Source organism: Dermacentor variabilis, chromosome 3, assembly GCF_050947875.1.
Source record: "Dermacentor variabilis isolate Ectoservices chromosome 3, ASM5094787v1, whole genome shotgun sequence".
Lineage (NCBI taxonomy): Eukaryota > Metazoa > Arthropoda > Arachnida > Ixodida > Ixodidae > Dermacentor > Dermacentor variabilis.
In genome coordinates this window covers 47,357,924-47,463,939 of record NC_134570.1, presented here as the reverse complement: position 1 = coordinate 47,463,939, position 106,016 = coordinate 47,357,924, and the positions used below count along the sequence as shown (strand labels likewise).

General features: G+C 46.2%; 2 protein-coding genes and 1 long non-coding RNA gene across 12 annotated transcripts; 1 reads left to right on the top strand and 2 right to left on the bottom strand.

The window, feature by feature from the left end:
• Positions 1–8,684: 8,684 nt before the first annotated feature.
• Pisd (phosphatidylserine decarboxylase) lies at positions 8,685–59,822 on the bottom strand. Of its 9 annotated transcripts, none has more exons than XM_075684949.1 (8): positions 59,759–59,822; positions 28,647–28,885; positions 22,166–22,362; positions 20,874–21,110; positions 19,259–19,396; positions 17,715–17,856; positions 16,267–16,427; positions 8,685–15,624 (listed from the first exon to the last, which is right to left on the bottom strand). In XM_075684949.1, the coding sequence occupies exons 2-8, from the start codon at positions 28,834–28,836 to the stop codon at positions 15,370–15,372; spliced, it is 1,320 nt and encodes a 439-aa protein (XP_075541064.1). In that variant the 5' UTR covers positions 28,837–28,885; positions 59,759–59,822; the 3' UTR covers positions 8,685–15,369. The 9 variants fall into 9 exon arrangements, with proteins under 9 accessions (XP_075541064.1, XP_075541068.1, XP_075541066.1 ...); XM_075684953.1 differs by lacking the exon at positions 59,759–59,822 and adding an exon at positions 58,552–58,670; XM_075684951.1 differs by lacking the exon at positions 59,759–59,822 and adding an exon at positions 38,015–38,126.
• Positions 58,841–65,500, top strand: LOC142575532 (uncharacterized). Of its 2 annotated transcripts, none has more exons than XR_012826660.1 (3): positions 58,841–58,955; positions 65,145–65,290; positions 65,365–65,500. It is a non-coding gene; the product is annotated as an uncharacterized LOC142575532 (long non-coding RNA). The 2 variants fall into 2 exon arrangements; XR_012826659.1 differs by lacking the exon at positions 58,841–58,955 and adding an exon at positions 60,212–60,683.
• On the bottom strand, positions 61,164–87,647 carry Dna2 (DNA replication helicase/nuclease 2). Its single transcript, XM_075684947.1, has 17 exons — positions 87,515–87,647; positions 86,076–86,123; positions 83,924–84,537; positions 81,740–81,889; positions 76,629–76,875; positions 74,536–74,618; positions 73,041–73,332; positions 72,425–72,678; positions 71,042–71,233; positions 70,651–70,905; positions 69,842–70,146; positions 68,589–68,833; positions 67,113–67,306; positions 66,681–66,767; positions 64,113–64,404; positions 62,945–63,124; positions 61,164–61,498 (listed from the first exon to the last, which is right to left on the bottom strand). Exons 1-17 carry the CDS (start codon positions 87,560–87,562, stop codon positions 61,295–61,297), a joined length of 3,690 nt encoding a protein of 1,229 aa, XP_075541062.1. The 5' UTR covers positions 87,563–87,647; the 3' UTR covers positions 61,164–61,294.
• Between the last annotated feature and the right edge of the window lie 18,369 nt (positions 87,648–106,016).

Below are 106,016 nucleotides of genomic sequence, written 5' to 3'. Positions count from 1 at the left end.
CAGTCGCTTTCAACATGGCTAGACTACAAATCTAATTACCGATACAGACATATTTCTGTGGCAAGATATAATGAAGAGGCGTTTAAACGAATTACTCGCTTCGGTTGAATATTTGATTGAAGAAATATCGCTACGCTACTAATGTTACGTATTGCGGTAATAACAAGACTCGTACTGCCTGAAACGCACTTTACATGATGAAACAACCTCAAAGGCCACGTACGCGCCGATAAAGATGAGCCCTGCCTGGAATACATACACTCCTGTGTGGCGCTACTATGTACAACGCGCGGGTCAATGACCTACGGACAATTGCATAGCCAGATCACGCGCCGCGGTTAACAGGTTGGATTATTGATTACTGCGTGGCGCTTTGCACTTCCGTCTTTCAATCCCACGGCAACGAAAAACCCAAAGCGCGCACAGCTTCGTCGCGCTCCAATTCCGTTGAGAGCGCGCAAGCAGACGACGCGACGCCTGCGGTAGCGCGTCGTCTGCTACAGATTCGTCGCCGATGCCAGCCAACCTTACGATTACTTGTCGGCGCTGAAGCAGTAGCTCCGACATGACACTTTCCTGATGTCAGCATGCCGCTGTGGAGGACGAGGCTCGCCCTGTGGATCCGTGAGAACCCGTATTTCGGCCCGCTTTTCATTCGCGTGACACTGAGCTTAGTTCTGGTTCTTTACCTGAGCTTAGGAGCGTCTGTGTTCATGGTTCTGACTAGCGGGGACGAAGACTGGGACATTTCCACTGTTGCCGAGCTGAGGAACAGGACTGCTGAGCGCCTGATCGGCAAGCTGAAGACGCTACCATCTAGACCCGAGGCGTGGAATCGCGCAGTGATTGAATATCTGGTCGAATACGACGAGATAATGTCTGGCGTCGACCACAGGGGGTGCCACGCAACTGGAAGAGAACCGTGGTCGTTTTCCGATGCCATGCTCTTCAGTCTGGTGCTTCTGACGACGTCAGGTGAGGAGTTAATTTTGACTTTATTTGCTGTTTTGAATAACCAATACTTGGAAAGAAAACATCAAAATGGTGTAGACACCTAATACTACGACCAAATGTATTCCGTTAACATACTGGATGGATTTAATTGTCAGTGGGTGGAGTCGTTCTGTTGAACACGAGGTTGCGGGTTCGATCCCGATGACGGTGGAATGCAGAAACGCTCTTGTGCCGGCCATTGCGCCCATTGCATGGGTGCACGTTAATTAAAGAAACCAAGGTGATCAAAATTAATCGATCCGCTACTACGGTCTGCTTCGTAGTGACATCGTGGGTTTTGATACGTGAAACTCCAGATTTTAATTTTGATTATCATAATCACTAATCGTGCATGCGTGCTAATTCGCTGAACATGTCGCATATGCGCGACAGCTGCAGAAAGGGCTCCCATATCCTTAACCATATAATTGTCATAAGAACTGTGGCCATTCCTTATGGCCAAATTGCAACCGCATGTACCTTCAGCGCACCAGTAAATTTACTTATAGTCGAACAGCTCTAATGTGAGCTAATGTGGGGTTTATGCTTCGAACCTGAGAAATTACACGCTATACGCGTGTTCTTTGTTATGCATTAAAACCGTGCCCAGCTTGCACTAGTGGTGCAAGGCTGGAATCGACAGCGGCGCTTGTGATTACCTAGCTTTTACGTGGCTTGCCTAAGTTGTTTGTAGGTTTTGCGAGGTTATGCTAGATTTTGCTAAGTTGTTGGTAAGCTTGGCTAAGCCGTTTCTAGGTTTGGCGATGTTATGGTAGGCTTGGCTAAGTTGCTTCTAGGTTTTGATAAGTCGCACAGCATACATTGCGCGATAGTGATCGTGTCTGCAAAGCATTATATCGCTACGCGCCACGGAATTATCTGAAATTTCAAACCGAACGCCGTTTTTCCTTCTTCTCGCGGCCGCCGCGCTCCAAGTCGGAGGATGACGCACTCGTGTGCCTGCGCCTACGTACTGGTGTCCGCAGCGTGACGTCGCTTGTGGTGACACATGACTTCGACAATTGTTCAAAATATCTATCTGTGCTATCTGCTGCTTGAATTGACGAATTGAATTTCAGAGAAATAATAAAACACACGTCTTCGTCTTTCTTTTTGTTTTACTTCGCACCGAAGCAAGAGAGATGTACTTCCGCTTCGTCTGCTTGTTCCCACGGTCGTGCGGTCGCGTGCGTAGGTACCGAAACTATGCCACTTTCTGCCGTTCTCCAGCACGTGATCATGCTCTGCGGTCCGCTTGCTCTGCCTCAGTATTCGTGTAGCACTGAATTATACCGCTAGTCATGTTTCGTTGTGCACAGCGCGCAAAATTGTGCGCTGCGCGAACGAAACAGCTAGCGCGCGACGCCGTCAGAGGAAGTGCGTAGCGCCGAAAAAAAAAAACGAGGAGAAAAAAAAACGAAGGCGGGGCCTGTGAAGCATGCGTCACGCGGTCCTCGAGGTCCGGTATGGGAGAACGCAGGGAAAGAATTTCGCTTGCGGAGGCTAGACGGGGCGAGTGGAGGCTCAGAGCGTCTTTTTTGGCAGTGGATCCCGCCTGCTGAAATCATGGGTTCGCGGCACTGAAATATTTCTATTTCGGCTGTTAATGAACTGATCTGCAAAATTTTTGCGGCAGAACGTTCTTTAGAGGACACGTAACAACTTCCAGCGTATAACCGAAATCTTCTATGGGGCCTGGTGAGAGGCCCGCAAGATCAATACCAGTTCGAACTTGAACACATGTCCCGTATATATTACGATATATTCACGTCCACGTATATACGTTTGCACAAACGGAATGCGTCTCTCAGCGTGACATATCATTCCTGACAAAGGAACCGCCCGCTAGATGACTATTATCGCTGGGGGGAATGTGTAAGACCCTCCCAGAGGTGGTGTAAACGTGCTAATTAACGCACTGGCGTATCTTTGGCCAAACAGTTTACCGAGTTTATTTCTCTTTAACATACCACCTTCAAACCGCTGGCGTTTGCTTCCGCAGGTGGCTACGACTATACCAAGACGTCGACCGCCGTGAAGGTCGCCATCGTGGGCTACATCTGCTTCGGCGTTCCGCTCCTCTTCGGCTGGCTTCTGCTGCACGGCAAGACAGTGGCGCAGACGTGGCTTCTCGCGTGCGCGAACGCCTACCGACTCTTCACGGGCCTCAGAAAACGCTTCCGGAGCGTGAGTCCGGGATCCGAGTCGGAGGACGTTCCCGCGACAACGCCGACAGCGCACGCGACCACGACGCGCTTCCGTCCAGAACTTTCGATCGTGGCCGGCCACCTCAGCTACGCGCAACTGGCGCCCAGGGATCGCGGGAGCAGAATTCGCGTCGTCAGCGTCGGCACTCCACGGGGCACGACGGTGGTTGTCAACCGCCGAGCCCTGACGGCCGCTGCCGCGGCGCTTTTCTGCCTCTTTCTCCTCTACGTGGTCTTCGGTGCCGGTGCCATGGCCGCTTCTTCCTCCACCGGCTCGGGAGGACAGACGACGTTCGACGGCTTGTTCTGGATCTTTCTCCAGTTCACGACGACGAGCGCGAACCCGTACGCCACCTTCGGCACGAGCCCGGGTGCTCGCGGAGGTTGGGCTCTGTACTATGCGGTGGGAGCTCTTCAGCTGGCGGCGGCAGCCTACATGGTCTTCACGCTGGTCACGTGGAGGTGTGCGTTCTGTGCCGACAACTGGACGGCGCAGTCCTCGCAGGCTTAAAGGAAGGGTCCCCGCGCCATATCAAAGCCGCGGAGCGGGTGGCATGGTCTAAGCATTTGACCAAGGATAACAGGGCTCCAACCGCTTGCAGAATTGTACGTAGTAGCCGAGTAAAAGAAAGAGGTTTTGTTGAGGCTTTTTTTAGGGCACTGCAAACGCTTTTTGAAGATAGTAAGAAAACATTTTCTATCTGTGCACTATGCTGCCGCGAATATGTGAACCTAATATTATTACGCTGCACCTAGCACGGAGCCAGCATAACCGCTTGTCCTCCCCTGTGCCTTTTGGGCCCTCATCCCCTGTCCCCATTCTTTTTCTGCCGTGTGTTTACGTCAGCAGGGTGTCTACCAAGTTGACATTTCCAAATTCCCCGAGTTTTCCAGGTTTTCCCTGAGTGATGCAGAACTGTTTTATGTCCAGACGGGCTGAAACCATATCGCCCAATGCTGTCACTCTCTGGTAAGCATATGAAAAAAATTAAGAAAAGCTACTTAATCCATTTTGAATACTAAGGAGTAGTGTTTATGTTATTCAAGAAGACAATAGAAGGGAGAGGTTAGTAAAATGCCCAGCAAATAAAATGTAATCGAAAAAAATTGCAAATCCAGTCGGACATTCTCAAATACGAATAAAAAGGAGATGCATACAGAAGCAAATATTGTCGAATATGAGCTATTTCTATCAACTGATAGCAAACTCAGTGGTATGAGGCCCGAACTTTGTCACGATTGAGATTCTCTCAACAATTGTCCTGACATACTCTCAGCCCGAGCACGACGCCTCAGTGTTGCGTTTCACTGCTTTAAAGAGTTTATTTTGGTTTGGATGCGGGACACCTGCACCTCGGCATCAGCCAACACTTTGTTTTTGAGCTCAAGCTCCATCAAAACGGCGGTAGCACGCTTCCTTTCCCGTTCATTCTTCAATGCGTAGGTACTTTCTGTTGTTGTCCTCCTTCCGCCACTCGTTCGCCCCACGGACCATTTGAAGCATCTTCTTGGTCAGCTGCACGGCCTACGTCCGATTTTTCGAACTCCTTAGGCGCCGCGAAAACGTCCGAGAAATCGGCCAGTTGGAAAAAATAAATACACGTCATTTACTGCCCTTAAGGGCTCAAACCGCCACAGGCACATTCGAAAACGCTCTGAAGGCCTGTCGGCACACGTATTAGGTACATCGGTGCTCGTACTGCGACAGGAAATACCGGATGCACGCGTGTATAGTTAAGGATATATACTGTGTCACGTGGCAATAGCCCCTCCCCACGCTTGTTATGCTTCACTGCAATACTCTTACGTATGCTGTGGGATTGGGGGTCAATCCCACCACTCGTAACCAGTTGTCAAGATTGGAGTCGGGCATGAATTAGATGGTAGCTGGCCCATGCCGTCGTCCAACTTATCCACGCTGAGGACGTTGTTGAAGGGAAGGACTGCTTCTCATCGAGAACGAGGAATATGGGTTCACTTACAGTATCTACATAGGACGTTGCAGTTCATCAGTCTAGCATGACTGCGAGAGAAAGTACACTGAGCAGCCGCACAACAGCGGTTTATAAGCACTCGGTCCTCCCTCGATCCCAAGGTGAGGGAAACGTTCGATCAGTAGACGTAGACAAGCCCCTGCTCTGCGCGAGGGATTACACACACACTTCCGCACAGGTTCACGGTCCTCAACCGACGTCAGACGGTCTTCGCAGATCTCGGGGCTTACGTCAGGAAAGGCGCCTTTTTTATTCCCCGAGCTGACCCCCGCAGCGCGGCCACCGGTTGTCCACTGTCTTAAGTCTTGAACGGCGCGTGGGAAGGGGCCTTTGAAGACGTTCCCTCGGCAACTCCCCCGCTCGCGGCAGACCGGGTCAGGCACAAAGCCTGCTTCGTCGAACTCATCTCGGCAATCCCGCGACGCAGAGTGGCGGTCGCGCGTATTGTTCCCCGCACACAGTCGACTTAGCGACGCCGTGGCTAGAGCGTTGCGGTGGCATTCCAGGAAAAGTTGACGCCGCTGTCGCAACTGGCTGGCAAAACTTGCACCTCAGCGGGCCGTTCATAACAATGCTTCACCAAGTAACATTTCTGTACGGAGGCGAAGCTGATTTTCGGGAACCGGCATTATGCAACGCACCGTGCTTTCCAAGCTTCTAAGCCAATCGCGAGTACCACAAAGGCGGAGTCCGTGCCATTGCTGACAGCAGCGAATTCATTCAATAAAAAACACGGCACCCAACGGCAAGAAGCTTCATAGGGAACGTCGAAGCAGCTAGGTCTAGCGTTGTCGCAGTGGTGGCTACGGCTGCCAGCGCATCTGCGTGCGAGAGCGCCGGTTCGAGGCGGCAAGGTAATCAAAATGGCAGCTGTGGTGGCTTTGATTAATGCCGTTTCGGACCTGCGGTCACGGCAAAACGTCCGGAAAATCGGACGGCGAAGAGTTGTTGCGTCCGAAATTTCAGAAGTTCTGATATATTGACTCTATGGGGTACGTGGTGGTGCCGCGAAGCCGTCCAAATTCTCGGGAATCCCGGAAAGTTGGTCGTTGACTGTACAGTGGCAACTCCTCCAGCCGACGACAGGACGTCAAAGACGATTCATTACGATTCCTGTCTGTTACTCGAGCCAGCATTACCGCGGCTTTCGACCCTTTCAATAAAATTACACCTAATTTTCCCTGATAGGGGCACAAATTCCCCGAGTTTTCCCCGAGTTTTTCCAGACTACTCAAAACCTCTGAGAATTCCCGGTTTTCCCGGTTGGTAGACACCCTGGTCAGCCATGATATTACAACCAGCGTGACTTCCTACATAAATTACATCCATTGGGTGATTACGCAAGCAAAAGCTTGCACATGCATGTGCATCCATCTGGACGTTCTAGTAAATGTGCTGTTGCTCGTACTGTGGGTCACCTGAGAAACACATGCACAAGATGGAAGGCGCACATCTGTCGCTCTTGTGTTGGATGTGCCTTCCTTATTGTCGGTGTTTATCTCATGAACTCCATAGTATCAATCAATACCAACTTCCACTTCTTCTGCTCCTTTGTCACTATCAAACACCTTTGTCAGATGTAAACCTCCAAATGTTATCACAAGCTCAATGCCGGAAGAAGAAAACGAAAAGAGTTGTAGGCAAGGCGTTGCTACTGGCCCTGGATAGGAACCGACGAGTTGAGGGGCAATGAGGAAAGTAAACATTGCACTCATTCTAAAGTCCATTTCAAACATGTTTTGTGAATATATTCATAGAAAGGCATCACACTCATTCCAGTGCATTTCTCAGGATTCGAGAAGTGGTTCAGCGCCTGTTCAATAACTTAGTAGTTGGGAATGCCTGCCTGCCTGTATCATTTATGGTCTTTCACTGAACCAAGCCTGTCAAGAGGATTTGCTGCTGTAACAAAGCCCCACCCACAGATCAGCACTTGAATGGTGCTTGCTTGTTCTTGTGCTCGTCAGCACAAACGTGCCCCATTTCGTCACATAGAACAGTGAAAATATGTGTAGCTGTGGAGAAATGACAAGCGTACTGTATAGTTACAATGTTGAGACAACACCAAACCCAGAATGGTTTTGACTGGCAAAGACATGCAACAGCACAGAGGTTTGACTGCATTTCAGAGTAGTCACTGCATGTGAAAAGTTTACAACACTATTATGTAAAGTTTTGCAACTGTAATCACTCTTTTACTGATCTTGTTTTAAATGTGCAGTTTGATATTGTTTCCCCACAATACATTTCCTTCATCACTTGAGAAGTAAAAGTTATTGGCTCATGTTGTCCTCGTGAGCCTCACGAGATTTTCCCGCGGAATGTTAAAGTTGTGGACACACTCCGTGTCTATTTAATCATATGTCCTGGTTATGGCCCAAGCAAAGGGCTTCGGATCTCAACAGTGAGGTGGACTGGAGTCTGCGCATATCCAGCGAAGTCCTCCAAGATTAACTCCTGGCCGTCCGGAGAGCTCACGATGTTGGGAAACCCTTTGGCCTACCGGTGCCTATGTGGGCAGAGCCACCGACTTAGCCTGGGGGCTTTTGCCCTCGGGCCCTAGTTTCTCTGGACCAAAATAAAGTTCTCGCCATGCCATGCCATGCTGTCCTCAGTGGAAGATCCAAAGACCACACTATTTTATACAAAGCAATTGTACTGAAAAGACTACCACATTATAATTTTTCTTTGTTTTTACTGCAGGCTCTTACCACCCTCTGAACAACATGCTGATGATAAGTAATCATTAAACCGATGCATTGCATAAGATTAGTATTGCTCCTAGGATAGGAATAGGTGCCACCACTAGCATGTTATCTTGGATGCTGCTATCTCTTCTTGTCGCATTCACACCACTACTGCAGTATGCAGAGCCACAAATACTGTTGGACAGTGGATGCTATCAGTCAGTCACAGTCAAAGTGAAGTCAAGGCCTGTGCTACATGGCAATGAACGTGGATTGTGATTCTCGTTTCTCTGCAAAGATATTCAGGGGTAACAAAAACAGCCCATGATGTGTCTTCTGCCACTTTGTCGTAACTGTCACAAAGACAACATTATGACAGCCTGTAACCCGATTTCTCAATGCCATTAACCTTCTGAATGCCAGGTTTTACTGTGATGGTTTAGCAGACATTTCATGCTGCACAGAAGCTGGTTATTTGTCATCAATTATTCCCAAACCAGTATCCGTAGACAATTCATAAATCCATCCGTCTGTCAAAGTGCAGATGGACCTGACACACAGGCTCACCATGGCTGCCCTGCCGAGACAAAGCAACAGAGCACCAAGACATTCACTCCACCTGCTGTCAAAGAGTTAACTTCGAAGTTCTGTGTGTTTAGATGACTTCTCCAGAGATGGCGGAACAAGTATGCAAGTTTCTTTTTCCCCAAGTTGCTTCAAGTGAGACAGGGCACGTGCTAAAAACAAAACAAGTATACTTGGGAATGACAGTGTAAGGGTTAAAGACAAGACACATTACGGTGTTTATTTTTTAAGAATCAGCACTTTATTAAAAATGCCACTAAAACACCGCATAGAAACTGGTCTGCTCGTGGCAGCCTCAGGCCTTGCCGGGCATCCCTGCCTCAGCACAAGAAAGACATTCGCAGTCACGTGACGTACAAGCAATACTGTGTACAATATCAAAGATACTCTTCCAGTGTAACAACATCACACACACAAACACCTTGAACTTGACAAATGTAAAACAGTGGCTATACATGTATACAAAACAAAGAGGCACTTCACAGCATGTTCTTGCTGCCCCCCCAGAAACAGAGGCACTGTCCCTTACCACAGGAACTCTAGCAATCACCAACTACAAGTCACTGAGATTTTGCGTGACACAAAATGCGACAAGACAAGCATTCAGAAAGGTCTGGCATACCATCGTAAGATTTCACCAGTTGAAAACTTACACTGTATGTACGTAAACGCGGCATTCCCGCTATTCACTTTCAAGCGCGGTACATCTTGGCATTTTGGCTCCAACAATTAACTCCCGCACCGGCTAAGTGGTAGCCACTTGGTATAAAAGTGAGACAAATGCATTCGCAAAAATCTAAGAATATACTAATAATACTGCCCTGCAGCAATGATCTTTTACTGCGCATGACTATAACATTAAAAGCACTGGCACTCTTTGTCTACTTCTTACAATGCACCATCACCACAAGGTCTGAATAAAATGGAAAACCAGTATTGTACACCTCTTTAAAATGTACTTGCAATATGTTTTAGAGCATTCCAAACGAATCAACACACTAACAAACCAAAAAATTCTCCTTTTCTGCCGAATGTGCACTCATCCTTAAATTAGCTTAATACGCCCTACAAGAAAGTGTAATTAGCCTGTGTCGTCGAACTCCACCAGTCACCTTGAGATTCTCACAGAGTAACCTGTGATGAAATCACACATGCGAATGAGCATGCGATTCAGCGAGTAGCTTTTACACTGAAAGTTGCGACGACATCAACACTGACATATGCAAGGCAGCAACCATAGACGAGCCTAAGCTCAACAATCACAACACCAACATTCCGACACAAAAGACTGGTTGACTTTTTTCTTTTGGCTCACAGTTGCATGAATACAAACGCAACATGATGATGACAACAAACAGGAAGTCGATATGCTTTGGCTTTGACTGGTATCAAACCACAACACAAATAAAATCTGTCTACCATTTTCGAAGGCTGGTTTGGTCTTAATGCTTCCTATGTTGGCCACATAGGGCATGAGCTCAATGTTGCATACCCCCTCCCACACTCTTGAACGATCCTGCTACTCAACACAGAGCCTTGACTTCTCAGAATAGACTGCAGCTCTGCCCCTCGATTGCAGAAGTGATCAACGTGTTTCAGTAATGCTTCTCAACGATTCCTTCAGCAAGTAGCAGCTTGCTGCCTTTGTAATGCCTTTGATTCGACACCAAAATTGCCTGTCAGCCAAATTAGAGTGGAACATTCAAGAAGTGTTAATGAAATGCCGTGACTGGTTGAGCTGAGCTGCCATGCTTCTCTTCACTTTCTGTACTTGAGGAGGAATGTTTCAAGAACAGGGGAGACAATGTTTCCTCTCTGATAAAGATTTCAACTTTGCTCCTAACAGATTACAGTCACACTTGCATGGCAGACATAGATTTAATGACAGAAATAAATGATTGTTGGACTCAACAGTTGAAATGTAACCAAAAGCAGCAACCAAGAGTCATAACGTCCAATAAATGAGCAAATATTTGAAGAACTATTGTAGAGTATATAAAGTGAATGCAAATTAGGTTATTAAACTAAAAAAAAAAATTGGATGACAACTTACGCAGAAGAAATTAAATAGCATCAACAACAAACAACTGTGTAACTGTGCAAACAGTAACAAGACAGCAAACAATGTACCGTGCACATCTGCAGCAAGATGATTAGAATTGCTTGCCCGAGTGGCATCTTCGAATAGTAATCTTTTTATGGTGATAGAAAGTGTGAAGGATCATATTACAATGGCTTTTGTTCAATAATCTGTAACTTTAGGTGTGAAACTGCAAATATGGCAATTCAATTCGGAAGCCCCTGTAGCTTTGTGCTACAGTCGGTTGGATGACGATTTTTCCCTTTCGTGAACTGCACATGATAAATAATAATGAAGAATCAAAAAGAGAACCATTAGTCTAAAGGAAAATAAAGAAGGACAGTTTACAAGCACCACACACTAGCTGTTAAATAAATCCGTGGCAACCACCACCTACAGCCAAGAGTCCATCTCATGAAAATTGATTCATTTGTTTGCCAGTAGAAACAGCCATTACAGGAGATTAAAGCATGGAAAGTTACATGGCAGTCAGCAGCTTCTGGTGTTATCTACAAGTGACACAAAGAGTAAACAGCATTTGACAGCACAAGACAACTGCGTTTACGTGCAACCTGCTGGGAAAACTCGTAACCATGTCAAGATGGTATGGAGCACGTGAGTGCTACTATCAATGGCATGAGCTAGTCACACTTACTTTCTACCACAACGATGAGCAAAACGTGAACAAGGTGAATGCAGGAGCATTCCTGCATTGACCTTGTTCACATTTTGCTCATCGTCTTGAATTTCCATCTCCCGCATTCCCCGTCTTTTCTCTGGATTACTTTCTACCACGTCATGCATAAATGTCATGCTCCGATTAGTCTTTCTGCCACTTGTGTGCCACCATGTACAGGCGCCCAAATCTTTAACTGGTGTGCGCGAGCGGCGACTTTTCCGTGCGTCAGCGCCGTATGACGGGGCGCGGCTGGAAAGAGTCTGAGGCTAAGCGCATGGGGACAAAGCGCGCTCAGCTGGGCCCGTCGTCTGCTAAGCTGTTTCCAGCCTCGCCCCGTCATACGGCGCCGACGCACGGAAAAGTTGCCGCTCGCGCACACCAGTTAAAGATTTGGGCGCCTGTACGCCACTGGTGGCGTGATGAAAATCTCTATACTTCTCACATACGCTAGGACTCTCCTATTCATGATGCTACAGTGCTATCGATGTTTCATGCTATCAGAGAGTGCCATGTACCATCATTATGATGATCTCCAAGAAACGGAGGCTGGATAGAGGAAGAGATGCACCCTGGAAGTTCTTCTGCATATCCTCCAATACTCCGGTGAAGAAATGCAGAAAGAATTAGGGACTCGGCAATCTATCGGCTTTGAAAAAAATTAAACTCCAAGAAATTCGCGGTTTGGAAAGCTCAATAGCACCTGCAGTGCACATCACGTACAATACAACGGCACGTGTCATGAAAACAAAATGGAAAGAAACAATAATAGAGAGCGTACAGTGAACAGAAGGCGCCATCATATTAAGGGAATAATTTAAAAACAAGGAGCTTCTGAACACTGTAGCGCAGCAGCTTCAGATATCAACACTATATCACAGACAGTTGAGAGATTGTCCCTTATCCTGTCATTTTGCTTAAACAAGCTCGTAAAGTGGCCAAAAAAATTCTATAGAGTGTAGGGATAAAATTAGCTTCAGTGCAGCCTTGACGGGCATGTGCATGTTATTACCTTTGACTGTAGCATATTATGTGTTACAAACTAGCAAGGATCTGTCCTGGAACACTCACGTCTGTTTAAAAAATGGAAAATAACCCACAAGTAAAATTTGACTCCTTAGTAGGGATGTGCGAATATTCGAAACTTTCAAATAACTAACTGAATAGTGTCCTATTTGACTCTGTCTTCGAATCGAATAGTAACTGTTCAGAGATGCGAATATTTTTTAAACACTTTTCAAATGTTTCAAAAAATGAACTGCAGCTAAATAAGCATAAAGTTGGATCAAAAGTATGGTAAATGTTTGCCCCTGTCGGCACAGTTTGGACATAAAACATGAGAACTTGCGTAGTGGAGCAGGCTATGTCACTTATGTAGCCTTACTTTGCAGGCTATACAGTGATCATTTGCACTCTCTGAAGAGCCCTGTGCATGGGAAGAAACTACTTATGTGCTTCTAATGCTCCATTTGTGCTTCTAATAAATTTTGCTTCATATAGCATACTATGCAATGACAGAAACTTGTTAACCTTAAGAATACTGGGATGTGAACATACCTTTATTATTGTGATAACAGCTTTCATTATTCAAGAAGTATTTCATGTTTGATTAGATTCGATTCACTTCAGGCACTATTTGATTCATATTCGATCTGGTTTCAAAAATCCCTGTTTGCACTGCCCTACTCCTTGGCACTAGCCTCCCATCAGTAATATCAGCAAGGAACTGTACCCGGGGAAATTCCTTCCCAGAATGCTAGCCAAAAGAGTGCCGCAATCTTCAGTGCATGCAGCTGAATCAGATAGTCTTTGCCTTAGCAAATCAATTTAGTGTGAATAAGCAATCATGCTGAAGGAATGATAATCTCCTGTTTCGACATACAGTCGCCGACCGATTTTCCGGACTCCAAAAATTCAGACATGCCCGATTATTCGGTCAGCTTCGCGGCACCGCCATTCTCCCCATAGACCATAATGTATAACAACTGCCGAAAGTTCGGACACCTTGCAACCTCTCGTCTGATTTTTCGGACACTCCTTTAGCTAACTCGGTCGAGAGCACCATGCACCGACTCTGACCGGTGCATGGTTCGACTTGCTGAACGCCATTTTTGTTTTGAACGGAGCTTCCTTGCTGCTCCACGAAGTGGCGCTACTAGAAATCCCCGCTCATCATCATCGTTTCTGCCTGGTTAGATAGAGCGGCTCTGCAGCAGTCCGATTTCAGCTTACTAAGCCATGTCAAGACAATCCAGCAGCTGATTTGTTTCCTCGCGCAAGACGCTGCGAGCAGCCGCGCTTTTCGTTTGTGCGACTGGTGTCGGCACGGTGGTGTTTGCTTTGTGTGCTGTGTCGAGGTTTCGGTGATCCAACGCGGCATACGTAAACATCGCGTCAAGGGTCTAATGGCGGCGACAGTGCCCGCGCAGACTGCGCTGGGGAATGCCGGCAAGCGGGTGCCGGGAGGCCTAAGATTTGTCGCCTTCCGATGTGCTCCCTACTGACGCGGAAAATGTTCTGCCGAGACCTGCGCAGTGGTGGCATTGCGATTCCGGACACCGTCTCATTTGACAGTTTCGTAGGTGCTGACACTGCTGTATTGACATGCGCAGAACTCGATGACGGCAAGATCATTCGTTAGGTTTCTGCTGCACCGCCGGACGATGACTCCGAGTCGGAAGATGACGCACCATGTGCTACGCTGCCGTCGCATGCGGAGCGTGTACAAGCAGTGACTGTGCTTTCAGCCGCCAATAGTGACCGTACGACCCTCTCAGAGATTCAGGCTCATCTGATTGCGCGTAAACGGAACAGCGTGCAACGGCGCATTCACGATTTCTTCCAAGGCTACTGCCGAGCCCGAATAAGTGCGTGGAAATAAAGGATTTCATTTTTTTTTCTTAATCTGCTTTTTCGGACACCTGTTTATTCGGACATTTTCGCAGTCCCCGTGAGGTCCGAATAAACGGTCGGCGACTGTACATGGATATACAATGAAACCAGCCATGAGGCAATTTATGTGTGTGTAGGGCAGATTCTACACTAACATCACGTGGCTACACCTCGGTAATTCAATCCTGAACCGGAAAATACAACACATAAAAGAGTACTCTTATGCTACGATAGTAAAACTGGGTCCAACTTGTGAACAAATGTTCTGCTATTTGCAGATATCAAAAAGCTTTCTAGTTTAACAGCCACAAGTCTTTTCATGATTCCAACTTGTACAATACGCATCATACTTTTGATTGCAAAACATCACAATGAAAAAGAAAAAAACCTCCATTAACCTAGAAGGCCATTAACCTAGAAGCACATAGGTACACTTTACTTTGCCGATCATCATACAGGGAATAAAAATTACTAAGGCAGGCCCGGATCGTGACCATCACACATTTGCAATAAGTCAGACATATGAACTGCTACAACACCAAGTAAAATGTCTTTCAACTCAGCAAGTTAATTGATGAGAACACTGTACACTGTCAACATGTAACATCATTATAGTAACGGCTAGTTTTTACAATTGCAATATTTCATTTTGCATCTCTACCAGCCGTATGTGGATGTGGAGCTGCAACCGCAAACCATAACCTGCACATACATGTCCCCTGGGCACCTAAAGTGACACTGCTTTACTTGGCACAACTCTTTCTCAACCTTGTTGTATTTGCGTGGTCAACACAATAGAAACTGTGTGCTTGTAGGCATTTGTGCACAAAGCAAGTGCTAAAGGAAAAAAGAAAAGGCTGGGCCTTACTAATAACATAGCTGCACTGATCTCAATCGGTCTCTTTCAATAGAAAAACAAAAACAAAATGACACAAACAGTGCATATGATACCAAATGCTATAACAACGTGCAGTTAGAGTTTAGCCTTGGTGCAGTGCATAAAGTTGTCGCATACAAGGTAGGCATTCATGGAGGGACATCACCTCTTTGCAGCTCTCCACGTGAGCTGGTGCAACAATGGGGCGACACTAGCTCTGCACCAGTGATGATAGCAAAAATACATCAAACCACCTCTGTGGACCTTCAGGCAGCCTTGTGAAGATTGCAACATGCCCATTGCAATCTCTCACTACGAGACGGAATTCAATGATGATGAGTGTTGAAAACAAAACTCTGAATGTCGGAGCAGCTGGCCTCACGTCTGTGCCTCTTGACAGCTGCTACTGGACTGTCGGCAGATGAGCTCACCGTACTTGATGCGCTGGCCTTCCTTGAGCTCAAGCGAGAAGTCCCGTGGTGCCTCAAAGATTAGCACAATGGTAGATCCCAGATTGAACTCGCCGAAGGGTTCGCCCTTCTCAACGCTGATGCCCTCAGAGTTGTGGTTGGACTGGAAGCATTGGTCATTGAAGTTATGCTTCTTGTACTTTCGCCGGTTGGTCACAAGGTTCTGTTGAGGCCATCAAAGAAACGCAAAAAGCAAAGATTTCGAGTCTGGATACAAACACGCAAATGGGTCAGGTAGTGAGAACATGTGTTGAGAAATCATGGGCCACATGCAAAAATATAAAATTTAGTTCCAGCACGGCATAGTTTCCAAGCAAATGCCAGACTTTTAGTTGTAAGTATGACAAAAGCTAGTCTGGATGAGAGGCATATATTGCTGCTATATGAACAGAAGCGCTATCCAAGATGATATAAAAGAAAAACGAGCAGGAATCCTGACATAATGTGTTTATTAGCATAAAAAAGGGGTTCCTAACAACCCACAATAATATTTTCCTATCTGAGTTATTTCATTTATTCGAAACACCACAATTTAACTGCCACAAAAAGGGCTTTCTCACAAGTATCTCTCGTATTTTAAGGTTATTATATATTGCTTGAACATAAGAGTGTCTTGAAAAAGCTTATCAGAACCTTCAGAAAAATTATACTTTATGCTGTGTGCGTATGTGCACTTTATGCAATGTGAGTGCATGGTGCAAGCTTGGACACAAAGACAAGCCAAAGTTTTAGCATGATTATAAAGAGAACTGTAACAATAAAGTACCCTGAGGAAAAACAATTCCTTCCCTAGTATGCAACTTACATTATCAAAGTAAACCTTGATGGAGCCAACGTTCGTAGCACCAACAGCAGTCATACTAAAGAATCCATGTCGCCACCGGCCCATATAGACTACACGCTCATTCATATTGAACAGGCCGGCTATCCAGTTGACGACACCTGGTCGCACACTCAGAAGGGTACCTGAAATATTACCAAAGCACAGTTTTATTTACCCTTCAACCTGGAAAAGCTGATACATGCGGTGTCCCAAGCCTGTGTTTTTAAAAGTATGACAGTTTACATTCTGATAACATGTGCACCTACAGAGATTTGAAATAAAAAGGCACAACCTCCGAGACAGATCGACTTCACTACCACATCAATTGCCAGTGCACATCTCTGAATTTAGGAACACTGAATTCAACAAGCACATTCCTTTCATCATGTTAAGCAGTTCAGACAGCTCAACTCCCAAAAGAAGGTGAGAACACCTTTGGTCGGAACACCAAAATGTAAGCTCACTTTTGTTAGGCACCTAATAACAAGAGTGAAGATCATGTAGGAAGATGTTATTATCCAAAGCAACCATTTTGTACATAAACCATTAAGCTGCATGCAGCATTGTCTTGTCACACACACTTCACTCAATTAAAAAGTGTTGCAAAAAACAGCAGCACTCATTTATGCTTTCAAAACAACTCTGACACCAACAGTGATAACCAATAGCAAGCACCCAACCTGTAAAACCAAAATCACAAAATGTACTACAAAGAGCAAAAAGAACCCACTCTTTCACTCTAAAAATTCTAAAAATGATTACACCCTTTGGGGCGTATCTTGTCCTCAAACAATAGTAGTCTGTTTTCTTTGCATTTCCTTTTTTGAAAACTCTGTGCTTGCTACTTTCCTGTCAAGAAAGCTATGTCATGCTGATAATGCACGTGCTGTTTGTGAACTGCAAATACCAAACATGCAGTATGAAAGAAAGGAAAGGCCTGCAAGACAGATGATTACAGTTTCGGGACAAGATAAGCCTCAATGGGTATAATAGTGAAGTAAAACTACACTCTTCAGAAGACGTTTCGTTCGTGTGACTCCTTTAAGCTATAAAACACTTAGATGTTCATCAGGGTTTATCTTAACCCAAAATATTCCCCATCTACCTTGTGTGAATTTTCTTTACTTCAACAATCTAGTGCCAGCTAGTTTTCTGGTGGGAAATGCTATGTCATGCCAAGATGTGCATGGCACTGCCAAGAGGAAAGTACTAAATATGCATGTGATTGATGGCAATTACCTTTGCAGGACTAAATAAGCTTGAAATGGTGTAAAACTTTTATAGGGTGGAGTTATTTTCACCTTGTAGGCTTTATTTCAGTTGTAAACTATAACTTTATAAGTGTACAGGTGTCACAACACCATGGTACAGCCTAGGGACAGTCATGGGTGCTTTTGAGAGCACCAGCAACCATTTGGGAATCAACGAACCTGGAAAGTGCCTCCGGTGTTGCACCTCCCACTGCACAGGGGAGTGGAAACGGTGATAGTCACCGGGGGCCAGGTACACCACGCAGTGGTACAAATCGGTGTCTTTCTGCTGCAGAAGTTTCTTGTGGTATTCCTCCTCACCCTGCAACACAGGCAAAAGCATTTCAGCAAAAAAACACCAGTCTTGACTGACTGTCGTCAATGCATTCAAAAGGCAAAACTAAGCTAGTTCTTGCAGAATAATACTGTGGGAATGTTCTCAACAGAAATTTTCAAGGAGGAAGCAGGATTCAGCTTGGTGTCTGAGTCACCAGATGAAATAATGCACTTGAATTTGGCTCTTTACAGACAAGTGTGCCACTTATTCAGAGCTGTTCTGAGAGGACCATACAGTTGGAGGTGCTCCGGTTCATATAGTCATTGTGGTTGACATCCACCTGAATGTAACACAAGGCTGTGCCAACCAATTTTAACATTCAAGACTGTAGCAACTGATAAATCAGGTGTCCACACACCAGCACAGCAAGCGTCCTTTAAGATGAACGTGAAAGGACCTCAGAAACCTGTTACCTCAACAAATCTTAATCTTGAGAAAAGAAAAGGGGGGGGGGGGGATTATGTGCCAAAATCACGATTCGATTATGAGGAATGCCGTAGTGGGAGACTCCGGAATACTATGGACCGCCAGGGGTTCTTTAACATGCACCTAAACCTAAATACACGGGTGCTTTTGCATTTCGCCCCCATCAATATGCGACCGCCGTAGCCGGGATTCGATCCCACGACCTCGTGCTTAGCAGCCAAACACCAAGATGTTGGTCTCGGCAGAAGTGCGCTGCATCTATGGGAAACCAGACAAAGGTCGCCCAACAATCGGCTCAGCATAGCAGAGGATCTGGCTTAAGAGTCTTGGTCACAAGTTATAACAGCAGGTTAAAACAGCAAATATTTTTCTCATGTGACTGATAAGCAAATTCCAACAGGAGTAATTTCTCCAGAGACAAAAGATTTGCAAAGCCACAGTGCTGCCTATCATGTCAAGCAAGGTGACTAAAAAGCAAGGTTGGCCTACCACAAATCAAAAGCTACAGTCGAAGCATTTAAACTGTCTCTGCTTAGTGATAGAAGTGTTTGAACACAGCATAGTGCAGGAAAGCAAAAGATGGGACAGGTAAATAAAAACACACATCGGACGAAGAAGGAGCCAACAAGGGATGTGACTACTGTGACTATCACTACATGTGACTGTAAGACATATGTGAAAGGGTGAGATTGACAGAAAGACTGAGGAGAGAGGGAGTGAGTGTGAAGACACACAAAGAGGATTGTTCACTAACACAGTATGAGGCAACCATAAAAACGGGACAGATAACAAAACCAAGCAAAGCATACGCAAAAATAACTGTATTACTATGATTTTAATGGCTTCACAGTCTCTTGGCTTTTTATGGCCGTTATTAAATACTGAGTTACCACCCATTGCTCCCATTCTTCTTGCTCACAGCAGGAGGCAGTAATAGATCAGAATGAGCTGGCCAACTTACATTAGTGTGTAGACAGTGCGGGTCCCATGGATGAGGCCCAAGGAACCTTGGTAGTGAATAGGTGATGCCTTTCACCTGCTCCGCAAAACCTTTCTCTATGCGACCAAAATGCAGCACCGTGCCATCTGCTGGACTCACCTGGAAACAACCATGGCAACGCAATGTTTGACAAAAGACTAATCACAAGTAGTCTACCTACAATGTGCACGGTCTGTTTGTACAAAATATTTCATTGCATGAGCGAAAGCTTGACTCATAATTAAAATCGCACTAAGATGAATCTCAATCGTCGGGTGCAACTTTAGAAAAAAGGGGGCATCTTCTCCTCCAACGCAGATGCACGCGAGCCTCCACCAATGGGTGCGCGCTCTAGACTGACGCCATGAGCCGGATGGCCGGTGACCCCGCTGATGGAGAAGATGGCCGCCCGCCGAGTCGCATAAGTCATGTGCGTCTGCCCCTCATCATAGTGAATTCCCAGACTGTTTGTGGTAGTCTATATATATATCCTCCTCTAACTACTCGAGCAAAGGGAAACGTCGCTGGAAAGAAATCCTTTGCTCGCAACCAATGAGAGCGACAGAAGTAATGAGTGTTCAAAAAAAAAGTTTTTTTTTTTTTGCAATCATACCGGGAATATTATTGCGAGCTTACGATGCACCATTTGTGCAGCACGCGTTTATTCTGAGCCGTGATCCGGCGACAAAAGATTGCAGCGAGCATCACTGATGGTTCGCCACGGGAATTGGCGAGACTGCAGGTTTGCAAAAAAAAAAAGTGAGAAAACAGAAAAAAAACTATCCCATTCTTGAAAATAAGTTTGTGAAAACACACACACACACAAAAGAAATATTATGCTACTTAAAACCAAGAGTATTTATTTAATACGATGAATGAAGCATTTTTGTACCTTTCCTGCCTCGATCGTCTTCTCGCCCCTGGTTGGTAATGGTTTCAATAAATGCACTGCTTTCTTGTAAGTACTTGTTAAATAGCAACTCATTCATTTTAAGCTCGGAAAACTAGTAGTAAATGCGCGGTGTACATGTAAACCAGCGCAAAAGCCATGCAGAGTGCTGCTCCTCCTACTTTTGTCCCTTGCAATGAAACTAAAAACCAGACGACTTGCAGCGTTGTAGAAGGCACGGGGTTATTTTTTTCTCGCGTTCCGGCATGTGCTGTAGCATTTTAATCACAAGAGCTCTACCAAACCACCAAGAAATGGTGACATGTCAACCATGTTTTTGTCAGCTGACTACATCTTGCCACATGGTGTGGTAGAGTAGTGACTGGAAAAGAAGGAGACTTGTAACTGCGTGCCAATGCATATGCTGTATGCAGTGCTAATGTCTGAGGACTCGGTGTCTACTTCAATGAAATACCTAACAATGATGTCAAAATCAGGTCTTTTCTCAATTGCCGTCCTGTTTCAATTCAGGAACTCAGAATGTTGCGAAATCGCGACAACTGTCTAGCAAAGGCATGGGAGCCATCACACCTGCGTTTACAAACACTGCACTATTTACTCTTACCTCCCGACAAAACAACAAGCATACGAGCATGTGCCCCCTTCACATGAAAAAAAAGTTTCGTGGATCCACACGTGCCAACGTACCACACAGTCGCCTGGGCAAAGGGGTCTAAGGCCTGGCTTGAGTGAGCGTCGAAAGAACTCCCCCAGATTCCGATACTGCCGCAAGTCCTCCACTTCAGCCTCGTGTACGTCGCAGCCAACGGCCCATGCAAAAAGGCCCAGCACCGGTGCACGCAGCCACACAGGCAGCTCTATGTCGTTGGCCCAGCCCCACCACCGAGAAGCCATGCGCAGGGGCAGCATTCGGTAGAAGGACACCTGCACACAAGGCAAGAAAGCAACAGTTCAAATAAAAAAGAAGAAAAAGAACTGATAAGAGGCCGAGTTGCTGACCGTCGCGAAGCCCTCGCAAGAGGCGGATTTGATGAGTTCCACTATACCACTGCTGCCGCAAAGCAAAGGGCATTGCACCGGTAACAGTAATCATGATGCAGGTTGAAAGGCAACTATGGTAACACAATTGTAGGGCTCAGACCATGACAACCTGCTTAACCTTCAAGGCCGAACGGCAAGGAGGTGACAACAAAAAGATCTCACAATAGGAGTAGAGTTGAGGAGACCATACCCTTAAACTTCGCCTTAAAGTTCACTGGAGCAACCCACAACGGTATTTTCCTCGACATTCCTCTCAATGTTGCCTCAAACCCAAGTCAACAGGAAAGTGGTGAGGACTAGAGTTATGGTGCAAGCAGACCTCCTGTACATGTGTACTGAATGTGGTGAAATCGATCTATTAGGACCTGTGCATCATACTTTTGCCTGATCTGGTGCACAGTTTGAAGGAGCTGAAGAAGCATGTGTTTGCGGCCCAGTTTATTATCTTTAAATGAAATTGTATCCTGTTATACTATATTAGCATGTTTCCTGTATTCCCGTGCGTGTTTTTGCTTAGGGTGAATCTAGATGCTATGAAATTCGAGTGGGCTACAAAGGGTTTGGGGACCTTCAGCCAACACAAAATAATGACTAGTCAAAAATGTAATGTCATTACTCCTTAAAGCCTCATACAAGCACAGAACAGATTAGGACAGAGGCATGCCAGAAACCAGAGCGGCCGCAAATGTTTTGTACCATGGTGGCCTCTAGCTCACCACTCGATTTCCCAGGACTGGTCAGGCTGTGCACAAGACTGCATGTAACTGGACAGGATTAAATGCTATCAGTAGTTGCTATATAACCCTGTAAGCACTAACACATGCATAGACCTGGGGGACCTTTTGCAATTGGTTTCCCCCTCTCATTCAACCTCCAACACCTCCATCTCCTTTACACACACTTCTGACGACACACTCAAACAATGAAATGAAACGCACTTGGAGGCCAGAAGCAACGGGCTGTGGAGTGCTGTCGTCGTCTGCATTACGGCTGCGTAAGCTCCTCAGGTATGCCAGGCAGGCAAAACCAATCCCCAGTGGAATGGGCATCCACCGAAGACTTCGCGGGTACCGGCTTGCACCCACTGGTGAACTGCTTCGCTCCCAGGCTGGCCGCGGCGATGACTCACCCCCATCTAGTGAAAAAGATAGCACATTTACCCTCTGTCATCAATACAAATAACTATGAGAGAGAGAGAGAAGAGACACAAGGAGATGAACAAGATTCACATCCAGTTTATTACCCTACATTGGGGGGAAAGGGGATACGGGGATGAAAAGCCAGGAGTGGAGTAAAAGAGCACAAGTTGTGGCTACTTGAGAAGCTGTCAGCACTTTTAAGCTACATATGTCTGCACATTATAATTGCAAGTTTTTCACAAGTAACAGAACAATAAAAGTGACAAGAGTTTAGTTCTCAGGCCATTTGGCGTGATCGAGGTATAGAAATAAATTAACTGCCGATATAGAGCGCATCGTGGGGGCCTTCTATTTATGTTGTTAATTAACACAAAATTTCATTCACCTTCACTCACATGCGGCAAGCTTTCTAATGGAAGAATAAAAGCTTTACTGAAGTCGCATGCTAGCTTGAAAGTTACACCCTCCATCTTATTAAACTATTTAAGCCATACTAACGGCATTTTAAGTTAACTGGTGCTGTGGGTACCTGTGAAATTATGTCCAAAGCATTCATGTTTCATGCAACTATACAGCTCAAGGTATACATAGCACAGAAATAATCATGTTAAAAAGGCTAGAGAAATAAGATGTCCAGTAGACATATTTGCACATTCTTTCTTTTAGAATTCACAAGTGGAGTCTGTTGGATGAGAGTGTTGTGGATGCCCCCGTAATTATGTTTCCCTCATCCTCGCAAGATGTAAGCTTTAGCTGGATGTGCAAGTGACAACTGTGCCTGTATTTTTTAAAATGTTTTCATGCTTGTTATTTTCTTGACCTCCCTGCAATAATGCCCTAATGGGTGAGGTACATTGTTAAAGAATTATAATATATATATATATATATATATATAGAGAGAGAGAGAGAGAGAGAGAGAGAGAGAGAGAGAGAGTAAAATTCCTTCAAGACCTGCATGGCTTAAGTGATAGCTCACTCAGTGGCAAGATATGATCTATTTGAGTCCTTGTATTAATACCACCAACTTAGTTCACACCCCAACTTCACAGCAATCACAAGAGGAAAGCGTGAGATGAACAGGCTTTAATAGAAATTTCTTTTGTAACACAACTTTGTCCCCAATGACAAGTGCTTAGTCAAACAAAACGGCCACCAAGCTCTCAAAGCCTGTGTAACACGAGTGCACACACATGCCAGCAGCAAGGTCTCAGCAACAAGTTCTATTTGTGGGGTGTTTTACTCCTATAATTTATTTCATCTGGGCATTTGAGACCTAGACAGAGTGAAATACAATGTTTATAAACATGCAGCAAGCTGTGGCAAGTATTCATGGCAAAAAACTTTTATATACAGGACGGATGTAATGCCAAAGGCAATCCAAGAAGTATATATACTACTTGTTCCCAGAACATGAATGTAACTGGAAGTTAGTGTCCAGGAGCTGACACTGAACAGTGAGCACACATGAAATATTTGGTTTCTGACAGGCTGTAGTGTTTTTGACCCAATGTGAACTTTCAGGATCATTTTCAGGCACTCAATTTCACAAAACAGTAGGCCATACACTTCCACGGAACAGAAACTGACATGCAGCATGAAGAGTTAGTCACTTACAGTGTCAAGTGTAATTGAAATTCATGCTACACTTCATAGTGATAATCAAAGCAATTAGCTGACACCACAATGAGAGCCACACTTTCCTTAAGAACAATGGTTCGTCATTGTTTCACAGGCCATACAAAAGCATGAGCTTTGTCATACATCTCTGCACACATAAGAATGTTGTAAAAATGCTAGTAACAACCATATTAAGAAAGCAGATGCTGGAACCAGGGAAAGCATAGAGGAAGTCAACTGTGGTATTTAATTGAAATGAGAAGCATAATTAGAAAAGGCAACGAGCCAACATGACAAGTCTTGTAAGTAGTGAAGCGTCACAAAATGTTTGACATTTCATGAGCACTATGTTTAAAGTAGGATGTCTGTATCACAAAAGTTTATAGTGCCAGTTCCAGGTAGTTCTAGTTAGTGCCAGATCATTTCCAGTACAATTTAATGATAAAGTTCACTGTAACAGCCCTACAGTAACTTTGTCACTAGTTAGCATAGTCAATTTGGATTACTGAGGGAACAGAAGTCAGAGCCAGTAAGCAAACTGCTCACTGTGCCAAACAATTCAGTAACAACAGCCAAAAATGAGGACGGTTTGCAACAATTTTTTTTATCAAGAAAATGGGAGTGTGCAGGAACATCGTCAGTGTGTGCCTTTTGGGTTTGCTCAGACAAAGAAAGCATAAATGTCTCATAGGAGATGGACAACAAGCTGGATTTTATAACAAGGCGCATTCTTTCTAGCGATATATATATCACATTGAGTGCACAAATGTTGAGGAACCGCTTCCTGTAATTATTTGGTGAACAGATACGGCTTTTTTATACAATGGCTTCATGACGCCCATTCATCTGTATTTTATCACATGCCATGTGCAATGCCACAGTGTTAGTCGTCCACCTCCAACTCACCCACTCACCAATGCCCCCCCGCCCTCAACTCACACAGAGGCATCACATTGTGCCTACTGGGCAACCAATAAGGGGACTGTGCTTTTTTCTTTCTTTTTGCTTGCATATGCAACACATTTAGAATAATCATACAGCCTGTGCTTACAACAAAAATATACTATGGGAAGCTAATCAAAATAGAAGTAATACCCATGAACTCTGAAATCACAGGATATTTTATACATGCAGAGAGGCCACAATATGTGCACTAAGGTATTCTTAAAGGGACACTAAAGGCAAATACTAAGTCAAGCTAAAGTGATAGATTAGTGCTCGAGAATCTCTAAGGTGTCAATATTATCGCGAACAGAGCCTTAATAACAGAGAAACTGAGGTAAATGCAAGGCATGAAGAGACTCTTCCGGGACATTCAAGCACTTGCCCCGTGGTGAAAGCATTCCTCAGTTAAATTCTGTCGCTAGTGCTCAACTACTCGTTGCAAAAAAACATCTTTGTGTTGTATTATAAGATGAAATAAAATGCTACTTGTCCAGTTCTATATTATTCTTTAGAAAAGAGAACTCGTTGAAATTGCTGTTGACAATGACACGGGCGGCCGAAAAGTTTTGTTTGTGTTCGACTCTGCGCCACCCACGCTTTCACGTTTCAGCACTTTCCTGATTGTGCAGTGCTGCGCTGGTTTTGCTGGCTCGTGAAACTCGCACAAACTGGAAATAGCAGAAAATTCAACTTCCATGTGATGTCATCGAATGCCCTAACAGTCCATGCCACTTGACCAAAAAGCAGCTGCAGTGGTGAATACACCACTCTGTCTTGACACAATACCACCATCTGTCGGGAGCCGTTTTACTCACTGACAGCAAGCAGCAAGGGATGGTGATAGCGTATGCAACGTTACCACTCCTTTGGTTGGTGAGAGATTTGAGTTTCGAAAAAGGCATTCGGACCCTTCAGATGCAATTTTCTCGTAAACTAAGTCCTTTCTTGGCACGAAACAAGTGCTGCGAGGTTTCTGGGATAGTATTTAAACAGTGCATGTCGACTTAGTATTTACCTTTAGTGTTCCTTTAATGGTCAGTAAAATGTACACACTGAAGGAAACAGCTTAGAAATGTAATTCCCAATGAACCTGTCTTGATAAAGCCGCAACCTCATGACCTGAGAGTGGGCAAAACAGGCTGTTAAATTAACCAGTACGAGCTTTATGCAATGGAGAAACAAGATATATTAACTCTGGCAGTGTTCACAAATTATTGACATAAGTTACATATCAGAACATTAATGTTAAATAGAATTTAATGTGCAAGCACACCTTAAAATCATAATAAACAACTTAGTTTTACTGCAGTTGTAATTTGCACCAAATGTATGACAACATGAAGACCTGAATATATAACATGTAAGCGCAAACTCATTCATACCAAGATCCAGTTCATCTATAGCGGTGTTCTAAAATAAAAAGACACTTCTCTTATATGTTGTACCTTCTCTTACAAGTTGTACTACTGCCCAATTTATTTAATCAATGTAGCTAACTGCAATAATAAGAAAAAAAGAGCTCCTCATGTACATTCTTTATGGTTAGAATGAATGCCAACCAGCAGTGACCAAGCTGTGGTTTCTGACCACCTGACGAAACTGTCCTAACAAGAACATACCTCACAACACCCACACAACTAAGTAATGAAAGTATTTCAAACAAACATTATAGGCATGAATGAAGTACCTTGACTCAGTAGCAGTAGCAACCAGAGACAGACAGTGCTGCAGAGAAAAGACCGTTTTGCAGGGAGCCTGTCAACCATCCTGAAAGACTGCTTCGATATCAGCAGCCCTGTCACTGCTATGATGCGAAACAACTCGACTAGTGCCTGACCTACCAACATCACTTTGGCATGTAGCCCACAAGCCAACACACAGGAGAAATCCAACCCAACCAGGATTGAGCAGAAAAAAGATAAATGCACCAACACAAAACAAAACGCTGGCTCTTCTCAGAACTCCCTCACGTAAAGGTACCGCACTCGGACGGAGCGCAGGGGCAAAAGACTCGAGCCACGCACGTGTGAGGCTGATAAAGGAGGCTCCCCGACAGTTCCGAAAGCCGATGCTGGTGTCGCTGCTGCGCCTGATGGCCCCTTATCAAAGCACTCAGTTCGACCGCAGCACTGCCGGCTGAGCGCGGGGTGACAGCTTGTTTGAAGAATGGTCAGCGCTGACGATGGGAGAGGAGGAGGCCGGGGTGTCGACAGTGTTGTCCCGTCTGGATCCGGCAACGACATAGCCGCAAGAACGGGTGAGCAGCCAAGTGCTCACCGCTCTTATCTCGGTTACCCTCAACACACATGGAATGGTCACGTGATAACTCTCCCCTCTCACAATGTCGGTGCTACGCATTGTCAGGTTGTATGTGGAAGATGCATTTATTTTATTTCTTGTGGAAATGGTGCCACATTTTTTAGAGGCTCCTATCTTTCGGTGAGAACTATAGTAGGTTGCCAATGCCTTTATAATAATTTTTTGTTCAACTGTCAAACCTCAATGAATAAAAGACATGGTAAATATGTTAACAGTGAGAGTTGAGACCTTCTTGAGAAGCATAACTGACAGGTAGGAATGGCAGTCACTGAATTTGTAAAAGTTCCTATCACTGCTCTGTCATGACTAAGATAAACATGTGTGCCACAGGTGAGAATAACAATTGTGACTTGATAAATTGCTTTTAAGTAAATTTGCTCAAATGTTCACACACATGCAATATTTGAGAGAAACAACTGTCAGAAAGAAAAAAGAAAGATAATTTTAGACCTTAGCAATACAATGGGTATGTAATAGAAGCAGAAAAATAGTAGCGACATTACAGAACGCGATGGAAAACTAATGGCAAACTTCCTATACCTTACACGTGCAGTACTTAAGCTGAAGTGGCAGGCTGGAACTGTGTGATAGCGTACGACTTATTTCTGCTTGGCTACACATGCGGAACAAGCGCAACTGGATGCTTCTTATCTAATCTTTGGCAGAGATTTCTCCTCGTAATTTTCCCCTTTCCAGACGAGTAGCAGTCGCCTGCGTTCAAGACAACAAATTGCTAGTGTGTGTGCCTTATTTACATCAATGAGACTTGAGGACCGACGACAACAAAGATTTTTTCCAGCTAAAGTGCTACTGACCTCACCAAAGTGGCAGCACATGCTTGCATTCCAAGCTGCTAAGATTGATTGAGAAAGATTGAGAAATTGATGGAAAGCGAACCACAAAAGTCCTTTATGGCCATCTGTGAACATACATGAATAGTGACACACGGCAGACCAAAAAAAGAATTTGCTGAAAGGAAATGCGCATATTAAATATTGAGTCAACAAATGAAACATGCCAGCAGTACACACTGGGAAGGAACGCAAACATGAACAAACAAAGTGAAACACCTCTGATGCATAATTATTGAAGTCGACATTCAATATCTTTGCAAAATGATCTGCCTCCGCCTGCCTCCGTGAATTACTTACACCTGTGCTCGTCACCGGCATGCACAAATGCAGCCAAATTTGTTTTGTTTTTTCCATTCCTTGTTTCATTCCAACCTGCCTGTACAATTATCTCGTTACAATATTCATGGGTGATGCCGTACACAGGCCCTATTCTAACGGCAACTCAGTGGCGGCCAGTTTTCGAAAAGCAAAGGGCCGTGCAGGTGTCAGCAGAAGCACATCAGCTCTGTACCTAACCCCGAGTAATGTCAAAGGCCACCACTCACGGCTTGCCATGTGCCGCGTGCGACCAGAGCAGTTGGGTAGGCTGGCGGATGGCAGTGCGCACAGCCACGGTGACGAGAAAAAGGGAGAAGCCGGGGAATGGCAAGCGTCTTTGTGGCGACCTAGCCAAGGGCCGCCGCTGCGCTGGGTCGTCAACAGCAGCAGCGGCAGGCTCTGGTGTGAGAGCCACATGCTTTTTGGATCACACTCTCCCACCAGCTACAGATACAGCCAAGCGGCTCTGCAAGGGTGAGAACAAGAACAGCGGCAAGGCAACACATCAGAAAAAATATTAATGAAAGAAAGGAAAAACTGCTCGTGCATCAAGGCCAGATCATCAATTACCAATGCCAGAGCATCAAGGCCAAATGTGATTTTTCATAACACTGCATAAAATAGACAACAGAGAAGCTGGAGTGACAGCAGAGGCTTTCAACCAGTGCTACTGCCGCTATAAAAGTACCGGTGTTAGTAGATTTTGCTAGTGGCATGCTTTATTAGCACAGCCAATACAGGCAGGCGATATTCATGGAAGCATTGTGGTACGAGTCTGAATTGTAACATGAAAATATGTCAAATGCACACAGAAAGGTATGGTAAACATTTAAAGTGTACTATAATGCGTCACAAAGTGGTTTATGCTCATGAACAGCACCACAAAACATTACGAAGCATTTAGACAACAAAATTCGGCGAAAGTAAACCGAATTGAATTGACTCTGGGATTGGCCCATGCACTTCGGAGAGAGGTCCTAGACAGCTGCAGGTAGTGGTTTTTCATAGCTCTTTCCAGATGGTGTTAGGTGTCAGCACTGTGCTCCGCATTTACACATGTAGAGGGCATGGGAGAGAGAGCAGGAGAGAACAAAGGCAAGACGCCTGCTTCCCTATTTCATTTCTGTCACTGCATCTCAATCTTTGCATGGCATGTACAATGTCGTACACAGTTGCGTAGCATCACATAAGGTTGTAGAGGGTACATGCCAACGCAAGTTGTTCAGGTGTCGCATGAAGGACAGGGGCCCTTTAGTTTAAGGCCCTTGTAACGTGACCAGGATGAGAGGCTGCCCTGGATGCTTTGACAAGTGTCCAGCCAATACATGGGGATTTTATTTGTCATCGATCTACCAACGTGTTGAAAACAGGACCTCTCTTTTTTAAGGCATTACCTCTAGGCAGGCCTTGAAGGGACAATTTCACTGTTAAACACCAGTATTTTTGTTAAAATGTTGGGTTCTGACTGAAGCTCCTTTCTACAATGTTCTACTTTCATTCCATAAATTTAGGTCTTCTCATACCAAATGTCTTTTGACCTATTACTATTAAGGCATTCAGAGTCACAATTTTTTCATGGAAGCTCACAAAGTGAACTTTCAAAAATGAATATTTGTGAAAGCATTCTATGAGCCACTCTTTTTTTTCTCCTCAAGGAGACAAGAGAGGAAAAAAAAAAAGGAAAGGCAGGCATGTTAACCAGAAAAGCGTTATTTTGGCTACTATGTAAAAAACTGCATAAATTATGGGGTTTTACGTGCCAAAACCACTATCTGATTACGAGACACGCTGTAGTGAGGGACTTCAGATTAATTTTGACCACCTGGGGTTCTTTAACGTGCAGTCAAAGTGATAGAATGCAGCCAAATTTGTTTTGTTTTTTCCATTCCTTGTTTCATTCCAACCTCAAATGACCACAAGTATGGTACACGCCCGTTTTTGCATTTCGTCCCCTTTGAAATGCGGCCGCTGCGTCCGAGATTTTATTCCGTGACCTCATGCTAATCAGTACAATGCCAAAGCCACTAACGATGGGTAATTAGCTACAGTATAGAGTGAAAAGGAAAAAGGAGAATATAAAGATGAGAGACATCTCATCCCTGGAAAACAGGTTTCACTCAGAAAGTACAGAAAATATTGAAGACTTATTCATGGTGCCACTGATAAATTTTGGAGCAGCTTGGGGGACCCAAATAGAGATTTAGGAGCACTTGGCAACAAATAAATGCGAACTACTGGACACTTTCAAGTTAAACATCTCCTTAGGGGGTTTATACAATAATTTATTGTATGGACCCTTAATGAGACGTTTGCCTTATGAGTTGAAGCCCCAGCACACATCCTTGCTGAAACCACATGCATAGATGCAGCCTGCCATACCAGACATCAACAAATAGACTTTCACTATGATGCACCGTTGAATGCCCTATGACCCTGAAATCACAAATGCACATGCACACGCACACACACACACACACACACAAAGAAAGAAAAACTGCCGAGGCAGGTGCTGGCACATGGACCGGCTATGCGCTTATTTTTTCGGTGCCCATTTTAAAGGGAACCCCAAATGTTTGTTTCTCAAAGGAAAGATTGCTGGTGTTGACTACAGCCGCTGGGTGAAGACTACAAACACAAGAATGTTCGCATGAGATACGGGCATGAGTACACTCAAGTACACTTGAAGGGCTCGGAAAGCAAAATGTTCCCTTTGAAAGCGGGAGAAGTTTTGGACCGCGTTGCTCAGCTCCGACCCTGACCTGCAGGCCAAGGTCATCGAGAGAGCTGAAGAAGCCGCCCGGGCCCAGGGGCTCGTGGCTGCCTAACAACAAGGTCATCCGTCAATACCTTGTTTTCAAATAAAGTCTTTACTCACTCACTCACTGGACGCTACACAGGCATGCTGAGTTATGTGTTTGACCACAAAAACAACTACACAAGCTGCGCGAGACCAGGCTTCTTGTCGACTTTACGCCCCTTGCATAACCGCTCACGCAATCCTGTTTCAGCGCACGCCGCATGCAACGAGGGCTGATACTGATCGCTGCTGCCCGCTGTTTTGCTCCTTTTTCGTGTCTCAGCTGTTCGAGCTCGCGTTGTCTCGCAACAAGCTCCCCGCGTGGACGCTATTTTCGACCGCTAGGAGGTAAGGGAGTGGGAGGGCATATACTGTCCGGGTCTGCCAATGCCCGGAGTAGTAGCAGTGAAGCGGTCCGAGCCAAACCAGAGAGAGGGAGAGAGAAGGTGGGCAAGAGGGTGGACGAGGGGCTGGTGTAAGGGTGCGGATGATTTACGTCGCGCGCGTAGGTCGGCGGCAGCGGTGGTGGTGGTCAGTTCATCACGCGTGTGGATCGATGCACGGGTTCAGCGTACCGGCCGCGAGTCGCGCACGTACAGCCGTGTACATCCGCGATGGGCCATGCGCGCACAATCCGGACGATCGAATGTGCCAAGTCACGTGCCCTACGCGTGACTACAGCCGGTGATGAACGCCGCGGCAAGACAGGCTTTGTCGAGGAAAAAAAAAAAAAAAAAAAGAAAAGCCGAGAGCACGAGAGAAGGGACATATGGGCACCGGTGTCGTTCGCAAAAAAAAAAAAAAAAAATCATTGAAACCCGCGTTGCGGTGTCAACCCACCACCCCTCCTTGACCTCTCTCTTTTTTTTTTTTCCTAACGCATGCAGGAAGAAATAAAGTAAAGCTGCCGACACACGGCGTAACTTTCGCAATAGGGTGGGGGGAGGGGGATAAGAAATACAAGTACCGCCGCATTCTTTTTTTTTTTTTCGGAAAGCGAGGCGCAAGAGTGGACCCCCCCCCCCTCCCCCCCTCGCGAACGAGACCTAAGAGCGTTACTTGATAAGATATACCCTGATCGCAAACCGATACTGCGTGACCGCTTTCCTGCAACTCAGCGCGAAATCACGCCAGCTTTGGCCATCGACCAATCGCTCAGCATTCCCCGAGTTGCGAGGGCATCTCAGCGCTCGCACCCGCATAAGACAACCCAACACCATTACATTACCCTCTCCATCAACGACTTAATAACGATCAAGGCCGGCCTACGATCCGCCGAGCCCCCAAATCGCTTCAAGCATGAAGCAACAAGGCGGGAGCCTGCCGGTTTTCTTCGCTAGCTCGTTCGTCTGTTTACTTACTTACTCGACTTCGTTTTCTTTATCGAATCATCGACGCGGCCCCGTATCGGCGTACACACGCGCTAAACCGCTAAGCTCTGCCGCAGGGCGCGCCGAAATCCGACAGTTGGCAAAACAAACAAAAAAGCGAACGCGGCGCGCCGGAACTTCCACGTCGCCGACGCGCTGGCGGCAGCATCGAACGAGCGCTTGCGGCGCCGTGCGCAAAGTGGGCGGGTGATATCGCGCGACGCGGCGAAGCTTCCCGAGAAGTAGCCGTGCGTTGCAGGAAAGGCCGCCGCTGCGGCAGCGGAGCCCGCGCGAACACGGTCGACGCGCCCGGGTCAGCGTTACTACTTCCGAGTCAAAGTATTTTATTTAGGCATGAGAAAACGGTTGCCTAGGAGGCAGACATAAAGGCAATTATTGCCTGACAGAGTGTCAACCCCCTTCCCCCCACTCCCCAAACATCTCACCCTACATCACTTTAATAATTGCTACATTGCCTGTCGACAGAACTTTCAATTATAAAATCAGTGGAAAGCACTGGCAACAATGCATCAAAATGAAAACATTTGAAACAAGAGTATTCTGTATCGCGAGGAATGCGCAACTGAGAACGAATGACATTTGTGACATGAAGTACATGAAAATCGACCTGGTACGCGTTACCGAAAAAAAAAAAAGAGAAATGTGCAATCCATTTGCCTTACCTATTACGCGCAGAATAGATTCGTTTACACTTCTATCTGGATGCCTACACTCGACTCGCAGCGGAGCCACTGCCCGGCAGTGGTGCCGTGAAATCTGCGGGTACCGTCAGCCAATCAGAAAAAGAGACCCAGAAGAAAGGCCTCCTCCTTATCCACTGGCTACGTCGACGACGATTATGATTGAATTCTACCTTGAAACGGGGGGCGATGGCTACAAGAGCGAAAACAGTGCAACAAACGGGAGAAGAAACAGATACACAAGCATGTGGCCACCACGCTCCAGCCTATTTGAATTCGTCCCTGCTAATAATAAGGTGCTCCGCGTCTCGCCGTTTTGTCGGACAGGCACGTAATCGCCATGCGGTCAAACTCGTTGCCGAGAATGAACAGTTTCACAACAATCAGCCGCTCCACGAAAGCTTCGCCTCAGATAAGATTCCAAATACGTGCGTTGGGTCTGCATTTCTGAGCACCGTTGCTCGTGCAACACGTGCGGACGGGTCACTCTGGAACGATTATTTCTAACGAGATGATATGCGCGGGCAACGGGTAAGCTAGGTGGCTGTACTAGCTGACAACCTAAGAATTCAGTACAGGCCCCACAAGAACAATGCATCCCGCATATTTGCCCTCTGTATCGCACAACACTCCAAAACAAAGTTTCCCGGAGAGACGCTGATCAGTGGCGTAGCTAGGTCGTCTAGCACCCGGGGCCCATAGGCCTTCTGTCACCCCCTGCCCCCCCCCCCCCCGCCGCGGGTGTAGCCGGCGGAAAGACGGGTGTGGCAAGACGTATATGACACCCCCCCCACTGACCCCTTGCACCCGGGGCCCACGGCCCCCCGGCCCCCCCCCCTGTTGCTACGCCACTGACGCTGATATTGAAAGAAGTTCGCTACAGAAATGGGCGAGTGCAATTAGCTGGTACCACATATGTACGCGTTCTCTTTGAGCTGAACAATAGTCCGTCTGCCGCTGCATTGTTACGCAGTCGCCGATTATACAGCGTGTGACCTATTGTCGATCACAACCGCTATTCGAAAAAAAAAAAACGAATCGTAACGAACCATGGCTCTATTTAACGAATTTTTAAGTATAACCACCCGTGATCTTACAGTGCGACCTCGTATCCATGATAGCTACAGGGACTCCAGATTAATTTTGATCAATTAGTGTTCTTTGCCGGGCACCTGACGATTAACACATGGAACGTTTCTTGAATTTCGCGAAGTCAGGAACCGAGCGCACAGCCACGCCGCGCTTTTTCAAAGCCATTTATCCCTCGCACACTGTTATACATATACCGAGAAACTCCACAGAGAGATGGAAAGCGAGAAAACCGTTCACTAGATTTGAGCAAATACGAAGTAAACGGCACCATGACGAACAGCCCCTTCTAGTATTTCTTCGATCGTGCGGCTAACAGCGTGCGCTACCCCGAAAAAAAAAAAATAAGAAAGGATGCTCGGGGGACCCTGCTCAACCGGAACGGAGGATGGATTCCTAATTGTGGTTGTCTCGAGTGGTTATCGGTCTGGCAGGTGCCCCGCAGTAGTTACAGGCCCATTCGTGAGTTTGCATGCCTAAGCGAAACGAAGGATGGTTTCCTAATTTGCTATGGTTGTCTCGAGGGGTACGTTGCCGATCTGGCTGGCGTCCCGCAGCGCTTACAGGCCCCTTTGTGTGTGTGCGACTTTAGAAGAACCCTTTTCAAGAACTGCCCAACTCTAGGGGAGAACGCTTCCCGCGAACCAACGTCGCCTAGAAGAAAGAATAAGCGCCTACGATCCCGGACCTGCGGGTTGCCACCTGCGGAGGCGGGCTCGTACAAGCTCACTGGGGAGAAGGAATCCGCCGCCTATTCCCCGACCAGTTGAAGGAAAAAACCAGTCACAATACACAAAGGACAAGAAGAGCGGTTCACACCACGACTTTGGTGTGAACAGTCGTTGTGGTGTGAATCTCGCTTCTTGTACTTCGTTTTGTGACTGGTTTTTCCCTTCAACTATGTACCAACTGGCCCGGATTTCAACCCTTCTCCCCGACCAGACACTGCGGGTTGATACCTGCGGAGGCGGGCCCGTGCAAGCTCACCGGAGGGGGGGGGAGGGATCCACCGCCCATCCACAACCAGACTCGGTGCTGGTCACGTGATGTTGACGTGAGCAAGATCCCGCCTACGATTTTTGTGGGCCTATTTAAAGGGCCCCGCAAGGCACTTCCCCCACTTCATACTCTTCTTATCTTTCACCAACCATTGAAAAAACCATGCAAGTTTCGCACTAGAAATCGTCTCGTCCTTGCCTGGTACGCCTGCAGCCCGCCGACTACGCCACGCTACCCAAAAGTAACGCCGGTCGAGCTTCGAGAAACAGGCATCGCAACAACTAGTCGGCAGCGGTGGGATACGCAACCCAAAAGTAACGCCGGTCGAGCTTCAAGTAACCGGCATCGCAACAACTGGTCGGCACCGGTGGGATACGCTACCTAAAAGTAACGCTGGTCGAGCTTCAAGTAACTGGCGTCGCAACAACTAGTCGGCAGCGGTGGGGTACGCTACCCAAAAGTAACGCCGGTCGAGCTTCAAGTAAAGGCTCAACCAGACGTACGCGTTCCAATGCGCCCGCACGCGCCGCACCACGCCTGGGCGCGTACGGCGTCAGGCGCGGAGGCTGTTTCGCGTGTCGGCGCGCGGCGGCGTGGAGACCTACAACCGCTAGAATTTTTGCGCCCGCGCCGGAAGCTGCCGCTCGCGTCAGTAGCATGACACACCTCACATGACCACGCCAAGCCAACGTCACTTCCGGAACGACTCTTCGCGCGACGTTCAGGCAAGCTTGCGGGAAACATGGCGGCGGTCCCGGCTGCCCGCTTCGAATTGAATTTGGCGTTGCTTTTGTAAAATGCACTTCGTTCGTAGCAAATGACTGTGTAAACGGCTTTCGCTTAGTCTCAGGCCGCTTCGACGACAGAGTATTATGGATAACCTCGTGGTGTTTTCGAGATCGCTTCTCGTTTCGAACGAGTCGAAGCCTAACGAAAGAAACGTTCGAGATGTCAACGCCACCTGTCGTTAATGGCGCGAAATAGCCGCAACAACGGCATATGGCCTCTGAGATTCGAAGATATCGCCGGTCAACTAAAATTGTAGAAAACGTGCGCTGCTTAGCGTACGCTATATTATAGCGTATAGCGTACGCTGTAGTTGCTGACGCTAAACTAAAACTGTCTAATATGTAACACATTGCTTAACGAGGCCGTTAAGCGAAGGCTAGACTGCCTTGAACATGGCAAGCTAGCAACACTGCGCCGCCGCGACGAGACGCGCGGCTACGCGCGGCAACTCGTGCATCGTTTGGGTGCGCGCCCTCTTCCTCCGTCGGGCGCCACGCGACGTCGAGTCAGCGCGGCGTGTGCGGACGCATTGGAACGCGTACGTCTGGTTGAGCCTTAACCGGCGTCGCAACAACTGGTCGGCACCGGTGGGATACGCTACCTAAACGTAACGCTGGTCGAGCTTCAAGTAACTGGCGTCGCAACAACTAGTCGGCAGAGGTGGGATACGCTACCCAAAAGTAACGCCGGTCGAGCTTCGAGAAACAGGCGTCGCAACAACTAGTCGGCAGCGGTGGGATACGCAACCCAAAAGTAACGCCGGTCGAGCTTCAAGTAACCGGCATCGCAACAACTGGTCGGCACCGGTGGGATACGCTACCTAAAAGTAACGCTGGTCGAGCTTCAAGTAACTGGCGTCGCAACAACTAGTCGGCAGCGGTGGGATACGCTACCCAAAAGTAACGCCGGTCGAGCTTCAAGTAACCGGCGTCGCAACAACTGGTCGGCACCGGTGGGATACGCTACCTAAAAGTAACGCTGGTCGAGCTTCAAGTAACTGGCGTCGCAACAACTAGTCGGCAGCGGTGGGATACGCTACCCAAAAGTAACGCCGGTCGAGCTTCAAGTAACCGGCGTCGCAACAACTAGTCGGCAGCGGTGGGATACGCAACCCAAAAGTAACGCCGGTCGAGCTTCAAGTAACCGGCGTCGCAACAACTGGTCGGCACCGGTGGGATACGCTACCTAAATGTAACGCTGGTCGAGCTTCAAGTAACTGGCGTCGCAACAACTAGTCGGCAGCGGTGGGATACGCTACCCAAAAGTAACGCCGGTCGAGCTTCAAGTAACCGGCGTCGCAACAACTGGTCGGCAGCGGTGGGATACGCAACCCAAAAGTAACGCCGGTCGAGCTTCAAGTAACCGGCATCGCAACAACTGGTCGGCACCGGTGGGATACGCTACCTAAAAGTAACGCTGGTCGAGCTTCAAGTAACTGGCGTCGCAAGAACTAGTCGGCAGCGGTGGGATACGCTACCCAAAAGTAACGCCGGTCGAGCTTCAAGTAACCGGCGTCGCAACACCACACATGTACCCCGCCCCCCCCCTCCCGAAAAATAAAGCGGATACCTTATTTACTTTGAAAGTTATTCGCCCTAAAAGCGCTGACGGAAAGCAACGCGTACAGATGCCGTAAAAAGGACAACCAAAGGACGCTTCCACGTGTAGGTGCTCGCGAAGAGCCCACATATACGTCGGTCGCTGATCCTGAGCAACGAGCCGCTATATACGCAAGCACTCAGAAGGCAGCCGCGAGTCTTGGCCAACGTGACCGCGGGCACGCGAGACACGGCTTCCTATACACGTTAACACAACACACACACTACGCAACAACCCTCTCGCATACGCACGGCCACAGCAGCGCTCGCTTGGAAGCCCGCTTGTGTCGCCATCGACCGGACGACCTGAGTGTGTCCCATTCATACGCGTCGAGGAAAAGAGTGGAGCGGCAACCGGAGGTGGCGCCGGCGAGTGCGCTTCCTCGAAGAGCTCGCACCGGCTAAGTTTAGAACTAACCGCTGGTCCACCACCATGCCAAGCACGCGCTACTGAGCTGCTCACCGAGTCGAGAGAGGAAGGAAAAAAGAAAAAGAAAAGAAGAGGGCTGCCGCACGAACGGTCGCACTCCGTGCCGCGGCGTTGACTCTTATCTTACAAGGCACACGTCACTTTTGACGTCACCGCCAGCTCTCGTCGCGCACGCCTAGTCAGTCAGTCATTACACGATCACTCAAGGTCGACGGCGTCCTTGGTTGTTTCGGCAGAGCGCGTTCTCACAGGAGAGAGCAGCGATCAGTTACCTCTCCAACCGCGATGCGGCCACCGTGATGTACCCGACAAGGATCACACGATAACGGTCATACAAGTAAACACTCATGGGTGAAATCGCTTCCCTCGGTAGCAAGATCAATTAACAAAAGAGTGAAAAAAAGAGGATAGAGCGACAGAGAGAGAGAGAGAGAACGGGGGGGGGGAGGTTGTAGCAGCAACCAGCAATGCTGCCTGCGACAGAGATAAGGCAAGTCCAAGGTACAAGAGTGAAGGGGTCGGAGCTTCAGTAACATATCGAAAATAATAAATAAAAAGGAAAAGGGGATGGCGGGGGAGGTTACGCTCAATTGAGGGCGCGGCTAGACGCAGTAAATGAGGATACATGCTTTCAACAGGCTCGGGTAAGGGCAAAGCAAACGACCTGCAGAATTTTCCATTGAAGCACGAGGGCATGTCCTGCGTGGTCCCCCTATCGTGACGAAGAAACAGCTTGAACGCAGGACAACCAGCTTAAAGGACGCAGTGACGTGTCCTGCATCCTTAAACCAGTGTTCTTTTTTTGTTCTTGTTTTGTTTTTCTAGTTAGCTCGTTTACTGGCTTTTTGTTTTCAATGCGAGTTCATTGGTTATCACTCTGATGCCTCTTAGGTAAACCAACGTCAGCACTAGTTAGAAAGTGCTATATGGACACCAGCAACGCGCGCAACAGGCCTGAGGGGTGCACATGTGAGCGTAGTTATTGAATTAGCATGGCGGTAAAAGAGCGCGAAGTCAGGATAACACTTTAAAGGGACACTAAAGGCAAATACTAAGTCCACGTGGCCTGATCAAATATCATTCCAGAAACCTCGCAACGCTTGTTTCGTGCCAATGATGGACTTACTTTACGAGAAAACTGCATCTGAAGGGTCCGAATACCTTTTTCGGAATTCAAGTCTCCCGCCACCCAACCGGTGGGGGGAGTGGTAACGTTGCATACGCCATCAACATCCTTTGCTGCCGTTGGTGAATAAAACAGCGCCCGACAGACGGCGGTACCGAGCCCAGACAGAGCGGCATTTAAATTACATTTGAAAAATAACAGCCGAATCTTTCCAAGGCAACGACGAGGTTGTATTTGAAGAAAAAAAAAAAAAGAGCATGAAAGAGAACAACCAGGCGGAAAAGGAGCTGGCGCTGGCAAATTTCAACTGGAAGAAAGCCGAAGAAAAAATTCCTAAGCGCACAGCCACAGGAATAGATGAGGTTCCCGCTAGGCTGATTAATGAACTAGGAACAAAAAGTAAGGAAGCTATGGTGAAAGCAGTGGAAAAACTTTTAAAAGACAGACAAATACCAGGCAGTTGGCGACAAAGTAGAGTGAATTTAGTTTATAAAGGTAAGGGGGAGAAAGAATTCACTCGCATAGACCGTTGACCATTACATCGCTAATATACAGGTTAGCAATGCAGGCAATCAAATCAAATGTAGTTTAGAAGAACTTGTTGTTGGGCTAGTTGGTACATATTAGCGAACATTGTTAAACTGCGCGAATAAACGGACCACAGAGACAGCATGGGACAAGGACGGGCACAGACTTGCAACTAATGTTTATTCTACAAAGACCACGTATAAGTACACCCTCGACACAGCATGGGACAAGGACTGCGCCCGTCCTGGTCCCATGCTGTCTCTGTGGTCCGTTTGTTCGCGCAGTTTAACAATGTTCGCCAATCAAATCAAAGCTGCAAGCATGGGCAGAGAATAATGATATTTTGGGAGAACTTCAGAATGGCTTCAGAATAGGCAGGCATTTGGATGATAGCTTATTTGTTCTTACTCAGTGTATTCAAATATCAAGAGTAGAAAGCAGACCGTTACATGCGGCCTTTTTAAACATTACATGGGGGGGGGGGGGTATGACAACGTAGATACTAACATTGTGTGGGATATTCTGCAAGGGGAAGGCTTAGGCGACGACTGTCTACAGCTTTTGAGAGAGATTTACCTAGAAAATACCGCTTCCATTGAATGGAAAGGGATGAGGAGCGAGGAGAAAGTTGATATCACCAAGGGAATGAGGCAGGCGTGCCCTTTATCCCCACTGCTCTTCATGATGTACATGGTGAGGATGGAGAGGGCGCTTGAAGGAAGTAATATCGGGTTTAATCTCTCATACAAACAGGTGGGCACAGTAGTAGAGCAGCAGCTCCCAGGTTTATTTTATGCGGACTACATTGTGTTGCTAATTAAAAAACAAAGTGATTTGCAACGTCTGGCTAATATCTGTGGACAAGAAGGCGAGAATTTAGGTTTGAAATTTAGTGTTCGAAAATCAGGTGTTATGGTATTCAATGAAAACAGTGGACAGACAGTGGAGACACAGGGCCAAGAAATACCTCGGGTACGTAACAGAATAGGAATACCTTGGTATATGGATAAACGAAGGCAATAGATATATGGAAACACAGGAAAAAACCATAACAGTAAATGGGAAGAGAAATGCAGCCGTAATGGAAGCACAGGGCGCTATGGGGATACAATAGGTACGAGTTGCTCCGGGGTATGTGGAAAGGTGTAACGGTTGCAGGACTTACTTTTGGAAATGCGGTTGCTTGCTTTAAATCAGTGGTACAATCAGGACTCGATGGCAACCGAAGGTCAGTGGGACGCCTTGCACTGGGCGCTCACGGGAAGACTACAAATGAAGCTGTGCAGGGTGATATGGGCTGGACAAGTTTTGAAGTGACGGAAGCTGACAGTAAAATTGATTATGAAGAACGACTGAGAAATATGGAAGAAAGTAAATGGACTGGGAGAGTGTTGAGGCATTTGTACAGGAAAAAACATTGATTCACAGTGGAGGAAAATAAATTGGAAGCTTACCAGCAAGTATGCGGCCCGTAGGGTGAGCAACACAGCAACAAAGGACGTCAAGCAGAAAATCAGAGAGGCTGAAATAATCTCATGGGTGACGGCAATGAAAAGAAACCTGCCATGAGTGACTACCTAAGAGGAAAAAACGAAATCATGAAATGGACAATTTATAATAACTCATAGGGAAGCTCATTACTTTTCGAAGCGAGATCAGGATGCCTTAGAACACACACTTATGAAGAAAGATATAAGAACGAAGAAGAAGCATGTGCTTGCTGCGGTAAAGCTAAGGAAACGATGGAGCATGTTTTATTAGAATGTGAAGATGTCTGCCCAGCGGTCGATTTAGGCAACGCTGGCGTCCTTGAAGCCCTTGGGTTCAGCGAGAGCAGGGGGGAAGTAAACATGTCCGCAATAGAGATGAGTAAGAAGCGATTAAAGGATTGGTGGAAGAAAAGTAAGGAAAAGACAAAAAAAAAAAAGACCTACAAAAACAATGTTCACAATAGGGGGTCAGAAAGTTTGGTTATGGGAATTTGTCGTGAGATTTCTTTTTTTTTCTTCTTTTTTTTAACCTACGTAGGACATTAGGCAGTTTAATAGCAAGAGCTTGGTGGCGCAACCCACCGCCCCGTTCCAAAGGGGACGCTCATAACATCTGCCCATCCATACAGAGCGGTGGATTCGCCGCTGCAGCTGCTTTTTTTGGTCAAGTGGCGTAGAACGTTTGGTGTCCCGCGACATCACATGGAAGTTCAATTCTCTGCTACTTGCAGTTTGTGCGAGTTTCGCGAGCCAGTAAAACCAGCGCAGCACTGCGCGCGTCGTCGTCAAGCATGTGTTGTCAAGGGTAATTTCAATGAGTTTTTTTTTCTAAAAATGAAATAGAACCGGATAAGTGCAATTTTATTTCGTCTTATAATACAACGCAATGTTTTCTTTTCGAAACGAGTGGTTGAGTCCTATACTCGCGGACAACTTTTCTTGGCTACGAAGCGAAGGCTACGGAAACTAAGCGCGCCTCTTTCAACGCTGCTGGAAGTAGTCCCGCAGTTTTTCTCACGTTTTCTTACGAGGAAAATAGGAAACAATACTATTTAGTTTTTTTTACAGCACCTAATTTGAAACAATACGTAACATTCACCAGTCAAATGTTGGTATTTTACTGTACTTTTAGTTCGCTCTTTCGAGTTTTCGCACACCCGAGACCGTCGCACGTTTTGCACATTCATCCAACGCAAATTGACTCCCGTGTCTTCTGGTGAGCGTTAGTCGCTTGCTGTCCCGCCAATCAACACCCCTCAGGCTGTTGGCTAACTTTAGCAACTGAAGACTGTTGACGCACACAAAAAAAGTTTTTCCAGCGTCTGCGCGGAAACCAAGCCCTTGGGTTCAGCGAGAGCAGGGGGGAAGTAAACATGTCCGCAATAGAGATGAGTAAGAGGCGATTAAAGGATTGGTGGAAGAAAAGTAAGGAAACGACAAAAAACAAAAAAAAAACAAAGACCTACAAAAACAATGTTCACAATAGGGGGTCAATAGGGGGTACAAACGAGCGAGCGAGCTGACTGCTGCGCCAGCTCTACCGACGGCAGCGTCGGTGGCGCGTCGCCATACGGCTGCTTCGGAGCTCCGACGCAGGCTGCTGTGCTGGCTGTCGAGAACTGGGTACACGTCGTACGCGAATGAACATTGGTTCACGCCGAGTGAATTGTATCTGCCTCGACTAGAGAGGTTGTGCGAGGTTGGCGAAACCGGTGCCGAGCGCGCCCGGAGACTACATTGCGCACGAATACAGTCACGCGCAAAAGCTCCGCCCCCGTAGCTTAATCTTCGCTTTATAAAGCCAAAAAAAGTTGTCCGCGAGTACAGTGACAGAATTTAACTGAAGAGTTCTTTCGCCATGGGGCAAGTACTTGAATGTCCCGGGGGATCGTCTCTAATCTTGTCCCGCATTTACCCCAATTTCTCGACTCTGTTCGTCTTAGGCATTCTCGAGCATTATTCTATCACTTTAGCTTGACTTAATATTTGCCTTTAGTGTCCCTTTAAGGATACAATGGTAACCAAGGAACTCGCGTTGAGAAAGTGTGTAGTCGAGTAGGAAGAAGTGGAGGAACGGCGCGGCACCGTAAAAAAGAGAAAGAAAAAAGAGATTTCTGTACGTCTTCTGAAGTAGCATTTACAGTTTTCAATAAGCTAGCGACGTTTTAACGCATACATTCTTGATGCGCAACCACGCGAAGCGCGTACAATCTCCGCATCAATTGCGCGTTGGCGCTTCAATTCCACACCCGACAGCTCGACATTGAAATCAGTCAAAACGCGCTTCTCGCAGTTGCTCCTCCAAGCAGAGAGACACATCCTTGCCGACACAAACCTGACGCGATTAAGCGGCCATTACAGTACCGCCTGTGGTACCCGAGTTGACCCAGACCGACCCGACCACGTTCCCATTCGCTTCGCTTAAGCGTATCGCTCGAGTTAACCCACGGTTAGGGCGCCTCGGCGCGCGCACACTGCACGCAACAACACTGATCAATAAAACACCAAGCTACCACGTTAAGTCAACCCACCAGAGGCGCGTTGACGCAAGTTGGCCCAACGCCCGCGTGCCCATCAGCCCAGGAGGCAGATTTCGACACGACAAGCCGATTCGACAAGAGCTTGTTGCGTGCATACCGGTCCCTTTCACCGCTGCGTAACAGCAGTGGAAAACTTCTAGACGCAAATGTATGACGTCCTGGTTTGTCCAGCTATATTTACACATATTGCTTTATGCGTGTATTTTTATCCTCCCACTGTGTGTTTCAGCTAACGTTAGCCAAGCTGTCTAAAGGGAAGAAAAAAAAAGAAGCAGTACTAGATACAAGACTTACGATGTTCGGTCGTTTGAGCCTTGTACCATACCTTTTGTCTTAAAATCGTATCTTGCACCGTGTTTGTTAACCTCTACTTTTATTTTTCGTTGAAAAGCTTGGCTAACGTTAGCTGGAACACCATACATTTTCATTTGTTCAGACACAAGAAAGCGTTTTGGTGCCTCGAGCTTAAGTATGTCGCATTTATTACGCATTTTGCACAAAAAATTCATTAGCTGTATGTGGTTAACAGCGGAGAAATGTTAGTGACAATTTAAAGAGCCTTGCATTGACCGACTGTATAACGACTGCTTTTCTTCTTGTTTAGCAAGATATCCTATAGAGCGAGATAGGAAGCATCTTGGAACGCCGCGTATGGGCGAGAAACTTGTGGAGACCTCCGTTATCTAACGTGAATTCAGGTATTTCTTTTTGTTCTCGTTCCGACATCGGTTGAGTGCACCTGCATGCAGATACTGCGCGTGCGCAGGCAACATTTCTTGCTTTTCAAATGGTGCGCAGAATCGAGCCACGTCAGTGCCGCAGTTATCGACTACTCAGACGAGGCTCCCGCTATATGCTTATCTACGGATGCTTGGTTGGCCGAAGCGCGAAGTCTTGCCAGACTTGCTTGCCTATAACGCAAAAAAGAATGTCAAGGCCTCCTGTAGCAACTCCCTGTCTAGACAGTCAGCGGAACCAGTGCCGTTGCTTGTACACTACTGAATCGGGGACAAACACGCAAAGAAAGTCAAGAAAAGTCTAACAATGACTGTTTCATCTGACCAATAACAATCTGTCTGCCCTGTCTAGACAGTCAACGGAGCCAGCGCAATTGCTCGTACACAACTGAATCAGGGACAAACATTCAAAGAAAGTCAAGAAAAGTTTGAGAATGACTGTTTCATCGGACCAATAACAATCTGCGAAAAGGGGCACGACTCAGACTCCATGACTACTACGCATGCCACTGAATGGCTTCTCCGGTGAACGTCCAAATAGGCACGTACTTCCCTCTTCCTCTCAAACATTCTTCTTCTTCCGCTTTCTTTTTTCTTTTTGTCTCACTTCTGGGATTCTTCTTTTCTTTCATCCCTTTTGTAACTTTGTTAGCTAGGTGTTAAACGGGGCTCGTTGGCAGTACGTCGAAAACCGGGCAAACAAGCAGCACTCGTAGGGAGCGCGTGGTCTGCCACAGTTTACAAGGAAACACCAACGATAACAAGTTGGGCATACATATTACTACAGCTTCGAGTGGACGCCAACTGTCGCGCAAAATGTTGGATATATACATGCACGCAAACAATATCAACGGCAAAACAGCGGCGCCGGTTCGTCGCAGTGACGTCATCACGCATTCACAACTATTTTCGCGTGTATGGGCCGTTTTTAGGAGATGAAAGTTCTAAAAGAAAAAAAAGAAACCATCGAGAGCCTTTGGTCTCTGTTAGAATTCAATCCGATCCATGTTTTTCATCGCGCCGCTAACTAGGATCGAGCAGACGTGGTCAAAATCGGTGACGTCACAGGGAGCTAATGTGGGAATCCCGAGGTGGCATCGCCACCAGTGTTGTTAGCGAGTAAGCCGTTAAATTTAGCGAGTCCCTAGTCTCCTTAAGCGACAACTTTGCTTTTTCGAAGTCTCAGCTACCGTGGTCTCCGCGACATAATCAGCAACCCAAATAACCAATGAATTGTTCCGGCAAAATTCTTCAACGGGCTAAGTTCAATGACTCATCCCCATTTTATTCAAAGAGGGACGTATGGGCCTACATTTGTCGATCAACTAAGGGCACACCGAATCACCTAATAGTGAGCCTCATTATGGTGCAACAAAGCTTTCTAGACAAAGCACTATTTTGAGAGTTCTGATGCCGTTTCAAAAGATCGGTGATTGTTCTCCCTTTTCACACTGTGGCCGTTGATTTGCCACAGAACGGAGTAATTTAAAGCTAAAGTCTACAAAATAATCAGGACGATGCCTAGGAACAATTAGAAGAAAATTACCAGCAAGTCACCATCGTTATCAGTTTCTGACTTTTCGCTAGAGAATGGAGCGCTCTGGGCCGCTGGCTGACGACCATTACTATTTCTTCTCGAAATAAAACAGCGCGCGAAAACGAGGACGGATAGAGGACAGACACACACACACACGCCACAAGCGCTCACTCGCAAGTGAAGGGTTTATCGAATCGTTCACTCAAACGGAAACAAGCAAACATGTACACGTGACAGGAGTGGCCGCAGCGTCTTCTAAATCAGTCAAAGCTATAGTAAAATATGTGCTGCAGAGAGGTAAAATTCCTTGTCATGCAAACTAAGTGACGTCCGGCTAACACGGCTTTTTTTTTTTTCTTTGCTCCATATGATAGGCTTCCGTCAGTTCCCGGGGAGCCTTGATATTTACGCGCTGCTGAGCACGAGGTCGCGGGATCGAATCCCGGCCACGGCGGCCGCATTTCGATGGGGGCGAAATGCGAAAACACCCGTGTACTTAGATTTAGGTGCACGCTAAAGAACCCCAGGTGGTCGAAATTTCCGGAGTCCTCCACTACGGCGTGCCTCATAATCAGAAGGTGGTTTTGGCACGTAAAACCCTACAATTTTTTTTTATATTTACGCCGAAATAGCATCTCGGTGCTCGCAAAAGGCGGTATGCAGCCACACAGATCGGCAGTGCAAGCCTATAGACTAGTCGGAGTTGCATTCTTTACCGAAGCACCACATTATCTCAATCGTACATTAATGCAGCGTCCTCCTGTTTGCCTCACGTACGTTTTTTTCCACGCGATAAAGAGATCTTACGCACTACACCACTATCACAAGGCGCAAACTTTTGCACGTGCTCAAAGCATGTGTGGAATCAAGCCCGCGTGAAAGTTTGTGCCTTAATTGTAGAGTGGTATAGTGCGTAATATATATTTGTCACGTGGAAGAACGTACGTTATATTGCGCAACTGGGCGCGCAATATAACGAATAAATTGACAAGGAGGAACAAGGAAAATGCAAATTTCGCGATAGAAACGTTACGGGGCTTTATTTCAACGTGCGGCTTAGAGAGGCCCGGGACACCTTGGAGCTGCTCCAAAGCGCACTGTCGTGAGGGCTCCCACTGCAAGACCGCAGCGCGCCCTTTTCGAACGGTTTCACAAGGGGCTATCAAGTTCGGGAACGCCGCCGCGCGGTCCATTCGCGCAGATAACGCTCGACCCCCCCCTCCCCGCCCCCTACTCCACAAACACACACACACTCTTTCCACTTACTTCCTGAGCCTCTTTCACAGGTGCTGACAACGACAGTTTCGCGCGACTAAAAGCGCGCGCTCGCGCGATTGGGGGGGAGGGGCAACGATTGGGCAACGCATGCATGCAGCGCGAAAGGTCAGTCACGCGACGCTGGAAGCAGAGACTGCCAGAGGATAAGATGCGAGGCGGAGCAGGCAGTTCATTTCCCTCCCCCGCCATTTTTTTTTTAAACGGTGCTAAATGAAGGAGGCGCCTCTCAGCCTTTTTTTTATCTCTTCCGCAGAACGGCGAATGACGCAAGCTGCCTGCAGACCGCGGCGAGCGCGCATCTTTCCAAGAGCCTCATATGGAAAGGCGGAAGCCACGCGCCAAGTACAAGCCATGCATACGTATACCTAGAACGGTATCGCAATCATGAGGAGAGGGAGGTGGTTCGATATGTCCGACAGCCTGTGCAACGCAGCTTCTGCATGCGTTAACAGAATGAGCCTGGGCTTCTCGGTGCTATGCACATCGACCGGTTCTGCCAGCATAATTTGAGGCAAGGACGAATAGAGGTGACGCAGACCATGTACTAACAAATGAATTTTATCGTATAATTGCGCAAGCACTAAGTACGTACATCGGATACGTGTATGTATGTATGTATGTATGTATGTATGTATGTATGTATGTATGTATGTATGTATGTATGTATGTATGTATGTATGTATGTATGTATGTATGTATGTATGTATGTATGTATGTATGTATGTATGTTGCTGTTGGCGTTACCTGACATGAACTTGTGCACGAATGCAATAAATTTGGATCGTCAGTAAGCGGCGTTCTTTATGCTCCTGCCTCGTTCGTCGTCTTCAACCTCGAAATACACTCATAAAAAGCCAGAAACCCGCGGCAGTCGGCACTCCACATGAACAAACACACACACAAAAAAAAAAAAGAATATGAAGGGCACTTGTGCAGAGCGTCAACATTTTGCGATGCTTTCTACGCCTGCCTGTCACGGCTGACCCGACGATTCGGCGACTTTCGAAATGTATATTCTTCAGTCGGGACGTCCTATTCCAGAACACGACAGCCGCCAGGTGCAGTTCCGCCAAAGCCGCATATAATAAACGCCAGGGCAGCACCCAGGAATAATTTTCGGGAGGGGTTTTGCGGTTGCAGGGGGGGGGGGGGCAACGGTGGTCAGCTTGAAAGATTTCTATTCACTTAAGAGAGAAGTAGTTTAATGATTGGAAAAAGTAGAGAGGTCGGCCGGAAAAAGGAGCATCTGTCCTGCTACTCTACGTAACGGAAGGGGAAGAAGGGAAGAAAAAGGGTTACAATGGGGTCACAATGATAATGGGAGGAACGAGGTGAAAGACACATTGCATAACTGTTATCACAAGCGTGAGTCCAGGCCCGTGTCGCCTAAGAAAGGTGAAAGAGCACCCATTGTCTCTATCGTCTGCCAACTCTGTGGCCATGCGCCTAGCAAGAGGTCCTCCCACAGTGGTCTGTTGTGTCACTTAGTTTCGCGTGTGAATCAGGCACATCGCTAACATGTGGTATAGTATAATCATACATATCACATATATTGGCATGCACATACAAATACAATTACTTGTAAACCTATGTGAGTTGTGATGAGCAGCAGGCATCACCGCAGGAATAATTTCGGAGATTGTCAGGACCCGCCCTCACCCTCCGGCATGCATGGTTACCGGGCCTGGATAACATACGTTACTACGCAAGAACAGTTAGAAATCAGCGACGTGATCGAAGGCTCGGCGTGCTATAACGTTGGAAACTACGCGAGACTCGAGCACCTAGCTGCTGCGCATTAGGTAATTTACAAGCGCAATATAACGGGAGCTACCGGTCCCCACACAGGCGCGACCATGCTCGAACACTCTCGCGGAAGCAGTAAAAGGTTTTAACATCGCGACTACGTGCGAGACGCGCCGAACGGATGAAACAAGGCACGGACGTGTGGGAAGTCGGTGGCCAGTTTTACAGCCTGCCTCCGTAAACGTATTACATTTTACGCCGGAATACCGATAAGAGGGACGTGATGATGATGCTCCAAGCTGCTGCTTTGAGACGGGGTAGTGGCAACGCCACTCAAGTTCGTTATTCTGATCTTTCTCTGTTCACCTAAATGTTTCTTTAAAATCTTATTACGTTATTTTGTCGACGATTATCGGCCACTTTTAATCGACAATTGGAAGCGCAGAGAAAGCGAATACGGCGAACAAGCTTTGCAGAAATCCGCAATGGCGAAGGATGTTTCTGAGAAAACCGTTGGCTAGGCTTTGTAGCTATATGCGCTATGCTGATCTCGGGTGGATGACACTATTTCCGTTTCACGAAGCTTGCCTTTTTTTTTTTTTTTACCTCGCGTATTTCCGCAGAAATCGTTAGCTCATCGTCAGCCTACATTAAAGTCCACTGCAGAAAAATGAAGAAAGTAGATCACTGCCAGTGATGTCAAATTATACATCCACGTCAAGCCAGCCCACCCTATATAGATATACAGACATATTCAGGCGACTAATAATAATAATAATAATAATAATAATAATAATAATAATAATAAAAGAAAAACTTAAGCGCGTCCTTACCTCCCCACTTCTAAAAGTGAATCGGAGCAGAAGTCAAACAGGACATTGCCTAATTTGCATAACCCTCCCGTTGGGTGCCCTTATCGCCGCTCTTCGCGTACACGCATTTCGCGCGGCCATTCCGCATGGCTTCACCTCGTCGCACGTCACGCAATATTGTTTTCGCTCTGTACACAGCCCGGGAATCTGTCGCGACTCACAGCGGCCTCCGATATTTATTACCAGGCCATGATGGACCAGCATTAAACCTACACCGCGTTTGTAAAACTTATGCGTCAGTACCAATCCACGATGGACCAGCATTAAACGTATCCGCGTTTGCAAAATGTATGCGTCAAGACACGTATGCGCCTTCCCCGACATTTTCTTTCAGACCCTCTTATCGAATCACCTAACAGGAAATTGCCAAATCTATTCTTGTTGCCCGAGTTGGAAAGGCAGGGACAAGGTCTCACTGGAGTGTGAGGTCGCACCGAACGAGCCCCTACTGAATGTGGTCTCAACGAGGACCCACTGAAATAATCGAACTGCTCAGGAACCTACAGCGTCATATTATACCACATTGCTCGGGCTCACTGAAGGCGTTCCCGAATGGTTCGTCTTCAAATATAAAATCTATCCTCAGTGAAGAATGCCTCCCCGCTCCCCCCCCCCCTTTTTTTTTTCGAGCGAGAGAGCGATTCGGTGTATCTGACGTACTCTTTCAGTCACGAAACGTCGAACGAACGTCCATTTTAAGAGAGGGCGCTACATCTAATACGTCTCGCGAGCCTCGTGTACCGCATTTCTGGGCTTCGGCATGCACAACCATTTGCGAACTGTTGCACATGCAACGCGGAATCTCGTCGAAAAAATTGTTAATTTGCGAAGTCGCAAATCCCTCCGAAGGCAGAAGGACAATGCTAAGACAAATCCGCGTGCATGTGTACTACCGCCTCAATTTTCATGCTGGATGGATGGATGGAAGGTAGGAGCGTCCCCTTTGAAACGGGGTGATGGCAGTTGCCACCATGCTGGAAACTACAATTGGAAACTGCGAACCCTTGCGGCTCCCGCGGACACTAATTATATAGAGCCATGGCCTCCGAGATCACACCCCGCGCGCGGGATGATCTCAGAGGATAGCAGGGTGTGATCTCGGAGGCTATGATATAGCACAACACGAGTGCGTTCCCACGGGAAACATTACCTGCAGCAAAACCTAAAGACACTACGTCCAAGATTTTTGTTTCTTTTTAAGAGGAATGACTTCCCACTTTTGCTCGTTTCCTGGGGGTTGGCGGTCGGACTTGCCATATAAGGCGCCGGTGCAAATAAGGGTTCATGCCCTCGCACCACCGAGTGAGGGGGGGGGGGGGGCGTGTTCGCCGCCGAACGGCGACTTTTTGATGTGCACGTGATATCACATGCGAGCTTTGATGCGTCTGAAGGTTTAGGTGCGGTAACGCAGCGTTTGGCAAGGAAAACGTTCGCTCGTTCGTTCGGTCGGACTATTAGCTTACACTGACAATGACTGTCAATGGTTTCTGCCCAAAGTTCTTTTTCTCTTTCTTTCTTTTCCAGTGAAGCCGAGTCGTGTCGTCTCACGATTCGAGCACTCGCCAACTTGTGAAGCGGAGAAATTGCGGCCCCAAGGTCGCGGCGCTCTTCGAGCGTCTATTTCCCGAACGGGAAAGCACACGAGAAAAACAAAGCGTGGAGCAGAGATGCGTGACATGTACACGCGGCGCGCGGTGTTTCTTTTGTTTCAATGATGCCAACAATGCAGGCAGGGGCCGTAACTCGCGTCCACAAGGCGTAGGCGAAAGGGGGAGGGAAGGGAGAGGGGAATCGATGTCGTGCGCAGTGAAGCAACAATACAAGGCGGGGTCGCGCAAATACGTCGACGAGACTCGTATCGTAGAGGGGGATCGGCACGCGAAGCGCGCGTTTCACGAGACTCGCGATGTCGATCGCGAGTGTCTCGAGAGAGAAGTGCGCAAAGAGCGAAGACGACGCATTCGAGGAGGACGCTCTGTGGTCAATAAAACGTCCATCGGAACATAGCCTCCGAAAAACAACAACGTCCAGAGTGCGCGAAGAATATAAGTGTTTGCTAAAGTGAACACGCAGCTAGTAAAGATGATTAATAATAACTGATCACTCAACAAAGTCAATCAAACATAACAGCGACGAAGTGAGAAATGCTTTTTTTTGTTTGTATTGCTTGAACGTTACATCCAAAAATACCGCAGAATCCCTTCCAACACGAACTCGAAGGGGAATTCTTTTTTTTTCGGGGGGGGGGGGGGGCGGGAGCGGGGGATTTACGTGCCAAAACCACTTTCTGATTAAGAGGCACGCCGTAGTATAGGACTCCGGAAATTTCGACCACCTGGGGTTCTTTAACGTGCACCTAAATCTAAGTTCACGGGTGTTGTCGCATTTCGCCGCCATCGAAATGCGGCCGCCGTGCAGTGAAAATTTGTTGGTCTTATCAGAAACCACATAACTTAACATCAGCTATTCCTGTTGTGCCAGAATATCCACTACACAAAAGAAACGAAGCAGCGTTAAAACCAAAAGCGGGGAGTAAGAAGATGCTTTCGTTCGATTTAAATTATAAGTTTTATGCACTCTTCACTGAGCTGCTGAGTAACTTCCTCATATCCGAAAATTCGTCATAACCGGGTTTCGCCTTAATGATTCCGATATGGAAGTTGCGTAGCGAGCGTAAATGAAGCGCGAATCGGCGCGCTAGCGCTTAATAACCTGTGCCAGGCTCTTTGTACACAATGCGAGGCTACGCGAAATTCCGCAAGTATGCGTCTCCACGTACAGTTTGAACTAACCACGACGGCAGACTTCAGGTCGGAGTCGAAATTAAGGTGTCAACACGCGGGCGGCTTTCTCTCCCTCGCACCGCCCAAGCTTTGAAAACGCGCGCCTCAGGTTCAACAGTGCTACTTAGCTGGAATGTAGCCATCTTGGTTAGGGCAAAATAATTTGGTCGGAAAGCCTGCTTACGGAATATCGCCTATCCCGTATTGCGCACGCCAAAACATTTAAAGCAGAAGCACTGATGAAAATAATGATATTCAAGATGGCCCGCAAGCATCTTAAGATACAGTTTGAATGATATATCACATATGCGTGTAAGCTGTTTTAATATGTACGTGCTGGCTCTCGGTACGTCATCGTGTTGAAGTGAATTCTGGAACTTTACGTTACAAAACCACGACTTTATTATGAAGTACGCCCCAGTCTCCGGATCAACATTCACCACCCCAGTTTCTCCAACGTGCACCTAAATCTAAGTGCGCGTGCGTAATTGCACTTCGCCCCCCATGGAAATGCGGCCGCCGCCGCGGCCAGACTCCAACACGCGACATCGAAAATCAACAGCGCAACGCCATAGCAATAATAAGTTACCCGTGGCGGGCACGTCATCACGTAGCGGATTCACTTCTGTAACTCTTTTTCGCGACGTTTTAGATCCAGCATAGATTTTCATTTGTCTCGACGAGTGCTTTCCAAGCGTGCCAGATATGGAATAGACGTTCTCGTATCTGAGGCTCCTGTAAAGAGTTCTCAAGCGAAGTCCCGCATTCTGTGGACTCGACAAAACTAGCAGAAGAATTTAAAATTTCCCATCCACATTTTGCAGCAGCACGCTTTTCGTGATTGTGAAAAAGTGAAAAAGAAAGAGAAATGCAGTGAGACTAAAGTTCTAGTGGCCATAATTAAGTCACGGACACGCTTAACGGGATAGAAGTTTGCTAGCCGCGCGGTTTTAATCACCCGCGTAAATGTTCGACACTGGTTTCAATGTGCATAACATCGTCACCACGTAATGCAACATCCCTTCCCGCCTTCGCCTTCATCTACGCTGCACACGCCAGAGAAGATCCTCGGCAAACCGATAGAGACAGAAAGACTGCAAATTCCCTCGCTCTCGATCTAACATAGACAGAGACAAATTTCCCCGACCATTATGATAATCGCTAATGCTAAATTTGAGCGCAATTCTATACGTGTTTTCATTTCGCGATATAGTGGCGGGCGCGGAAAATCTACCTCCTGCGGCACGCTGCAAACGGAGCGAAGTCTGGAGTGACAGTCTCGCCAATCGGGAGATCGGGAGAGGCAGCGCGTGGGTGACGCGTGGGCGCGAATCACAGCAGCCGCCGCCGCAGACAGACCTCCGCTCATGCAGCGCTTTGCGTCCATACAGACGACGCGCACTACGCTGACGCCATCTCGTAGCCATCGTCGCCGCAGGGCCCCATCTTGCGCGGCACTATACGCCTTTCTTCTCACGCTTTCGCCATACCTTCCTCCTCGCGCTGTCTTCGGTATCGCCGTATTTCAACGACCGCTGCGCTCAGCGTTCATCCTCCGCTGTGCTCGTTCACTCGGTTACGAGATACGACGCCGACGCAGGCACTAGCGCTTAAGCGCTGCGCTATAAATAAAGTAAATAGAGAGAAGTGCGATGGCCGAGGCAACCTGCTAAACTGAGCGCAGCCGTAGACGAAACAAAAACATGGTCACCCGAGTACATGTACAGCGCAACTCCCAGCCGCAATGCACGGTTCACTTGCCCTCCATTCGATTCTATGTTGTCCGCATCGCTCGTTGAGAATTTGTGATCGGCTGATCCTGGTGATAACCGCGACAATCGTGCACCTATCATTACGGTTCGAGCCTCGGTCATTATCTGTGCCCAGCACAGGCGTTATATATTCGAGCGTCTGATAAAAAAAGAAAGAAAAATATGTAGATGGCAGTTTTATTTTAGTGCTAATAGAATTTCTGAAAGTCTCGTTTCAGGTCGCGCAATTCATTTGTTGAGCTAGAATACGCGACGAGGCGGACATGCACGAGCATTCGAAATGAAGAATCAACTACGTCTAACGAAATCTCGCTAATCAACTTTTTAAACTAATTACTCAAAGGCGCCTATCGCAGTTTCGGAATTGCACCCGTTGAGTTCGTTAGGCAAATCTGATTGGAACGAATTCTGAGATGTTCGTTCCCCCATTTTGGTGTTCCACTTTTGTTCCAGTTCCAGCAAGATTCGCAGGCCACTGTTCACAACTTCCAGCCAGCACGAAAGCGCCAATTCTTTTTATGCGAGAGGGCGCCACAGCGGTGCACGGTCGTAAAATTAAAAAAAAAAGGAGAAAAAAAATAATAAAAAAGGAACGTGATGACAGTGCACGCCGATTTAATGCTTTCAGTACCCGCAAGCCTGTTTCGTCACCTTTTCGATATCTGCGACACAGACAAAGGCGCACTTTCATTTATGACATCCCAGTTGTAATGTGCACAGTTTATCACGGAAGTGTGTTTAGCGGCGCCCATCTTGACCTGTTAACGCTGGCGTTTTGATCTGCAATGAGCAAATGCACGGAATTAAATTTTAATGTAGGAATATATATATATAATGTAGGAAATTCGGGAATACAACGTGCGATATACCTGACGAACTGGCGTTTTCTACCTGTAACAATGGAATGCGCGGTGTTACAGCTCGTCCGGCGCTTTATGACCGTGCTATAATTCTGCGTCACTCTCTCTCTCTTTATATATATATATATATATATATATATATATATATATATATATATATATATATATATATATATATATAAGCTTAAAGACTGTTCATGTAACGTGCTCAGGATGGCAACGATTCCATTCGCTCGCTTCTATTTCCTTATCATCCAACGTTCACGATCGGCCGATCCTGGCGATAACCACGGTGTCGATAACGTCGGCGTACCTGTGACGAGGCGTGAAAAGGAATAGGGCGTGGAATGGAATCGGCACATTATCCTCGACCCTGCTCTCGCTATGCGCTCGCGCGCGTGTGCTAGCACCACGATTCTTGATGAGCACAGGTTGCGGGTACAGAGCTGCGTACACACAGCTTACACGCGAGCGCCTGCTCTGGACAGTATATATATACACGTCGCTATAGCATCGCCGACGGTGATCGAGTGACACTGGGGCCCCGGAACTGGGGTTTGACGGATTGTTTACTCGCTCAGACATTTCTCAAAAAGGAAAGAAAACTTGTAGAAGGACTGCAGAAGAGAAAAGGTGCGAGATCGCTGGCACCGCCCCGTCGCCTTGCGGCATTAAGAGACCCTACAGATGTGACGTTATCTAGAAAACGTTTGTGTGTGTGAATGAATGAATGCATGAATGAATAAATGAATGTGGTTTTACGTGCCAAAACCGCGATTTGATTATGAGGCACGCCGTAGTGGGGGACTCCGAATTAATTTTGACTGCCATAGGATATTTAACGTCCCCCAAAAATGCACAGGGCACGGGTGTTCGTCCCTATCGAAATGCGGCCGCCGCGGCCGGGATTCGATCCCGCGACCTCGTGCTTAGCAGTGCAGCACCACAGCCGCTAAGCCACCGCGGCAGGTACATTGCAATTTGCGCGCGATTGTGGCTAGTGAATATGCGTGGATATCGACTTGGGAACTAATTTTGAGCATGGCGCCAGTTTCGGAATATGCGCCGTCAAACTTGTTGTGAAAATGCACTGTGCTCTGCTTATCCTTTATTTAAAAAAAAAAAAAATAGAACAAGCTCTTTTATGCATTGGAGCACGAAAGTAACCGGAAGGCAAACATATTTCGTAGCACACATTGAAAATTAATGTTTCGAAACTGGTGTCACCCTCACAAAGCGTTCAAAGTGCATACGCCTTACGAACTCGCCGGCTACGATTCGTAAATTGCAATATGCGCATAAGGTAATTAATTAACGTGTTATTTAGTGGCCTTTTGTTAATTAGTGGTCTGTTCATTTTTGATTTCCCGTGAAAGTAATGTCCGCCTCATCGAGTAATTTAGATCAAGGGTTTGAATTGTGCGATCTGCCACACGCACATCTTTTTTTAAAAGTTTGGTGTAAAGGCACGACGGACAAAATAGGAAGACCACGAATCCAAAAGAACACGAATCCAAAAGTACTGCGGTGACCGGAAACGGTCGGCGCACGCTAGCGTGCATAAAAGCGTAAGAATTATCCGGAGGAGATTTGCTTCTGCGTATAATCACTAAAAATTAACTAAGGAGGTGTGCCAACGTGTCTAAATTAATTACTGCGATATATATATAAGGAATCTACTTGTATTAAGTGAATTGAGTTAAAGAAATGATAAATTAATGGAAATGAAAGCGGATGCAAACACAACTGGCCCTGGCCGAAGGTGGGATACGAACAAAGTGAGCTACCACGGCGCCGTTTTCCCATCCACTTTCAGGGGCATTTATGTTCTATCTATTACAACTAACCCTGGGAACGTTAGCCAGCGCCACCACCCACAAACCTTGGCGACTGATGCGGAACATCATTTCTGCCGCAGGCGTCACGAGTAAGTGATCCTTTTGGGTGAAGGCAACAGGCCAATAAACCCACACATGCTACCTGAAGGCACCAATCTTACCGGATTCGGGACCCTCGCAATGTAATGAACGAGAAGAACATCCGCCGCCAAGACTTGTGAGTGGTGACGCTCACTCCCAGGGTTAGTTCTAGCAGTGAACACGAGTGCCCCAGAAAGTGGATGGGAAAACGGCGCCGCGGTAGCTCAACTGGCAAGAGCGTCGCACGCGTAATGCGAAGACGTGGTTTCGTATCCAACCTGCGGTCAGTTGTTTCTTCAACTACTTTCATTTCCATTAATTTATAATTGCTTTAACTCAATTAGCAAGTACAAGTAACCTCCCCTATGTTGTCTTTGTTCCCTTCTATGACATATATATATATATATACAAATAAAAGGGTACAACAGAACTATAAGAGTGCGTAGTGCTACTGCATGGTGTGAGAGAACATTTACGTTAAACAAAGCGGCCGATAGTGATGCTGAAAGTTCTGGCGGTGTACAAACATTCAATCGCAAGATACTCGGGCTAGAACTTGTGCAATTCTCGTGAAAACTCTTTTACAGTTTTAATTTTTAGAATTTTCTCACCTAAACCAAGTTCTTTCTTTCTTTATTTTTTTCTGGCTGACCGACATGCTTAGAAGATAACTTCCCAGCGCCTTCAGCTTCATTCGGGTTTTAGAAAGGGGCCCAATGTTCCGTTACTAACACACGCCGCGAAATGGTTGAATGGCTTCGTAAGCGGCGTATATACATACAATGGAAACAATGTCACAAACAGGCAGGCCTATCCCGCGTTGAATGAAACTGAAAAGGAAGGTCTCTTCAAGACTGACGCGCACCGGAGCATGACACATGCGAAGGGAGAGAGTTCCATTACACACACGCGCGCACGCGGCTACAACGTCCGAACTTGCGTTTCGTGTTTCGCTTTCGTCATATGCCCGGTACTTATTCCGTGCAACTTTCACTTCAACCATAGACACCACCCCCAACGGTGCCGAGAACGATGCGTACGACACCATCAAGGAAAATAAATAAGGTAAACAGGAAAGAGAGACAGAGCGAGAGAGATAGAAAAAAACAATTAAGAAGAAATGTGGATATAAAAAAAAACGCCAAGGAAAATGACAAGGAATGCCCCTGACCGTATTGTGAAGCGAAGCGGGTGCTGTCCCTTTGCTATGACCAACGCGAACTCCCGCTGGGTCGCTCGCTCTCGGAACACGCATCAGGGGGGTACGGACGAGAGACCTTGGCAGTGGCAGGCAACCACTGGTTGCGCAAAAGAGAAAAAAAAAACCGCGCCGACACGGAATGTGAGAATGCCCCGAGGCGAGCGGTGCTAGAGCCACGGGAATCATTATTTTTTTGAGTGACTCTACGCGGCGCCGATTAGCAGGGCCCCAAGGCGACGACTGCGGACCCTGTTATTACGGTCCTGACAAGAGTGCGAGTCGCCGACTCCCTCGCTAGCCGTCTGAGTGTTCTCATCCCGCGAACGGCATGACAGGGTCGGACCTAAAGTTTTCGCGGCCTGAGTAGGACCAAGGTAGGGGCCATAAAATGCATTACTCAGTATCGTGCTGTAGTAGTACGCCGAAAGCTACATGGGCACACGGACTAACGAGTTAAAAGGAAACATTTCTAATTCTAAGCGAGTTGACGCGCAGATATTACGTATTATCCCTACAGACGGGCCCAAAGGCCCCCAAATTAAGATGCTTTTTCAGATGAAGCAACAAAACAACGTCGAAACCAAATTCATGTCGCTCCGAGTGCAACGCTGCTGCAATTCTTCGGTCGAAAAAGAAGCACGACATGCGACACGGCCAGTTGATAGCATTCATTTGACGAGTACAGCAAATGGAGTGTCGCTGTTTACACATTCACAAACAAAAACAAACGCTACCCTAGAAGACGAGATACGAGTAAACACGGGTAGGCGGCCAAGACCCAGCCTACAGCTTATTCGTTTCATTCGCCAAATGTATCGTTCCCGTGTGGTTACCGTCCTTCTCCAGACGGGGCCAGCTAAGTACTGTTGCATGAGACGCGGTAAACGAAAATCCGCGATTGTTCACTGCAACCTCCAGCGAACGCAATAACACTCATCATGCTATGAAAACAAACGTCGGGCGGCGTGGTGTAGTCTGGAGGCGAGCAACAACATCCAAGCCATTGCAAGCAGCGGCGCATTTCTCGCACCCCGGCGTCCGCTAATGATCTCATCACATGCGGACAACAGCTAACATAACAGGCAGTAATACGTATTTCAACTGTAAACAACTTCAGAACCCAGTGAATGCTGAACCACTGCAAGAACTCGATGAAAGAGAATAAAACGCCACTCACCCAACATCAGGCCGCCATTGCGCTGATGATGTCAATGCGCCCAGCGCCTCAAAAAAGTCGAGTTTCGCGGCGCAACAGTCGATGATGAGACTTCGCCACACCCGATAAAAACAAAAATACAAGGTACAATCTGCAGAACCCTTTACACTTGCGTAGTACCGCTATAATACACCTTTAATAAAAAATATGTTATTTGACTTGCCTATTGCTGTCAGCGTATCAGCGAGCCAACAAAGATCGGTGCCAAAGCTAGGCCCGAGTAAAAACGAAAGCGAAACTCCAATTGTCTTGCACCGGCGACGCGTATGTGAATGTATGCGCTCAAACAACCGTGAGACTTTCACTCGTCTTTTTTCAGGTAAAGTTGTCCTTTCGTTGTTGTTGCCCGTACATGTAACAATCATGGGTACCTCGTGGCACTGGTAAACTAGTGTGAGCCAGCCATTTGCTGCGCCAGCACATACCAGTTTTACCAAACCCAAATTTAGTGCTGTAATAATACATTGCGAGGACTTTTTCTTTGCTTCCATGAATCAAAGAAATAATAATAAAAACACCTGCTTAAGTGCGCTCTCAGACAAAGGGGCTTTGGGTTGATCTGCCACACGATAATCGTCATCTGCCTCGCTTGCGTTTCCTTTCTTGAAAACGCCGCGCCCGCAACTTTCCTGTCTGCAATGCTATATCATGCTGATAACGCGCATGCCGTTCGTTACTGAGAAGTACCGGGCTCGCAGCGTTAAAGAAAGGAAATGCGGACTAGACAGATGACGTATATCGTTGTGTGGGAAGATACGACGCAAAGGGTGTAATTTTGTTTTGGAGTGTGTTGAAGCACTGTCTACACTCTTAAGCTAAATTACACCGTTTTGCATGCCGTTCGTGACTTGGAAGTACCGGGCTCCCAGCGTTAAAATCAGGCAAGGTGCAGTATTCATTCCTTAGAAACCTAGCTAGGTACTACAATAGATGCTGTTGCGACATTACCATTGGTACAAAGACTGCACCACAAAGTGCACTTAGTCATTCTTCTAAGCAGTAAAGGTACTTTCTTCAGCGATCCTGCGGCCTACAACTACGGATCACTAATTCAGGGTGCTTTTATTCTATTTATTTGCAATACATTATCTAAATGAGGCAATGGTCAATTTAATTTGCCTTTCACTTAACGAAACAGGCAGGAAATATTGCCTGCATAAATGTTTTAAGCACTGGCGAATTGACAGCTACAAAAATTTGAATAATATGCCCCACAAAACGATGCTTTTGTGTGGATGTAAACCTAAAAAGGTTTTGTCCTGCTGTGGAGGAACATGCCACATAAAACAATAGTGTTACACCTTCAGAGACGTTTGCACATGCTTAGAAAGTGTGGAGAAAGACGTGGACACACTGAAGAATAATGGACAGGTGTATATAAAATGTATATTTAAAAAAAAAACGTCCATATACAATTATGTACACAACACAATGCACTCACATCTCACTAGTGTCACATAAATACAGGCATGCAACATCCAGATAAACCTTGCGTCATTAATTTTCCAGAACACTTTCTTTGTAGCGTGATTCATCTCCACTTTGGAGCCTTAAAAACTGGTCTTCTCTCAGAAAGCTCAGCAACTTCTCAAATGGCTTGTATTTTCTCAATGTTGAACTGCTGCCAACAATAATCAACTTGTGTCGTGCCCGACTCACAGCCACAGTAAGGCGTCTCTGGTCATTCAAGATTTCAGTTTCCTGCGACAGACAGAAAAAAGACACGACAAAGTCAATGCAAACAAAACATTTTTACAGGGTAACATATGGTCATTGCATATAAATAATCTTCTAATGTCAGCTTTGATACTCCAAACCGACACTGATTTCAAGCACATTGGAACCACACAAAATGTGCATTTTTGAGTTGTAGAGTGCTCCAATGTGCCCAAGCTGCTTATGAACACACTATGGGCAGCCACAAAGAATTGGACAGCGAAGACATGTAGGCCCTGCTTGACGAAAATCGCTGAGAAGGATAGTAAGACATATACGGACCTCATTTTTTTAAAGTAAAATAAAGTTTCTGTGCTTTGGAACTTGCTTTTTCGCGAGTATTAACAGGTAAATAATGCACAGTCGTCAAAACGATTGACGGCCAAGCCGTCCACCCTTCTGTTGTTGTCATATCCCTCAAACTGACAGAAACAAGTGCTAACAGACGGACATTATAAAAAAAAATGCTCAATAAAACATTCTTTTAATTTGGACAGAAGCAAGCCAAGTGATGAAAAGTTTATAATGCACTTATACTAAATGCATACCTCAATGTGGCAAGGGTGTGCACATGCATGCAAACAGTTCAGCCTAGACAGACTAGTGCACATATTTTAATGTGTTAATACTGCCACATATAGGGCGGACCAACTGTCGTGCATCAAGATTTAAACATATGCAAATGCCACGTAGCTGGACAGAACCAAGGTAATGCTTGCCGTCACTAGGAAATACTCCGATGATTTTTTGCAGTGTGCCTAATTACATAATTAGTCTTAATTATCTTCTCAAATACTGTAATTAGATGAAACATGTCAATGAGAAAATCGTAGAGCAACATGAAGAACTCCCAATACAGCTTTCTGTTGCTAAACATGTGCCACATAAAATTTTTTTTCCGTGTGTAAAAGAAGCCCGCAAATACACAAAATTGCCGCACAACCGGCTGCTAGGGGCACTTTTCATTTAATTATAATATCTGAGTTTATTAATTAATGAAGACTAATTATGCAATTAGGCAGAATGCAAAATATCATCTGAGTATATCCAAGCGATGGCAAATAACATTAAGTTATTTCTGTCCAGCTATATGGCATTTACATATTTTTAAATCACGGTGCATGATAGTTGGGACACCCTGTACAATCAATAATCTGCTGTTCTATTGTATTCTATAGGTATCTTGAACTTTTAGGATGTGTCTTTGTTGTGCTCCGACAGTTTTTCTTCAGTTTTTTTGCTTGTGTTCTTTTTATTTTAGGAAGGATTATGTTTAAATGTCTATACTGTAACTATCACTGATTTATTGTGACACCCCTAAGTAATGCTCGTACGGGACTTTAGGGAACTTGAATTAAAAAGATATGGTAAGATTTCTTGTACTAATGTCATCAATCCTTAAATTGAGAGAGCACACATACAGACACACACCTTGCTATCACCCGTATACTTCTTCACACAGGAAAGCAGGACGACACTTTTCTCTTTGCCCTGAAACTGGTCTACCGTGCTGATGTCCACTTGCACCGTGCGAGAGACTGCTTGCTTCAGCAGCTGCACTTGGTTTCGAAATGGGGCGATTACACCAACTTCTTCAGGAGGCAGACCACCCTATCATGAGGCAATGACGGCAAATAAATTTATATTTGTGCACATCCAAAAGTGTAACCCACCCAGAAAAAAAAGTTGCATTGAGACAAAAAGTGGACAGCGAGCAATATACTTTAGCTATTTTCAGTTTGTAACACTAAGAGAAAAGAGTGAATGCATGGGCTGTGCACACACACAGGAATGGTCAAGTGCATTATATACTAACAGCTGCCATGCATGTGTTCAGCCAATCACCCATACTTGTCGCAGTACTATTAGAAGCTTTCGGATGAGTATCAATCACTGGAAAGCCCAGCATCAAGCAAGTGCGTAGAACCATTGTCAACTTGGAAGTCAAGCTACTCTAAAGCCACATGGTGACAGAGCACAAGTGATGAAGAGCTTTTAGCTACAACAGAAGACCAGCCAAGTAATGAAAGTTCTGTAGGTCACACACACACCAACACAAAGGAACTTCTTCCACAGAGCGTGTGAATCTAGATTTCAGAAGTCGGCTCATAAGAATTACAGTACTAACTGGACGCCCTCAAATAAATCAAAAGCTTTGCGTATTGCCCTCTCCCACGCCTCTTAGTGATACATGCTGTGAATTCCCCCTCCCTCTTTCTTGAAACTTCAATGTGCCTTGTTCCTCACCTGTGCAGAGCTATTTTACTGCAAAGCTAAAATAAAGCACTGTACAGTGTCACCGGCACAAAATATCATGGGACTTCTTTCACTCCTGGTAGATGACGTACGACACACAATTTAACATGCAAATTCTCGTATCACACATGAGACCTTGCGAAGCTATTTCTATGTGTCTGTACAATAAATGAGGCAGCACATGTGTGGTCATTTCTCTTAATATTGAAATATTGTACATCAGGTAATGAGAATGTTGGAGTTTATGGCACTCTCTGGAAGTCCAAGGTGGGTTCCTATAAGTTTCTATATGTGCTTGGGAATTCCTACGCTAGCTGATTTATTGGCCTTATGAAAAGCTCACCTTTATCAAAACACTAACTAACTGCAAGATAATGTTGACTTCAATCTCGCTAGTTGTGCCCTTTCTGTCACTGGTGTCCTCGTGGCTTGATGTCAGTGCATCAGTGCACACAAACAACACTGCTGTCTCTAGTTCTTTAGAGGTGGCCTTCAACATCCAGCAGTCTGGAGGCAGAACATGACCCAGTGTGGATGGAAGATTTGGCAGTGACAGGCTTGCGTTTGCCACATCATCGGATCCACATTCCAGTTGGCCAGCATAAGTCAGCTTGTTACACACAGCGGTGATCTCTCTGAAATACAGATCAGGAATTTCATGTATACTGGCATGCAAAAATGAAAGGCAGCTGCAACAAACCAAACTAAGACGTTGCTTTCTTCTTTTAATACATGTCAGTGTATGCGACAAAGGTGCGATCAATTCACGCACATTTCGTTTTCGACTAGAGTACACTTAGAACAAGGTGCGGAATGCCACTGGGTGTGGGCCCGAGCAGCCCAACTGTGAGCCACTCAGGTTACATGACAGCTGCATGTTGCAGTTTTAAGGGGGGACACGGTGAAAATGATCACGATTCTTGGCCGAAAAATGTGCTTTTAGATTATGGTAGCTTCAGGTTCCTTGACCACTCAAGAACGTGCGAAAAAATTGTACTATCCGCATCAGTGTAATGAAAAACTAGCGTTTTTTTTTTTTACACGGTTGTGCTGCTGCGCAAGTGAGATCATCCACTGTGGCTGCCGTTTTCAAATGCAAGAATGTATAGAGGGGCACGGTGTGGCTGTTATTGTCAGAGAGCTTGTTCCTCGTTCTTTCAACATGCCGCCTGTTCCAGAAAGTGTTACCCACCACAATCGTGGGCAAAGCAGGCTTGATTCCGTACTGCGCTCACAGACTCACCGGGGTTGCCTACTGCGCAACTACAGCGGATGAGCATCACGTGCCTGCTGATGCTCGCTATGAACAGGCGCACACAACAGGTGAAGAAGGCAGTGACACTTCTTCTCTTTTTTTTTTTGGTCACATCACCAGGCGTGGAGAAGTGGCTACTTTTTCATGCCATCTCATTCCAAAGATCCACGTGGAAAGAAGCACCAGGCAGTTCTTGCCACGAGTGAGAGCCAGACGACTTAATCTGGAACCCCTTCCGGTCCCTTCAGAGATGTTGCCGAACACGAGTACGCTCGTCCACTTGTTTTCTTTCTCTCTCTATCTCTCTTCTTTTGTTTTATTTCTACCCTTCCCTTAACAGCTTTAAAGTGGCCAGGAAGAAACAAGTTCGAAGCAATTGCAACAGAAGAGAGTGAAATTGAAGAAGACTCCACGTATATTTCAGGGGAACTTTAGTGGCTAAGAATGCATTAAGAATAAAATAGCAAGTTTCTAAACTTTTGAAACCATTTTTCTAGCTTTACGTTTTTTGACAGATGTTCGCGTTATCAAAAAATATCGTAGTTGTATTAGACAAAGCATGCTTATTTGTAGTACATTTCTTGGCATGAAATTTCATGCTGAGTGCTACTGTGAACTCAAATGTTTAGGTAGGTTTTGCATTTATCTTAATGAAAAAATTTTAAATTTCAATGCACGGTGGAAGTGCAATTTTAACAGTGCTAATTATGTAAATTTCTAAAATAGAAAAAATCCTGAACTGGAAACAATGTCACCACACAGTAGCATAACGTTGGCCTTCCTAATATTATATCAGGCACAAGAATGCTAAAATTGGCTGTCATTTTAGAATGACAGTTTTTGAGACCAATGGTAGTCGTTTGATTTGAAGATTATTAGCCTTTCGAAAAACTTCTTTACAATATTAAAATTCAGCATCTGGACTTAAATTATTGCTTTACACATCCCCTGTAACTATCACAACAATTGAGTAAGCGGTTCGTATGTTCACTTACACACGCAGTGTCCCCCCTAAAGTAATTAGTAAGCATAAGACATGTTCCCTTTCCTACTGTTTCCATTGAATGTTTACGATATAAGCAGGTCTACTGTGAAAGGAATGCACGTGTACAATGTGAGAGACAATTGATGGAGCCGGGTTATCTTTAACATCCTGTACTGTTTCACCAGCACAAACACTCTCAACTAGGTATTGTTCCCTTTAATTTAGGTAAGCTGAAAACAAAACTTAACTTACACTAAATTATGGGGGTTTTGCAAGCCAAACCACAATATGATTATGAGGCACGCTGTAGCGGGAGTCTACGGATTAATTTGGACCACCTGGAGTTCCTTAACGTGCACCCAAATCTAAGTACACAGGTGTTTTCGCATTTCGCCCTCATCAAAACGCAGCCGTCATGGCTGCGATTTGATCCCCCGAACTCGTGCTTAGCAGTGCAGTACCAAAGCCACTAAGCAACCACTTCGGGTCAAGGTGAAAACAATGAACGTAAACTGAATGGAGAAATTAGGAAACACAAGAACTGTCTATGCAGCTTCATTAATCAAGAACACTGTGAAGTATGGCTGTCTGGACAAGCAATAGTGGTATAAATGCTTTTCTGGCAGGACAAAATGCATCTGGATGCTGCGGCTTCACAGAATCACATTTACCTGTTCATCCTGTACTGAACGGGAAGCACAACTGTGTTTTCTGGTCGTTCGAGCCTTGCAAACAAGCTCTCGTCCATGCCTTTTTTCCTGAAGAGATCACAGTGGAACAACAAGCACATATAAACTTGGGAACATTCAGTGTTCATTTGGCATGAAAGCACCTGCTGGAAAGCATTCGAAATACTAAACATTGCAATAAAACCAACCTCTTTGCCTGCTCTCTTAAGCTGATACATGTTGTCCATAACTTGTAATGTCACGCTCGTGGCTTATAAAAAAAAAAACTACTTGGCAGGCTGCACTTGGAAATGAAAATACGGCATGTGTTTGAGAATTTTAGATTGGATTCCGTGACTGGCAACCACACTACTATTACTCCAGAATGAAAAACGCTGTAGCACATGCTCTGAAAAGGTTTGAATGAGAATGTACCTTGCATCATCACTTTGCACCACGGGTGGCAATTGCTGAGTGTCGCCAACAAGCACAAAGGAACGGGCCAGGAAAAGGGGTCCCAGGCAGGCGGGCTGCAAGGCCTGAGAAGCCTCATCCACAATGCAGGCATCGAAGCGCAGCCTCTTAAGTGGTCCTTGACCCGAGCCCAGACAAGTGCAGGCGACCACTAGCTGCATGGAAAGAAAAGTAACAGATGTGAGAGAAGTTTATTATTTGCCAGAATGGGTGAGTCAGCGACAGGTGCTTAGGCCAATGAAGTACTGAGAGAATCTAATGAATTGAATTGATCAAGAAGGCAGAGCAGCTGGACATGGTGCTCTGGAGGAAGGTCAATGGGCGTGGTGGAGGGATGCATTGAGGAAGATGCAGGCACAGGGTCTATAAAGGAGACGTAAGCAGGTGAGGTCTCCGAACACGCAAAAAATTATGTGTGCTGGGTCAGTGCGACCAAGGTGCTCAAAGCATAACACACTAAGCGGGAGCAACATTGGGCTACAAATGCATGTGGAAGTGACACCAGCATAAAGATTGAGCACAGTGGATGGTGGAAGAACAGTACGGTGACGAGCAAAGTGGTTGGATAGCATAAAGGGCACACTGCTGTCATAGAAGAAGTCACACAAGGAGACGACCACAGACAACCCCGAACATGTGGCTGTGATGACGAGTTTGGGAAGGGTCCCTTGGCAAGTGGCATTTCACAGAAAAGTAATAAACCTTGGAGCGGATGCAGTCAGTGATAGCATAATGTCTTGACAGAAAATCCCAGCCCAAGATGGACATAATGAGGACAAGCAAGAACAAAAAACTTGATCATGTAGGGCATGTTCAATGACAACCCGGCCTCTGCGAGATCCTAAAGGCTCGATGTTGTGCATTTGCCATACGTAGGCAGACACCTGAAAGCAGCATTGTGATCTTCCAATGATGATGAAATTACAGATGAAATTTTGTTATGGATTAGAAAGAACAGGCAAGAAAAGTACAAGAGCAGTGAGCACGGGTCACAAGATAGTAACTTCTGCTTTTTCTGGAATTTATGGTGGCATAAGACACGCTGCTGTGGGCTCTTGAAGCATATTGTCCTTCACCATACTTGAAGCGTGGCCTGGCAGACAATGAAGTCGTTTGACTTTACAGGCTCCACAACTTCTCCATTGAAGGTTTTGAGTTTACTGTAAAACTTTTAAGGTTGTTTAATTGTTAAATAATTACCTAAGTTCATAATAAAACTGCTTTGAGTTGCTCAAGGGAACAGTGAACAATACTAAGTTGTTTGCAATCTCACAACGCACACATGCACTTTCTAAGGCTTGGCACAAGTTACCTGAAACACCCAGTACTAGTATAATGAAAGTATTTTCATGTCGGATGAGGCTGTTATGATACAAGGTTCAACTAAAACCAAATTCTCAGTAAACACAGCTCTAATGGCTGGCACACGAAGCTTACTTGGCTTTCGTAAAACTCCTGCAGTCCCAGAGTAGTACTGATGGTAGCAGTCAGACTACTTGCGCTGAACTCTCTGAGATCTGGATGGACCTTGCTGGTAGCACCGAGTCTAACAAAGGGCACGCCACGGACCTTTAACTTTAGCAATACACTGTCCACCCCACTGTGTGTATAGCTTGTCAACAGTACCCGCTTCTTGAGCAGCACCAAGGCTTGAACTAAGGCAGCAATGGTAGTGGTTTTGCCTGAAACAAATAACAAAATCGGATAGCAGAACAATCATCAATTACAGGATTATTGTAAAGCGAAACATTTTCTGCAAGTTTTGATGACTTAAATTTGCAGCAGCTGATGAACGGACAAGTGTAAAAATGAATCTTTGTGAGGGAACACTGCAAAAGCTGACAAGAACATAAATGAGACAAAGATGCATGCTGACTTCCAGTTGACAGTTTGTTAATAAATGTGCCTAATTTATATAATCCACTCACAAACTGCGATCATAGAAACGTCTCTAGTGACAGGGAAGGAAGCAAAGAATGAAAAGATAATTGTATAATAAATAAAACTTAAAGAACATACCAAAAGATCATGAATCACCGGAAATGTCTACCGCTTGTACTTGCCTTCCTACAAAACACCTATGTATGCAACTTGTTCCTGCACTATATGCACAGCTTCTATGACTATGTGGGTGTGGTCACTGTTGTGTTGATGGATAACGGTGGTACGTTTGAATGAAGGTACTTTCATCCCGTTTATGTCTTTGTCGGTCTTCGCACTCTTCACTTACTAAGATGAATTATCATCTAGCGAAATCAGCAACCCTGCTAAGACAAAAGCTGCATATGCCACATCATATTCACTAAAGCGTTCGGCAGCTAGATTAACTGGTCTTATCTCTGTCGCTCTTGTAGCACTAGTGGCCTGGATGATAAAAAAATTATGGCTCTTGCAGGTAAGATTCTCTCCCCTTAGAGTTAAGTGGCAGGACTCGGCTCACAAATGAAGCATGAAATGTGCAGACAAATATGTGCACATTGATTGGTCATGATGAAGGCATAGCCACATTGCTCAATTATTTACGTCGTCATAAAGACAGACAAACTGCTCTCGAGAACAGCATGTGAAATGTCTGCGCAAATTTTAGCCTGTAATAAATGGCTAGAGTTAACGATTTGAAATAATCAATTATATCCTTTCTTGCAGATAGGAGAAAAAACTAGAAATGTATAATAATTAAGAGCAAACACCTGTTCCTGGCATGCCCTTGAAAAGGACGTAGTCTTCGCTCATCAAAAACTTGAGAATGGCTCGACGCTGAAAATTGTTAAGGGGTTTGAGCACAGCGTGGCACGCAACGGCAATCTCCTTGGACAATGTTTTGCGGTACACAGGCATGGATCGGTCGATGACCAGCGACCTCAGCTTGTCAGACTCAGGCTCAGCACTCATCAACCTTGCCAAGTTGGAATAGCTGATGGTGAACGAAGCTGATGAGAACACCTTGTCGATGCGGAATGTCTTTGTCTGCCACTCCTGACAGGTGTGCATGTTCCTAGAGGGAAATAGAGAAGTGGTTAATACCATGTAAAAACACCATTCAACATTCCATTCTAGTCTACATCTAGGGGTGTTTTTGCGCATGGAATTATAGACTGCTTCAAAGCAACAGCATGAAGAGGCATAATAAAAGCAGCATATTAGTTGGCACTAGCACAACATCCAGAGATCTGCTACTGACATTTCAGCTTATTACTTGTTAGATTCTACTCTTAGCAGATTCCCAAAGCATTTCATGGAATAATACCCTGTTTTCAGTGTTCGTTCAGCAGAATCCATGTGAAAATGGCAACACTGCTCTTCATATGTCTTTTCTGTAATACTTTCAGATCTTGAAAAGCAATGTGCTATCAATGAACAAAAAATATGGAATTCTAGTTCTGAAACAACAGTCTAGCTTCTTTCTTTCACCGCAACAATTATAAACTTGCAACAACAATAACAGAGCAGTACATTTACAAGGACAATATGACGGTTATGAATGACATTGTGCACTTACTTGTCCAAGTCCAACACCACCTCATCGTTAGCCACAGTGGTCACAGTACCCGTAGCCACCGCAACACAGGTCAAGCTCTCCTGTTCGCTAACAGCAATGCGATCACCCACATTAAGGCCAAAGCACTTCGTGAAGCTGCCCAACGGAGAAGAACCACTTCTGTGGAAGGTGTGCCGGAAGGCTTGTTCATTGACAGAAAGGATCTCCTGATTCCTGGCAAGTTTCATGTTGCTGAAGCAAACGCCTTTATTTTCCCTGAAATGAAATGACATGCACTGTGTGCAGCAGCATAACAATGATCAAGCTTAGCCCACAGTTGCACCTACTTTTATACATTTTACAACTCGGACATGTAAGGACAATAGGCACAACTAAGCAGTGCAATCATCACCTTTTCATGGCGTCTTCCACCCAGAAGCGATCTTGAAGATCAAGCTTGGCATGCTCCATTTCCATATTCAACATGGTGCACCAATCCAAGAAGTAGCTGGTATGCTCAGCACTCAAGTGCTTGACACTGTCCACAACAAACTGCGGCTCTGGCTGTGTCTTCAGCTGTGACGTTCTACCTTCTGCTGAGCTTCTGCGAGTGTTGAACAAAAAAAAGTTCTTGTAGGCTGGAAGTTTTACAATAGTGATTGTATATGCACATAAACAGTAGACTTCCGTTAGTTTGACTGCAGTTAATTCAATTTTTTGTTTTAATTTGATCCCGTCCAAAGGTGCCAGCTGACGCCCATGCATTTCTATGGGCCCAAGCTTTCGTTATTTCAATCCTAAAATTGGCGTTTGCTGCATAATTCGAACATGACTGGTCAGCATGCACGCACCTGACCCCTATTGTGACTGAAACAGCAATCCCTTAACTGGCAGCGTCATTTTAAGGACTTATGGGCCAGTGAATGCATTGAACACACACATAAAAAAAACTCCCATCAAAAGCGCCTATCTTTGGCCTGCCCTAGGAATATTTTCAAGCAATGATGGTAGCTCAAGATGTGTGATTACGGTATCAATTCCGATTCTAACACGGGCCTTTTTTTTTCCTAGGAAACTTGGGCCGAAAACAGTGTTCGCAACATTAGTATGCTTTGTCGCATAACAGTGTTGTATTGTGGCGAGGCTAACTTTAGAAAACCGGCCACCTACTAAAAAAAATCAGGTATGCGTTAGATTTACATTTTGTTTAGGAGCTTCAACGTTATCTCTATGTTAATCCTCTACTTTGGGTACATAGAAGCCATGCACACATGGATTCGGGGTCATGTTAGAATCAGGCAGATACGGTCAAATTAATCAGCGATGTGTTTCGGAATCTTTTATGCCTCTTGTTTCATTTGACCCGCCAGGTAATTTGATCAGTTTTGTTTGTCTAGTCGGGGTCCAATTAACAGAAGTCGACTGCACTGCTGTATTTGCTATAGATTATTCTGCTTGGTGAAACGTCAGCAACACAAAACAGACAGAGTAGTGACAGACAAGTATCATCTGTCTCTGTTTATATTGCTTTCAATGTTTCATGTTGCTTACATTGTGCTGATCAAACTAATGTAAGGCAAACCAAACCACCAACATGCCCAAGAACGAGTTTTCTTGGGCATAGTATCTTCAAAACTGCAAAATGACCTAACAAGTAGAAACAAGGAACATGTGTCCTTCTCCCAAAGGCTGCTACCACAAAAGCTTCTGTAAACCTTTATTTTCTGCAAATTTCTGCACATTTAAGGGTTAATTAAAAAACTGCATGCTTTAAAAGAGAGGACAGATCACAGACCTCCTGTAGATGGAACATGTTGTGGCATAGGGGCATTTGGGGCAGAAGCGCTGGCTATCAATGGGTGTGGGCAAGACACCGGTAGCATCAGCCAAGTAGGAGGCAAGCTCATTGCGCCTCTGCAACAGGTCCCTGCGCTCAGCATGCCTGGAAGGCACCCGCTGCATGTCCACACAGTCACGAATGTAGAGCAGGAGGCCCTCTTCCACACCCGCAGCCTGTCGTTCTGCCATCATCATTGCATATAGGATCACCTGAAGAAGAGAAATTTCAAATCTTCGAGACAGCCAAAGACACGCCACAATTTTTTAGTTCCGAATACCATACTCATAGAATACATAGTCAAACGACATATAGACTGGTGTATATACTATATAAACCCTATGCAGTGTGCTGCCACCTCGTAGTGAACCCAGGTACTTTGCCTTTCCGTTCAAGTTAGGCACCATCAAATATCAAAGACAAGTGCCTGTTCCCATCTCTACACAAATTTGAGCTTTCGTTACAGCTTGGAGTCCTGCAAGCATTTTCAGCTAACATAACACGGAGTGGCGACTGCTGCACTGCAAGCTCAAGTTGACTGTTCAAGTTTGCTGAAGGTCGAAAAGAGTCTTACCTGCCCCTTGTGTTCAGACGAGAAAGTGTGTCGTCCAGTTTTGAGCTCCAGTGGCACCAGCTGGCGGTGGTTATGCACCTTGACCTCCAGCGTGGCATCTACTTTGCCCTTGATTCCTAGGCGTGGGCACCAGTAATTGTCCTCGATGTCCCTCACTTCGGTCACAAGTAAGCCCTGCTTGCCGCCAGCAGGAAGCTTTGTGCCCATGTAGTCCTTTATCCAGCGTGATATATTGGGAAGAAGCTTTAAGAGCAGTTCCCTCACCTCAGTCTCAGAAGTGTTAAGGCTGTACCTACAAGAAAATGTAAGGAAAGAAGACGCCTTTGCTGTGTGCTCCCAGAGCTCTATTTCATCACAGCTGCCAGTAAATTGAGCCCAGTGAAGTGCATCTTGAATTCTTTAAAACCACTGAGAAATGTACAATTTGAGACTGCACTTGTTTGAGCTACAGCACTGCAAATGTTTCCTTCGTAACTACATACATGAAGGAGTACTTAACATCCTGTGCTATCGCCTTTCATTATGTAGCCTACAGTTAGCAAATGCAGACATTCAACAAAGCAATGCAAAAATCTCACACTTTTGATTGTTTGACGAAGCTTGTCCCAAGGTAAATAGAGAAATGAGGGTAGCGCAACAAACAAGGACAAAGAAAAGTATGCACCACGAGTCCTCAGGTGTTCTATAGCAGAACTTAGGCTGTAAGAGACACAGCAACAAGAACCTGAGATGAACTAAGTACCATTAGGGATTGTTAGGATGTGTCTAAATCTAAATGCAAGAGCATCGTCGTGTTTTGCATTTATTGAAATGTGGCTGTGGCGGTCGGAATTGGAACCCATATCGTTAGGGCAATGGAGTTACGGTGGCGAGTCTTTTGCTAGGATTTCTTGCTCTGGTGCACATTGGCAGCCAGTGGTTGAAATGAATATTTTGGCTTTGCCATGCCAATTTTTTAAGGACACCGCATGTCTGAAGTTTGATCCAAATCCACCAAGTGGACTAACCCTTATAAATGGTCAGCATAGTCTAAGCCACGGACCCACATCTTCAAAGACACAAGTTTCAGGGAGCAATTGCTTGAAGCACGCTTCTAACATACTTTTGATACAGCACCACACCAAATAAGCGTATCTATCTTGATGTATGAGTGTGTATGTGGTTTTGAGAAGAATTCATCTGAAGGGCAAGGGCTCCATCCAGTCCTGACCCTTACCCCCAACTTTTGTTTTTTTGCGCCTGCTTTAAGTAATGCGTATAGTATTAATTACTTTTCACAAGGTTTTGGAGTAGAAAAAACTCTACCAATGATGCAAAGAACAAATAATAATAATATCTAACAATAATAACAAAAATGTATAATATATAAACAAATAATATCTCAGTTACCCACAATGGCTGTGTACGCAAAAATGCAGTCACAAGGCTTAATGAACCTTGATAATGGGCAGTTTGCAGAGTACTGATGCTATATAAAAAATGAAGGTAAACTTACATTTCACTCAAGAAATCATTCCTGTGGAGAACCTTGTTCAGTATTTTCAACATCTCATCCTTGCTAGCATTTCTGGTCACTGCCTGTAAATTTGAAAAAGTCTAAGTGCCCTATTTGTTTCAAGGGGCACTAAAGATGAATGCTGAATGCAACACCCCTAGATATGATACCTGATACTCCCTCTGCATATATTTGGTGAAAAAGGTTAGCTCGATAACAAACAATATAATAGCGAGAACTTTCACATGTTAAAATTCAGGGCCAAACCACTGCCCACGTGCATCATTCCAACACCACAGATTTCAATATATACATTGTTTCATTACAGTGACAGCGAAGAACCAGTCAATTAAAAAACTCTGAATCATGAATTTAACTCATTTCTTTATTGGACAAACTTGTATCCAGAAAACAAGTAACGTTCGAAGCAGAATAAAAATGGCAACCACGATCGCCAGTTGTCAATATCTGATCTGCGGGTTAAGTGCATCAGCTAGTTATACGTGCCTATTCATACATTATAGCGAAATCGCTGGCGCTAACATAAATTCCACGACCAACAGCACCATGATTATGGCGTGCATAATCTCAATAGATAAATCTCTTTTCACTGTATAATTGGCAACAACCTTCTGAAATGTTAGATATGTGTAGAAGCATCATCTGCCAAAAGATAAAATTTTATCATGAGAATCCAACAAACAAAGACAACAAGGAAACCACAGGGGAAATTACTTGTACTTACTAAATCAATTAAAGAAATGATAAATTAATGGCAATGAAAGTGAACGAAAAAACAACTTTCCGCAGGTGGGGAACGATCCCACGTCTTCGTATTACGTGTGTGATGCTCTACCAATTGAGCTACCGCGGCACGGCTTCCCCATCCACGTTCTTAAAGATAAATTTGTCACGGTGGCTATACAGTAAAAACGGTCAAAAAAAAAAAAAAGACAAAGTGATGTACGTGTGCAAATATGCACATATTTCATTGATTTTTTTAATGCAGGAAAATTTTAATTTTACAAGATGAAATGTTGCCAATTCTTCAGATACTGTCTAATGCTATTTTATTGACAATTCCCTTTGGCCACTGAGTCATCCCTAGTAAACAAAGCTTGATCAGCGTGAGTGACAATTAGACGGCAGTGGCTATATATACTGCCAAAAATGTACAGCGTGCCAACAAGCAATGTCGCTGATACACAGTATTCACAACGAAGCAGCCTGCCATTAAGGGATGCTGAAGAGCAACACAAAATGTGCTTGAAATCGTGGAGTTTTGCTTCAAGATTATTTCATCTCTATGGCAAAAAAGAGTCAACTACTGGCAGAGAAACTGATGGACAATGTTTCCATTATTAAATATTGCACACAAACTGTAGTGCTCTAAGTCAGTATCACATTATGGATTTTAGACTATATTCCTGCGTTTGGGCTTTTTCTTTGTGGAGGGTGTTCTTGAAACGAGCAATTAATTGTTTTAGAATGCAATATAATCGCAGTTTATCGAAATAATGGTAATTATAGCTTGGCATACTGTCAAAATCCATATTGCCAGAAGAAAAAAAAGAGGGAGAGAATAATTAAATTCTGGGATTTGACTTGCCAATAAGATGACACGAGATAGATAGGGCTCTGGATTAACTTTGACCATGGAGTTTTTTAACTTGCCCCTAAATCTAAGAATGTAGGCGCTTTTACATTTCGCCTAAACGAGATGTGCCCCCTTTAGCCAGAATCGAACCCACGACGACAAGCTCGGCAGCACAACGCCATAGCCACTGAGCTACTGTGGCGAGTTAGAATGCAATTATCAAACTATATATTTATACCTGGGCAGATGCTGTCAAAATCCATGATGTAACTGTAGGCAACTTCAATGTGGTGTTGCCACCCACCTTTTGCTTTGGCACCTTTTCTGGCTTACAAACTCCATGCAGCGAAGCTAATGTTTTTGACATTCCAGGAGCACAAATTTACAAATGTAGGTTAACTTAGTACTCCTCTTTTTATGTCCTGAATGTAAGGACAGGTCAACTTACAAGGTGTTTCATAAGCACCGAAACCACAGGGCTGTCAATGAGCCTCACCTTTTGGAACAACTCGTGAGCAATGCTGCCAACAAGCATGGTCACATTGGAGCCATCGATGTCCCTAAACTTGCTCGCAAGCACACTTTTGCGAGTGCAGAACAGAGAGGCCATTATTGATGTGCTATTCACAAGCATGTCGGGATTCGTCACAATGAGGCCACCTTCGCTGTCTATAGTTGCAGTCTTCCCTACGAATTTGGCATGAATGTAAATGAAATCACCTAGGCAGACCTTCTCATTTTGCCTGATTTCAAAGGAAAAGGGAAAAAAACAAAAGTAACGTCAACACAGTAACAAAGTATCAGAGTTCTTTTCACAGCAAAAAAGTAGTTCTGCAGAACTCAACAAGGTGGAGGAAGTTTAATGACGGTAAAATTGTCATCCATCGGACAGTAGCATGAAGCTCCGATCTTCCTCCACTTCACAAATTTGTGCTGAACTTTTGCCATATTCAGTGCTCCTGCATTCCATGTTGTCAATGGATTTAGCCTCACCCCGCCATCTGCTAGGTCTGCCGGTTAGCACAGTGACTGCCCTGAAAAGGTGCTGGTCCTGGGTCCAATTCCCAAGCCTGGACAATATTTTTTTACTAACTGCAAAGTTTTCTTTCTGGGAAACCCATATAGGTTTTTGTTGTAGCTTCGTGCTAGCATCAGATGGATAACTTCTTCCCGCCAAGCTTTTTATGCAGCAACCAGATGCACTACACTTCTGATTTTAAAAAATTAAATTATGGGGTTTTACGTGCCAAAACCACTTTCTGATTATGAGGCGCGCCGTAGTGGAGGACTCGGGCAATTTTGACCACCTGGGGTTCTTTAACGTGCGCCTAAATCTAAGTACACGGGTGTTTTCGCATTGCGCCCCCATCGAAATGCGGCCGCCGTGACCGGGATTCGATCCCGCGACCTCGTGCTCAGCAGCCCAACACCATAGCCACTGAGAAACCACGGCGGGTACTTCTGATTTTCCTCCCAGCATCATCTACAGCAAGTATATGTGTCAACAGCAAGCAGTACACAAAAGCTAAGATAGGTGTTATCTGCATTTACTGAAAGTAATCGGTATTTAAACCTTCAATTAAAATCTAACTTTTCACACGAACATATAAACTTATATAGACTGCACCATGAACAAAAAAAAAGAAGAAAAAGAAAGGTCATATGTAGCAACAGACAGAACACGGCATGCAATTCAAAGACTGAGCAAATTCCTTTCTTCTAATTTTCCTGGGTTCAGTCTTAATAACGTGCATTTCCCTTGACTGATGTTATTATGCTATTTAAGCTGTTTCTAGCAGCAAACCCTTTATGCTTGTCTATAAGATGCATTACTATTGCCTTTTGTTATTTTGAATCTGACAGGATTGTGTGAATTGTTCAAGTTATCTGGAGGATCAAATCAAGTGGGTGAAATTTCGTACAAGTTTACTGTCATATTAGTTACAAAAATATTTTGCAATCGCCTACTGCTGCCTCAGAATACTTAAATGCCCTTTTGACAATAACCTCCAAGTAAGAACACCATCTCTACAGCATAGAGCACTGATTACACTTGGAGACAGCGGCCAGGTGCTGCAGAAAATATCTTCACAGCTATTTTTTTTACGTCCTGTCTTAAATTTTTGCCTACCAGAGAGAAAGAAGGCAAGCCATGCAGATGCACGCAAATTTGCACACCCGCCTGGTTCTTATTGTACACACTGACGTTTTGATGCGACTATCATTCTTTGCCAATTTCGGCCATTTTGAATCCGTCCATCCGTCCAGTCTACTCTCTTATGCTGACCCAGTGGCCCAAGTTTTCTACCAGCTTGGGCCACTAGGGATATGCTTGTGGTCAGGCAGGTACCAAGGATTTTTCCTTGGATGGGGGGGGGGGGGGGGCAATCCAACGTAACTTTTCTACACAAATGAGGGGGGGAACCTTTACTAGTACAAATATTAATAATGTCCACCATTTGCCATAAAGACGTGTAAAACTGCAAAAGAGAAATGAAATAAGGTGTACCTCACAGATACGCCTGTGAGATACACCTCTCCTTTACTTGGCAAACAAGGAACGACAACAAATGGACTCGCGTACCAAAGAAGTGCAGGAGGAACCCTGCCAAGAAAAAGTAAACAAGCGAAAGTGTAAAACAAAAATTTCTAGTACCATCTTTTGAATTAGCTCTGGAAGAATTATACAGAAATATATATTTGCCGAAGAATCACAGTTTTTTTGGATCCCTCGTTTGCTGCGCTACCAAGTTAAGTGCCAAAACCGACTCGTATTGTTACTTGAGAAGTTGTGTAACGGTGCATGGCCACCAGTCCCAAACAACCGCATAGAACGCAGGACACTGCGGTTCTAGACGCACTGCGCCCACCATGGAAGGTTAGAAAAACACCCACATTAGCACAGCAGAGAAGTGGCTATGTCAGGCGGCTCGATTGATAACTGTAGAAAGCGTCATTCAAAACACACGGAATTATTCTCCACTTCCAGAGGCATTTCCTCTACTTCCTTTTTCAATAAAAAGATGTTGATCCATAAATATTGTCACTAAAAACGGGTAAATTTGTTAACTTTCACTTTTCCTTCCTTTTTGGCTGTTGCCTCGGCTCTCTCCCTAAATAGATCACTTAATTTATTCACTCCTTGCGACTCTTGTTTCCAGTTGCCAAATTTGCACGACAAGTGCTGCACAATTACGGAAAAACCACATGAGGCAACAGATGACAGTCACATTACTTATGGTTTTAATGGTTATTCAAGGGTTGGATGATGGACACTGCTTCACATTATTTTATTTTCCACCTTGCCTAACCCATATCGTGGGTATATGGTTCCGAGGATCTGCCAGCATCGCGGCGAGCCGTCACTTAAGGAAATAATGAAGCAAAAGGAAAAGTTACACGCAACTGGCGTTTTCTCCGGCCACAACTCGTTCCATGAGCATACAGACGAGCTGACTATGAACCAAATCCCTTTCCTGGTCCCCGGATCAGTCTAAACAAAGAAGTTTGAACTAATGATGCAACAGTGATGCACATGACCATTGAATAGATGGTGAGGACTGAACGCATCTTGAGTTAATAGCGTGGGCACTGAACTGATCAGAAAACTGGCCTTCACACCCCAGGAAATGCTGATAACTACCGCCATCCAAAAAGGAGTGAAAAAGGCAGCAAAATGTTGATCGCCGAAAAGCTTTCAAGTCTCAAAATTGATTTGGCAGCGCTTTAGGAATGAGTGTGAGGAGTGGTGGCGTGGGTGGCGAGGGGCCCCCCGGGTACGTGCCTGCTGGTGACGACGTCGTAGTCGTTTCATTCTCGTCACTCCATCTTTGTGATATGACTCTCACCATGCCGTTGTCTTCACATCAGTGGTGCAACTTGTCTAATAGTTTGGGCCACTAGGGCATTAACTCATGGTCACGATGCCAGTGTGCTTGTTGCATCGTCGTCACTCCAGCTTCGTCATTCAACTCTCATTACATCAACATACAGGCTTTATGATACAGTCACTGTTATGCCATTGTCATCATCCCATTGTTTTCATACTGTTGCATGGCATGGTTATTGTGTCGTCATGACACAGCCATTGTCATGCATATGTCGTCACATTGTTGTCATTATAACTTTGTCATCTGTCTCTTGTCCCACCATGGGCTTCACACAGTAGTCATACCATTGTTGTCTTACCATCATAATCACGTCAGTAATGTAATCGCATTGTATTCCTGTCACTGTCATCATGCCGCCTATGTAGTTCCATCGACACCAATCCATCATTTTATCATAATGACGCTGTTGTTAGTCAATTGTCATTATGCTGCCATTGTCGTGGCGTCATCATCATTGCTTCATCATCAGAGTCGTTATCATGCATCCGTTGTAACACCATCGTCATCATGCCATCACCATCATTCCAGTTTTGTCATCCAACTCTCGTCATGCCATTGTCCTCACACCATCATTGTCGTACAAGCTTTATGATGCAGTCGTTGTCACGCCATTGTCATTGTACACTCATCGTCATCCCATTATCCTTGTACCTCTGTCATTCCATCACAGTCATACCATTGGCGTGATGCCATCACAGCTGATACGCCATTGTCATACACCATTGTCATTCTAACTTTGACATCCTACTCTCTTTATGCTGATGTTACCACATTTTTGTTTTACCATCGTCATTACTTTAGTGGTGTCATCCTATTGTCATTGACATCTTTCCTTCTTTGTCTTTCTATCATAATTGCGCTGTCCTCATTCAATCGTGATTATGCCGCAGTTGTCATGCCATCATCGTCAGTCTGTCATGCACCTGTTTTCATACTGTTGTCATATTGCCATCACCCTCCTGTTGTCCTCATGTCGTAATCGTCGTACTGTCGTCGTTACACCATCGCCATCATTTAAGAATCATCTCATTGTCACCATGCCTCCTCTGGCATTCCAGTAACGTCACTCCGTCGTCACGACTACATTGGCATCATACAGTCATCATCATGCTACCATGCCCATTTGCGACCTTGGCAAGCATGTGCTATAGTAAAGTGGGATAATACCGGAGTATGTCGGATGTAGTCGAAGTAACGCAGGTCTCGAAATGACCACTACAGATGAGAAATAAATGTGACTTCATAAATAGTGTGTTGCTACATTACTCGAACGCTATCACATTACCATCGATAAACCCATTGTGAGATGAGTTCTGCCGTAATTTTCACCCATGATTAAACATTTAGCCGTTAGTTTAGCACTTTTGTCGGGCTCTTTGTGTCAGCATTTGCTCGTCTGCACCCCAGTCCTCGACACGCACACAGAAAAGAAGTATATATATATATATAAATAATAGGTAACTACAGGTATTCTTGTGGCCGAAAGTCTTAAAACAAGGGGTCCTTAAAAAAGAACTTGGCAACTCATATCTGACAACCTGAAAATTACAAGTGTGGCGCGATGTTTGCAATGCCAAGTCTGAACTGCAGTCTTCAGTTTCAGGTTACGTGCCAAGGCACTGAGAATATTCTTTCTTTTTTTTGGAACAGCTGGCTTCAGATCACGGCTACTTCAGATCATGAGGATGCAAAAGACGTACTGTATGAATGGACCTACCAGGAACCTTTCAGGACACATTGAAGCTCCTCTTGTGATGCAGTTTGGTGGACAGTAAGGTGAACACATCCTGGCGTAGCATAGCTTATGTCTCTTACAACAGCTTTCACACTGCGATACACTGGCACGGCACTGATGTCAAAGTCAAGGCTGCAATGACAGTTACACATGAATGAATTCATCCAAGTGATTGGAGCAAAGTTATGCTGTCCTGCTGAAAATCAATAACCCTTGAGCAGAACTTATGCCACAAAAGATACGACCCACTACCACACGCTTGGCAGCAGAAAACCATACCACAGCTACAGGTGAACAATTAGTGACGCAAAACTAGTGTTATCGACTATTAGAGTCATTATCAAATTAGTGATAGCACAAGAACTATCAATACCACCATCGATAGCACACTATCAATATAGTGCACTGTTGATATCGAGACTACTATCACTTACACTTTAGATAGTACTGTTGATAATGCTCTATTGATAATGGAAAATCACTCAAAGTAATGCACATAAACACTGCAACTTAAACTAGGTGACATTCCCTGTTACTATTTGCATGAACTGAGTTTTACTGCTGGTCAGTTTTCACAAAATTTCTAGCAATACCATTAGTCGTGACTTGGAGTCTATCGATAACACTGTCAATAGCGAACTGTCGTAATACACACAATGGTACTACTATTGAGAACAATGGTACTACTATTGATAGGTTTTGTTACACTGTCGATAGTTTCATATCAGAATATGGTAATACTATCAATACTCCTATCTACTGTTCAAAAAAACGTTCAATAGTAAGTTTACTGATAGTTCCACATCACTGCGAACAACACAACCTATTTGATCTGTTTGTGCCTCTGTGATCTGAATACAGGCAGAAGAAAAACAGTGCAGTAACATGCCGCTTAGTGTGGCTACTAAAGTAACAACACACATGGCAGCCTGAAGTTATGTGCCAAAACATACTGTCTATAGAGATACAATCACAACAACGTTAAATTAAATTCTGGGGTTTTTATGTGCCAAAACCCCAATATAATTGTGAGGCACGCTGTAGTGGGAGACGCCAGATTAATTTTGTCCTTAATGTGCACCCAATGCATGGTACATGGTGTTCTTGCATTTCACCCCCACTGAAAAGCAGCCGCGGCAGCCAGGATTCAGTCCCGCGACCTCAGGCTTAGCTGCGCAACACCAATGTCACTGCACCACCAAGGCGGGTGGATATAATCATACAGATTAGGAAATTAATGGGATGGCAACCACCCCTTACAGATGACCGACTACCACAACTGCATGTATGTGAATTCCGAACATGAAGAAAACATTCCCTTAATGGGGGAAAAAAAAAGAAACAATGAGACAGCTCCAGCTCTTGTAGGAAAACACTGCTTAGAGCATATAGCTACCTAAGCAGACAACAAATTGAAAGGTGGTTGTCTCCTCTCATATTCCCATTGCAATAATAATCATAGTTAAAATTATGCAGACCCAACACAAAGCTTGGAATCCATGTGAAATGAAGCTTTCGTGAAGCGGTTAATCAATTGCTATAAATTTAACGTTTTCGTTCCTTTGTCTTTGGTGTAAAGAAAACTGGCACATACGCATGTGCTCTTGTGTACCTGTGTGGCAATCATCTCAAAGAGCTAGTAGGTGTTGACATGATAGAAGTGTACGTACGATTGTGGCCTAACGGTCAGGACATCATGCTTGTGTGCCAGGGGACCGAGGTTCGATCTTACCATAGGGCATGCCATCACATTTTTTTTTTTTTTTTAACTGTGAGCTATTTGGCTAGACAGCAGCAGCACCCAGTAGGTATGGTTAGGAAACCTTGGGAGGGTTGGCAAAGAAAGCTTTGCTCTAAAAAGAAAACAGATTCTGCTCCACAAATCACAGTAGTGCTTTCTGCAGCCTATATGACTTTCTTGTCTGAGTGAGTAGTATGAATCATGGGAACGTACGGGGAATGTCCAATCTGAGCACACAAGACGGCTTGCAGAAACAGAGTACTGCACAAATCGGAATTTAGAGGAGGTTTACAATTCATGCACTGAGCTCGCATTTCCCTCAAACAATATGGTTCCAAAATGCACAATCATTTGTCCTGAAACACGGTTTTCAACACATTGTTACTTTGTGCCTGCAAGCTCCCACACATCAAAGGTGTACTAACCTTTCATTTCCAAAATCAAAGTCATCATCTAGTCCCCAATCATCTACTGGATTATTTTCGCCACAAGTCAAGTTGACCTGCACATTCTCATCACTAGTGCGAGTTTTTTCCGTAATCAGATTCTCTGAGCCACCTTGGCAAAATTGCTGCAGGGAAGCTTTCTCTTCAGGGATGTTTTCTTTTGTTGCTAGTACTTGAAAGGAATGCAGAACGTTGGCACCAGCAACAATTTTTGAGTTCTGAGCAAATGGGGAGCGCTTGAAGTCAACTTTCACACACTGGTCGACTTCATCCTCATGTTTTCGTTTTGTTTGTAGCAATGTATCAGTTTTTGAAGATGCACTCCTCGGCAATTGCTTGGCCGGCGAGCTCCTGAGCCTTAACGGCTTTGGCAATGTCCTTTCTGTGAGTGTCTCTGTGCCCAACTGCTTGAGTGGGATTTTTACAGGTGGCCTGCCTATGGCAGTGCGCTTTGTCAGCACAGACTTGCAGGCTTGCTGGCATTGTGTCGGAGGCACAACGTCGTCATCGCTCAAATCAATGACGTCCTGAGACAACGAAGGTGAACCTTTCTTCTCGGTGTTTGCTTCACCCAAAGTGGACTCTTTCAAGCTCTAAAAAAGAATGTTTGAGAAAGAAATAAATGCTCATGCACTGCAATGCACTGTTAAAAACAATGCTACCCTCATAAACATGCAACGTTGCGCATTTTATGTACACAAAAAGAGGGCAGCGGTTGCTCTGGATATTCTATTAATACTCCTCTACACTTACAAAATGTAATGAATTCTGGGGTTTTATGTGCTGAAACTATGAGATGATTTATGAGGCACGCCATAGTGGAGCACTCTGGATTAATTTTTACCACCTGGGGTTCTTGAATGTGCACCGTACACAAGTGTTTTTGCATTTAGCCTCCATTGAAATGTCACCGCTGCGACTGGGATTTTATTTCATGCATTCAGGCTTAGCAGCGCAACACCAAAGCCACTACACCACCATGGCAGGTACACTTAGAGACAGAAGTGACAAAACTTCTCTACTACATGAAGACATGTTACACGTTGTTATGCTACAATGAGCTGAAGGAGCACAGCTATACGACTCACAATACTACCATGCATTACATATAGGTACAGTCTTTGTCAAAAGTATACAGGCTACGCTGCCTATAACTGCCATACTTACTACAGGCTATTTAAGCTCTCTAGGGAATGAAAGGACCTCTCATACTCAGCATCCATGAGTGTCAGGAGTGCCACAGGAACCACAACACACAGCCGAGCAACATACAGGGCATTTACACAAACCCAACAGAAATGAGTTTAGTTGGCTTGTGGGGCTCGAATATGCCTGTCGGGTTCATTTAACTGCTAGCCAGTCAGGCCGAATGAGCATCAAGTCGGGCTGAGTCAGGTGAACTGCATCAGGTAGATTGACCCAGCCCGACCTGCTTGTAGAACACGTGTAAACACGAGTGTCTCAGGCCACTCAGAGCTGATACCTGCACTGAACAACTGTGATGTCACAATTTACGTGTTGGCAGTGGAAACAGTATCAAAACAAGGCAAAGATAGACACTGTGCAGTGCAACCTCGTCGCAGTGATAAGATCCATGAAACAGAGCTATTTAAGACAGCTGTAGGAACCGGAAACCCAGTTCAAATGCACTGATGTCTTAGCTTGACACTGTGTGCCGCCATTCCCTAGACAAGTCAGAAGCGAGTTCCTGCAATCGCGATCGCGAAGGGCTCAGTCAGCCGAATTGCTGACTCGTCCCGTGTGCATCTGGTTCACATAAACATACTCGTTATGGTAAAGGCGTGAAGTAGCCTGTATACTTTTGACAAAAGCTGTACAAGTAATCCTGTTGTTTCCTTCACTAATGCTGAATGACTTTGCCCATTAAAGCCTTTCTGCTTTGTAGCAAAAGCCGCAGAGCTTGAAGGTCTTTTTTCTTCTTTTTTTTTTAGCAATGAAAATATCAACAAAATCTAATTTGTCTACTCTATAGACATAAAGCAAGAAGTTGAGACAAGGGGGATTGAAGTGTTTCAGTTTTCCTAAAGGCTAATATAGCCATAATGTAGTGAGATGGTTTCCAAAGAGCCTCACTGACAAAATTTATGCAACAACTAGAAACTATTTTTACCTTATTGAAATAGCCAGACAGCAGTCTTTGGCCTTTGGACAGCGATGTCTGAAATATATTTAAAAATATAGTCAGCTCAAGCCAAGCCACAAAACAGGAAGGAAGGGATAAACATGAATATGAGCAGTGATCAGACATGTCAGGATTAGGATGTACAATGGTTGCAAGATGCAAGCAGTTCAGTTAGTGAACCATGGTGTATTCTAACTCACATACCTTGCTAATTCTCCCCTGCATATGCACCAGGATGGCAGGTTATTTGGGCGTCTATATTGGGGGCTTTTTCTCAGTACACATACCAATCATAGAACACGGCATGTTGCAAGTTTTGTACAAGACTGGAATGTGTCTTTTGAAGGTACCCGAGTACTGCACATAATAACAAAAGTAGATACTGGAGTTTTACCATGCTGAGAACAAGACTTGATTATGAGGCACGGCATAGTGTGGGTCTCCACATTACTTTTGACCACATATGGTTATTTGACGGGCACTGAAATCTAAGTATACGAACGTTTCTGCATTCCACCGCCTTCGTAACGCGGCCACCGCAGCCATGATCACACCGTATACCTCGAGCAGAGCAGCCATGCAAATGCTATAGCTGAACTTCGTAACAGCCAGATCATTTGTCACCATTACTTTACGTCATTATGCCGCTCTTTCTTTAGCTTTTGTTTCCTTGTTTAGCGAGTAGAAAGCTAGAGCGCAAAAACTCAAGTGAGCTTCGCATTCTTCAATTCCTCACTCTCCCGTATGAACACCAACCTATTCCATTTTACATGAAAATCGCACAGCAGATTGGGTGCCACAATAGCACAATCATCCAAAATAGTTCACACGCACAAACAGGGAGAATAGTGCGAAACTTATATAAGAAACGTACCAGTCACAACCAACGTGTCAACTTGGTCCATCACTAGAAAACAACACTTCTTGGGTCAAGCTGTCACTGTTACGATACTCTGGTGATTCTTATACCGTTAATTATGTAGCTGTGTATCCTCCAAACGCAAACATAATTAAATAAATAAAAGATTAACTTAAACGCAGACAAGCAACCTTCAAGGTGTGCCACGTCAGATATTATTATAATTTTGAAGTAAAGCTCAAAATTGTCGTTGGCAGGGAACAAGAGCTGAATTTAATAAGATGGACAAGGCGATCTTTGGGATCTTGCATAGCCGGAACGCCGGTAGCGGCTGTCGCCCAAGCACTCGAGCTAGAATTAACAAAACACCGCTTTCTTTCTGTTTAATGTGTTCAGTTAGCGTGTTATGTTGAGCGCCGAGAAATGCAGACAACGGCCTCGATTAAACTGTAAAAATCGTCTTTGATTGCGCGCGAACTTGCATGCGGATTCGCAGATAAGGTTTAAAAGTTTCACAACAAAGCAATGACATACAGTGACAGGAGCTGCATGAACTTAAAAACGTCACCTGTTTTTTCGTTTTCATGGCAGCTCCAGTGTTACAAGGTCGCATCATCACGAATAAGATCGCCAAGTCTACACGAACTTGCCATTTACCGCCATTCAGACAAGCCCGCCAGCGCCGAGATGGCCAAGATGAACGGTGGTACGGTCTCCCTGCTGCGGCGCTGCGGTCTCTCGTTATTTTCAGTTTCAGTTTCGAGTCGCTCGACGTTCCGAACACGGCGACTACGACGTGTCACAGTCATAGCTCCTTTTTGAAATGAGCTAGTTATAGCGCGTTACAGGAAACGAGGACACAAGAAGCCACAAATACGCACACGCAACACTGTTAGCGCAGATTCTTTGTGCCTTCCCATGTCCTTGTTCCCTGGCCGCGCTACAACTTGCTCGTTTCAAGATGAACCAACAAGCCCGCATCGCCACTCGTAGCTTCTGCCCGCTTCTCGCATATGTGGTACACAAAAGCATGGCCAAGATTGAGATCCGTTAATCCGAAATGTTCGCGATTCCGGTGCGTTACTACCCCAAGGAGGTTACCACATATCAAGTTAACTTGATAAGGGGGAGTGCGTCCAGCGCTAGAAGGATATAACAAAATTTGCTAGAGTGTAAGGGGGCGCTCTTCAAGTGAAGGCCCCTGAAACGGTTCTGACGAATTTTGTAGACGCGTAGGGTACAGCTAAAGTTAATCATTCGCAACACAATTTGTGTGAACCGTCTCATATTAAGAGAGCTACGGACGATTACAAGTTACCCTTCTCCATAGCCATGCATTTTCTCCTCAACTCGTTCGCCGAGTGATGGCGATCTAAGCTCCGCCTTCATTGGCTTTGCGTCATGATAGCATGCCGTGTCGCCTACTTCCGGTTCTCTAGGAGCGAGCGCGCGAAGCCTCTCAAACCTCTCCGCCAGCTGTTTGGCAGTCGACCCCAAGCGAGAGCTATCGAAGTAGCGTGCGTTGCGAGCATTTTGTCACAGCGCGGAACGTGTCTGGTATTCCGGTAACCACAGGCGAGCTGGTCGTTTCGACGGATGGGTGGAAGAATAAACTCATGCTGATGAAGCAACTTTAGCGTAGACGTACGTGAGCGGCCTCATCGGTCTAGACCTGTCTGCACTGTTCAGCCACCTGCTAGCGCAGAGCTTAACCAGCCTAACAAAGAGCTAATATTGCTCTAACCAAGTGTAAAACATTTTAAACATTTACAAAAACATCGTGTTAACGATTGCGCTCCTGCGAAAAATTCACACTAGCAGAAAAGAAGAATACGCTTCGTTACTGCCACTGTGTTTGTGTGTGACCTCTGTGTGACCAGGGGCGCGATCGGAGATATTTTGTTCGATACGCGTTCTGTTCAGTTGCTGCAACGTCACAGAGTTGCAGTATGCAAAATTTGTGACAGCGGGGCGGAGAGAGCAGCCAATCAGGAAGCGGTGACCTCCCCGGAAGTTTACTTGCGTCGTTTGTCGTCTGCTTGTAAACAGTGTACTACAAAACCAAATGTTTCTCGTCTTCCAAGTGAATTAAATCTTTATCTAAAGAAATGTATTTTTTTTTTCTTCTCAAGCCCAAACACGTTTTCAAATAGTAGTACGTGTGACTACTGCAGTTTATAACTATCAGGTTCTTTGCGTCGTCCCTAGGTGGTGTCGCGCACAGCGAGAAGGAAAAAGAAAAAAAAAACGACGGGAAGAGTGGCGCACTTTTCAAGAGGCAGCGACAACATCCCAGTGGCTCGCTGGCACCGATGATCTTGTCGATTTCTCTGTACAACCAACGAATTATTTGTTTCGAGAAACAAAAACGACGCCGAAATTCACTTTCTGCCATCTCTTCAAACGCGTTTCGCACCGCCACCCGCTCTCCTCCTTCCTCTAGAAAAGCCAGCGCAACAATCAAATTTTCCAACGGAAGAGCCATTTTCTAGAATTAAACTATGAACTGGATTCAAACCTGCCATTCCGCAGCCGAAAAGGCCACCTGTTGGATCCAATCCAATCCACCAGACGCGCCATGCGAAGCCGTATGATCGCTCCAAACTTCTCAACTCCCGTCGCGTTCGGACGAAATGCTCGGTGGGCGGATGATTGACAGGAGCGTGTCGTCATTTTGACGTCACCAAAAACGGGGCGGCGCCCCGCGGCTGGCGACGTCGGCGCGGAATAGGCCAATCGCGCGCGCCGGTAACCGAACGAACGCGCCGAACAACCATCTCCGATCGCACCCCAGGTGGCTGCACCGTGCAGATCATTCGCGATTCTGCTCATCCCGTGAAACGGCACGGTCAAGCGGCCAGGCCCTGTCCCCTCGCTTGCGTTTACCCGAATGCCAGACTCGCGAAACGCTATTGTGGTAATAATCCTCCGGTGTAAAGTGGCGGCCGCAAACGTGCAAATACTGGCGCCGATCGCATACCGGTAGTTCGATGCGTTGCAGCCACTCCACTCGTTTGCTGCCTTGCAGAGGTACGCTATGTCGCAGCTTGACATATTGCCAGTCGCTACTTTTGCAGTCCACAACGCAACAAAGGCGAATCATGGTGCTCGCGAAAAGACAGGCCGACACTGACCGCGGAGCTCTCGTCAAGACGGAGCTCGTTGTAACACAAGGAGACGACACTTGCTGTGCGCCAGAAGTGCTTAAGTGTACTGAGAAATTGCTCTCGTGCATTCTCATTATACTTTCTTTTTATAAAAACAAATGAACTAACATTCCAACTATTACAAACATCATTTGTTTACCATAAGGTTGAAAAATTATTGATCACGCGCCCTGGTCAGCCAATCGGATAGCTCGCCCCACTGATGTCATAGGGGTGATTGCCGTCATATGCTTAGAAATTTTGCAGAGGGCGTCGTTATAGTCCCTCGTCTGTGTTAAGTAGATCCAATGTGGTGATGGATAATTGTTTCCCTGGAGGCGTCGCCAAATGCGAGCGTCTTCCAGAGAGAGAGAGAGACCGATGCGGAGGCGGAAAGATTCTTCTTTCGGCTTTGTAATGATCGACAATTTCCCTGTACGTGATGATGCTATCTTTTATCCCTGGAACTGGCTGCTCCAGAGTTGCCCGGTGGTAGAGTGCTCGGGCGAGCTCGTGAGCGGCTTCGTTGCCTAGGACTTTTTCATGGGCCGGTACCCAAATAAAAGTTATGTCCCTCCTGGGGCATACGCTAGACCATATAATATGGGAGTGTGCTGGCTCCTCAGGGGCCAAGGAAAACATTGACAGTAGATAAGCCTTGGAGGCCTTGTTCCAGAGCTAGGCTGAAGACGACCAGCGTCGAGCAATCCGCCTGGCCGTTGAGGCCGTGAAGACTCACCGTCCTCAACGCGCGGGGACTGCTTCGTCCTCCGCCCCTAACTACGTGTAGGTTAAGAAGCAGACGCCCCAGCTCGGTGGAATAATAAGGTTTTCAATCAGTCAATCAATGCCGTCATATGGGTAGGGGCGGCTTAAAATTTCGCCAAGCAGGGTGCTACGATCGGCAGCGATGTTCATCTTTAAAACCTTATCATAAATCACACGCTTTACGCGGACTCTTAGACGTGTCAATGAATGATCAGAAGGATCTACTCTAGCTACTCAGTACGTTTGTAGAAAATCGTCGAAATCGTTTCAGCGCCCCTTTAAGTAACTATTTTTGCAGCCAACTCTACTGCGCACGTTTTCAATCCGCCGCTCCACAATTTGCAGTATGAATGGAGCGCAGTGCGTTAGCGAAAACTCAGTTGCGTTTCCGACAGCTGATAGCACAGAAGCAAGGTAGAAGCGCTAACGGTTTCGTATTCGTGCACTGCCACGTGCGGCGCGCCGCCGAAAGCGCCATTCCGTTTCTCTAGAACGGGCTCCGCGGAAAGGGTGAATAGGCGGCTTCCACTCCAGCAATTTCTTTATATCCACTTAGGTCCAGGGAGAGATCCCCGCTGAGCTTTTCTTTTTTTTTTGAGTGACAACTTGGTGGCAGCACCGTTGCCTTCACCTGAATGAGCTTGTCACGGCTAGGTGGCGTGTTTCGCCACCCGATTTAAAGGGTGGCGAAACACGCCATCCATCCATCCATTATCCATCCATCCACGCGGATCCGCGCGCCCCCTGGGCGCTTGTCGCGTCGGAGGCATTATATACCGCAGCTGCGTGGAGCTTTGGCAGATGTTCCACTCTTCTGCATCATTTTTGATACTCGGTGGCGGAAACACTGAATCTATTCCCAACCGATCTGTAGCAAATAGAAATAATTATGGCTAGTAATAGTAATTTAGAGTGATGGTAGTAACGGGTAATTTTGACAGCACGCCGCCGCCCTAGCGGTGCGGCAACAACATTGAAATCACTTGACGGGCTGATTCTTTGATATACCAAAGGCTAGGGACGTCGCTGCCCACGTCTGAAGCTGCCGTCGCCGCGGCAGCTTGCTGGAATAGAACCCCAGAATAGAGTCCCAGGCTCTATTCTCGACGCGCATGGTGGCTGCACGGCAGCCCCATGTTGACTCTCCGATTGGCTGTCGAAAGGTCAGGTATTCAAGATGTTTTGCTGGGGAGCGGATGTTTTGCAAAATGCAAGGTTGCGCTTTGATTAAATTGGGGAAACGTGACGTACGTAAGCTGCAAATTTTACCGACTAATAATTTTTTTCCGGTTCTTGGAAGCTACATTGCGACGTTAGAGCTTCAGAAAGAAAGTGAACGGTAACGTTCAGAAGCCCATGATGCAACGCATCTGCAATTTCGCGGATATGTGGTGGCGGTCCAAGGTAGCCGCCATATGTCGGCTTGTTCATTGGCAGGAGAAATATCATGTGAGGAGCGTCACAGAAAGGGCAGTCGTTGCGTAGACATATATTTGACGTTGGGTGACGATGCTTTGGGCCTCCGTTGCAGAGACTTTTCCGCCATAATTATCGGTGTGACGAGCGGAAGACGAGCCGCGCGAATTATATGTTAATGAGTGGGCAAATATGCAATTGCGGCCGAGAGGCACGGGCATCACCGCGTTTTCCCCATCGTTGGGCCACAAAAATATCTTGTTCATAACGCGTGCTCATAGCATTTCCATCGTTCTCGGGTGGTGTTGGCATTTATGTTTTGGGCAATCATTTTCATAAAGAAAAACGCATTTATTTGAAATAATATTCGTTGAACATTACAAACCTTTTGTGACACTTTGCACTTTTCTCTGCTGCGCTGTTATTGTAATCAATGTCATGGACTTTTCAAATCATCCGAGGTTATGACAAGGGCGGATTTTTAATTTATACGAAAGAAATTTTGGAAAAGCGGCGTTTTTAAGTTATATCACGCGGTGCGTGTAAGCACTTCACGTGAACATGCAGTAGGCAGCGCAGGCGCGTGCGTCGAGAAGCGGATGCTTCTGGCGCACCCAACGCCGTCGGTGATATTCGGCTGCTTCTCAGCCAGCCGTGTCGGGCTCAGTCATACCCCTGTCAAGCGGGCAAGTTAAGTGTACTTAAGGGGAGTGCACTTAGGGACCTTGAGCGACACTTTAGACTACGCGGTGCTTAAAGGGCCCCTGAAACGGTTCGGACAAATTTTGTAGACGCGTAGGGTACAGCTTAAGTAGAACATTCGCACCACAATTTAAGTGCAGCGTTACGTATTAATGGAGCTACAAGCGATTAGAAGTTACCCTCCTCCCCATCCACGCTTTTCCTCCTCAACTCGTTCGCCGAGCCAGCTGGGCTACGCTCCGCCTTCACTGGTCCTGCGTCACGATGCGACGTCACATCGTCCACTTCCGGTTGTTTTGGAGCCCGCCCGCGCAAGACCTCTCCGCTAGCCGCTTGGCTGTCGACCCCAAGCGAGAGCTATCGAAGCAGCGTGCGTTGCGAGCATTCTGTCGTAGCGCCGAACGTGTCTGGTATTCCGTTAACCACAGGCTAGCTGGTCATTTCGGCAAATCAATGGAGGCATAAACTCAAGCTGATGAAGGAACTTTGGCGTAGACGTACGTGAGCGGCATGATCGGTCTACACGGTCCAGACACTTGTTGGCGCAGCGCTTAACCAGCCAAAGAAAGCGCTGATATTGCTCTAACCAAGTGTAAAACATTTTAAACATTTATAAAAACAACGTGTCGATGATTACACTCCTGCGAAAAATACGCACCAGCAGCAAAGAAGAATACGCTTCGTTGCTGCTACTGTGTATGGTTGCGCTCTATGCCACCAGGTGGCTGCACCGTGCAGACCATTCACATTTGCCCTTCTGCTCATCTCGGCTCATCCCGTTACGGCACAGTCAAGCGGCCAGACCCTGTCCCCTTTAGCTTACGTTTGCCCTAATACGGGACTCGCGAAACGCTGTTGCGTTAGTAATCTTCCGGTGTAAAGTGACGGCCACAAACGCGCAAATGCTGGCGCCGATCGGATAGCGGTAGTCCGATGCGCAGCAGCCGTACGCTGCCTTGCAGAGGGACACGATGTCGCACCTTGACATATTGCCAGTCGCTACGTTTGCAGTCCACAAGGCAACAAAGTCGAATCATAGTGCTCGCGAAAAGACTGAGACCAACTGTGACCGCGGAGCTCTCGTCAAAATGGAGTACGTTGTAACACAAGCAGACGACACTTGCTGTGTGCCGGAAGTGCTTAAGTGTGCTGAAAAATTGTTCTTGTGCATTCTCTTTATGCTACTTTCTTTTCATAAAAACAAATTAACTAACATTCCAACTATTACGAAGGTCATTTGTTTACCATAAGGTTGGAAAAATTATCGATTACGTGCCCTGGTCAGCCAATCGGATAGCTCGCCCCACTGACGTCATATGGGTGATTTTGGTCATATGGGTAGGGGCGGCTTAAAATTCCGCCGAGCAGTGCGCTGCGATCGGCAGCGATGTGCATTTTTAAAACCTTATAATAAATTACACGCTTTACGCAGAGCACTTAGATGTGTCAATTAATGATCAGAAGGACCTACTCTAACGACTCAGTATGTTTGTAGAAAATCGTCAAAAGCGTTTCAGGGTCCCTTTAACGGTAAAACAGGGCGCACTGCCACTAAAAGAAATGGCGACAAACTAAAATAATGTTTTTTGTAGATGTAGGTTAAAATAAAAAGAAACTTTCTAAAAAGCGATTGCTTTAGTTGTATGATGAATAAAAAAAATCTTAATTTATATTTACTCAACAAAAGAAACGGAAATACATTTATTATAAGAGCGTTACAAGTCAAGGCCGGCCAAAACGAATGCCTAGCCAATCCAGAAGAAAATGGTGGCGTTAGGGTGGCTAGGTGGCGTGCGACGAGGTGGCATTTGATCCTTCTTGAACGGAATATCAGCGAGTTTTGTTCTGACTATTTTGTTAAAAGCTGTTCAACAAGAACGAACTTCTGTGTCCTTTTTCTACGTGTTACATTTTGTATCGTTGAAACCGCTGGCGGCGAGGCTACATACGCACTCAACCAGCAAAGTGCGTTCCGTGAACGCACTCCGACAGGAGTGCACTCTTCTGCGAGTACACTCCACATGCGACGTTTAGATTTGGCAGAGTGCACTTGCCCGCTTGACCGGGGTATCACTTGTTTTTCACGAGATAGTGACAAGGCGGCCTACAACGTGCTCTCATCACCATATGCTTGGTCGCGTATGCCGTCTCGAGGTGGAAAACAAGCGCGTTGGTGTCAATATACGATGACTCATTCCATTTCTCTGGGCTACAATAAAGCAGACGACAGCTTTCACGCAGCGGACGACGGAAGCGAGAGGCGTTATGGAGCGCAGCTCTGCCGCCCCACATTCAGCGTCTTCCCGCGGCGTTTTCTGGCGTTTCATCATCCGGCGTCGCTCGGCGTCGACGCTGAGGGTGGCGCCATAGAGAAAGGCGGCGCGCTCAAGAGGCACCAGGCTGGGAGCCTATTTACATGCAAGCCCTGTTTTAGGGTGGTGACAACACCAAGATTTTGACAGTTTTTTTTTACCGCCAAATTTGGTGAGTAGCCATTTTGGTCCCAAATCTCGCTAGCAGTCGCACTGCATTCCTGTTTTTTTTTTTGTCACGCTTTGATGTACCCATGTTGGCACGCGACCTATTCAATTTCTTCAATTTAGGTTTATACCAATGCGCACACGAAACCTGCATATATCTTTAATATACTAAACACCTCTTCCTTTTGTTTTACCACATCCAACTTTTTTGACCCGCCGTGGTTGCTCAGTGGCTATGGTGTTGGGCTGCTGAGCACGAGGTCGCGGGATCGAATCCCGACAAAGGCGGCCGTATTTCGATGGGGGCGATATGCGAAAACACCTGTGTACTCTGGAGTCCTCCACTACGGCGTGCCTCAGAAAGTGGTTTTGACACGTGAAACCGCATGATTTAATTTTATTTAATATCAAAACTTTTTATTTCTGTTGCATGTCGTGGGACACGTATATAGCACGAAGTTATAAGGCACGGTGACGTGCTCGTGGCAGCATTATCTCACGCCAAGAATTTGAACTGCATTAAGCACTGTCATTGCCTTCCACTTGTACGTAATAAGTAAAGGGAGTTTTTCAAAGTGTGCTGTAATAGCGACTATGATTATCAGCCTGTTTAACTAAAACGTAGACGTGCCGTGGCTGCTGAAGCCAAAGTTAATTTTTTTAATTTGTTCGTTTCACGTCAGCAAGGGTTGCGGGAAACGTGGTCTAACTGTCGGCTGGTCTTTCGCCATCTTATCTCCCACATCTTGTAATTTGTCGGAAAGCTTTTTCGCTAAGATCAAAGTTGTGAAGCGGCGGTAGTCCAAATCTCGGCCACCCTTTGTTGGCGGCCGGGGTCATCTCCACTCAAGTGGAGGCGTTCTTCGGTTGGCAGACGTCGCAATCGTGGCAAGCCAACCACCCCAGAAGGCTTTTACGCCATCGATGTTGTCGTCCCTGAGTGGACAAGTCCCGAAGACGTTGTGACGGGACGGCTTCAATAGTAAACCGAGAGGAGCTAAGTGTAATGCGTCCAACACTTCGGTGGACCCGCCGTGGTTGCTCAGTGGCTATGGTATTGGGCTGCTGAGCACGAGGTTGCGGGATCGAATCCCGGCCACGGCGGCCGCATTTCGATGGGGGCGAGATGCGAAAACACCCGTGTGCTTAGATTTAGGTGCACGTTAAAGAACCCCAGGTGGTCAAAATTTCCGGAGTCCTCCACTACGGCGTGCCTCATAATCAGAAAGTGGTTTTGGCACGTAAAAGCCCAAATATTATTATTATTAACACTTCGGTGGACGCTACTTCCAAGTCACCGTAAAGAGTGAAGCCGCCATGGCTAAAATCGTTGACGCTGCCAGCATCGTCATTGGAGAGGAACGCGTCTCAATCGTATCCCTGAGCCCGAAAGTCTGTCAGTCTGGTGACTGCCATGTTTCTCCCGTGCGGTGTCTTCAGCGAAACCTTGGCTCAAGCGATGTCGCCGTAGGGCAAAGTGCTTAATATCAGTCGAGGCCTGATGGGCTCGCGTCCCACTGTCACCACTGGAATGCTTTACGTGCGCATCGAGATGAAGCCCGGCTCACTGGTACACAACTACTTAAATGTGGCAGGCCACCGAGTGACCTGCGACTACAAAGGAATGCAGCAGGTCTGTCGGCGTTGTGGGTCATCGGGCCACTTCAAGGTGCAGTGCACGCCGCCTATCTTTGCAAGGTGCCTTATTTACGGCCACGTCGGCAAAGGCCGCGTTCTACCGTGCCGCCGCTGTGGAGACCCGCATGCGACCGTTGCCTGCTCTCTACGGCGTGCCTATTTGGAAGCAGCGTCTAAGAACTTTCCGCCGCTTCAGTCAAGCACGCACGCACCTGACCATCCGAGCGATTCGCCAGCCGCGTTCCACTCGGGGAGATGTGGTACAACTACCACCAGCTGAAACGCCAGCAGAGTCCCCCGCGAGCCCTGAACCTGAGAACCACGAAGGTGTTCTGCAACAGGCGGAAACACCGTGTCCCCTGAATATACCCGGTGAACACTGCGTCGAGCCCCCTGCATCGAGAGAGCCCCTAAATGACAACGTCCCAGAGGCCGAACTGTCGGCTTGTCTGTCCGTGGACGCTGTAGCATGTCATCTTGATTGATGAGACGCCCGGCCACGAGGACGACGCGGCGTCCCTGTGCGACGCATCCACCAGATCGTCGCCGCCAACATGGTCGCCAGTGATCGAGGAGGACATTACTCCTAGAGATTTTAATGGCAGCCGCCCGGATGTTTTCGTGCCATCCTCCCTCAACAACGCTGGCACGAAAAGGCACTATGGTTCCACCAGCGACTCGGATGTTCCCTCCCGTGACAGGAGGCCACTGAGGGCTTCTACCCGACCCCGGAAGTCTCATGCTTCTGGCCGGGTCGCCAGTGCGGAAAAAAGACTTTCTGCGCCGATTTCGGCCCAATTGATCTCGCCCTTAACAGTTAAAGATACTTCAACCCTTTTTCTAGCATTATGGATCTTGAGAGTGATCTCCTTTAATGTGCATGGCTTTCGTAGCGTCCATAAGCAGGCAGGTGGTCGCTTTTGCCCATTCGTCAGCTTGCGACTTCCTCTTCATGCAAGAGACGAACTTCAAAATTAGGCCATGTCTTGACGTTCAAACGCGTTTTTTTTTAATTGCTTCTTCGCGTACACCACTACGCAGTAGAGCGGTGTTGGAGTGCTTGTTCTTAACCGCAATCTGTTGAGCGGCCATCACTATAAGCTTCGACGCGCTTGGACGCGTGGTGGCGTTCGACTGCGCATTTCACTCTATATACGCATCCGATTACTGCGTATTCGTGGTCCTGCAGAGTCTATAAATTCCAATAGCTTTTTCAGATGCTTGGATTTTTAGATTCGCGTTAGATAATTCTTCTGGGCGATTTAAATTGTGTACTCGGTTCGGATGCAGATGTCCAGTGCCCTGGCAGAAGCAGGCCAAACGGCAAAGCTATATAGGGAGCTAGGTCGTCTGATGCAGAAGGTTGCCCTTCTTGACGCGCATGAACTGCTTCGCGGTAGTACTACGCACGCTTGGAAGTGGCGTCGCGGGGCATCATCAAGTAGCTAGGTTAGACAGAGCCTATACGTACCGAGGTGCCTAACAGGCTACGTCAGTATGGCTGAGGTGCGTTCGCTCTCACTTTCGCCAGTATACGTCGGCGACCACCAGCCATTAGAGCTAGAGTTAGAGCTGCCCTCAGGAACTCCTTCAATTCGAGGCTCATGGAGTCTCGAGTGTCGAGTCCTACATTACCTACAGTCGAAAAATCGATTACTGCGGACTGCGAGGGCGTCGCTTGTCGGTGCCGGTCCAGATGACTGGGATGGGTTAAAGGAGCAGTGGCGTCATATCGCTGCATTGCGTCTGGGTGAGTGCTCCGGGCTCGCGTGTCTTAGGAAATGGCGGCGTTGGTGGAGAAGATGCGCATTGCTCAGCGCAGCCTGCATCCGACGGCCATTATGTGCGCGTGGAAGGTTGAGCTCGTCGAACGCTACCAGCGGCTGGTGCGCGCTTCCTCGCTGTCAGCTGCCGCTTGGCGCTGTAGGCGTGCGCCGTGTGCGCATACCGATGTTCTTAGATACGCACCATGGCGTTAACAGCGCAATTAGACGGGAACAAGAGACGGGGAGACGACGCTGACTTTCAACAACGTTTATTTGAAAGAAACGCGGTTTCTTATACATACGCCCACAGGAATCACACGTGTCAGAGACACGGCATTGCACATCATGTGACACACGCACTTCTGCGCACTCAAGAAAATTATTGCACGTGCAAAAGCTCAAGTTCTTTATTTTGTTAGTAACAAGGACGGCGTGCTAACCCTTTGGTCATGAAGTCTGGTAATCTCGGCTGCCCAAATAATTTCCCGAACCAGCTGGTCATTGCATTTTTCCAGCACTTCATAGCGTATGCATTCTGCGGCACAAGCTCTGGAGGGGAAATCCCTCACGTGGATGCCTAAATTCCTGTTCGCCTGCTCGACGTTCAATTTATGTTCTTTTTGCCTTTCGTTTGCGCATCTTCCAGTTTGCCCTATATACTTTTTTCCCCACATTTCAAAGGTATATGTCACGCTCAGCGCTGGTCCACGTGACACTCGTGTGGCTGGACTCTGGCGCCGTTCATGTGACGACGCCGAGAGACCCAACGCCAGAAACCGCCGGCAAGAACGCTGAATGGGGAAGGACGCTGAAGGCGTCCGTTCCCGCATTGAGCGTCGGTGTCCCGAAGCGTAACCGAGCTAACGAGCAGACCGAAGGATGAACGAGCGAACGCGGAGCACAGCGGGGCGATGGAAAGCGAAGGAGTAGACTACAGTGCGGAAAGTGGAGGAGGAAGGTATGGCGAAAGTGCGGCCACGAGATGGCGCCAGAGTAGCGCGCGTCGTCTGCTCGCGAATGGCATGCGGCGAGCGCGTCCAAATATATACCGTACTTATTCAAATCTAGGCCTATAGTTTTTTTTTTCAAATGATCATATTCCAAACTCTAGGGTCGGCTTAGATTCGAGGATTTTAAAAAATACGCGTCAGTTTTTCATTGAAACTGCTAAATATGGTGCATAGCTAGCGACATCTAGAAAAGTCAGTATTGCAGCCGCTACTATCCGTGCCAGTAGCCAACCGTACACAAGCGAGGTCGCCATTTTGACCTGTGTCGTGTCGGCCATATCGGTGTGCGGCGTGGTGTTATCGCGATCAACGTTACTAGATTATATATCTAGTAGCGATGATCGCGATGGCACCAAGCAGGAGATGCCACTACTGTGCCGCTTTCAAGCGAAAAGTTGTGATAGCCGCAAAGGCATGCATCGTCGAACCTTCAAGCCGGCGAAGACCACATGATAACGGCAACGGGTTGCATCAAACGTACATCGCAAACGTACAGCCGGGCGGGACTGCGGCGTCGACGAGAAAAACGTCCGTCGTTGGAGGGGACAACGACAGCAGCTATTTGCATGCGCCGCAACGAGGATAACATTTAGCGGACCAAAGAAAGGCCGTCACCACGAAGTGGAGGCATTTTGGGCCGACTTTGTTTTGGCCGACCCCAAGCCATGTAAGGCTTCATTTAGACTTTGTTTGAATGCAGAGAGAAGCTGCCCTTCCAGTGACAACAGAAGTGCTCCAAGCGAAAGTTGGGGAACTTTCAAGGGAGCGAGTCCTAACGCCAAAGGATTTCAAAGCCAGCCGGGGCTGGCTTCAGAAATTTATGAAGCGCTTTGGCTTCAGCCTCCGACGTCGCACGTCAATCACCCAGAAGCTGCCAAGCTATTTCGAAGAAAAACTGATAGCTTTTCAGCGCTACGTGCTGCGAAAGAGAGAAGCGGCAGGCTACAACCTTGGGCAAATCGGCAACGCCGACCAGACGGATGTGTATTTTGATATGCCAGTGACGTACACGTTGAATGAAAAGGGTGCCAAGGAGGTGAAGGTGCGCTCTGCGGGCTACGAGAAGCTACGAGATGCTGTGCTGCACAGTTGATGGACATAAACTCTCTCCTTATATATTTCAAAGGAAGACATTGCCTGCTCGAGAAACTTTCGCAAGAAATGTCATTGTGCGGGCAAATGAGAACGGGTGGATGACGGGTGCGATGGTGGAAGAGTGGGTGAAGATTGTGTGGCGACAACGTCCAGGAGCCCTTTTGACAAAGAACTCGCTCCTTGTCGTCGACTCTTACCCTGGGCACTTGACCGACAACGTGAAGGCTGCGCTCGCCCAAGCGAACACGGACCTCGCTGTCATACCGGGCGGCATGACGGGCCAGTTGCAGCCACTTGATGTCTGCATCAACAAACCTTTCAACATTCGTCTGCGGAAATATTACACGGACTGGTTGACTGACGAAGACCACATGCTAACGGCAACGGGCTCCATCAAAAGTGCATCGCTATCGCAGCTGGCGGGCTGGGTAGATGCAGTGTACGTGGGACGACATCCCAGGACATCCTTTGATCGTGGGCGCCTTTAAAGGGGCCCTGAACCAGCCCTCGGGCTTGGTGATATAACATAGTCCGCGGGTAGCATACGCTGTTGTGAACATCTCAGCCAAGTTCTGCTGTCGTACGCGGTCCGTAGAGCTTGCAAGCGGAGCGCGAATTCACCTTTTTCTTAAACGCTCTCGTTTCAAAAACCCCATGCTCCTCGCTCTTTTCTGTGTGCTCTATTTCGTCATAAAGCACACTCCAATACGCGGCTATTCGCTGCGCTCGGGTACACCGCGGCCGCCGCGAGGTGCCGCCACGAGTCCAGTGGCTAAGCGCACTGCGGCTTTCTGAGGACAGCCGCGTTTGGCTTACGTTTAGCGCGGCATAGGCACCAAATCGGAAATTTGAACTGCGCGCCACGGTGACGTCTCCGCCGTAGCCTTCGCAGTGCAAGGTATTGGAGGAGGAGTGGGAGCACAGCTGAGGCAGTATTTGATTGCCGATAACTCCGCTTATGCTGAACGCTTTTGCGGCAAAGTGGTTCTGAAATAGCCAATCTTCATTCAAATGTCTTTCTCCACTTCGATAAAATGTGGTTCAGGGCCCTTTTAAAAAGTGCAGCATATCTAATGCGCTTGACGGTACCGAAGATAGTGCACTGTTTGAAGGTGACAGTGACAAGGAACACAGCGACGAGTCTAGCAGCGACGACGACGTTGAATGAGCTCTGCACGTTCAGATTCAATAAATGCTGTCTGCATTTTGTGAACGCTGTCCTCGCTTTTTTTGTTCGGCCTACATTCGAGGTAATATATTTTTTTGTTGGCTTCGGACTTTAGGGGGTCTGCTTAGAACCGGGATCGGCCTAGATTCGAGTAAATACGGTATGAAAACAACGCTGCTTAGCGCAGGTCTGTTTGCGGTGTCGGATGCTGTGAAGCGCGTCCATGCGTCACCCACGCGCTGCCTCTCGCGATGTCCCGATTAGTAAGGCAGTCGAGCCACACTTTGCTCCCTTTGCAACGTGCCGCACGAGACAGATTGTCTGCGCCAGCCAATATATCGCGAAATGAAAACAAGTGTAGAGCTGCACTCAAATTTCGCATTCGGAAGTATCGTAATCGTGGGTAAATTTTTTGACCGAATAATCGTACGCGCTTTGAGCTAGCTGCTTCTTTATTTTTAGTGTGAAGGAAAACTGTTTTGCTTTATCGAGAACGTTAGGTTCAGTGCCTCCATTTCAATTTCCTATAGGCTAAACGTTAATTTTTCGCCACGTTAAGAAAGCAAAATTGAACCATAAGCGCCATTTTGTACGCATCGCGCCTACGTCACGCCTCGAAGAAAAATGGCGCAATGTTCCCCAATTATAGTGGTTAGAAGGAGGCAGTGTCACAGGCGGGAGCCGGTTGGCTGCACAGAAGAGCGATGAAAGTTGCAGATGGCGTGGTTGAGCGCGTGCGAGAGCGTGTCATTCGGTCTCCGCGGCATTGATTGCTTTTGAAACAGTGGTGAGAGTTGCTTTGCAACATTTTGAGTATTTGGATCCTGTGCGTATCGGTATTTGCTAAAAGGCACGCGTTCTGCATTGATATAGTATTATGATATTGTAGCATTTGCATCAGTAGTAGCATTATTATAGTATTTGCAAAAAGCCAGGCAATACATGGCGAGAAAGATGAAAAAGCAAGCAGTGCGCGGGGGGTCCCTCAAGGCAGATGAGGAGACCGATAACAATGGAGAGGGCATAAAATCAACCGGCACACAATGTGATGTCGATACTGGGCTGCAGAAAATGGAGCCTTTCCAGGCAGAGCTTCTCAAACAGGCGCAAGAGCTCAAAAATGAGCTAAACAGGGAGCGTGATGCACGGAAGGTAGTTGAAGAGAGACATGAAGCAGCCGAGGAAAAGCTGAACAGGGCCGTCATTGTGAACGAGAGTGTGCGTGACAATGGAACGCAGACCCCGACGCGACAAGCGAGGGAGTGTCAGCGAAGTACGTGGAATGCATGCAGCGTGATAAAGGGTTAGCTGGAAAGAGCGGCACCTACCTTGAGGCCGCCACGCGGAAAAAGCAGGAGCCCAGGGGACAATGCCCCTTGTCGAGTCCGAATCACGCGAAAAAGGACAAAAGGAAGCAGGGCGAGAGTGAAAGGGTGATTATCGCCGGCTACTCAAACCTGGCTGGGTGCTCAAAAGCAATTGTGGAGAGGGTGATAGGCGACAAAAGAGTGGCGGTAGGGACATTTCCAGGCCGGACACTGGCTTCTGTCATGGAGCGAGCAAAACAAAAGCTCGCGCAATATGCCAACATGCGCAACCTCATCATAGTAGCAGGTGCGCTAAATGACGTCCTAAACAGGAAAGGGACTGGACTAGCCCAGCGCTTGGCGAAGGGGGTGGACGACTTGCGCGAGCTATCCCCTCAGGTGCAGGTCGTGGAGTGCACGGTGCCGGAGGTGCCTGTACGTGACAGTAACGTGCAAAGAGCCGTAGTGGCTGCTAAGGAGGCTATATATGGACCGTGAGACTCGAGAAATGTTTCGAGATAATAGAAGTAAACAGGGAAGTGAGAGGGCGTGGTGGCTTCCAACGACGCGGGATCCACTTCAATCACAGGCTTGGACGAGAAGTGGAGTGGTAGTGGCGCTAATGAGGCAATATGGAAAATGAGCCGAGAAAGGCATCGAGGTTGTTGAAGTAAACAGGGAAGTAAGAAGTTGTGGTGGTTTTAAACGAGACGGGATCCACTTCAATTAAAGGCTGGCACGAATAGTGGGCTGCCGGCTTTGTGGTCGCGCTTTTGCTTTTTAGGGGGCCCGCGGACGCTCAGGAGGCCAGAGCAGATAGTAATGAAGAAGGTCCCCTAGGGGAACATCAGAAGAGCATCGCCGTCGATAACAGAAAAAGGAGGAAAGCAAGAAAAAGAGCTCACCATGCAAGAGGCTACATAAACATGCAGTGCGGCAGAAAGGAAAAGTGGGCAGAGATTGAGGAGCAGTTACATAGAGAACAAATAGGGGTGTATGCGGTTACACAAACGCACCTTAGAGACTCAGAAGAGCCGCCAGTTATTGAGAATTATGTTTGGGAAGGGTGCAACAGAACTAAGTCGGAAAGAAAGGGAGGGGGAGTCGGAATGCTCATCCATCAGGGAGCCAAATGGAAAAGAGTAAATTCACAATGTCAAGATGGTTATCAGGTACAATGAGTGGGAAAGAAACTCGGCTAGGCGTTACGTATTTGTGGACCGGAAAAATTGCACAGAGAAGAATAGAGTTAGTGGAATGCATAAGCGCTGATATTAAGGGTTTCGGGAATGGTGCTGAAATTGTCCTATTAGGTGACATGAATGCCCACATACAGGATTTAGATCGCTATACCGACAATAACGGGAAGTCAATGCTAGACCTTTGTGAGCAACATAACCTCGTTGTCGTGAATACAGGGCCTAAGTGTGAAGAGCAGATCACGTGGGAAGTGGGAAACCGGCAATCGACCATTGATTACTGTCTGATGACAAAATGAATTCATAAGTTGAGAGGAATGGTCATCGATGAAGAGGGGTTTACCAGCATAGGGAGTGACCACAAACGCATTATTTTGAAAATAGGATATGTAGTTGGGAAAGAGAGCAAGGAGCGCAAAATGGCCAGTCCAAATTTGAACGCTGAACAAATAGCGAATACAGTCCCTAGAGTTGAGGAAGAACTTGGCAAATGGCCAAGTAAAGAGTGGGAACATGGTGAGCTTCGAAGTGTAATAACGACAGAAATACGGAATGAGAAACAACACGTTCGTTGGAAAGGAAAAAAGAAACCGGAAAGCTGCTGGAACAAGGAGATACGAGAAGCGATTGCCGAACGACAGAAAGCGTCTCGAGAGCACAGGCAGGCAAATGCGCAGTTGCCGCAGGATGAAGTAACCAGTAAATGGGAAATATACCGGGAGAAAAAGTCTGTGGTTCAAATACTGGTGCAAGCAAAATTAAAAGGTGAAAGTGAACGTTGGTTGTCAGAAATATGCGAGAAAAGGAAGGCCGCAACTAGAATATTTTGGAACCACAAAATTATTAGGCAGGAAGTCAACAACAATACAACATATCCTAGACGAAGATGAAAACAGACTGGAAGGAGAAGCAGCAATGAATTACATCCGTAAAGTAACAACCGAATCTTTCCAAGGCAATGACGAGGTTGTATTTGAAGAAAACAAGAGCATGAAAGAGACCCAAGTGGAAAAGGAGCTGGCGCTGACAAATTTAAACTTGAAGAAACCGGAAGAGAAAATTCCAAAGTGCACAGCTACAAGGCTGAACGAGGCGGCTCGGCTTCGAGGACTGGTCGAACGTTTCCCTCACCTAGGGATCTAGGGAGAACGGGGTGGTTATAAGCAGCTGATTGTCGGCTACTAGGTTGTTGCTCGTCATCGTGCTCGTAAGCTGTGTGCTGTATGCTCGTCTTGCGTGCTCCATTTGGGAGCCACGCTAGACTGTCGAATGTATCTCTTGTTTAAAATGTAAATACTGTAAATAAACCCTGTACGCCTAGTTCCTCCCTACGACCTACAAACCGTTACAACTGGTGGTAGCGGCGAGATCGTTC

What these genes read in the sequence shown, in the direction of transcription:
- Pisd (XM_075684949.1), bottom strand. Translation starts at nt 28,836, where the DNA reads ATGTGGCTCTCACACCAGAGCCTGCCGCTGCTGCTGTTGACGACCCAG. An exon ending in CCGTTGCTTCTGGCCTCCAA is followed by an intron (nt 21,111 to 22,165) that starts GTGCGTTTCATT and finishes CCTTGTGTGCAG; the next exon opens with GTGTCCTTCTACCGAATGCT. An exon ending in CGCACTGTCTACACACTAAT is followed by an intron (nt 17,857 to 19,258) that starts GTAAGTTGGCCA and finishes CCTGTGTTGCAG; the next exon opens with GGTGAGGAGGAATACCACAA.
- Dna2 (XM_075684947.1), bottom strand. Translation starts at nt 87,562, where the DNA reads ATGATGCGACCTTGTAACACTGGAGCTGCCATGAAAACGAAAAAACAG. An exon ending in CTCACGAGTTGTTCCAAAAG is followed by an intron (nt 74,619 to 76,628) that starts GTGAGGCTCATT and finishes TCAAATTTACAG; the next exon opens with GCAGTGACCAGAAATGCTAG. An exon ending in TAGTTAGTGTTTTGATAAAG is followed by an intron (nt 63,125 to 64,112) that starts GTGAGCTTTTCA and finishes GCCTCATGATAG; the next exon opens with GGTGGTCTGCCTCCTGAAGA.